This window comes from Anomaloglossus baeobatrachus, assembly GCF_048569485.1.
Source record: "Anomaloglossus baeobatrachus isolate aAnoBae1 chromosome 5 unlocalized genomic scaffold, aAnoBae1.hap1 SUPER_5_unloc_22, whole genome shotgun sequence".
Lineage (NCBI taxonomy): Eukaryota > Metazoa > Chordata > Amphibia > Anura > Aromobatidae > Anomaloglossus > Anomaloglossus baeobatrachus.
Window position 1 is genome coordinate 1,073,613 of NW_027441798.1, and position 144,179 is coordinate 1,217,791.

A 144,179-nucleotide genomic window follows, 5' to 3' on the forward strand; every position below is an offset into this window, starting at 1 on the left:
AGCCGACATTTTCATTCATCCCATTCTAGGTGCAATATGGATAATTGATCACTTTTCATTGTATTTATATTGCTATAAAATTAATGTTCTACTTTTATCGGTCGGTTTTACTACTTACATAGCACATTTGATGTAGACATTTTTTTCCTACCCAAGTGATATCTTATCTGTGTTATTATCTGCAGTATTTTATATATCGGCCAATATCCTTCCCATTCAGGTCCTTATAATATCGGATCCTCTCAGTGGAGATCCTCTATAGAAGAGAATTCTCCTGATTGCCCCATGAAGGATGGATATGGACAGGGACAAGATGGCGGAGAGGATATTACACCTCACCCTAGAGATCCTCTTCCGGCTTACTGGAGAGGTGAGAGATTCTGATGACGTCACATTACATCATTCTTATCTATGGGGATAACAGATGGACAGAACTGGAGAGGTGAGGACTCTGGAAATGTCTGGAGTGAGATTTATTACTGTGTCTCTCCATAACCAGGATTACACAGTAGTGAAGAAGGCCTCTAGTGAGCGCTGTCAGGCCCCTGTGTCTGAGGGAAGACCCCTGAGCCCAATCACGGGGCCTCCACCTCACCCCCCGATACATGAGGACATCAATGACCAGAAGATCCTAGAACTCACCTACAAGATGATTGAGCTGCTGACTGGAGAGGTGACACTGCTGGGAATGCTGGGACATTATACAGTAACGCTATGAAGGGATCGGGGGTGACAGTATCATTGTATGTGTCAGGTTCCTATAAGGTGTCAGGACGTCACTGTCTATTTCTCCATGGAGGAGTGGGAGTATTTAGAAGGACACAAAGATCTGTACAAGGACGTCATGATGGAGGTTCCCCGACCCCTCACATCACCAGGTAATAGACAGGACTAAATACACACGGCCTATAATTATCTGTATGTAAGGAATGAATTCAGTCCCTGTATGTGTCTCCTCCAGTTCTATCCAGTAAGAGGACAACACCAGAGAGATGTCCCCGTCCTCTTCTGCCACAGGACTGTAAACAAGAAGACCCCGATGTTCCTCAGGATGTGTTTCCTCCAGCTCTATCCAGTAAGAGATATCTACTCATGTACTTTCTGCACTCATTTTGTGTTTACATTTTTAGGCTTTTTGTTCTGTTTTTTCAGCTGTATTTTCTTTGCTTCTGCTTCTTCTGCTGTTTGTTTCTAGTGTCTTCTCTATGTTATGTAGGCAACTCAAAAACCTGCAGAGGGTTCATGAATACCCTGTTTCCTGAAAATGACCTACCACGTAAATAAGCCATAGCATGATTTTTTGGGATTAAAAATAAGCCCTAGTTACAGTCAGGGCCAGCATTCAGAGGAGTTAAACTGTGCAACTTCTCAGGAACCCCACTCTTAGGGTCCCCATCATTTGTATTCTGATTTTAATTGTTTAAGGACCTTTGATGACTTCAAAGTCAAGTGACATGACGTAACCAAAGGTCTCTTAATTGGAGGAGTCTAAACTGAACAGGACACAGGCTGGCATGAAGGACTGGCATTAGGGGAACGGGAGAGCAAATTGGGCAATTTCATAGGGCCCCCATTCTCCTAAGGGCCTCAGTGTTTATATGCCAATTATAGGACTCTTAAGGTCTCTTAATTGCAGAAGTCTAAAGCTGAAAAGGAGACAGGCTGGTGTGTGTGTTCACGCCAATTTTAACCAGCTTTGCCAAAATAGGCAGAGCTTGGCTAGAACAAGGGTTTGATGCCACCGTGTCTTTACTGTGACGGGGTATGCAACAGAGCAGTACGGGACACCAGGCTGAGGGACAATCCAAAGGGCTTTATTGGAACCACAAAGATAAAGCACCAAACATGAATATAAATCCTTAAAGTCTGCAAGGAGTCCACAACAAAACAAGAGATCCGGGCGCACCTCCCGGTATTCCGACGCCAGGGCACAAATGGCAATGATCCTTAAGCCTGCTTTCCACCTTTCAATTCTGCATACGATATTGTATGCGATGTGACACGCCCCCATCGTATGTGCGACACGTTCAATTTGTTGACCGTGTCGCACAAACGATTAATTGCAGTCACACGTACTTACCCTTCCATACGACCTTGATGTGGGCGGCGAACATCCACTTCCTGGAGTGGGAGGGATTGTTCAATGTTCCCGAGGCAGCACATATCGCAGTGTGTGACACCCCGGGAACGATGAACAGATCTTACCTGCGTCCCGCTGCTCCCGCCGGCAATGCGGAGGGAAGGAGGTGGGCGGGATGTTTACGTCCCGCTCATCTCTGCCCCTCTGCTTCTATTGGCCGCCTGCCGTGTGACGTCGCTGTGACGCCGCACGACCCGCCCCCTTAGGAATGAGGCGGGTCGCCGGCCAGAGCGACGTCGCAGGGCAGGTAAGTGCGTGTGAAGCTGCCGTAGCGATAATGTTCGCTACGGCAGCTATCACAAGATATCACATGTGCGACGGGGGCGGGTACTATCGCGCTCAGCATCGCTAGCATCGGCTAGCGATGTTGCAGCGTGCAAAGTACCCCTTAGCTTTTTAAACTTGCATGTCCATTTTTGACAGCATCACCAAAATGGAACTCGCACATACTGACTCGCCCAACCCAGGGCTATGGTGTTGTGTGGATAACACGGTGCAGGGCCGACAGGCAATGGAAGAACCAGTCACAAACAACAGTCTCTTTACCTTCTCCTCTTTTACTTTAAGAACAGTCCAGTCCTGGGAGACCGTCACAGGTGGTGAAGGGGATCCGGTCGGCCTGGAAGTACTTGGGGTGATCTTTCTGGCCAGCTGAGTATGAGGCCTACTCCTGTTCTTTTCTTTACTACGATAGGACCCTGCTCTCTGGATCTAGCAATGGCCCTCTTGCTGCTGGGACTGGTGGTACGTCCCTTTCCCTCTGTGGTAGGCTGCGCAGGCCCTCTCTGGTGCTTCTCTGCTGGAGTCCTCACTGGGCCCTGATGCTGCAGCTGTACCTTCGGGCTGTTTATGGGCCAGGTGCTTGCAGCTCTCCTGCCCTTCGGATTCGGCTACCAGGGAATATTTTAAGCCCTGGTGGCCACAGACTCCGATGTCCGAGTCTCTTCTCTGCCTCTCTGCTACTCCTGCTTCCCTGGGCCAAGCTGCTCCAGCTCCAGGCCCCAGATCCACAGGACAGCACACTCTGCGTCTGCTCGCTCTCACTTCTCTCTACAGACTGACTGCTACTTCCTCCCTCAGGTCAGACTTGAGGAATGCTCCCTGGAATTCCAGGTTCAGAGCTCCCCCTGCTGGCCGGAGGGAGAACTGCGTTGGATGTTAAACTTGCTGGCCAATGGACCTCCCAATTACCTCCAGGCTCAGCATTAACCCTTTAGAAGGGCAATGCTGTTGTGGCGACCAGGTCCTGGGGCGCCACAATACCAACTCCTGTCTGCGCCCTGTGATGCGATTGCGGGATGCTGAAGAGTTATTAAGTTCACCATCACTGCTGTATTGTTACTCTTCTCAAGCTGAAAATATAAAATGAATTACAACTAGAGATGAGCGAGTACTGTAATATTCGTAATCGCTATAATCGTAACGAGTACTTTGTAATATTCGTGTATTCGTTCTGAATACACGTGCAAGTGCACGTCAATGGGAAATGCGAATAATTTTCTGCTGGACCCAACAAAGAGGTCTGGGGGCCTGAGGAAAAGCATGAAATGGATGGGAAAGTGACGAAACTGAATGGGGAGAGCCTGGAGGATATGCCTGCATACATTTCTGACTCACATATGGATTCTGGGAATAAGGATGTCACAGTATTACACCACTTACAGATGCACATGAACACTTACCACACCTAACCTAAATTGTATTTTACAGGCCAGAAACATTAAGAAACTTTTTCCTGCATAATCAATTGTATATAACGCTAAATAAACCAGAGAAAAAAAGTCCCTTTTAACTTTTGTTCACATGTAGTGTTTTTGACTTTTTTTTACTTTTATAATTGGGAGGGGCCTGACTTATAAATTTTGTAGGTGCCTCTGTCATACATAATTTCTAGTTAGCTGATCCCCACTACTTTACAAGGCCAGCTAGAACGTGCCCATTGGTATCTTGATTATTCACTTGAGAGGCCTCAAGTGGTCCTGTAACATACAGTACAGACCAAAAGTTTGGACACACCTCATTCAAAGAGTTTTCATGAAAATTGTAGATCACATTGAAGGCATCAAAACTCTGAATTAACATGTGGAATGAAATACTTAGCAAAAAAGTGTGAAACAACTGAAAATATGTCTTATATTCTAGGTTCTTCAAAGTAGCCACCTTTTGCTTTGATTACTGCTTTGCACACTCTTGGCATCCTCTTGATGAGCTTCAAGAGGTAGTCACCGGAAATGGTCTTCCAACAGTCTTGAAGGAGTTCCCAGAGATGCTTAGCACTTGTTGGCCCTTTTGCCTTCATCTCGATTTGGTTCAGGTCTAGTGACTGTGGAGGCCAGATCATCTGGCGTAGCACCCCATCACTCTCCTTCTTAGTCAAATAGCCCTTAAACAGCCTGGAGGTGTGTTTGGGGTCATTGTCCTATCCAATCTACAATTTTCAGAGTCTTGAAAAAAAGAAAACGCTTTGAATGAGAAAGTGTGTCCAAACGTTTGGTCTGTACTGTACGTTTTGGAGGGACTCCTGTTACTTATACATTTGCGCGGTCCTTCCCTCATTGAGACTCAGATGATGGAATACATATTCCATAGCAGTTTACAATGTGCTCATTGTAGCGTTGGGCTTTACCCTCCTCCTCCTTCATTTCATTTAGCGGCCCTCAATTCAAGTTTTCAGAGGGCCTGCAGGTGTCAGGAAAGCTGAGGTGGCCCACTAACATACATTTGGGAGGGACTGTGCTCACTTATACATTTGGGCAGTCCCTCCCCCATTGAGACTCAGATGATGGAATACATATTCCATAGCAGTTTACAATGTGCCCATTATGGCACTGGGCTTTACCATCCTCCTCAAAATTTCCGGTCTGGAACGTAAACGTGTGTAAGCCAGAATAGCGAGAGCAGATTCTGTCTTGGATGGCAGACAACAAGGTTTCTTTGCATTTTTCAAGTAGCAACAAATCTTCCATGACCACACAGTCTACTGTGGATACACAGAAGGGTGGCCCATCTAATCTTCAACCTGGTTCTCCTTCCTCCCCCCATCATCAGTCACAGGAGACTTATGACCCCTAGCTTGGCCACTCTGAGGATCTGTTTTGTACATATGCTTTGGTTGGCTCTGGCCTCTCACCGTGCAGCATTGAAGAGTCACGGGAGGAGGTGGCGTGTGTTGATGCACAAGTATTTGAGGACCTACGGCCAGAAGAAAGCCACTTTGAGGAACTTGATTTACTGTCTCCAGAGGTGGAGGCTGCTGATGATGAGACACAGTTTCCATCAAGTCCGCCTACAAACTCAACTGGGAAGGAGGATGAGATGGAAGACGAGGTGGTCGATGATGAGTCCACTGATCCAACCTGGACCGTTGACATGCATACCCAGCATAGCAACACAAAGGAAGATGGATATGTCCACCAACACAGGCACCAAGGGGTAGTGGTTTGCCCAGAGTGAGAACTTGGTCAACTGTTCCGAAGTGAATCCCCACTGTGGACCAAGTCAGGGCAAGGAGGCCTTCAGCCGCTGTCTGGAAGTTTTTTTTCTGAAAGTCCTTCAGAGAAAAATATTGTTATCTGTAGAATCTGCCATCCAAGTTGAGCACAGGCCAGGGCAAAGGCAACCTGAGCACCACCAGTATGCAGAACCACATGGCAGCCAAGCCAATAATAATAATCTTTTTGTTTATAGCGCCAACATATTCCGCAGCGCTTTACAATTCAGAGGCACATATCTAAGCAAGTAACAGTTATGGAAAATACAATAATTATAGCAAAAAAAGACAACCCTGCTGATGAGAGCTTAAATCTACAATGAGGTGGTGGGGAAGACAAGGTACAGGTGCTCATTTCCAATGACAATCCATCCATCTCAAAGAAATGGAGGATAGATAAAGGTTGCCTGAACCAGTCAGCCAATCTTTGAGATGCTTTTGGGTGGAGTTTGATGGAGAGTTATGTTGTGAGAAGTCGTGGATGGACTATGTGAATTTAATTCAATTAGGAGTGTGATAGGCCACCCTAAAAAGCTGTGTTTTTAGAAAACGTCTGAAGCTGAGTAAGTTGTGGTTCGTCCTGGTTTCTTGGGTCAGAGCATTCCAGAGGATTGGTGCAATTCAGGAGAAGTCTTGGATCTGGTAGTGTGAGGTTTGGATTAGTGTGAATGTTAGTCAAAAATTGTTTGCGGAGCATAGAGAACGGGTAGGGTGATAGACAGAGATGAGGGTGGAGATGTAGGGGGGGGTGCCGCACTGTGGAGAGCATTGTGGGTGAGAACAAGCAATTTGAATTGGATCCTGTGATATATGGGCAGCCAGTGCAATGACTGGCACAGAGCAGAAGCATCCGAGTAACGGTTAGCCAGGTAGGTGACCCTGGCTGCAGCATGAACGATGTACTGTAGAGGAGAGAGTCTAGTTGGGGGAAGACCGATTAATAGAGAATTGCAGTAGTCAAGGCAGGAGTGGATCAGGGCCACGGTATGGATTTTTTGTAGTTTTAAGAAAGGAGCAGATTTTAGAGATGTTCTTGAGGTGCAAGCGACAGGAGCGGCCAAGAGATTGTATGTAGGAGGTGAAGGAGAGATCAGTTTCGAGCATAACCCCCAGACAGCGAGTCTGCTGCCTAGGAGTTATCGTGGTACCACACACAGAGAGGGGAGGTTAGAAGATGGAGGGAATAGAAGTAGTTCAGTTTTGGAAAGTGAAGTTTCAAATAATGAGCAGAAATGATGTTGGAAACTGCAGACAGACAGTAGGTGGGCAGAACACCAGGATACTAAATTTGTGTCTGCGGGTCAAACCACTGCCATGTCACCTGTGCTACGTCCTTCACAATCTGCTGTACAGGATGCAGGCACTCATACATCCTGCGGACAAGCTGTGATTGAACAGACACAGCAAACATCAACCACATCCACTTCCTTGTCCCAGCGAAGTGTCCAGTTGTACGTGCCTGAGAACTTGGAAACGAAGCGTAAATACCCAGCCACGCACCCACAGGTACAAAACCTAATCTCACACATTGCCAAATATCTAGCCATGGAGATGTTGCCTTTTAGGTTTGTGGGAACACAGTGTTTCCGTGATCTCTAGGCTGTGGTTGCCCAACGTTACAGTGTTCCCAGCCCCCACTATTTTGCCCGGTGTGCCTTCCCTTCGTTACACAAGTACGTGTTTAAACAATCTCAACTGTGCTATGACCAACGCCGTAACCGGGAACGTCCACCTAACAACAAACACGTAGACAAGTTGTTGTGGACAGGGATGATAAATATCTGTCATGGCACACTGAGTGAACCTGGTGGAGGCTGGGATAGAGTCGCAAACTGTAACATCACACATTCTACACATGCCAAGAATAGTGAGCCCAACTTCTACCAGTGTTTCCGCCTCATCATATGCCACTTCCTATCTCCCCTCCTCCTGCTCCTCATGTACCATACTATTCTGCGAATAGTAACGAATACACTCGCTCATCACTAATTACAACAATCAGTAAATGCTGTAAAGAGAAAAATTGATAAAAATGCCAGATGTGCTTTTTATGGTCACTACTCCTCCTTGATCAGTCGCGCAGCAGCAGGAACTGGGGAATGGATCGGATACAGGTGAATTGTCACATAGGAACTAATAATTATTTATTGCATGTGGCTTTAACTATTTTATTTTTGTCTTTGAAAAAACAACCTCTTTGAAATTGTCTATGTTGTGGATCAATGTAACAGGAGATTTTCCAGGTTTTGCGAACTGTTATGGCGGCGTCAGGATCTGTTGAAACTACACTCTGCCTGCTAACTTCTCTGATGTCTGTGTTGCAGCGCAGGGAGACGCAGGCGTCGAACTACAGACTTAAGTAGGCTAGCAAGAGTTAATCTCTGCTGGGCTGCTTGTTAATGTCTTTGATTACATGCTGTAGGGGAGCCAGTATCATTTGCTCCCATCTTGTATATGCTGGCTGGACTATTTCATTAATACCATTTATAGTTTACCTATACTGGTCTGGTGAGGTGTTGTGATCCAGACTTACGGATAGTTGTTGTGCATTATTACTATGAGCTGTTGTGGTGTTAAGCCTTGTTGTCTTTTTGTTGTTGCCTTCTTGCTCCTGCTTTTCTCCTTAGTCTCTCACTGTTTATTTCTGTGAGTTTGCAGTGTGTCTGAATTTTTTTTTTTCCATCTGTCTTAATCTGTTGTCATTATACTCCTGCCCCTTCCTTCACTGGGGGATAACAGATTAGATCTGGTCAGGAGAATATAAAGGCACAAGACTCTGGCATCTCCACCTTCAGGGGTAATTCAGAGGTTAGAGATAGCCTAAGGTCTCCTAGCATGAGCGACAGTATAGGAGCCCCCTGTCCCTTGTTATCCCGCAGTAACATTGTGATAGTCACTCAGATTATTTACTGTTTGACATTTAAGAGAACTGTTGCTACTGGAGAGATATCTTTGAGACAGGAATGGGAGGTCCGAATTAACGATGATGTAACTCTTAGATCTCGAAATTGGAAAACAGATTCAGAATACATTTTTTCCTAATTTAATTTCTGATGTTATGGTTGAAAAAATATATTTTCAAAATAATATTAAATAATAATAACATTGTGTTTATTTTTAGCAGATGACTGTAGCGGGAGTTCAGATATACCTGTAATATCTTCAGAAGTTAAAACAGATGATCAAAGTATCACACAGGCTACATATGAAGAGCATGCTGTTGTCCCAGATATACCTCCAGTCCTTCCTAGGAAAGATCTATCACCTGTTCTTTTCAAACAAGTCCAAAATTCCAATCTTCAAAAAATTCACACTGGAGAGAAGCCATTTTCTTGTTCAGAATGTGGGAAATGTTTTAATCAGAAATCACATCTTGTTACACATCAAAGTACTCATACAGGGGAGAAGCCATTTTCATGTTCAGAGTGCGGGAAGTGTTTTAGTCAGAGATCACATCTTGTTTCACATCAGAAAATTCACACTGGTGAGAAGCCATTTTTATGTTCAGAATGTGGGAAATGTTTTACTCAGAAATCAGACCTTGTTAGACATCAGAAAATTCACACAGGGGAGAAGCCATTTTCATGTTCAGAGTGTGGGAAATGTTTTATTCGGAAATCAGAACTTGTTTGGCATCAAAGATCTCACACAGGAGAGAAGCCATTTTCATGTTCAGAGTGTGGGAAGTGTTTTAGTCAGAGATCACATCTTGTTTCGCATCAGAAAAATCACACAGGGGAGAAGCCATTTTCATGTTCAGAGTGCGGGAAGTGTTTTAGTCAGAGATCACATCTTGTTTCGCATCAGAAAAATCACACAGGGGAGAAGCCATTTTCATGTTCAGAGTGCGGGAAGTGTTTTAGTCAGAGATCACATCTTGTTTCTCATCAGAAAAATCACACAGGCGAGAAGCCATTTTCATGTTCAGAGTGTGGGAAATGTTTTATTCAGAAATCAGTCCTCGTTAGACATCAGAAAATTCACACAGGGGAGAAGCCATTTTCATGCTCAGAGTGCGGGAAGTGTTTTAGTTTTAGATCACATCTTGTTTCGCGTCAGAAAAATCACACAGGGGAGAAGCCATTTTCATGTTCAGAGTGTGGGAAATGTTTTATTCAGAAATCAGTCCTTGTTAGACATAAGAAAATTCACAGAGGGGAGAAGCCATTTTCATGTTCAGAATGTGGAAAATGTTTTATTCAGAAATCACATCTTGTTGAGCATCAAAGAATTCACACAGGGGAGAAGCCATTTTCATGTTCAGAATGTGGGAAATGTTTTATTCAGAAATCAGTCCTTGTCAGACATCAGAAAATTCACACAGGGGAGAAGCCATTTTCATGTTCAGTATGTGGGAATTTTTTTTTTCAGAAATCAGAACTTGTTGTGCATCAAAGATCTCACACAGGGGTATAATATATACAGCAGATAATCAAGGGGTCCTCAAATAATTGAATTTTGAACTGAATAATTACCAACAGGAGGTTGGCCAGCTTCTTCAAAATCCATTCGTACTCTAAAATTTAACCCTGTACATTCAAACCATAATGGCTTAGATGTAAGATTCATTAAAAATATTCATGAATCCTTATTATTTTACAATCCCCCCAGAAATTAATTTTTGAGAAATCCCTGAAAATCATAATTCATTCTCTCACCATTCGTATCACATTCATTCTTTTGAAGATCCTGGCCCAACACCTTGATTGGCAACCAACCAACATGAAGCTTTTTGTTAAAGAGTCATGTGTTTGCATCTTAGCATTTCTAGGATATTATCTTCTTTCTTCATCTCTATTTTTATATTCTTATATATCTTTTGCACATCACAATAACTTGATAGATAATGCAAACCAAAACTAATAAAAATATGGTTATAATAGGAATAAATAAAATATTCCCTACTGCTGTCTTCACAGAAGGCTGTGACCAGGTATGTACTGATTTTCAAAAACTGTTACACCAAGTTTTACCTGACATTGTGTTCCATTCGTGCTCAATATCATCCAGTTTACCTTGTTCATGCCGGAATATAATTTCTGCTTCCTCTAATTGTTTTGTTAATAAATCTAACAAACCCTTATCTTTCTTTATTTCACTTGTCCACATATCCCAAGGGAAATCATTAATTTATGATAAATTGAATTGTACTGGGGATACCATTAAGTTTCTCTTTCCTATAGAAGTGATATTGAAATTTCCTTCCTTCTTTGAAATAGATCTCACATTTCCTTCTTTTTTTTTTTATCCAATCAATTTTTATTGTAGGAAGTTATATTACAAAAAGAAGAAATTCAGGTATCATTGGCAATAATACACAAAGAGAATAACGCTGTAACATGTGGTAGTATAACCTTTGATTATGATTCATATTTCCTATCAAACCACCAACAATCATGTCTGATGCAAGTTGCAACTTTTTTAGGTTAATCAATACCCAATATGTATAGAGTCAACCTACCAATTTACTCTTTAATCCTCAAAACGAGGGTTCCAAACAACCAGAACTAGGGAGTAAGAAAGGAAGATAAGAAAAGGGAGGGGAGAGAGAGGTGGGGGAGAGGGGGAGAACCATGGATGGTTGCAAGGAAGCAACCAGGGAGGGGGAGGGGGGAATTAGATGGCATTCCAGGGTAGCCCATGCAGTAACAACAACAGAGATATAAACACCTTGAATATTGACATGTGGTATGGGTGAACTCCCTGAGTAACACGCTCTTTGACCTTATTTGACCCACTTTTTATTATAATACAGTTTGCCCTGGAAACAGATGCCTGACAGGGGAAGCATATACAGAGTTTAGCCATGTGTCCCAAATCTGTAGTATTTTGTTTTTGGCGCGGATGGAGTGAGCCAGACAGAACTCGTATTGGCATTGGAGATTAATTCGGTTATATAGTTCAACTAATGTAGGGTCTTTGGGGATTTCCAATAGCTACTTATGCAATATCTGTCAGCAACTAGAATGTGAACTAATGAACCCCTGGATTCCCAAGAGAACTCCTCTATACCCACGTTTAGCACTGCAGACCTGGATTCGGATTAATAGGATTGCCTGTCAGCTCTCTCATCAGGCCAAACACCTCCAACCAGAACGAGAAAACCTTGGGACAAGCCCACCAGCAGTGACCAAGAGTACCCCTTTGGAGGCAGCCCTTCCAAGAATGTGGCGAATAATTTGGGAGGAATTGTGCTAAGTTGGCTGGGGACCGATACCATCGCAGGTGTACTTTTTTCAGTTGCTGCAGATGATTTATACACTTGGAGTATTTTTAGATATTTGCTGATGCCGAGTGCCAGTTTGAAGGAGAGGTGGGGACACTCAACTCCACGTCCCATTTATTCATATAAGGAGATTTTTGCTCTTCGGGGGGGTTATTGAGCCATTTGTATGTCGAGGAGATACCTTTGGATTTAATTATCTTTTTAAATACCAAAGCCTTTGTTGTAGGTAACAGAGGATTCAACTTTGGAGGAAATTTAGAGGCCAGAAAATGACTAATTTGGATGTGTTGATAGAAACAGCCCTTTAAAGAGGGGTGTTCCTGTACTATTTCATTAAAGGGGTTAAGACCCAAATCAAAGTATAGATCCGCCAGCACTGTAATGCCTGATCCCTCCCACCTGGCCAGATTCAAAAAGGGGATTTGAGATTCCAACGACTTGAGGGAAATCTCTGAAAGAGGAATCTGAATCTTATGAATCAAGTCATTTCGCCAGACCTCCAGGGAGGCTGACATGGTGGGAACACACGGGGAGAACTGTGAACGGCTCAAATATTCTGCTTTCATCATTCTTCTCACCGAGCCCTGGCGAGACAGGAAATTTTCAATCTGAGCCCATCTATGTGAATTACCTGGACGCCACCATTCCTTTAGTGATTCAATTAGTAAGGTTTTATAATATGCCGTTATGTTTGGGGTGCCCAATCCCCCTAAGTCATATGGGAGGTATAACACTTTACCTGCGACCCTAGCCCTTTTATTACCCCAGACAAATTTGTTAGTCAACCATTGAAGTTTCATCAGGGTTTTGTGAGAAATTTTGATGGGTAGGCATCTGAGCACATACAATATTTTGGGTAAGAAAAACAAATTAAAGGACTATCCTGGCCATCCAGGACAACGATATTTTTTCATACCTTCCCAATATCTTTTCTAAATTTTGGATCAAAGGTTCCAAATTTTCTTTAATCAACATCTGCGATGGAGTCAGCTTAATACCCAAATAAGGTATCCCCCTGTTGCACCATGTGAATTGAAAGGCCCCCTCCAGCGCACTCCTGGCTTCCACCGGTACATTAAACGTCAATATCAAAGACTTTGCCGCATTAAGCTTATAATACGACACTTTAGAAAAGTTCGATAATGTGTTCACCACTGCTGGAATCGAAACTACAGGGTTAGAACAGGAAATTATCACATCGTCTGCATATAAACCAAGTTTATGTTCAAATTCCCCGACTCTTATACCAGAAATGGCTATGTTTTTTTGTATAGCTTCTGCCAGAGGTTCTACCACTAACGCAAAAATAGCGGGAGACAATGGACACCCATGGCGAGTGCCATTACTTATTTGAAATTTAGATGACAGAAACCCCGATGCCAACACTGACGCATTTGGGTGAGAGTAGAGAGCTAGAATGGATGACTTGATTTTCCCCAAGAACCCAAATTTTGTCAATCCCAACCCAAATCACAATTTAAAGGGAACCTGTCAGCAGAAATTTCGACTAAAACCTAACAGATTCCCCCTCTGCAGCTCCTGGGCTGCATTCTAGAAAGGTCCCTGTTATTATAGTGCCCCCTTTCTGACCCAAAAAAAGAGTTTATATCGAGGTACCTTTTTGGCTTCTGATTCTCTAAATGTGTCACGGGGGCGGGCTGCCTGATGGCCGTTATTCTGCCCCCTGGTCCTGTATGCCGCCCCCATCGCCGATTTCTATACTTCTGGACGCCGCCCACTGCTCCAGCCATCCCCGCGCATGCCCAGTGCTCATCTCTCGTGGATGAGCACTGTGCCCAGTGTCACCGGTGGTGACGTGCGCGCAGGGTTTAGATTATGGGCGGTGCTGTGATGTTAATTACCAAGCAACCGCCCATAATCGCGGGCGGGACCGCGCATTCCCTCTCGGCCTGCTTCTTTCTGCGCAAGCGCGCTGCAGCTGAACTCCTCCTGATCGGTGTAGTCACTGCTCCGCGCTCCTCCCATCTATTTCCTGCCTCAGGGCAAGATGGGAAGGAGGTGACGTGAGTTCAGCTGCAGCGCGCTTGCGCAGAAAGAAGCAGGCCGAGGGGGAATGCGCGGTCCCGCGATTATGGGCGGTTGCTTGGTAATTAACATCACAGCACCGCCCATAATCTAAACCCTGCGCGCACGTCACCACCGGTGACACTGGGCACAGTGCTCATCCACGAGAGATGAGCACTGGGCATGCGCGGGGATGGCTGGAGCAGTGGGCGGCGTCCAGAAGTATAGAAATCGGCGATGGGGGCGGCATACAGGAACAGGGGGCAGAATAACGGCCATCAGGCAGCCCGCCCCCGTGACACATTTAGAGAATCAGAAGCCAAAAAGGTACCTCGATATAAACTCTTTTTTTGGGTCAGAAAGGGGGCACTATAATAACAGGGACCTTTCTAGAATGCAGCCCAGGAGCTGCAGAGGGGGAATCTGTTAGGTTTAAGGCGAAATTTCTGCTGACAGGTTCCCTTTAAGAGTGAAATGGGCCTAAAATTACCCGGGGTGTCTGCAGGTTTCCCTGGCTTGGGTAGTGTGATAATAATCGCTTCTAAGTTGTCTGTGGAAATTGACCCTTTATTTTGCCAAAAATTGAAGGTTTTTAATATAAAGGGGGACAGAGTGGATATAAATTGTTTGTAATATTCGTATGGCAGACCATTTGGGGCCCGGGGCAGAGTTAGACTTAGTCATTTTGATGGCACCTAGGATTTCATGTGTAGTAAAGGGAAGATTAAGTTCCTCTAATTGCTCATCTGAGACCCGGGGAAGATCCAAGGTGTCTAGGAAACCCTATATATCCATTTGAGTTGGCGGTGATGTGTTGGAATCATATTTTAGATTATACAGGGCCTCATAGTATTTCGCAAATGCTTCTGCTATTTCAATGGGGTGTCTAGTGATTGTTCCGTTTGGGTCCCTCAGGAATTCTATTTTAGATTGGATCTCACGTTTTTTCGTCCTTCTTGCCAATAAGGACCCCGCTGTATCCCCCATAGCATAAAATGTCGATCTATTTTTTTTAAGATTATGTTCGTATTTTTGCAGGAGTAGGGATCTTAGTTGGAATCTATGGGTTACAATTCCTTTAGTCAAGTTAGGGGTTGCTTTGGCTTTATTCAGGGATTCAAGGTGATGAATACGGGTTAATATATATTTAATATCTGCGTCTTTTTGCCGTTTTTGGATGGAGGCTATTTTTATGAGCTGCCCCCTGACTACTGCTTTATGAGCAGCCCACAGGGTCTCGTCAGAAATTTCCCCATTATTATTGTTTGAAATATTCTGTTAACACTGACTCTACTTCATCAAGTACCTTCTGCCTACCAAGCAAACTGGTATTCAGTCTCCACCTAGGGGAATTTTGAACATTAAAGCTACCCTGAACAGACAAAGAGATCAGCGCATGATCTGTTCAAGTAATTAAACCAATATCAGCTGCCACACAATTACTTATAGATATGCTGTAGACCAAAAAGAAATCAATTCTACTGTATGAGCGATGCCTGGAAGAGAAGAATGTATAGTCTCTTTCTGATGCGTGCAAATATCTCCAGATGTCATGAAAATGGAATTCATTGATGAGATGCTTAAGTTCCTTAGCATGTGGGATGCTGATGTTGGAGCAATCCATGGAGCGTATAACAGGTATATTAAAGTCTCCACAGATGATTTCCGCCCCTGTGGCAGTATCTTTGAAGGCTTGGAAAAATTTCCTAGCAAAGGTCAATTGTGATGAATTTGGGGAGTAGACCGTTGCTAAGGTATAAGGGACGCTGTTGATATAACAAGACAAAATTATATATCTTCCATCCGCTCCATAACTGACATTTATCAATTTAAACGCCACTGAGTTCTTTATTAAAATGGCCACGCCTCCTCTTTTTTTTGAGTCATTAGCAAAAAGGTGTGTTGGAACCTTGGATGAAGTAGCCGTTTATTATCTGTGGAAAGAAGGTGGGTGTCCTGAATGCACGCTATATCACAATTAGATGCCTTCACCGCTCTCCACATCATTGACCTTTTCGCTGGGGAGCTCAGTCCATTCACATTAATAGACAATATCTTAATTCTCATATTGGAGTCGCAGGGGGGTTTGAATTCCTAGGAACGCCATCAGGGATGAGAGGGGTTAGACCAGCAAGGAATTGAGAGAAATTTTTGAAAAAAATTAAGGAACATTCGTGAGAAGAGGAACAAAAACAAAAAAGTTCTAACAGCACCGGTTTTCCCCGAGTAGGGTGCCCGGTGTATAACCGCTCGCCATAGGCGAGAACATCAGGGGGGCTACGTGACATCCCGTGTCACAGGAGCGGGGACAGCAGGTGCAATAAGCAGGAAGGAGTCCCAGCTAAGCTACTGACCATTCAGGGTTAATCCTGTCTGGAGGGCCTCTATGATTCTCCTGCCCACCAGGGTTTGGTGGGTGGGCTATTCCCCAGTCATCCAGCAATTTGCCCAGCTGAGAAGGAGTATGACATATGTGAGTGCCACCATCTTTGAAAATTATCATCTTCACTGGAAAACCCCACTTATACTTGATGTCTTGATTTCTAAGGAGTTTAGAAAGGTGGGCGAATTCTCTTCTTTTATTAAGAGTTGTAGCAGAAAGATCTGGGAAGATATTCAGTCCCATGAAAGTGTCTGGCAGGGCTGGATTTCCCCTCAGTGTGTGCAGCACAGCTTCTTTTGTTTTATAGAAATGAAGTCTAGCCAGGACATCTTTAGGCAGAGCTGGATCTATGCCTTTGGATTTAGGGACTCTATGAATTCTGTCCACTATCAGGTCTCTGGTGTCCCATTCAGGGAGTATAAGCTGCAGAAACTTGTGGAAGTATTCCTGGAGGTCTTTATCTGCTACTGATGAGGGAATCCCTCTGATTTTTAGATTATTTCTTCGGGATCTGTCCTCTATATCACTGATTTTAAGTTTCAGTGCCTCCACCTCCTTTTCCAAAGCTGTGTTGGCATCTATCAGATTGTTATGTGATGTTGCAAGTTCAGCCATTTTAGTTTCTACATGCTCTGTGCGATCACCCAGAGACCTGATCTCCTCTTTCAGCTCTCTGACTATTTCTCTGAGATCAGCCTGCAGGGAAGCCCTCAGAGTTTTCAGCAGAGATTGCATTGTTTCCTCTGTCAGAGGAATGCCTGTGCTGCCTTTCAAGCAGCCTGTATCTCCTTGTGAGGAGTAGTAAGCCAGCGCCATCTTGCTTGGTGAGGAGAGATCCCTATCCCGGGGGTAAAAGTTTGTCAGCTTGGCTGGATGGCCAGTGTTTTTAGGTCTCCCCCTCGGCATCGCTGGGGGCTGGGGTTACACCTCCTGTAGCTGGTAATCCTGTTATCTGTGAGCTGATAAGAGCCGGTTTAGGCTATGTGCGCACAGTGCGTTTTTCGCGCGTTTTTCGGGTGCGTTTTTGGCCTCAAAACTGCAGGACTTTGCTTCCCCAGCAAAGTCTATGAGTTTTCATTTTTGCTGTCCGCACACATCTGTTTTTTTTACCTGCGTTTTTGAGTAAAAAAAAAAAAATGGACATGTCAGTTCTTTCCTGCGTTTTTCTGCGTTTTCCCCCCATGCAATGCATTGAAAAAACGCAGCAAAACGCAGAGATCAAAAACGCAGCAAAACGCAGCGAAAAACGCACCAAATCGCGGCAAAAACGCATGCGTTTTTTGATGCGTTTTTTCGACGCAGGTGCGTTTTTGTGCGTTTTTAGCTGCCAAAAACGCACAAAAACGCAGCGTCAAAAAGACGCAGTGTGCGAACCTAGCCTTATCCTGCTTCAGCACAGAGCTCTCCTTTCAAGCAGCTGTCGCCATCAGTGTGCAGGCCACGCCCCCGTGGGGAACCATCCTCATGGGAGAAAAAACAAAAAACGGAGAGCCGAAAGGAGAGATCCGTAGCAACCAACATTCTAGGGCAAACGGGGCCCTGGATGGCGTACAAAGGAACCCAGGACCCGATGTCCGCACGATCAGTTTTGAACTTCCTTATGCGAATGCGCAAACCCCCGTCGCAATAAGAAACGTCAAAACGCAAACCACCTGGTTTATTCTTTGATACAGAGACCAGCTCACCAATACGAAGCACGCCAAAAACGCCAAGCCAAACGCAGCTGAAAAGAGGGCAGATTCAAAAGGAGAGGAGCAAAGGCGGGGAATAACTGCAATCAATCGCTGCAACAAAACAATAGAAATAGGGCGCCTGCTCTCAACCGAGACTCTACGTCTCTTCCAGCCTTTGATCACCTAGCGGACGAAATATACTTTTGTAACATCTGCCCAACCAAGGAGGCGAAAATGAAAAGACACGCCTGAAAGGCGTCGCTGCGCCACCGAACCCGTAACACCCGTCTGAAAAAGGTGGAGTAGATAATCACATGTGACCTCCAGGCGACTAGCATCACAAGACATTACCGGCTATCTGCAAAACCAGACCACTCAGACCATGCCTTACCGTAGGCTTGCCAGGTTGATTGTGCCAGTGAAGATCTTATCAGTGGCATCAATTGAGCGCCACTAAGTCCCACAGGTACGATGGGCACGGAAGACCCTCCAACTGGGCTGAAGGGGATAGTTCTCTGAATGTCTGCCAATGAAAGCGAGAAAGAGAGTTAGCACAAGCATTATGAACGCCAGGAACATGGCGGGCCCGAAATAAGATATTGAAAAACAAACATTTTAATACAAAGAATCTGATAAAGACAAAGAGACAGAAATCAGAGTATATTGTATCAAAAAAAACTTTTTTAATAATATTCTTCAAAATATTTTTATAAAAACACTTTTTTATTTCAAATTGCTAAAATCATCACAAGGTCAAGAAAAAACATCACCAGAAAAAACATATAAACACATAAACAGAGGGGATCTCTGATCCAAAGGATTATTGGTGAAAAAGGCATTTCATATCAAAATATCTATATCATAAAAATATCACCCCTGTCCCTACACCAACATCCATAGTACAGCACTAATACATATATTAATTGATAAATAATAAATATACAGATATATAAATATTATATCGATATATCAATAAATAGTGTAAATAGCCAATGTTCAAAAGGAAGGTTTTTACTCCTATAGACAAGAGCGGAATAAACGAGGAATCTCCTCTATATAAATATAACTTCTCCTTTAAGAATGATATTTCCTATGTCCATAGGTTTCATAAGGGGCAATGAGTTATAGTTTATTTAATAGCTTGCCCACTCCTCCCAAATAGAATGAGGCTTTGATGAAAAGGTTTCCCTTGAAACGTACGTCGAGCTTTTGAGGGTGTCTCTGACCTTATATTAGGCAAGTATGGCAAATTGATGTCTGTTACACTTATTATTGGCCCCTGTTGTTAAGGGAGTAATTCATTCTATTTGGGAGGAGTGGGCATTTATAAACAGCTTGAGTGGGCAAGCTATTAAATAAACTATAACTCATTGCCCCTTATTAAACCTATGGACATAGGAAATATCATTCTTAAAGGAGAAGTTATATTTATATAGAGGAGATTCCTCGTTTATTCCGCTCTTGTCTATAGGAGTAAAAACCTTCCTTTTGAACATTGGCTATTTACACTGGAGCTATTATATGTATATTTATTGATATATCGATATAATATTTATATATCTGTATATTTATTATTTATCAATTAATATATGTATTAGTGCTGTACTATGGATGTTGGTGAAGGGACAGGGGTGATATTTTTATGATATAGATTTTTTGATATGAAATGATTCTCTGCCTTTTTCACCAATAATCCTTTGGATCAGAGATCCCATCTGTTTATGTGTTTATTTGTTTATTCTGGTGATGTTTTTTCTTGACCTTGTGATGATTTTTGCAATTTGAAATAAAAAAGTGTTTTTATAAAAATAGTTTGAAGAATATTATTAAAAAATTTTTTTTTGATACAATATACTCTGATTTCTGTCTCTTTGTCCTTATCTAATTATTTGAGTTAAAGTATCTCTAAAAACTATGGTGGAGAAATTATAGGAATCTGCTATCATTTTTCCAAAGAATCTGATAAGCCTAATAACCGGGGGAGAAGAAGATGTCAAATAATTAATAGCATGTACAACACTCAGATTATCGGAGCAGAAACATATTTTCCTATTGCGGAGCTCAGATCCCCAAATGACAACTGCCGTCACAATGGGAAAAAGCTCAAGGAGCGTATCATTACTTGTGACTGCTGAGCTGTTCCAGCGTGCGGGCCATGGCTCCGCACACCACTAGTCACAAAAAATAACCCCGAAACCAGAGGATGCTGCCGCATCAGCAAAAAGGTGTAATTCGTCATTAGTAGAGATGAGCGAACAGGTCGTGGTTCGGCTCGAGTTCGGTTCGTCGAACGGAGGTCTCTTTCGAGTTCAGTTCGTCGAACGTTCGACGAACCAAACTCGAACCGCATAGGAAACAATGGCTGGCAATCACAAACACATAAAAACACCTAGAAAACACCCTCAAAGGTGTCCAAAAGGTGACAAACAACTCACAACACAACACAAACACATGGGAAAGTGACAAGGACATATACTCATGTGAAAACAAAAGAGCTGGACAAGGAAAAAGAGGAGACACAGATATAGGCATGGCAAGGCCTTCTAAAATCATGTAAAACACCGCAAGGTGACTCCAAGCGGAGTCTCCCTTTTTTCCAAAAATTGGGCCACACACACACCCACCCCTTCACTGGCAGCACGTGTGCCCCAGTTGTACACTTCACAGCTAGATTTGCATCAAGCACATTCAAAAATATGCCATACTTAACCGTTCCCAGGATGACCCCGGGGTAGGTAGCAAAGTCTTTGCTGAACCATGACTTGTTCATCTTGGCTCCTTTTAAAAAACACAGCAAGCAAGGGTTACTCCAAGCGGAGTCTCCCTTTTTTCCAAAAATTGGGCCCCACACACACCCACCCCTTCGTTGGCAGCAGTTGTGCCCTAGTTGTACACTTCACAGCTAGATTTGCATCAAGCACATTCAAAAATATGCCATTCTTAACCGTCCCCAGGATGACACCGGGGTAGGTAGCAAAGTCTTTCCTGATCCCAGCTCTGTTCATCTTTTTTTAAAAACACTGTAAGCAAGGGTTACTCCAAGCGGAGTCTCCCTTTTTTCCAAAAATTGGGCCCCACAGACACCCCATCAGTGGCAGCACTTGTGCCCTAGTTGCAAACAGGATGTTTTGATTTGCATCAAGCACATTCAAAAATACGCCATCCTTAACCGTCCCCAGGATGACACCGGGGTAGGTAGCTAAGTCTTTCCTGATCCCAGCTCTGTTCATCTTGGCTCCTTTTTAAAAACACTGTAAGCAAGGGTTACTCCAAGCGGAGTCTCCCTTTTTTCCAAAAATTGGGCCCCACACACACCCACCCCTTCAGTGGCAGCAGTTGTGCCCAAGTTGTACACTTCACAGCTAGATTTGCATCAAGCACATTCAAAAATACGCCATTCTTAACCGTCCCCAGGATGACACCGGGGTAGGTAGCAAAGTCTTTGCTGAACCATGACTTGTTCATCTTGGCTCCTTTTTAAAAACACGGCAAGCAAGGGTTACTCCAAGCGGAGTCTCCCTTTTTTCCAAAAATTGGGCCCCACACACACCCACCCCTTCAGTGTCAGCAGTTGTGCCCCAGTTGTACACTTCACAGCTAGATTTGCATCAAGCACATTCAAAAATACGCCATTCTTAACCATCCCCAGGATGACACCGGGGTAGGTAGCAAAGTCTTTGCTGAACCATGACTTTTTCATCTTGGCTCCTTTTTAAAAACACGGCAAGCAAGGGTTACTCCAAGCGGAGTCTCCCTTTTTTCCAAAAATTGGGCCCCACACACACCCACCCCTTCAGTGTCAGCAGTTGTGCCCCAGTTGTACACTTCACAGCTAGATTTGCATCAAGCACATTCAAAAATACGCCATTCTTAACCGTCCCCAGGATGACACCGGGGTAGGTAGCAAAGTCTTTGCTGAACCATGACTTGTTCATCTTGGCTCCTTTTTTAAAACACGGCAATCAAGGGTTACTCCAAGCGGAGTCTCCCTTTTTTCCAAAAATTGGGCCCCACACACACCCACCCCTTCAGTGGCAGCACTTGTGCCCCAGTTGTACACTTCACAACTAGATTTGCATCAAGCACATTAAAAAATACGCCATTCTTAACCGTCCCCAGGATGACACTGGGGTAGGTAGCAAAGTCTTTGCTGAACCATGACTTGTTCATCTTGGCTCCTTTTAAAAAACACAGCAAGCAAGGGTTACTCCAAGCGGAGTCTCCCTTTTTTCCAAAAATTGGGCCACACAGACACCCCATCAGTGGCAGCACTTGTGCCCTAGTTGCAAACAGGATGTTTTGATTTGCATCAAGCACATTCCAAATCCACAAGCATTTACTCTCCCCAGGATGACACAGGGGTAGTAAATTCCTTGTGGATCCATGACTTGTTCATTTTGATGAACGTTAGTCTGTCCACATTGTCACTGGACAGACGCGTGCGCTTATCTGTCAGCACACACCCAGCAGCACTGAAGACACGTTCAGAGACAACGCTGGCAGCTGGACATGACAAAATCTCCAAGGCGTAAGTTGAGAGCTCTGGCCATTTTTCAAGATTTGAAGCCCAAAATAAGCAAGGCTCCATTTGCAAAGTCATGGCATCAATGTTCATTTGGAGATACTCCTGTATCATCCTCTCCAGCCGTTGACTATGTGTCAGACTTGTTGTCTCTGGTGGCCTTGCAAAGGACGGTCTAAAAAAATTATGAAAAGATTCCATAAAATTGCTGTTACTAGCACCAGATACGGTGCTACTGGTACGGGTAGACTGTTGAAGATGACGAGACCGTCCCATGTTTGTCAAGTTACAACTGGGAGATTCACTCCCTGCACCTGCACAGTTGTTTGGTGGAAAAGCCGAGCTAAGATCGAGTAACAGCTTCTGCTGATACTCCTGCATACGTGCGTCCCTTTCTATGGCTGGAATTATGTCACAAAATTTGGACTTGTACCGGGGATCTAATAGTGTGGCAAGCCAGTAGTCATCATCACTTCTAATTTTGACAATACGAGGGTCATGTTGGAGGTAGTGCAGCAAGAAGGCGCTCATGTGTCTTGCGCAGCCATGCAGACCAAGTCCACGCTGTGTTTGTGGCATAGAGGTGCTAACCGTTCTTTCTTCCTCTGACATCTCCCCCCAACCTCTTTCAACAGAAATTTGACCAAGGTCTCCCTCATCCGCTGAGTCTTCCATGTCCATGGACAGTTCGTCCTCCATTTCTTCATGTTCTCTTGCACCTTCCTCAACATTTCGCCTGCTACCATGCGCCCTTGTTGATCCCTGTCCCCCATGGTCCCATGCCTGCCGCGTTGGTGATGATAAACGTCTGGACCTTGGTGATGTTGTTGTGTCTTGCGCATATGAATCCTCCTGTAGTTCCTCCCCTTCCTGTTGTCTCACCCCCTGACTCCGAATAGTGTTTAGCGTGTGCTCCAGCATGTAAATGACTGGAATTGTCATGCTGATAATGGCATTGTCAGTGCTAAACATATTCGTCGCCATGTCGAAACTGTGCAGAAGGGTGCATAGGTCCTTGATCTGAGACCACTCCATCAGGGTGATCCGCCCCACCTCTGCATCTCGTTGGCCCAGGCTATACGTCATGACATATTGCACCAGGGCTCGGCGGTGCTGCCACAGTCGCTGTAACATGTGGAGAGTCGAATTCCAGCGTGTCGCCACATCGCATTTCAGGCGATGAACCGGCAGGCCGAAAGACTTCTGGAGCGATGCAAGTCGCTCAGCTGCGGCGGTTGAACGGCGGAAGTGAGCAGACAGTTTTCGTGCCCTGGTCAGAAGGCCATCTAGGCCGGGATAGTGTGTTAAAAATTGCTGGACAACAAGGTTCAACACGTGAGCCATACAAGGCACATGTGTCACCTTGCCCAGGCGAAGGGCCGCACCCAGGTTTGCAGCATTGTCGCACAGGGCCTTACCAGGCTGCAGGTTGAGTGGAGACAACCATTTATTAAACTCAGTCTCCAGAGCTTCCCACAACTCAGCCGATGTGTGACTCCTATTTCCAAGACATGTCAAGCTAAAGACCGCCTGATGCCGTTGCGCTCTGCTGCCAGCATAGTAATGAGGGGTGCGTGATTCCTTCTGCGCAGTGCGAACGTTGGTGGCGTGACCAGGCAAGCTTGGGGCAGAGGTGGAGGACCCAGATGAGGTGGAGGAGGCAGAAGCAGTGGCGGAACTTGGACAGACAGAGGATTGACACACAAGTCATGGGGACGGCAAGACTTGTGCAGCAGACCCTTCACCATATATCACCATAGTTACCCAGTGCCCAGTCAGCGACATGTAACGTCCCTGTCCATGATTACTGGTCCAAGTATCGGTGGTGAAATGCACCCGTTGACACACAGAGTTTCTCAAGGAAGCGGTGATGTTGTGTGCGACATGCTGGTGTAGCGCGGGCACACCTTTCTTAGAGAAGTAGTGGCGACTGGGCATCTGGTACTGGGGCACAGCGACAGACATAAGGTCTCTAAAATCCTGTGTGTCCACCAGGCGGAAAGGCAGCATTTCGGTAGCCAAGAGCTTTCAGAGGGATAAAGTAAACCTCTTAGCTTTGTCATGGGTCGCAGGAAATGGCCTTTAATTTGTCCACATCTGAGGGACAGAGATCTGGCTGCTGTGTGTAGACGGTGTTGAGTAGGGTGTCCCTGGAAAAAGGCAGCTTTGTGAGGAAAGTGCAGGCAGAGACATGATGTCGCCTTCATCCAACGTTGGTGCTATCGATGTCTGAGAGAGCTGTACACACGTACTTGTTTCCCCTTCCAAACCAACTGACGACCTACCAAGCAAACTGCCTGTTGCGGTTACAGTGGTGGAAGTTGTGCGTGGAAAACCAGGTGTGACAGCTGTCCCCACAGTCTTAGAAGATGAAGAGCGCGCGGATGCACTAGAAGGGGCAGGCGGTGGATGGTTCGCTCCGCTAGGCCGCATTGCAGCACGGTGAGCTTCCCACCGGGACATATGATATTTATTCATGTGACGATTCATGGAAGAAGTTGTCAAACTGCTGAGGTTTTGCCCTCTACTAACAGAATCATGACATATTTTACAGATCACATAATTTGGGCGATCTTTTGCTATGTCAAAAAAGGACCAGGCTAGGCAAGGCTTAGAGGGCATGCGACCTGCTGATCCACCCCGACTAGTGCTCAGAGGCACAGTGGTGGCTGAGGATGCAGTTGTAGACGTGCTACCAGTACTCCTACTCTGTCCAGGAAGGCGCAAGGTACCTTTGTCGTCAGTTGCATCCTCCTCCATCGTCTCTGTTGACCTCCTCGAGGGCCTGACTGTGGGTTGACAGTAGGTGGGATCTAGAACTTCCTCATCAATTGTTGTGTTTGCACTCCCCTCACCCTCAGACCGAGCCTCTTCTTGCCCTGACCGAATATTTAAGTTGTCATCCCAATCTGGTATCTGCGTCTCATCATCATCAGTATGTTCCTCATTGTCTATAACAACAGGTGTTACAGTTTGTGAAAAAGGGTCAACATTATGCTCAGAAACTTGGTCCTCACGGCCTGAATCAGAGTCACAAAGGTTCTGGGCATCACTGCAGACCATTTCCTGGTCTGTACTCACTGTAGCTTGGGAGCAGACCTCTGATTCCCAGACTATAGTGTGACTGAACAGCTCTGCAGACTCAGCCATCTCAGTTCCACCATACTGTGCAGGGCGGATGGAGACTTCAGAGCTGGGAGAAAGCAAGTTTGATTGGGATGACAACTCAGAGGACTGGTGTTTTTTGGATGCAGTAGTTGAGGTGGCGGAGAGGGCACTTGTTGGACCACTTGAGATCCATTCAAGCATTTTCCTTTTTTGGCCATCATCTACCTTTGTTCCAGTTGTTCGTGTCCGTAAAAAAGGGAGCACATCGGATTGTCCACGGTAAGTAGTAGACATCTTACTTTTGCTGGAAGATGGTCTATCTTCAGCAGATGTTAATGGAGCTTTGCCACCTTCCCCACGGACAAACCTTTTTTTCCTTTTCCAACACGCCTCTTCCCCTTTCCACCAGCATCTGTCATTTTGCCACTCATTTTGATTGCGACAAGATTGTGCACTTAAAATGTGGTAGTAAAAATTGAGAGGTGGTGTAGATTTCAGCGGTGGTCTAGCTTTATTAACAGCAGAATAAACAACAATAATTATCCCTGACGGCCCTTAAACTGGCAGCAGTGTTTGCTAGTATAATGGCTTAGTAACAATGAGTTTGAGTGTGCAATGCAGGCAGACGTGCTGCAAATATCTTTGCACTAGTGGGACAATACAGAAGTCCAATAGCCACGTTTAGGATGCCACTAAGTTCACTCAGTGTTTGCTAGTATAATGGCTTAGTAACAATGAGTTTGAGTGTGCAATGCAGGTAGACGTGCTGCAAATATCTTTGCACTTGTGGGACGATACAGAAGTCCAACAGCCACGTTTAGGATGCCACTAAGTTCACTCAGTGTTTGCTAGTATAATGGCTTAGTAACAATGAGTTTGAGTGTGCAATGCAGGCAGACGTGCTGCAAATATCTTTGCACTAGTGGGGCAATACAGAAGTCCAACAGCCACTTTTATGATGCCACTAAGTTCACTCAGTGTTTGCTAGTATAATGGCTTAGTAACAATGAGTTTGAGTGTGCAATGCAGGCAGACGTGCTGCAAATATCTTTGCACTAGTGGGACAATACAGAAGTCCAACAGCCACTTTTATGATGCCACTAAGTTCACTCAGTGTTTGCTAGTATAATGGCTTAGTAACAATTAGTTTGAGTGTGCAATGCAGGTAGACGTGCTGCAAATATCTTTGCACTAGTGGGACAATACAGAAGTCCAACAGCCACGTTTAGGATGCCACAAAGTTCACTCAGTGTTTGCTAGTATAATGGCTTAGTAACAATCAGTTTGAGTGTGCAATGCAGGCAGACGTGCTGCAAATATCTTTGTACTAGTGGGACAATACAGAAGTCCAACAGCCACTTTTATGATGCCACTAAATTCACTCAGTGTTTGCTAGTATAATGGCTTAGTAACAATGAGTTTGAGTGTGCAATGCAGGCAGACGTGCTGCAAATATCTTTGCACTAGTGGGACAATACAGAAGTCCAACAGCCACTTTTATGATGCCACTAAGTTCACTCAGTGTTTGCTAGTATAATGGCTTAGTAACAATGAGTTTGAGTGTGCAATGCAGGCAGACGTGCTGCAAATATCTTTGCACTGGTGGGACAATACAGAAGTCCAACAGCCACGTTAAGGATGCCACTAAGTTCACTCAGTGTTTGCTAGTATAATGGCTTAGTAACAATGAGTTTGAGTGTGCAATGCAGGAAGATGTGCTGCAAATATCTTTGCACTAGTGGGACAATACAGAAGTCCAACAGCCATGTTTAGGATGCCACTAAGTTCACTCAGTGTTTGCTAGTATAATGGCTTAGTAACAATGAGTTTGAGTGTGCAATGCAGGCAGACGTGCTGCAAATATCTTTGCACTAGTGGGACAATACAGAAGTCCAACCGCCACGTTTAGGATGCCACTAAGTTTCCTCAGTGTTTGCTAGTATAATGGCTTAGTAACAATGAGTTTGAGTGTGCAATGCAGGCAGACGTGCTGCAAATATCTTTGCACTAGTGGGACAATACAGAAGTCCAACAGCCACGTTTAGGATGCCACTAAGTTCACTCAGTGTTTGCTAGTATAATGGCTTAGCAACAATGAGTTTGAGTGTGCAAAGGGCAGGAGGGTACAGTGGCAGGGTTGTGGATTTCTGGGTAGAGGAAAGGAAGCCTGCCTTTCTATCCCTCCTAATGGGGAAATGCAGCTAGGAAATCCCTGACCTTAGCTACACAGACGCTGTCATCTTGTGTAGCTGTTAAACTCTGTTTTCACGGACCTGTCACCTATGGCTCTGACCCTGCCGGTATTAGCCCTTAAAAGGACTGATAGAAAGTGCTATCCCTATTCTGTACAGCTCTGTGTATAGTGTGTATGTGTGTGGAGATAGGCGCTGTGCCAGCGGTGACTGACACCAAGGACGCAGAAGAGATAATGGCGTCCGGACGGGCAGATACTCGTTTTTATAATGCAGGGACATGTGACATGGACATCCTATCACACATGCCGTTGCTTCTCTGACTAAAAGTCCACTTGGGTGTGTGTGTGTCTGGGATTGGCTGACATGCTGGCCCGCCCCACTACACGCGCGCGCTTAGGAAAGGAAGACAAGGAAAAAAAAAAAAATGGCGATCGCCATTATCCATACAGGAGTGATCTGAATGCGCTGTTCCCGCACATTATACACTGAGATTTCATAATAGTGTGAGTCACAGAGTGACTTACACTTTTACAGCGGAAAGCCAGCTAGTAATTAGCTGATCTTTTTGCTGCTAGAACTGTTCTCGAACGTATCTAGAACTATCGAGCTTTAGCAAAAAGCTCGAGTTCTAGTTCTATCTAGAACAGCCCCCAAAATCACTCGAGCCGCGAACTGGAGAACCTCGAACCGCGAACCGCGCTCAACTCTAGTCATTAGACACGTCTGGGGCCTGGAAATAGGTCTGGCAAATATAGGACAGTAGAAATTCTCTCCATATTATTAGATCTGAACGAAGGGGGGAGGGCATTATACGAATCCTGTGATGGGGAAGGCGAATACCTTTGGTGGAAAGGGATGGACGCCTGGAGAAAATCCTGCCCATGGGCATGACACGGCAAGCAAAAACTAAAAGCCCGAGCAAAGACTGCATTTGCCAAAGTGTAATGCTGCAAACAGAACAAAAGCCTTGAATGAGCTCCAGGAGCTTAGCAATCTTCTCCTGTGGGAGGTGAAAAAACATACAGATGGAATCAATTTTGATCCTGAGAAAGGACAGCAAAGTCACAGGACCAATAGTTTTTTCGGAGGAAAGGGGGACACCAAAAACAGACATAAGTGAACGAAAAGAATCCAAAAGGGTCAAGCAGACCTGGGAATCCCGGGGGCCAACAAACAAAAAATCATCGAGGTAGTGAATGACAGATCGAATTCCCGTTTCAAACCTAAGAACCCATTCTAGGAAGGAGCTGAAAAGTTCAAAGTAATAGCAATAGATAGAACAACCCATGGGGAGGCAGGTGTCATAATAGTAAAAACCGTCCACGGAAAGCCCTAGGACATGATAACAATCAGGATGCACTGGCAAAAGGCGAAAGGCCGACTCAATGTCAGACTTGGCCATCAAAGCCCCTAGTTCCGCCTCCTTCAGTAGGATGACAGCTCTGTCAAAAGAAACATGCGAGACAGATGCATCCGCTTCAGAAATCCCATCATTCACTGAAGAACCCTTTGGGTGAGATAAATGGTGGATTAAGCAAAACTTGCCCGCTTTTTTTTTTTTGGGACAACGCCCAAAGGAGAAAAGCGCATATAGAAGGGGATTTCATGAAAGAGGCCTATGATTCGGCCCATTAAAATTTCTTTCTGCAGCTTTTCTTGCAGCACAAGGGGTGCGTCCTTTGTGGATTTCAAGTTGTTTGCAAAAACAGGGCTCTTAGAAAAATGAAAGGGGATGAAAAAAACGAAAGTGAAACTGAAACGTAATTGGGAACCTGCTTCTTTATTGGGGTAACGATCGAGCCAAGGTCCCCATCACGGCTACGCTCACCGGGGTCCTTGGCTTCGGATTGTTGTGAAGATTTTGACGGCAGTTTTGAGGAGGGGCAATTGCATTTGACTGCAGCATGGGGACCTCCGCAGGCAGAGCACTCATGCTTATAGTTAGATTCCAAAAAATCTGCAGTGACCTTCATTGTATAACCAGCAGCAGCCAGGCCTGCGAACGGCTGCTGGCCCTGATCCGGCTGTATGACCAGGGGCCACTGCGTGAAAGGGGGTTGTCTGTTTTTGAGTTAACATAAGGCGAATCCACGAATTAGTTGCCTTCACATCCCAATCTAAGTGTGGTTGGAGTGCCAGGCGCCTGTGGAACTCCTCATCGTACTTCCACCAGGCCGAACCACCATGAGATTTATATGAATTATAAATGGAGTCTAAGTAAATGATTAACTCCGAACATCGCTCAGGGTGCTTCTGACCCATGACACAACCTAAGGCCTCTGCCACACTCACATGAAAAAACGTACGTGTGACGATGTCCACTTTTGGAGTCCGTGTTCCGTTTTTGTAGTCCGTTTTTCCTCTCCGTGTAGTGTCCGTTTGCATTACGTGTGTCCTACGTGTGTACGTATTTCTGTTTTTCTGTGCGTGTAATACGTTAGTGTCTGTTCCGTATGCTTTCCGTATCATGTCCGTTTTTCTCATCTTTTACAAATGGAGTTAATGGTTATCTGTTAGGATTAATGACACATAGGTGGATGTGATTAGCACATTATTATAATTATTCCCAGAAAATTAACCTGCTGTTCTTTTGGCTTGGATAACCAATGTGTTTGGATATTTGCTGCAACGATGCCATTATCCACGGAGGCCTTAGTATTTTTATGTTGGATATTGTCTCGTTGGTTTGGTGTTAGACGGCACATGTTACAATATGAAAATCCACGAAGACACAGAATGTGGGTTCATCCACTAATCCTGATGCAACCTCTACATTGTCATTTTCATACTTTATGTTTTGAGTTGCGGCATTATCCTGAAAAGTTTTTTTCCTACTGCCGTTTAACTGTACAGAGTTTTGATTACCTTTTAAATATTTTGAGACCTCATTTGCAACACCAGGACACTTGGATGCGGCTTTCAATTTCACCAGAGGAGAAATTAATGGTGACCCTAAGGTATGTTTTTGTTTTGTTTTGGTTTTTTATAATCCATGTTTTCAAGGCTAAGTTTTTGTATTTTTGGGTTGTTTTAGCTTTATAATTTTGTTGTTTAAATTTGTCTAATGTAGAGATTGGATAAACAAAAAAAAATTTTTAAATTTAAAATTGAAATTATTTTTCATTTCTGTTCATTTTTTAGATTCCTAGCAACTGGTCAATCTTTTAGTGCATTACATTTTGATTTTTTGTTGGGAAGATTAACCATTGCCGGAATAGTAAGTCACACATGCGACATGATTTGGACAGATTTAAAAGAAGAGATGATGCCTCAGCCAAACACCCAAAAATGGTTGGTAATTGCAAAGGGCTTCATGGACTCTGTGAACTTACCAAACTGCATAGGAGCCTTGGATGGGAAGCATTTTCGAGTTAAAAGACCACCAAACTTGGGTTCCCATTTTTTTAATTTTCTTAAGTATGAAAAAAAAACAAAAAATGTGTAAAATGTATTACAATATGGGAGCCTAAATAAACTATGTTGACTAAAGGTTTCCCTTAATTTTGTTTATAAAATATTTGATTTTTTTTATGTTTACAAAAATTAAACTTTATAAAATTATGTTCAAACGTAAAACACGTGTCCAGATTGTTAATTGTAAAATATCCATTAACAGGAAAAAAAATGATGAGACAAATAAACTGAATATTTTTTTCTTTTTTGGCAAATAAAGATTTTTATTACCACTTATTTATTGTTATCATATATCACAACATATATAGCATAAGAAAATTATTTTTTTTGTAAAATAAATATCCTTTGAAATAAAGCTTCTTGTTATTTTGGCCTTTATGGCTTCACCTTTGAATTTTGAAAGATAAAATATTGCTTATTTTGGATGTATATTTTTTAACCAAAAAAAAAAAGATTATTTAGATAAAATAGATATTTCTTAGTTTTGACAACTAGCCAAACAAACATACAAGTTCACTTTATTTTTTTAAACAAAAATTTTTTTTTGGGTTAAAAAATATTTAAATTTAAATTTTCAAAAAACTTTAGCCATATTTTACTACAAAATATCAAGCTTTGTATGTAAACAGGTACAACTAGAAACCAATAAGATAGTATGAATATCACTAATGTGTTTCATAATATTTAACACATACAGCAAATGTGACTGAGAATGTGAAATTATAAAATATTGACAAACGCAATGAAATAATTACTTGACCAAGGAATTTCTATAATTCAACAAGATCTTCAAGAGAAGTAACCTGAGTGTTGCTGAGAATGTTGGTTTGTGCTGCCTCAGAAATGGTATTTTCAGAAAAAGATGCAGATGTGCTCTGCTCAACATTTGTATTACTCACTACATTTGGGTTTGAAGCAGTTGGTTGCATGGATGTTTGCACAAAAATATTGCCTGCAGTTGAGTACACCTGTGGTTCAACATGGGTCAAGGGGTATTGTGTGTGTGTCTGTGGTTGAGCTTGTGGATAGTTGACTGATGTTTGTAAGTGATGAGTTGGCAACATGGTTTGAATAGGATAATGTGGCATCATGAATGATTGTGGGTATGCTGTGCCAGAATACATGTTGGGAAGAGCCCCTACATTTGTGGGTTGTCTAAAGTAATTTGTACTTTGTGTTGGTTGTACATTAAGATAAGTTAACGGCTGCTGGGGAGTGGTACTTATTACAGTGTTAAAGCCGCCTGTATTTGTGGTTGCTTACCCTTGTCTAATTGGTGTAGGAAAAACCGTACTTGAAGCAATAGAAGGTTGGGTAACTTGTTGAGCGAGTGGATTTGTGGATATTGTAGTTGGCATTGTGGTTTGTGTTGAAATGTTTATCAGATTATCAGATGTGTTTGATACTGTAGTTGTTGTTGGTAAGTTACGCCAATTTTCTATTGCTTCAAATACTCAAACTGGTTCCTGTTCAGCTTGGCTTGCTGAAAGGAGTGTAAGCATAGCTGCACGAACACGTTCCTGCCTATCTGATGGTATTTTTGACAAGCTTGTAGACAATGAGCGACAAAATCGTTCTGCATCTGTTTCTGGAATTAATGTGTTCATTATGTGTATAATGCGGGTGTCTATTATTTCGGGTAATGATCTAATTTACTCAGGTCTGCGTAATCTTCTGGCTCGTAGAGGTTGTGGTGCAAAACGTGGTTGTACGTTGGTTTGTGTGGCTTGGGCTGCAGGTGTGGTTGTTTGCTGTGCTGTTGATGTGGATTGTGTGTTGTTTAGGGCACTCTCTGTACCACCATCTGTAGACTCAATTGCAGCTGGGTCATCATGAGGCTGGTCCTGTGTTTCACTGTCATCTCTGGCCGGTTCTTGTTCAGAAGCTTAGGTTGCTGTAGCTGAGGGTCCAGCTGTTGGTTGGTCATCTGAATCATCTAGGTTGTCCTCAGTTCTTGTTATTTTTGTAATGATGGGCAATTTGTTGTAATTTAAAAAAATAAATAAATAAATTAAAATAAATTAATATTTAAATAATTTAACTAAATGAAATCACAGGACATTTTTACTTACTGTGTCACTTCTAAGATGGGTGCAAGGAAGCTAATTTGTTCAAAATACACATATATCTTTTTGCGGCCTAGGCTTGATGTAGATGGTATAGGGTTATACTCCCTTCGGTACTGATCACTTGCAGACCGCCATCGTTTTTTAACCAAGTCAACTGTAAAATATAAATATATTACTTACTTTTTGTGTCATAATTTTATTGTTTTAACATTTGTAAGCATATTTTTAATTTTTAAATTTACAATTCATAATTTAAAAAAAATAAATAAAATGGAAAAAAAAATGCCTGTGATCTTTCAAGACAAAACTTAATACATATTGTTTTATACTAAAAATCTAGATAAGATCCAACATGTTTTTAATTATTAATTTAAATAAATAAACGGTTATTCAAATAAGTTAACATCCATATTTGATATTAAAAAAATCAAGGTAAAAGCATTGTTAAAATTTAAAAGCATAATCCCTTAATATGATTAAACAAAGCCATACTATAGAGTAAGCCTAATTTGCAAATCCTGTTAACTACGCTAAAAAAAAACAAAACAGGATTTTAGCTAAGTTATAAAACAATATGTTATATTACAGCTGCCTGTTTTGTACAGCTAGGGACCCCAACGTAGAGAAATACTTTGGCGTAGTGTTGGGGCTCTATTGCATTGATCAATTCAGTAGCTAAATTTCTCTTGATTCATATGTTCATGGCAGTAATGCAGATTCCATTTTTCACATTTTCACTCTTACAAATAGCTAGTGGATTTTTCAAGTCAGTATTCACACAGCAGTTTCTGCTATTTCATGTATTCCCCTTACATAGTCACTGGTGTGCATACCTTATCTCCCCATAGTGATGTTTTTTTAGGTTTTTGCACCCAGTTCAGACTTAGAATGGTGTTCCAAACGTTATTCCTTATTTGTTAGTTGTTTTTCGTTTGTGAACCCTCCCCACTCACACCTATTGCCAATCCATATCATACGCATAAATAGCCTGGGTCTCAGCTTCCCATACACGGTAAGTTTTTTTAACTGCATGAGAGGACACACACAAGCTAGGGACCCCAACGTAGAGAAATACTTTGTCGTAGTGTTGGGGCTCTATTGCATTGATCAATTCAGTAGCTAAATTTCTCTTGATTCATATGTTCATGGCAGTAATGCAGATTCCATTTTTCACATTTTCACTCTTACATATAGCTATTGGATTTTTCAAGTCAGTATTCACACAGCAGTTTCTGCTATTCCATGTATTCCCCTTACATAGTCACTGGTGTGCATACCTTATCTCCCCATAGTGATGTTTTTTTAGGTTTTTGCACCCAGTTCAGACTTAGAATGGTGTTCCAAACGTTATTCCTTATTTGTTAGTATTTTTTCGTTTGTGAACCCTCCCCAACCACACCTATTGCCAATCCATATCATACGCATAAATAGCCTGGGTCTCAGCTTCCCATACACGGTAAGTTTTTTTAACTGCATGAGAGGACATACACAAGCTAGGGACCCCAACGTAGAGAAATACTTTGGCGTAGTGTTGGGGCTCTATTGCATTGATCAATTCAGTAGCTAAATTTCTCTTGATTAATATGTTCATGGCAGTAATGCAGATTCCATTTTTCACATTTTCACTCTTACATATAGCTATTGGATTTTTCAAGTCAGTATTCACACAGCAGTTTCTGCTATTTCATGTATTCCCCTTACATAGTCACTGGTATGCATACCTTATCTCCCCATAGTGATGTTTTTTTAGGTTTTTGCACCCAGTTCAGACTTAGAATGGTGTTCCAAACGTTATTCCTTATTTGTTAAAATTTAAAAGCATAATCCCTTAATATGATTAAACAAAGCCATACTATAGAGTAAGCCTAATTTGCAAATCCTGTTAACTACGCCAAAAAAAAACAAAACAGGATTTTAGCTAAGTTATAAAACGATATGTTATATTACAGCTGCCTGTTTTGTACAGTAATGTAATTTTAAATTATACATAATGGGCTAAGTAGATGATTTACAACATTAATTTACAAAAAGTAAATCAAAAACCTTTTTTGTATATGGTTTTGAAAATAAAAAAAAAAACAACACACAAGTGAATGATGAATATAAAAGATACCATGGAATTTTGCAAAATGCATTTCAGATTCTAAATGATTATTCAACCAAAAAATCAATCACTTACAATATTTTGAACACTTAGATGGGGAGCGTCTGTCCAAAGCATTATTGGGGTACACTTCCTCTGCTACTTGAAGCCAATTGCGATCAACTGTCAGTCTGTCATGGTAACCCTCAACATGTGTATCCCATAATGGGGGGTGAGTCTCAACAGCTGCAATCAGTTTCTCCGTGTCCACCCGTGGAGCCATAAATTTTTAGGAAGATGATATTATTCACAAAAGCAGGATAAAAGCCTGCATAACACCACCACAAGGCTTGCTGAATACTTCTGCAAAGCAAGAAGCAGTTTTGAGCTCATAAAATATTGAAGATTGGCCACCTGAAAGTTTTTAAAATTGTAACAAACTTGATTTGAGCAACATGGACACGAACCACACGGATAGCACACGGACAACATCCGTATCACGTACGTGTCCACACGGTCCCATAGGATTTAATGGGTCTGTGAGTACGTGATCCCGGAGCAACACGGACATGTCAGCACTTTTTCAACACGGACACACGTATGCACGGAACATACACACGCTCCGTGTCAAAAAACTGACGTGAGGCTTTAAACATAAAAATAAATGATTATACGTAAGCATGTGTCTCCGGTCCGTGTAAAGAATGGCAAACACGTACCGGAGGCACGGATGTGTGACGGAGGCCTAAAACTGCAAAAGGCCTGAAGCCAATTGTTCATGGTACGAGCAACCTTTAGTCTTCGTTCAAAAGGTTTGTCACCCGCTCTGCGCTCCTTGTCGACTGCGTGCTCATCAGTAGACACTAGGGACCAAATATCTACATATTGTGAGGTAGCACGGTCGGCTGCGCAGCAGAAGACACGGGATCCAGGCATTAAGGTTCACAGCACACGGTTTTAATCCAAACAAAAGTCCACAGCAATATACATGTGTCTCTCCAGCAGAGAACTCAGGGAGTTCTGTTCACTCCCTCACACCCGGCACACCTGCCCTCGTTCCTGTTTCCATTTAACCCTTCCTTCAGCCTGTAGGGAAACAGCATTAACCCTGGAGTGGATTTACTTTCTATCATGGAGTGAGCACAACCGGGGCGAGACATACCGGCCGTCATAGATAACCCCGGTCACAGTCTCACATACCCCCCCCTCAGTTCAATCGTGTGGGGTTGAACTCCCGCCATCAAACACGGGCCGCGGGACAAGGCATCGGCGTTGCCCTGCAACCCACCGGCCCTATGTTCAACCGTAAACCGGAAGTTCTGCAGAGAAAGGAACCACCGGGTAACCCGGGCATTCCGTTCCTTGGCGGACCTCATCCAGACCAGTGGAGAGTGATCCGTCACCAAGCGAAACTGCCGTCCCAGCAGGTAATAGCGTAGGGACTCCAAGGCCCACTTGATCGCCAGGCACTCCTTCTCCACTACGCTATAATTCCGCTCGGGAGGGGTGAGCTTCCTACTTAAGAAGGTGACGGGGTGTTCCTCCCCCTGAACCACCTGAGACAGCACTGCCCCCAGGCCGACCTCTGAGGCGTCAGTCTGTACTATGAACTCCTTCCGGAAATCAGGGTGTACAAGAACGGGCTGTCCGCACAGGACCTCCTTCAGGGCCCGGAAGGAGTCCTCGGCCTGCGGAGTCCAGCGCACCATGACGGACTTCTTGCCTTTGAGAAGGTCCGTCAAGGGGGCTGATAGTCCCGCAAAATCCTTTACAAACCTCCTGTAGTACCCCACGATACCTAGGAAGGCCCTAACCTGCTTCGTGGTCAGGGGTCTAGGCCACTTCTGGATCGCCTCAACCTTGTTAATTTGGGGCTTAATCACTCCTTGGCCTATCACGTAGCCCAAGTAGCGGGCTTCCGTGAGTCCCAATGCACATTTCTTGGGATTGGCTGTCAATCCGGCTGTTCGAAGCGCGTCCACCACCGCTTGTACCTGTTCCAAGTGGGTCTGCCAATCGGAGCTGTAAATAATGATGTCATCAAGGTACGCTGATGCATACGCCTGGTGGGGTTCCAGCACTAAGTCCATCAACCTCTGGAACATGGCCGGAGCGCCATGTAACCCAAAAGGCAAGACAACATAGTGGAAGAGACCCTCCGGCGTAACAAAAGCGGTTTTCTCCTTGGCGGACTCCGTCAGTGGCACCTGCCAGTACCCCTTGGTCAGGTCGAGCGTGGTAAAATATCACGCCTGTCCCAGCCTATCAATCAGCTCATCCACCCGGGGCATGGGGTAGAGATCGAACTTGGATATTTCGTTCAATCTCCTAAAGTCATTGCAGAACCTTAAGGAGCCATCGGGTTTTGGTATTAGGACAATGGGACTAGCCCATTCACTCCGGGATTTTTCGATGACCCCCAGGCGTAACATTGTCTTTACTTCCTCCGATATGGCTTGTCGTCGAGCCTCCGGTACCCGGTATGACTTCAGGCGTACCTTCAGGTGGGGCTCGGTGACAATATCATGTCGTATCAGGCTGGTCCTACCGGGCAGCTCGGAGAAGACATCGGGGTTCTGCTGAACCAACCGTCTGGCCTCTCGCCTCTGAGTCTTGGTGAGGGCTTCTCCAATCCTTACTTCCGGTTCGTCCTCTCCGGAGGTCGCTGGAGCCGGATGTGAACGACCCGAAGAGGAGGGAGATGGGGAAAAAACAGCCATCAGGTTTTCCCGTTCCTGCCAAGGTTTTAATAGGTTGACATGGTATATTTGTTCAGGTTTCCGCCTACTGGGCTGCAATACTTTATAGTTGACCACCCCGACTCTTTCCTTTATCTCGTAGGGGCCTTGCCACTGAGCCAGGAATTTACTCTCCGCCGTGGGGATTAATACCAACACCCGATCCCCGGGTTTAAAGGTCCGCACGGTGGCTTGTCTATTGTAGCGGCCGCTTTGCGCGGCCTGAGCCTCCTGTAAATGCTCCTTCACAATTGGCATGACCGCGCTTATGCGGTTCTGCATACCCAAAATGTGTTCAATCACACTTTTATGGGGGGTGGGCTCTTGCTCCCATGTTTCCTTTGCCAGGTCCAACAATCCCCGGGGATGTCGCCCGTATAACAATTCAAAAGGCGAAAACCCCGTGGATGCCTGTGGCACCTCACGGATGGCAAACATCAAATAGGGAAGCATCATATCCCAGTCTTTCCCGTCTTTTGAAATCACCCTTTTGAGCATGGTTTTCAGGGTTTTATTGAAACGCTCGACTAAACCGTCCGTTTGAGGATGATACACAGACGTACGCAACTGCTTGATCTGGAGTAGCCGGCATAGCTCTTTGGTCACTTTAGACATGAATGGGGTCCCCTGATCCGTAAGGATCTCCTTGGGCAACCCCACCCGGCAGAACACAGCAAACAACTCCCGAGCTATAAGCTTTGCTGCAGTATGTCTGAGAGGTATCGCCTCGGGATACCGGGTGGCATAGTCAACGATCACTAGGATGTGTTGGTGCCCTCGAGCGGACTTTACGAGGGGCCCCACCAGATCCATCCCTATCCGTTCAAAAGGGACTTCTATAATGGGTAACGGTACCAACGGACTGCGAAAATGGGTCAGGGGTGCGGTAAGCTGACACTCCGGGCAGGTTTCGCAGAACCGTTTTACGTCCCCAAAGACCCCGGGCCAATAGAACCTTTGCAATATTCGCTCCTGCGTTTTCTTGACCTCTAGGTGGCCACTCATCAGGTGTTTATGAGCCAAGTCGAGGACCCGCCGGCGATACGGCTGGGGCACCACCAACTGTTCTACCCCCACGCCCCGTATTTCATCTACCCGGTAGAGTAAATCTTGCTTAAGAGCGAAATGGGGGTACCTTACCTGGGCATCGGGCAGCTGTGCCACCCCGTCAACTACTGTCACCCGACTCCGGGTATGTATTAACGTAGGGTCCTGGAGTTGGGCTGTCCCAAACGTATCCGGGGACGCCTCCAACTCCGGGATAGGCTCGACCATCTCAGCCTCTCCTGCCAATACCTCTAGGGGTGACCTATCGGGTTCACACTCTGTCCCTATCATGGTGACCCCTACGGCAGGCGTCCCGGATTCAGGATTGTAGGGCTCAGGTCCCGGACTGATCAATATCTGAGGGGACTTAGGGGGTCCCCTCCATAAAGTCCAAAAATAGGGCAGATCCCTTCCTAGGATCACGTCATAAGGAAGAGTGTTAAGAAGTCCCACCTCATGTTGCACCTGACCGCAAGGAGCTGTGATGGTGACAATCCCCGTGGGATAGTCTCGGCGGTCCCCATGTATGCAAACCACCCCCACGGTACGTCCTGTGGCCTTTACTTTAGCCCTTAGGGTTGATCGCACAAGGGTCACTAAGCTTCCGGAATCCAACAATCCTGTAACCGGACATCCATTCACCTGTATTTGGCACAAGTGGGGCTCCGTCTCTGGGGAGACCAGGTCAGCGGTACACACCACCTGAGCATACATTGAACCCCGCCGGGTAACCCCACAATCCATGGGCTCCGTGGTGAGTGGACACTGGGCTTCCATATGTCCCACCCGCTGGCACTGCCAACATCTAATGGGGACGGAAACCCCCTTTACGGGTTGTCGTTTAGGGTACAGAACCTTCCGGACCTCAGGAATGGCGGGCGCGGCCTCAGACGGGACGGTAGGGGACTCCTGCACCGTTGTCAGCGGTGGGTCCTTGGCCCTAGGCTTGGAGGGGCCGGACCGCCGGGCGGTACGCAAAGTCTCAGTGTCCCGTATCAAGTCCTGCGTAGCCACATGCCGCTCTACCAGGGACACTAATTGGTCCAGGGTACTCGGGTCTCCCTTTCCTACCCACCGTTGAACGGTGACGGGTAAAGTGCGCACAAAACGATCCACTACTACCCTTTCCACCATTTGCGCCGGGCTCAGAGTGTCAGGCTGCAAGCACTTTTTTACAAGATGCAACAAGTCATAGGCCTGGGAGCGTACGGGTTTGGCTTCCTCATAGAACCACTGATTTACCCGCTGAGCCCGTACATAGGTATTCACCCCCAACCGAGCCAGTATTTCGGCTTTCAGGGTCACATAGTCAATGGCGTCCTCGGTACAGAGGTCCAGGTACGCTTTTTGGGGTTCCCCCGTCAGATAGGGCGACAATACCTCAGCCCACTGGGGGGTCGGCAGCTTTTCCCGCTCTGCCACCCGCTCAAACACCGCCAGGAACGCTTCCACATCATCCCCCGGGGTCATCTTTTGCAACGCTTGTCTCACCGCTTTCCGGACGCTGCCGTCGTCACCCGGTCCCGGGGTTGTTGCTGTCAGTCCGGCACGGATCGACTTGGCCAGGAGGACCATCTGTTCTTGGTGCCTCTGTTCCTGCAATTTCAAGGATTGCTGTTGCTGTTGCTGCTGATGTTCCAACGTCCGGAGCAGGTGTGTATTCATCTGTTGTTGCTGTGCAGTAGCCTGAGCCAGCTGCTTTAGTATGTCCTCCATGGCGTCACCGGGTTTGGGCTGTAGTATAGCCGCTCGAATCCAGGACATGTGCTACTGGGTCACCAGGGATGGATGCTACACCTCACCGGCTGTCATGCCCGCATTCTCCACCATATGTGAGGTAGCACGGTCGGCTGCGCAGCAGAAGACATGGGATCCAGGCATTAAGGTTCACAGCACACGGTTTTAATCCAAACAAAAGTCCACAGCAATATACATGTGTCTCTCCAGCAGAGAACTCAGGGAGTTCTGTTCACTCCCTCACACCCGGCACACCTGCTCTCGTTCCTGTTTCCATTTAACCCTTCCTTCAGCCTGTAGGGAAACAGCATTAACCCTGGAGTGGATTTACTTTCTATCATGGAGTGAGCACAACCGGGGCGAGACATACCGGCCGTCATAGATAACCCCGGTCACAGTCTCACAATATTCATTAGCCCAAATTTTTTCTATTGTTTCTTGGTCTAAGTGGGAGCCAAGGGGGGAAACACCACAGAAGAATGCATCCTTGTGTATCTCAGCACGCACCAGACTGGGTTTTTGAGTAATTTGATTTACAAGTAAGGGGTTAATGTGAACCTTATTAGGCCCGGTGGGTTGAACCTGACTGGCTAAGGCTTTTAAAATAGGGATGATAGAAGGATTATCCCCCCAAGCCCCAGAATAAGAGTACTCACCACTTCCTTGAGGAACCGAAGGAGGCTGGCTGGCACCGGGTGACATCGGCTGGTCCACTTCAGCTCTATTATGGCGAGAAGACCGATGAGACCTGTGACCCGCACTGTGGTGCGGCCTCTCTGATGACCATGATGAATTGTCAGAAGACGAAGGCGAGCGCCACCGTGAAGATCTTGAATGATGGCTCCTGCCTGAAGCCCTGTGACGTTGCAAACGCCTGCTCCGACTACCATGAACCCGGCACACGGGCGACGCCGGCCAGCGGTGTGAGAGAGCGAGGAAGAAGCAGAGGAGGATCGTGCGGAGCGGGTACCACAACCATAATGGCGATGACGCCGTGTCGGGGATCCAGCACCCGCACGTTAGGGATCAGTGGATAGGGGTAGAATGGGAGCAGCCGTCCCAGCAGGAGGCAGCGCTGGCAGACAGGGAGTTAATAAAGGGGGGTGAGTGTGTAAGGATAATAAAGGAGCTGCATCTAAGCAGACAGGCAGGGGAGGAGGGGGGTTAATGACAGTGGGGGCAGGCACAATGGAAGTATTTGCAACAGGGGCATTTACAGTAAGAGCCTCAGCAACTGGCTGAGGCTGGGAAGCAGAGACCTCGCTTGAGGATCCACTGGAACTAGCTTGTCCTCCCATTATAGCTGCTGATAATGGAGCAGGGAGGTGAGGGAGGGGTTGTACAGTGAGGGGATTTCTACCACTAATGGAACGTGAGTTTCTTATAGATGGCGGCGCCGCTCCCTCAGTATGGCAAAAAGGGGGCGCGGCCACTGCGCTCAGTGACTGGTGGGTGGGAGGGGCTAACACTGATTGGGGGGATGTGTGGTTTGAAAATGGGGGGCGGCTGCCGTGCGACGTGACAGATGTATGGGCGTGGGCGGGGCTTCGTCACGCTGCAGTCGCTGGAACAGTGAAGCAGAGGTGGGGGTGAGAGCTGGGGGCGCAGCTACCGTGCTCCTTAACTGACAGGTGGGCGGGGCTGATGCTGCAGGGGGCGCAACTGTTGGACGTGAACGACGGGGATGCGAAGGGGGGCTAAGGTAACCTGGAGACCGGGCACGCTGCGCACATCGCTGGGGGGCTAAATCAGGGCTTAAGCGCACTGGCGGGCGAGCGCGCCGCGCTGACCGCCTGCTGGCAGGGATGGACACAGGGACAGGAGCTGTATTTTCAGGAAGAACGGGACACTGGCTAGCAACAAGAGATGATAGCCATGCATCCCCTTCCCTCCTGATGCGCTCCAGGATGGCAGCGGTTAGATCGTCCGCCATTACTCACTCTCTCCAGGTGCACACTGGGACAGCTGCCTCCGGGTCTTGCAACAGCAAGGAGAGACCGGACAAGACGGACACAGGGAATATAAGGAGAAGGAAAAGGTGGGGGGAAGAATCTTATTGGACAACACTAAACAAGGGGGAGGGAAGCTAGCATGGGACAGAATTAACCCCATCAATGCTGGTCACATAATACTGGTGACCGACGCTCTGAGACATGAATCTAGGAAGATGCTGAATACAGCACTGAATTGTAACCTGTTAGAGTCGCTCCTGGTGCCTGATATCATTATCTAGTGTCCTCGCTCCGTGCTCTTCAGTTACAATGTGAACTGTTTTGTCACCATTACCTTAGTGAATAACCTATTCACCCCCGGGCGATTTTCCATTTTTTTATATTAATTTTTTCCTCCCCTTCTTCTAGACCCATCACTTTTTTATTTTTCCGTCAATGTTGCCATATGAGAGCTTGTGTTTTAAAGGACGAGTTGTAGTTTGTAAGAAATCGTTACTTTTACCATATAGAGTACTGGAAGTTGGGGAAAAAAAACCAAGAGCGGTGAAATTACAAAAAAGTGCAATTGCACAATTGGTTTTGGGGTGTTTTTTCAGTGTTCACTACATGATAAAACTGATGTGTCTGTGTGAGCCGTCAGGTCGGTACGAGTTCGTAGATACCAAACATGTATACCTTTGGGCTCTGTGCACATGTTACTTTTTTTTGCAGATTTTAATCAAAACTACAAGGATATAAGCTTCCCAGCAAAGTCTATGAGACTCCTGAAGTGTTTTTCACACGGGGCTTTACTCCTTGCAGATTTAGTTGCAGAATAAAGAGGCAGCATGTCAAATCTTTCTGATTTTCTTCCTGCGATTTCCCGATCTCAATAGATTACAAAAGAATAGAAAAAGCATGGAAAGAAGCATAAAACGGGCTTTATTCAGCAGCTTTTCTGCCAAAACATGCTCTTTGTCCAGAAAACATTCTGCTACATGTACACATAGCCTTAGTTTTATCTAAGGGGTTAAAAAAAATTCAGAAGTTTCGCTTTTGTCACCATTTTCCGAGCCCCGTAGCGTTCTCATTTTTTGGAATCTGGGGCTGTGATGACTTTTTTGCGTCTTGAGTTGGCGTTTTTAATTATCTCATTTTTGTGCACATGCTATGTTTTGATGTTTGTGGAAATAAAGAAAACCACAATTTTTGGCGTTTGGAATTTTTTTCTCGCTATACCGTGTACCGATCAGATTAACTGATTTTATAGTTTGATTGATCAGGCATTTCTGAAAGCAGCGATACCAAATATGTGAGCAAAAAACTCCATAACAGCTTACAAATTTGGATGTGGGTATGGATTCTGCCAAATCCCCACATACAGCACAAACTCAGAACCATGGTAGTAAGAGAAAAGAGAACAAGAGTTTTATAGTGCAAAAAAATTTATTATAAAGAAGGTGAACATCCACTTAGTCTAAAAACATATTGAAACACCAGGACCATGACGCGAGATAGATAGACACCACTTAGGGATTAGAGGCGCCTCTCCCCTATGAAGATTGAAAACCGATGTATCGAAACGTGCGTTGGGAGTTTTGAGGTTCCATTTCCTGTGACCTGTTACCGAATTCAGCTTTACCACCGCCACTTTTGCATGCCCTACTCCAGTATTACATCTCGGTATGCTTTAGACTTTTTGAGGGGATCTGACTTCATGTTGTCCGTAGTTATACTCCACTATGGAGATACTATATTCTGATATTATGATGATTGCGCCATCTGTACCCTCATAACATGTAATTAGTTTCATGAATCCCTAAGTGGTGTCTATCTATCTCGGGGCATGGTCCTGGTGTTTTAATATGTTTTTAGACTAAATAAATGGATGTTCACCTTCTTTATGATGACATTTTTTGTACAATTTTTGCACTATAGAAACTTTTATTCTCTTTTTTTCTTGATACCAAATGTGTATTTTTTTTAATTTTTTTAACTGTTTTATTTTCAGGGGGGCAAAAGGGAGGGTATGGTAATTTGAATTTTTTAGTGTTTTTTCTTATTTTTTCCTATTTTTTTTAAAACGTTTTATTAATATTTGCTATTTATTTTACTAGTCCCCGAGGGGGACGTTATCACTGCATAGTCCGATTTCCTAAACATTTCATAAATACTGCTTTCCTGTAAGTGCTGGCGATCTGTCGGTTCTCCCAGGGAGTGCACCATGGCAGTGTCAGAGGTCATCAGCTGACCCCACGCTACCATGGAAACACATTGGCGCACCGTGATCGTGTCACGGGACAGCCCATGGTGGTGGGAAACGGCACAATCCCCACCGTGGCCATTTAAGTCGTGCTGTCACTGTTTTACAGCGCGATCTAAAGGGTTAACAGGTGCGGGTGGATCTCCGATACACCTGAGCCTGATAGCCACACATGTCTGCTGATCAGATCAGTAGACATGTGCAGAGATTTCCTCGAGCTCACCACCAGAGCCCGCAGTAACTGGAGATAGGCGACCAAAGACGTACCTGTACGCCCTTGGACGTAAAGGGGTTAAAAAACAAAAGCAATTTATATTTAATTATATATAGAAAATAAAAGTTGTAAATTTATTTACACACAACACTGCTGCATGGACAGTATATGCATGCTCAGCTCTGCTATATAAGCACATTTACATACAGTTCTGCTAAATACAATGGAGATCAAAATTATAGAACAATGTCTGATCACTTGCTTTTTTCAGAAACAATGTAATAACTTTGTCACCAAGGATGTTCCAGAGGTTTTCTATTGGGTTTAGATCAGGACACTGGGCGGCCATTTCATTGCTTCAATGTCTTGTTTCAAGGAACTGCTTTACCCATTTTGTTGTTTCACAGGGGACATTGTCCTGCATGAAAATTGCTGGCTGATTGATTGATGAACGCAAGGAAGGAACTTCGTGTTGTTGAAGAAGGTTCTGATCCACACTTGCATTCACTCTGCCATGTAGCTGTATGAGAGGTCCAAATCCTGCTGCAGAAAATATTCCCCAAACCATGACACGTCCTCCACCGCCTGTCACTGACTTCTTAATACACTTTGGGTTTAGTCTTTCCCCAGTTCATTGACGAACATAATGTTTCCCATCAGACCCAAATAAATTAAACTTGCTTTCATCGATATCTATAAAGCACTTCTTCTCTGTCCACACAACATGCTCCTCACCAAAGGTGACTTCAGCCTTTTGATTCTTTCTGCTAATGAGAGGTTTAGTAACTGCAGAGTGGGCTTTCAGTCCAAATGCTCTTAAACATCGTGACATTGTATGACAAGACAGATCCTTACCTTGTTCGGTGCTGACCTGGCGAGCAATTCCAGCTGCAGTGCTGAAACAGTTACCCATGGATATTCCCCACATTATCCTGTCCTCTCTTGCAAGGGTGACCAATCTTCTTTGAGGAATTGAGAGTTTGTGATGTTATAAAGATGCAATATTCTCGAAATAACAGACTTGGAACAAGCAACTTCTCTTGCTAGGGCTGTTAGGGTCACCCCTTTGGCCTTCATCTGGATAACCTGCTGCAGGAGTGTTTCAGTCACTTTGGAACGGCATATCATTTTTGCAAAGTCAGTGCAAACTGTTAAGTTAGGCTGCCAGTTACGTAGGGTTTGTCAGATAATTAAGAAAATTAGCACCAGGTGCCAGATTAACACCAATAACTTGCAGGTATCTGAAAGTGTTCTCTAATTTTGATCAGTGTTCTTTTACATTTATCTCATTTACATTTTTATTATGTGCTTTTGAAAAAATTCAATTTCTGAAATAAGCGTGAAATCCTGCTAGTTTACTCATGTTAGGATATAATCACATAGGACGACACAGTTAATGCAACATTTAGGAAATTGTGATCTTCTCTGTATATACATTTATATACACACACACTGTGCACACATCACCCCATTTTACAGTCCCTTACAGGGTGATTGATCCGATGACCTGAAAAGTCCTGGAACTCGTGGGGTGGAAGGTTCTTCAGCTGCTCACTCAGGATGTGCAGCCTCTGTGCAGGTGCCGGCAGCTTCCTCTCCTGCTCTGCACCGATTACATCGATCAGTGTGGGGCAGGAGGAGAGAGCAGTTCTCTCTGTGATTGGGAAAGACACTGTCTCAGCATTCTCCATAACAGGAAGCTGCCTCCAGACTATAAGACACACTCACTTATCAGAAAGTTGTTTTTTTTTGTTAGAAGTGCGTCTTTTAGTCCAAAAAATATGGTAAGTTCTAAAGTAATTTACTTTTGTCATTTTACGACTGTCTGTTATGTGATTTTTGTCTAATCTGTCAATAAAATATATAATTTCTCCTGGTGTGAGTTATTATTGATGGTCAATAAAATATGATTTTCCTGTTATTCATTTTTCACATTCTACGCATGATAATGGCTTCTCCCTGTGTGGGATTTTTGATGTTTAAGAAGTTCCACTTGTGTTGAAAACATTCTGAACATGAAAAAGGCTTCTCGCCTGTGTGAGTTATTTGGTGTATAATAAGATGCAATTTCTGAGGAAAACATTTCCCATATTCTGAACATGAAAAATGCTTCTACTCTCTGTGACTGCTCTGGTGATAAAGAAGAGTTGATCTACGCGCAAAACATTTCCCACATTTTTCACATGAAAACGGCTTCACCTCTGTGTGAGTTCTCTGATGTCTATTAAGATTTGATTTGGAGTTAAAATATTTCCCACATTCTGAACATGAAAATGACTTCTCCCCTTTATGAGTTCTTTGATGTGTAATAAGATTTGATTTCCGGTTAAAACATTTTCCACATTCTGAACATGAATATGACTTCTCCCCAGTATGAATTATCTCATGTATAACAAGACTTACTTTCTGGGTAAAACATTTCCCACATTCTGAACATGAAAAAGGCTTCTCACCTGTGTGAGTTCTGTGATGTCTAATAAGACTTGATTTGGTATTAAAATATTTCCCACATTCTGAACATGAAAATGACTTCTCCCCTTTATGAGTTCTTTGATGTGTAAGAAGATTTGATTTCCGGTTAAAACATTTTCCACATTCTGAACATGAATATGACTTCTCCCCAGTATGAATTATCTCATGGTGAACAAGACTTATTTTCTGGTTAAAACTTTTCCCACATGCTGAACATGAAAAAGGCTTCTCACCTGTGTGAGTTCTGTGATGTCTAATAAGATGTGATTTGGTATTAAAACATTTCCCACATTCTGAACATGAAAATGACTTCTCCCCTGTATGAGTTCTTTGATGTATAACAAGTTTGCTTTTCCGGATGAAACATTTCCCACATTCTGAACATGAATATGGCTTCTCCCCTGTGTGAGTTCTATGATGTTTTACAAGGTTTGATTTGTGATTAAAATATTTCTTACATTTGGAACAAGAAAATCTCTTCTCCTCTGTGTGAATTTTTTGATGTTTAACAAATGATGTTTCGAGGGGAAAATTATTTCCATTTTTTAATCGTGAAATTGCCATCTTTCCTTTAAGAGCAGTTACTTTTCCAATGCCTTTTTTGCGACTTTTATTTATTTTAGTAGTCTGTAATGATTCAGAAGAGAGGACCCATTTCATAGGATCAGATGATCGATCTTTGCTGTGATAAAAAGATGGGATATCTGGAATAATGGCATTCACTTTACTTGAATCCTGTGTGATCTCAAGGTCATCTGATTTATAAATTGAAGATGTCAGTTGTCCCACTGGTCTCGTGGTACAGTCATCTGCTAAGAATAAAACCTGTTATTTTTTTCATAAAATATGCTGGAAATTAATATTTTTAAACATTTCTACTTAAAATGTCCATAGAAACAGCACGTTATGTAGTAAAATAGAATTATTCACTAAGACAATGACAGCTCACAGTCTAATAGAATTCTGAAAAAAGACTGACTGGAACACCTATATGTGTGAATTAGGTGCTATAAATGACTATAATAAGGATAATAAGCTGCATACTAACCACTATCAAAATATAAACATGAAAAATGGTAAAGCATTACTGCTATAAGGATACTATGAACAATGAAAAATACATTTAGCTATCTGGAAAAATGAAATACATGAAAAAATGGTATTGCAAAACTGCTATGAATATTTGAAAGTAATAGAGATGTTTAGCAAATATATTGATCAATGCAAATGAGCCCGAAAACCAACGACAAGGTAATCTCTAATTTTTCGGGAACCTATCCTTAGTGCCTCTCTATGTGCTGTTAAAAATCTGCAAGTATGGGCAGACAGGCTCCTGGCTATATAGGATCATAAATAGAGTCTGGTAATAGGGTGGGGTACTGGGTTCTCAGTCAGAAGAAACTGCATACTACTCAGAAAAGAGACTGACTGGAACACCTGTATGTGTGAATTAGGTGCTAGCCTAAAATTAGATAATGTGCAGCTTATTATCTTTATTATAGTCATATATTTTTAGGCTAGCACCTAATTCACACATATAGGTGTTCCAGTCAGTCTTTTTTCTGAATAGCATGCAGTTTTTTCTGACTGAGAACCCAGAACACCACCCTATTACCAGACTCTATTTATGATCCTATATAGCCAGGAGCCTATCTGCCCATACTTGCAGATTTTTACCAGCACATAGAGAGGCACTAAGGATAGGTTCCCGAAAAATTAGAGATTACCTTGTCGTTGGTTTTCGGGCTCATTTGCATTGATCAATACATTTGCTAAACATCTCTAATACTTTCAAATATTCGTAGCAGTTTTGCAATACCATTTTTCATGTATTTCATTTTTTCCAGATAGCTAAATGTATTTTTCATTGTTCATAGTATCCCTATAGCAGTAATGCTTTACCATTTTTCATGTTTATATTTTGATATTGGTTAGTATGCAGCTTATTATCCTTATCACAGTCTAATAGAAGACCTCATGGCATGAACCAGTAGACTGTGGTGTTCAACAGTTTGTTCATTCTGCCTTCCAAATACTGGAATAAAACACCACTAAAATTGTTATGTAGGTGAATATGATACCAAAATAAACTTCTAACTCTCCCACAAAAATAAGCCCCCTCTCAGTTCCATCATCTGTCAATGGAGAAACAGAGTATTGCAACATGATGATGACTCCAAACACACCTCCAAGACAACCACTGCATTGCTAAACAAACTGAGGGTAAAGGTGCTGAACTGGTCAAGCATGTCTACAGACCTAAACCCTATTGAGCATCTGTGGGGCCTCCTCAAATGGAAGGTGGAGGAGCAGAAGGTCCCTAACATCCACCAGCTCTGTGATGTCATTATGGAGGATGGAAGAGGATCCAGCAGCTCCTGTGACGTTGTTGTGAACTCCATGCCCAAGAGAATTAAGGCAGTGCTAGAAACTAATGGTGACCACAGATAATTTTTCATTTTGAGCACAATTTGGCTATTTCACTTAGGGTGTACTCATATTTGTTGATTTTCTATTTTCTCTGCCTTCTGGTTCTGACCCGGCTACCTGACTATTCTTCCTGAATGTGGTATTTGATACTATGAAGAGAACAATTTTCTAAAATCTAGGCCCCTGAAAGTAATTTTAAAAGTGAATTGTTATCCAAAAACAGGAATTACACCTACTGGTAATTAAAGAGAGAAACCAAGGGGAAAATTGTGAAAATATACCCTGCTGTAACTAAACAAAGCATAGTGCATATAAACATAGGGTACTTAGTAAACACTGTTTTTGATTAAAAAAAAAAAAAGCATAAAGCCATCTCACCAACGACAAGGTGTACCCAGTTGGGACAGTACCTACACACTCTAATATTAAACCTTTATGCACTATGCTTTTATTTAGTTACAGCAGGGTATATTTTCACAATTTTTCCCTTGGTTTCTCTTTGTCTTATGGCCAGTGTGAACATGAGCTCACAGGCTCCATGTATACCATTCATACTCCGGCTCACTTTTTTGTTTTTACCTACTGGTAATTGTATATCTAGGTGTCCATCATGACAGCACCCGAAGTGCGTTCTGGAGTGAAAGGCACGCACTGCGCATGACCGGAAGCACAGTCGCGGCCATCATGGCAGGACGCCAACAGCCCTCATGCGAAGGAGGCGGCTGGTGCCAGGAGCATTGTCCCACTCTACTGGGGCAGGGTTAGGGACTTCCCTGGAAGAGGTGTAGTCCTCGGACCACTTGACAGGAGGAAGGAGAGAGGTGAACCCCCCGATCCTCCAGAGTCCATCTCCAGGTAGGTGCCTCACGCTGCTGCACTACCTCCTGCGTCTCTCCTGTTATAGAGACAGGAAAAATACTGGGAGGGTGAGGGTGGCAGGGGCTTTTAACCTCTCGTGTGTTTTCTGTCTGTATAGAGGATATGAGGAGAATCCTCCTATGATGCTGTCATGAGGGACATCTTGGAAAGATTTAATTGAATATATAAACACTTGATTCTAAACTTTTAAGCCTTCTAGCATTTAAAAAAATAAAAGGATGTTGGAAAAATTAAAGGGAGTAATTGATAAATGCTGCCGCCCTAAAGTAGGAATAAGGTAAATGTTATTTATTATCTATCTTGTGTAGTTTCTGTTTAAGAAAATAAAACTTTAAAGTTTGAAAATTACAACCTAAAATTCCCATAAACATAAAGTACAATGTGTCACAGAAAAAATATCTCAGAATCATTGGATCAGAAGAAGCCTCCAAAGTTATCACCTCGTTAGGAACAGAAAAACTGGGTGCGGTAAGTGGTGAAATCAGAGTATTTTGGGCGCTAACTACTGTAGTGAATAACTGAGTATAGACAACAAAAAATCCACTGAAATGATCAAACTCATCAGTCTTCATCAGTAAAATAATTAGTAACGAGCGGTGACACATCACTGGGTGATTAGAGGATGCGGCTCGGTGGCTCTTATCTGTAGATTAGAGCCATCAGCCACCCACAGCTGAGGGATAGATCATGGCAATCGGGGAATGGTCTTTTTTTTTGCAGTTTATTACAATTCTGTTGAAGTTAGTCAGTTTTAAAGAAAATTGAAAAGTCAAAATAAAGGGAAACTATTGTACAGAAATTCACCCTTGGATCTCACTGGACATTTAATGTTGGCCATCATAAAAGCAAAGTTTGATCAAAAAGACTGGACCTGGTGTTGTAGGGGCCAAGTTATCACATTCACCAGCACAAAATACAGAGAAGGTAGATTCATCTTATATGATGGCAGGATTCTAGGAAGGAAATGGCATCATCACCCTCCGATATCTCCTACAGGTCATCATAATATCATTCTACAAGTGATTTTCTAACTTGTCCGCACAATCTACGTACACTGTCGTTTAGATTTTTAGTTTACAGATCTGGGCGAATCGTCTAACTCCAACAGAAGGACCTCCAATGCCCAAAGTAATGGGGACAGATTCATTGCTTTGGTTTAGAGGTGGAATGGGGACCACTTGATTGTGATATGGCCGAACTACACCACCAATAAATCAGCCACAGCCGGTGACTGAGAAGAATCTGTGACTTCTCTGCATTTCGTAGTCACTACTCACCTGGGCGGTTATCTGTAGGAATCTCCTCCTTACTCCGCTCATCATCTCTCACATATGTCTCTGTAGTATTAATATGGGGCAGATCTTCACCCTGAAACAAATATTGTAAAAGTCACAGACAGATGGAGAAGTCCCATCTATGATCAGCTCTAATCCTGCCATCTCCACCGCTCTCAGTACACAAGTATAACACATATAATTCTGGAGGATAAAACAAGACTGAGCACAAGACCTTCACAGCCGTCTACACATCATAGGGAGATTACATGGCACCTTTGTAAGGGATGGGCAGATCCCTTACAAGGAGGTGCAGTGTCCCCCTGAGAGTTGTTAAAAATTGATGTTATTTAATAAAAATGTTTTACTGTTTTAGTGGGTTCCCCTAGTGGCCGGGTGGGACGGCTGTCCCCATAGAAACTGTACAGGAGGGAGGAGGAGCCGGCAGCTTAGGGGGAAAGGGAGGGTGTGTTGAAGTCAGTCGAGTCCGGGACGGGAGAGAAGAAGCAGAAGGGGCAGAGTGTGGGAGCTGGGTGAACAGGAAAGCAACAGAAAAGAAAGAAGAAGTTTCCTCAAGTGTGAAGCAGTATTGGTGTGGGTCCAGTCTGTGTTAGCCGGAGTGGGAGCCTAGGCGAAGTAGAGTAGCCGGGCACATCCCCACTAGAGGAGACGTCCAGAAAAGGTTTTTCCCCAGCAAGCGTTGTGAAGTCATCTGTTTATTGCCTCTGTGTTTGGAAGAAGTGTACAATAAACATGCCTACTGGTTCAACCGACCTACGTCTGCAAAGTGTTTGAACATCTGACGGCGTTATCTGCACCACCACACTCTGCCCCACCAAGTCATCTCCTGTCCCAAAAGTGACGGCGGAGCCGGGGGTAAGTCTGACAGAAAAAGGGGCCACGACTACAACCCCCGAGGCACCCCTGGCACTCCGTTACATGTGGCGTAGTCGGCAGGATCCGGATTATTGGCGAAGGGTCCCGATCCCATGGTGGGAAGAACAAGTGGTGCCTGAGGCGTTGGACCGGGCACAAGATGGCGGCAAGATGGCTGTCGTCTTCAAGGACACAGTGAGCGCGCGAAGAATTGGCGCCAAAAGAAGAGCCTGGGGCTGGCCGGTGAAGAAAAAGAAGTACGGAGTACTCCGCCCAAAGAGGGGAGGTGCTGGCCCCAGGGTACTGATGAAAACATGTGAAGTGGGCGGTGTTTCGGAAAAAAAGAAGAACTGCCGCAGCTGGGTCGATCTGATGTGTGAGACTGGGGGTGGAGTGTATCCAAGAGCGGGAAAAGAAGGCCCGCCTGCACTTTCTCCAGCATCTCCACTGACCCCGTCGCCTTTACCAGAAACGCTAACTCCGAGCAAGATGGAGAACTCAGGAAGACAGCAAGCTGCGGTGGCCGCACTAGTAGCGACTAGCCTGGGCAGAGGACGCCCGAAGCAGACTGCGGCTGCGGAAGGACTCACCCTTAACTTACCGGCTGTGCCCGGAGGACCGGAGCGGCCCACAAAAGTTACCTGGGTCACTACCTGGGACGCCGCGACCGGGGAGACCTCGACCGAGGTCCGAGCTACTTACACGGCACAGCTGCCGTCGGGAAACAGACTCCTGGGAACTCCACACCAGTGTCCGGAGGTGCCCCCGCCAGTCGAGGTGGGGTCTCCAACCCACACAGCAGTTCCGGCCCCGGAAGAGCAACATGCCCGGGAGCTAGAAGAAGACGAGTGGGGATTCTTCTGGGACCCAGTGAAGCCGTCGCCCCTGACTCAGCGAAAGTCCCCATCACCTGAACCCGACCCGGTGCAGGAGAGGTTGCTGGCCGAGACCGTGGCCCGCGAGATAATGGCCGGTCCCCTTAGCGACGAATTTGAGCAGCAGTGCACTGTAGGCACCGTAGTCAAATTTAATCAAAAAGAAGGCTATGGATTCATTGATGATGAAGAGACCGGAGACCATTTTTTCTACAACCGGGTGAACCTGGACACTGAGGGCTTACCACAACGCCTTCATACTCTATACCCGGGAGAAAATGTGAAATTCCGGAGGGAAGTGGGATGCCGGGGCCTATTTGCCATAGGAGTGACCCGGATGCCCACTACACAGGAGGCTGCACAGTGGCAGCAAGAAATCAAGTGGGAAGAGTGCCAATACCGGAGACGTACCCAAAAGAGACCGGTGTTGGCTGAGACTTCCCGGTCGAGAAACATACAGGCGGTACTGCCCAAAGTCAAGACAGGACTGGGTGCTGACTCCGAGAAGGGAACACCGGCGGTGGCAATTCATCAGAGTTTGGTCACACACCCGGTGATCGTTGTGGGCAGTCCCCAGCCATCCCGTGCAGCGACCCCATCACCCCCGTCGGGGGTTGACGAGGCAAAACCGGAGACAGAGGCGCCAGAACCAACCGTCAACTACGAACCGTTCCGGAGGCTGTGCCGCTTGCCAGGCCAGTCCCTCTCTGATTACGTGAGGGCCCAGCGGGCCGAATGGCAGCGCGCTTACCATCCCGAGTGACCCGTAATGACCGGAGGTAATGGACATGTTCGTGTTGATTTCCGGCAGTGTTAAAGAGCCGGGAAAGTTCCACAGTTTGCAACCTGTTCAAGCTACGAGCCCGGAAGGAGCCCGATGCTGGACTGAGCCAGGGGCTCCCTCCGTGTTGTTGAAGAAGACTTTGTTGTTTTGTGCTCCTATCTACCAAGACCGGGAGTGTTGTGAAAACCTCCGGGCAGAAGACCTGCAAAGACCGGGAGTACATGCTGAAGGTCTCCGGGCACACTATCTACTAAGACCGGGAGCTCCCAGGAGGGACTCCGGGCGCCAGACTCGTGCGCCCCTTGAGTGTGCCTTGATGTGAACCTGTTTAGAGTTTTTATAAAAATGACTTTGCTGCTAAAATGTGTTTTTTTAGGTTCAGGCCTTGCCGGGAGGCTTAGGCAGAAAGAGGGGAGGAATGTAAGGGGTGGGCAGATCCCTTACAAGGAGGTGCAGTGTCCCCCTGAGAGTTGTTAAAAATTGATGTTATTTAATAAAAATGTTTTACTGTTTTAGTGGGTTCCCCTAGTGGCCGGGTGGGACGGCTGTCCCCATAGAAACTGTACAGGAGGGAGGAGGAGCCGGCAGCTTAGGGGGAAAGGGAGGGTGTGTTGAAGTCAGTCGAGTCCGGGACGGGAGAGAAGAAGCAGAAGGGGCAGAGTGTGGGAGCTGGGTGAACAGGAAAGCAACAGAAAAGAAAGAAGAAGTTTCCTCAAGTGTGAAGCAGTATTGGTGAGGGTCCAGTCTGTGTTAGCCGGAGTGGGAGCCTAGGCGAAGTAGAGTAGCCGGGCACATCCCCACTAGAGGAGACGTCCAGAAAAGGTTTTTCCCCAGCAAGCGTTGTGAAGTCATCTGTTTATTGCCTCTGTGTTTGGAAGAAGTGTACAATAAACATGCCTACTGGTTCAACCGACCTACGTCTGCAAAGTGTTTGTACATCTGACGGCGTTATCTGCACCACCACACTCTGCCCCACCAAGTCATCTCCTGTCCCAAAAGTGACGGCGGAGCCGGGGGTAAGCCTGACAGAAAAAGGGGCCACGACTACAACCCCCGAGGCACCCCTGGCACCCCGTTACACCTTCTTTCCATCTACCTGATGATCCTGAGGAACATCGGGATCTTCTTGTTTACAGTCCAGTGGGAGAAGAGGACGGGGACATCTCTCTGGTGTTGTCCTCTTACTGGATAGAACTGGAGGAGACACATACAGGGACTGAATTCATTCCTTACATACAGATAATTATAGGCCGTGTGTATTTAGTCCTGTCTATTACCTGGTGATGTGAGGGGCTGGGGAGCCTCCATCATGACGTCCTTGTACAGATCTTTGTGTCCTTCTAAATACTCCCACTCCTCCATGGAGAAATAGACGGTGACGTCCTGACACCTTATAGGCACCTAACACAGACAATAATACCGTCACCCCCCGATCCCTTCATAGCGTTACTGTATAATGTCCCAGCATTCCCAGCAGTGTCATCTCTCCAGTCAGCAGCTCAGTCATCTTGTAGGTGAGTTCTAGGATCTTCTGGTCATTGATGTCCTCATGTATCGGGGGGTAAGGTGGAGGCCCCGTGATTGGGCTCAGGGGTCTTCCCCATCCCTCAGACATGGGGGCCTGACAGCGCTCACTAGAGGTCTTCACTAATATGTAATCCTGGTTATGGAGAGACACAGTTATAAATCTCACTCCAGACATTTCCAGAGTCCTCACCTCTCCAGTTCTGTCCATCTGTTATTCCCATAGATAAGAATGATGTAATGTGACGTCATCAGAATCTCTCACCTCTCCAGTAAGCCGGAAGAGGATCTCTAGGGTGAGGTGTAATATCCTCTCCGCCATCTTGTCCCTGTCCATATCCATCCTTCACAGGGCAATCAGGAGAATTCTCTTCTATAGAAGATCTCCACTGAGAGGATCCGATATTGTAGGGTCCTGAATGGGGAGAAGATGACGATGTAACATCATGAAGAATCTGCTGTAATAACACAATTACTGGAGATAATAAGGGGAAAGATATAATGAGAGCATTCTGGGGGAACATTATACTGTGGGGGGTATAAAGGGGCCGAGGACCGAGGGCAGAAAGGGGCGAGGACCGAGGGCAGAAAGGGGCCGAGGACGGAGGGCAGAAAGGGACCGAGGACCGAGGGCGGAAAGGGTCCGAGGACCGAGGGAGGAAAGGGGCCGAGGACCGAGGGCGGAAAGGGGACGAGGAACGAGTGCGGAAAGGGGCCGAGGATTCAGGGCGGAAAGGGGCCGAGGACCGAGGGCGGAAAGGGGCCGAGGAACGAGGGCGGAAGAGGCCGAGGAACGAGGGCGGAAAGGGGCCGAGGAACGAGGGCGGAAAGGGGTCGAGGAACGAGGGCGGAAAGGGGCCGAGGACCGAGGGCGGAAAGGGGACGAGGAATGAGTGCGGAAAGGGGCCGAGGATTCAGGGCGGAAAGGGGCCGAGGACCGAGGGCGGAAAGGGGCCGAGGAACGAGGGCGGAAGAGGCCGAGGAACGAGGGCGGAAAGGGGCCGAGGAACGAGGGCGGAAAGGGGTCGAGGAACGAGGGCGGAAAGGGGCCGAGGACCGAGGGCAGAAAGGAGCCAAGGACCGAGGGCAGAAAGTGGCTGAGGACTGTTAGGTTGACCTAACGGTCACAGCTATTGCCAGCGATGCCCAAATGAGAGAGGGTACCGGTGACCCCCCTCTGCCCTCCCTTTAGCCTTCAATGAAAACAGGCAGACACCGTTATACACGTAAAGGCTAGGAGACGTGCGGCTCCCAAAAAGAAACTGTATTATTTTGTTTACATTACAAGGTTATACAGATTTGATTAGGGCGTAACTATGCAGCATACATATTCATTAAAGGCGTGAATTACATATTCCCAGCAAGAGAAATTAACATAATGACTTATGCTCCCATAATAAACTGTTGCGTTCTTATTCCCATAACAAGATGTTTGTCAGTCATTTCTAAGTCAAAACATTCTGTGTCCTTGAAGTTGGTCTCACAGTTTATTACGCAAATAAGTCTGGTTTGGTCTTGCCAGGGAGAATGAATTTCTATTATTTTTCTAAGTCAGTGGAAAAGGTTAACTCTTTCCTCACAATCCCCCCTATTGGCGTGATTGATGGACAGGGGGCCATCGAGAAGCTGTGGACTATAAAGCGAGCAGGCTAGTCTCCAGATACTTTCTGAGCCGCGGGTTGCTCAGGGAGTGTCGTCTCACATCCGTCACCCAGGACTGCCTGCATGCCTCTCGATAGGAGTCTCATCATGATACGCCAAGGTGATTTCTAGAGGAAAGAGTAGAGAAGAGAAAAAGGCATATTAGTGATTTCATACGGGTGCTGAATAATCATTGTATCTACATTGCTTCAAGCAGCGGGAAAACAAAGCCATTAGCAACTTGAACACTACATAAGCAACTAGTAAACAGAGTAACACTTGGAACACTGATAGTCTGTTGTAACAGCCTCCCCATTGAAACACTTTGTTTATTGGGACTGGTATGGCTAAGTATGGCATGGAAGAGGCTGTCACAAGTGTGTGTGTACATATCAAGCAGTCTGTGATCTCAAGTTTTTTCAGCTAACACTTCATGATGGGTCTCAAATGAATTCTGCCGTGGTGTAGAAGGCCCCAAAAAGGGAGTACACATAGAAATACTTATCAGCAGTATTAGGCCTTCTTGCAGTGGCTGGCATGGACCCATGTCGATCTCCCCTCAAGTTTGACGGAGGTTGGAGTGGTCAGCTGGACAGTCAAAGGCCCTTCGAATCGTGGCTCAAGGGTCTTTTTCACGTGCTTCTTTAGGTAGACCCGGTCACCAGGCTTTAGGGAGTGGGTTCCTGGAACAGCATCAGGATCAGGTAGAGAAGAGTAGACCCTTTGGTGGGTTTCAGTTAGTCTCTTCTGCAGGGAAACAACATAAGACGTTAGGCTATCACATTGCAGGTGTAACTCCTGCGGGAAGTAGCATCCTAATCTGGGTGCACTACCAAAGAGTATTTCAAATGGTGAGAGCCTGTGCTTTCCCTGCGGGGTAGTCCTTATAGAGTAAAGAGCTATGGGGAGACATTCTGTCCATGGTCTACCAGTCTCCTCCACTGCCTTGGCTAGTTTGAGCTTTAGAGTCCCATTTAACCTTTCCACTTTCCCTGATGACTGTGGGTGGTAAGGCGTGTGTAAGGCTGACTGAATGCCTAACAGGGCACAGGTGTTCTGGAAAACTTGTCCAGTGAAATGAGTACCTCGGTCTGACTCTATGACTTCAGGGAGTCCAAACCGGGGTACCAGCTCACAGGCCAATTTCTTTGCTGTAATACGGGCCGTGGCTGAGCTGACAGGGTAGGCCTCTGGCCATCCTGAGAAGAGGTCTACACAGACAAGTACAAACTCGTAGATGCCATGTCTTGGCAACTGTATATAGTCTATTTGTACTCTTTGGAATGGGGCAAACGTCTTTGGCATGTGTCTTTGCGGGGTTTTAGTTAGCTGGCCTGGATTGTGTTGTTGACAGATGTGACAATCCTTTATTCTCTGGGAGGCGTATTGTCTGAAGCCGGGGGCTACCCAATATGGTTGCATCTGGTTCATGATTGAGTTTGTGCTTCCATGTGTGGGGTAGTGGAGTACTTGGAAAATGGCAGGGAACCAACTGCGTGGCAGGACGGGAAGTCCGTTTAGGCGCCAAATCCCCTCCACCTTTTCTGCCCCCTTGGCCCGCCATCCGGCCTTTTCTTCCTCAGAGGCGTTTTCTTGTGTCTCAAAGAGGTTCTGCATTTCTTCCTCCGTCGTTGACACTGTTTCCGTCTCCTTCAAAGGGAGTAAGGCTGCTTGTTTTGCTGTTTGGTCGGCCAAGCGATTTCCCCTTGCCTCGGGTGTTTGAGCCTTGGTGTGGGCAGCAACCTTTATGATTGCTAGCTGTTTTGGTATCAAGGCTACTTCCATTAGTTTCTTCACTGAGGCTCCATGCCTGATGGGATTTCCTGTTGCTGTGAGGAATCCTCTAGTCTGCCAGATAGTGCCAAAATCGTGCACAATGCCGTGTGCATAGGCTGAGTCCGTGTAGATGTTCGCTGTTCGTTCTTCCAGAAACTCAATTGCCCAAATGAGGGCAAGAAGTTCTGCTTCTTGAGCAGATATGCGTGGAGGTAGCGGTTGTTTGGCTAGGACTGCATATAGAGTCACTACTGCAAATCCGGTGTGGAACTTGCCTGCTTCATCAGCGTATCTGCTACCATCCACAAAAAGTTCAAAGTCTGGATTTGTAAGCGGTGTTGTCTGAATATTGTGCAGGGGCTTTGCCTCATGTTCAATGAGTTCCTGACAATCATGATCAAATGGTGCGCTGGTACATTTGTCACTCTCTTCTGTCCTCTCTTCTGTCACTCTCTTCTGTCCCCCCTTCTAAACTTGTAAAGATCAGCAGATCAGCAAGGTTTAGACTTGTAACTCGAGCAAATGAGATGTTTGGGGGGTAGCAACAGCGTGCACTGGAGTCTGACTTGTCTTGCCATGGAGAGATGTTTCAACTGCACTTGATTGAGAACAGCATAAATGTCATGGCTGGTAAGGATGGTAGTCGGGAAATCTAGTGAGATCTCAGATGCTTTCTGCAGTATGTTTGAAACTGCTGTAACAGCACGGACACAGGTTGGTGCTGCTTTGGTGACGTTGTCGAGTTGAGAGGAGTAGTACCCGATTATGTGATGTTTGTCCGTCTTCTGGGTGAGTACTCCTACGGCAAATCCTTGAAGCTCTGCTACGAACAGATTAAAGGTGAGATCATAGTTTGGTAGTGCCAGAGCAGGTGCATCAATCACTAGTTCCTTGAGCTTTTGAAAGTTTTATCAAGCTTCTTCTGTAAGGGAAAAAGGAACATTCTTTGTGCAATCATACAGCGGTTGCATGAGTAGTGACGCACTGGGAATCCACCGTCTGCATTTATCTCTGCTTGCTTTGCATCCTACTTCTGCCAGAAAGGTAAGCATTCCTCTTCACTAGGGCAGCACAGTAGTAAATCATCCACGTACTGGTAGATGTACTGCGAGAGGTAGCGGGAGGAGGGATTGTCTCAGCTGCGGTGGCGTAATTCCAGGCTTGACTAAAACCTTTACTGTGGGCACGGGTAGTGTGCCGAGGTCAGTTTTTGATGTGGACCAGAGTTTTGCAGGAACTTGTAGAAGTATTGGATCCGTGTTTACTTCATGTGTAACTTCAGATTCTGGTTGATCTTCTATCATCTGGAGAGTGCACAGGATTTCTTCTGGGATATCTTCTGGAATTTGCAGGATAGCAGATCCATCTTCATTGTAGACAATCTGAGCTTGCAGTCTTGACAGTAGATCTTCTCCCACTAGAGCATCTCCACCCAGGGGTGACACTAAAAATTTAGACACGAACATGTGTGGTCCCAGTTTCACCTTCAGTGGATGTGTTATTGGGATTATCTGGGCTTGTCCATCAAATCCGGATACTACTGTAGCTTCAGAGGAGATGGATCCTTCAGGCACCAGATTCTTGGGGAGTACGGAGCGAGAGGCTCCTGAGTCCACTAAAGCTCTTATTTCCTTGTTGCCAATGTGAAGGGGGACATGTATAAATGGACCTCTGGCATCCCTATCCCGTGCTGCCGCAAGTCAGGCAGTCTTCTCCTCCTGACTCTCGGGTCGGTTTTGAGTGTCCCTCTTCTTCTTTCTACAGTCTCTGATCACATGTCCTTTGATTCCACAATAGTAGCAGGTCGGTGCCTTCTTTCTTGTACCTTCTGGCTGGCCATCCACTGCTGCTATGACAACTTTCTTGTTGCTCCTTTTATCCTTTGCGTCGGTTTCTAAGCCACTTGCTTTGTTGACTAGAAGATCTATGTCTTCCATGTTCCTCCATTCTGGGCAGCACGCTTTCAATCTTTCTGCCAGAGGTGCATGTATTCCATCCATGAAGGATCTTACCATCAGGCGGCGTATTGCACCCGCTTGTAAGTCCAGCCCTTCATCTGCGAATAACTGCATCAATCTGTAGTAAAATGAGCTGACATTCTCCACAGGACCTTGATGCACTGGTCCCATTGTGCCCTTAGTTCTTTGCTCCTGGGCGCAGAAGAGATTGAGTCTTATCATGAAGTCTTGGCCCGATTCCACATTACGGGTATCGTCCGGAGCATGTCCTGTCAGGTGGGCAGTGAGTTTGGCATACAGTTCGGGAGACATTTTAACTCTACACAAACCTTCCATGTCCAACCAAGTGCTTCTGTAGGAGACCTGTATTTGGTTCAGGTAACGTGAAAAACTGACTGGGTTTCTAGTTGGATCTGGAGCATTTTGCAGAAAAGCCATCTGCTCGGCTGGAGTCCAGGGTACGTAGTCTTCATATGTACGGGGAACTGCATCTCTAGGAGCATCTGGGTTTTGTGGATTAACAGGTGGTCTTATCAGGACTCTTCTTTCCACTACGGGATAAAGAGGCACTGGTGCTGTGGCTTGTAGCTTGTGCTGTGGAGCTCCACAGGCTAGGCATTTTTCACTCCAGTCCGGATTTTGTTGGCTACAGTTTGTGCAGGTCCATTCCGGGGATCCTGCTATTTTTGGAGTCGTTCCAGGAGTAGCTGACAGGTACGGAGGAGGCTGGTGATCCTTATTAGCTTGCTTCCCAGCTTCTTCCCATGTGTCTGATTCTTCATGGTATATCCAACCTTGATCGTGGGCTGTTTTTGCCATGTCAGAAAGAGTTCTGATCAGTTTAGTCCATGATTTATCTGCTATCACTCCTGCTCTAGTAGCTGTTATTGTATTCCATTTGTTGGGGTCCAATTGATCCTTTCCCTTCAATCCAAATGTCTTGAAAACTTCCTTGGACTGACTGGCTGTCCTCTTGCCATGATAACACGTAATGAGATGTTGCAGGGTGCATCCAGCTCTTCTGTCTTTTGATATTCCTTGTCCCATTCTTCGTCTATCTTCTTCAGCTTTTAGACCCTTGAACGTCCTTTGGACTAAACCTACCTATCCTGGAGATACTCAGAGACTAACTCCTTTTGTATTCCTACCTAAGGTGAGGTCTAGAACCACCTTTCCTGGAAGTACCCAGAGACTGACTCTTAATCTGTATTCCTACTGAAAGGTGGTGTCCTAACTGTTCAGAGGGGGCTGAGAATGTTGAATGGCGCTGGGTTGCCCTTCTTGTACCACAGGTACACTCTATATCCGATGGCAATGGCAAACAGGGCTATTCCCACTAACACTAGGGCAGTGAATATCACATCCATTGAACAGAGCAGGTACACTATTCCCTTTCAACACTCACTGATGTATGGAATCTATGACAACCAACAAGAACAACAGCACAGAAGTAAAGCGCAGGAGAGCAGACACGCGACACACGGAGAGGCAGAGAAACACAGAGAAACGAACAAGCAAACAACCAAACAAGGCACAGAAAACATCAGCTGGCAAGGCTCTCTCAGAGTTCAGTAGAAACCCGCCAATAACCCAGTATCTACTCACAGTGCACCTTTTGCGCGTTGAGGAAGGAACTGAACAGAGATGGGGAGCATAAAGAGAAGAATAAGGTTCAACTCTTACCTGGCCAGGTGTTTCTGGTCCCCACGTCTGGTCACCTCCTCCTCGGCTTGGCAAGACAGTCCACTGCGTCCTGGGATTACAAACACGGGTCCCTGCTTTTCGGGCGCCAGATAATGTTAGGTTGACCTAACGGTCACAGCTGTTGCCAGCGATGTCCGAATGCAGAGAGGGTACCGGTGACCCCCCTCTGCCCTCCCTTTAGCCTTCAATGAAAACAGGCAGACACCGTTATACACGTAAAGGCTAGGAGACGTGCGGCTCCCAAAAAGAAACTGTATTATTTTGTTTACATTACAAGGTTATACAGATTTGATTAGGGCGTAACTATGCAGCATACATATTCATTAAAGGCGTGAATTACATATTCCCAGCAAGAGAAATTAACATAATGACTTATGCTCCCATAATAAACTGTTGCGTTCTTATTCCCATAACAAGATGTTTGTCAGTCATTTCTAAGTCAAAACATTCTGTGTCCTTGAAGTTGGTCTCACAGTTTATTACGCAAATAAGTCTGGTTTGGTCTTGCCAGGGAGAATGAATTTCTATTATTTTTCTAAGTCAGTGGAAAAGGTTAACTCTTTCCTCACAGGTCCGAGGGCAGAAAGTGGCTGAGGACCGAGGGCAGAAAGTGGCCGAGGACCGAGGGCGGAAAGGGGCTGAGGACCGAGGACGGAAAGGGGCCGAGGACCGAGGACGGAAAGGGGCCGAGGACTGAGGGAGGAAAGGGGCCGAGGACCGAGGGTGGAAAGGGGCCGAGAACCGAGGGTGGAAAGGGGCCGAGAACCGAGGATGGAAAGGGGCCGAGAACCGAGGGTTGAAAGGGGCCGAGGACCGAGGGTGGAATGGGACCGAGGGCGGAAAGGGGCAGAGGAACGAGGGCGGAAAGGGGTCGAGGACCGGCGGCGGAAAGGGGCCGAGGACCGAGGGTGGAAAGGGGCCGAGGACCGAGGGTGGAATGGGACCGAGGGCGGAAAGGGGCAGAGGAACGAGGGCGGAAAGGGGCCGAGGACCGAGGGCGGAAAGGGGCCGAGGACCGAGGGCGGAAAGGGGCCGAGGACCGAGGGTGGAAAGGGGCCGAGGACCGAGGGTGGAAAGGGGCCAGAAAGGGGCCGAGGGCAGAAAGGGGCCGAGGACTGAGGGCAGAAAGGGGCCGAGGACTGAGGGCAGAAAGGGGCCGAGGACTGAGGGCAGAAAGGGGCCGAGGACTGAGGGCAGAAAGGGGCCGAGGACTGAGGGCAGAAAGGGGCCGAGGACTGAGGGAAGAAAGGGGCCGAGGACTGAGGGCAGAAAGGGGCCGAGGACCGAGGGTGGAAAGGGGCCGAGGACCGAGGGTGGAAAGGGGCCGAGGACCGAGGGTGGAATGGGACCGAGGGCGGAAAGGGGCAGAGGAACGAGGGCGGAAAGGGGTCGAGGACCGGGGGCGGAAAGGGGCCGAGGACCGAGGGCGGAAAGGGGCCGAGGACCGAGGGTGGAAAGGGGCCGAGGACCGAGGGTGGAAAGGGGCCAGAAAGGGGCCGAGGGCAGAAAGGGGCCGAGGACTGAGGGCAGAAAGGGGCCGAGGACTGAGGGCAGAAAGGGGCCGAGGACTGAGGGCAGAAAGGGGCCGAGGACTGAGGGCAGAAAGGGGCCGAGGACTGAGGGAAGAAAGGGGCCGAGGACTGAGGGCAGAAAGGGGCCGAGGACTGAGGGCAGAAAGGGGCCGAGGACTGAGGGCAGAAAGGGGCCGAGGACTGAGGGAAGAAAGGGGCCGAGGACTGAGGGCAGAAAGGGGCCGAGGACTGAGGGCAGAAAGGGGCCGAGGACTGAGGGAAGAAAGGGGCCGAGGACTGAGGGCAGAAAGGGGCCGAGGACTGAGGGCAGACGGGTTTCCTCACTTCCGGCCTCTCATAGTTGGGGCGATTGTATCTATCAGAGGAAAAGGAACAAAAACCTCACGATTCATAGAAATCAGCGAAAGAAAAACTCCAAGAAAGTCTCAGAGCTGAAGGGGTTAATGCTGCCTGAGCCCAGTAATGGGGAATCTCCACACACCTCCACCTGCAGAGCCGCACACTAGATATATGGCTGCTAGTGATGTGTCCTTCGCGGAGCCGATTCTTTGAGCCTGCTCTTTGAAGTGAACCATATGAGCGGAATCATCAAAGTGAAGGAGCCATAAAGAGCGCTTTTTCTTTTTTTTTTTTCTCTGCTTCAGGGGGAAGCAGGAGATATGGAGAAGAGTAAAGTAAATACAAGCTCTGGGCAGGAGCTGACACTTAAAGCTGTACACACATAGTGGTTCTTCCTTATTAAGCTGGGTTTACACACTGCAACATCGCAAAGGACATCGCTGTAACGTCACCGGTTTTGTGACGTAACAGCGACCTCCCTAAGTCTCTGCTAAGTCTCTGGTGAGCTGTCAAACAGGCAAACCTGGCCAACAACGCAACAGCGATCCGGACCTGCAGAGCGACCTAGCTGGTTGTTGGGGACGTTGATAAGCAGCCTTTTGAAAGGGAAGTTGCTAACAAAGTCGCTGCAAAGTCTTTCACACACTGAAACTTCATGCTGCACAGCGGGAAACAAAGGACCTAGGAATGGTCCTGAACGATTTGTAACGATTACAACTTCACAGCAGGGGCCGGGTCGCTGATAGGTTTCACACACTGCAACATCGCAAACAACATCGCTATTGCGTCACAAAACCGGTGACGTTACAGCGATGTCGTTTGAGATGTTGCAGTGTGTAAACCCAGCTTTAGTTCAGTGGGCACAATTGAGTACCAGGGAATGATGTGCTAGGGTTAAGTTTTCTGACCTCGACTGGCACATATGGTAATGTGTAGGAGGAGAGGGGCTCAGCTTGTTTGCTGATAGCAATGATCATCTTCTCTAGGTATTAGCCAGGGTTCAGGACCACTACAGTAAAGACCTGACCAGTTGTTGGGTAAGTAATAGCATTTTAGACCAAACATATGTAAAGAAGTGTATACAGCTTCAATCATTGTATAGAGTTAGTAATAGAAGTCAGCACTTATTGTCCAGTGTGTGCACAGAACAGATGACCCCTGACATGTTCATTTAACCCTGTAAGGTTTTCTTTTTGGCATAAAAAAAGAGAAAATCATTGATAATAAGCCATGTCTCCATTCCTTCAATGTTTAGTAGAAGCTGCTGTGTGTGTGTGTGTGTGTGTGTGTGTGTGTGTGTGTGTGTGTGTGTGTGTGTGTGTGTGTGAGTGTCTGTGTGTGTGTCTGTGCATGTGTGTGTGAGAGTGTCTGTGCATGTGTGTGTGTGTGTGTGTGTGTGTGTGAGTGTCTGTGTGTGTGTCTGTGCATGTGTGTGTGTGTGTGTGTGAGAGTGTCTGTGCATGTGTGTGTGTGTGTGTGTGTGTGTGTCTGTGCATGTGTGCATGTGTGTGTCTGTGCATGTATGTGTGTGTGTGTGTTATTTTTTTTTTGTGACCACAATTGACATTTTTTTACTAGTTTGGTGACTACATACAACATATTCATTAGCCTCTATATGCATGTGTCTGTGGCGTTGTGGTGTCACAATTCTCGCAGTTAAGACTTTTTGTCTATTTCTGTTAACAAATCCTGGTATTTTTAGATGTAAATAGATCTGACATCTGCACACAACCTCTATACATTTGTTTTATGTGCAATACTACCTCAATGACATTTATTGTCACTGTTAAAAAAGTTGGTATGTAACTGGTGTTGCATTGCCATATTGTGTTCCACTTGCTGGGATTTGTAGTGCTGTGCACCACCAGCAGAAGTTGGACCCATGCTATGTTAGCATTTAAACATTTCTGTTCCAGGTTGTGTTGAAATAAACTGATCTTGCTATTCAGTATCCTATGCTTCCATATTTTGGTGTGCGTACAGTATGTGTGTACAATGTGTGTATGTATGTGTGTCCTTTGTGTTCAGTATGTACAGTGTGTGTGTGTTGCACATATAGTGACAGGCAGCACAGTAATTGCAACTCGCCTTTATTTTCAGGAATTATAATCTTTTGTAGGAGCGACACATGTCAGAGCACTGACTAATGTAGAAAGGACATGTACAAAAAACACCACATAAAAGAGGAGCGAGGGCCCTGTCCAGAAGAGCTGACAATCTGAGGAAACGGAAACAATAATGCTAAACACTGTTTTTACTGCTTCACTAGATACATACAAGGGTGTAGAATGAGGTTCCCAATGTACAGGGGAGGTTCTGTATCATCACAAGGTGTAGCAGAGGGTTTTTTTTTAAAAAAAGAGCCGTTTTTTGAGCCGAAAGAGCCGATTCTTTTTGGTGAGCCGAGCCGAATGAGCCGGCTCATCAAAAAGAGCCGGACTGCCCATCACTAATGGCTGCTCTGTGCTTCCAGGACCTGTGATGATGTCACATGGAGGGGAGGAGTCAGGGTCACATGATCAGCTCCTCAGTGTAGTCCTATATTGGCGTGCACACACTGGATGAGGTGCGGTGTCAGTGGATGGTTATAGTTAACCCCTGTTGCGTATGTATGTGACCCCTGTTGCGTATGTATGTGACCCCTTCACACTCTTATTTCAATCTTTGCTAAATTAAATTCCTTATTGATAAGTTCAGGTGAGGAGAAGATTTGTTGAGCGACTTTAAAATAAAGACGTTTGGATCTGATCGGTCTTGAACACAAGTCGCTGAAAATGTGTGTATGACGTATATGGAGCAGAGCCGCATGTGTACGATGAGTACGGAGCAGTGCTATGTGTGTACGATGTCTACGTAGCGGAGCTGTGTATATAGTGGAGCTGTGGGTGCATGATGTGTATGTAGCAGAGCCGTTTGTTTATGATGTGTATGTAGTGGAGCCATGGGTGCATGATGTGTATGTAGTGGATACCCCCTTTTACCACTTTATTAATCCCCAAAACACCTGTGCAGGTCCAACATAATCCACACGAGGTCCCACGACGATTCAAGCTCTGCTACATGTAAAGTCACAGCGTGTGATCATGCCACATGACTATCCGCTATGAGGTTCATGCAGAGACTGATCAGCGATCAGTGGTGTCGTCACTTAGGTTAGCCGCGGCCACAGCTGGAGATTCCCACGGTCCTCCACTTGTAACCGCAGGTAACTTGACTTCAGGTGTCTTCTGTGACCTCATCTGAATTCATTCACCGCTCATCACTCGACTCACTCAGTCTGTGCCTGACCATCACAGTGTACGTAGGAAATACTGTGGATAGAAGAGCAGAATAGGGTCTTACAAGGTAAGGTAACAGATAAGCCAAGGTAATTTACAATCAGAACTAGAGATGAGCGAACCGGCCGTAGTTCGACTCGAGTTCGGTTCGTCGAACGGAGGTCTCGTTCGAGTTCGGTTCGGCGAACGTTCGACAAACCGAACTCGAACCGCATAGGAAACAATGGCAGGCAATCACAAACACATAAAAACACCTAGAAAACACCCTCAAAGGTGTCCAAAAGGTGACAAACAACTCACAACACAACACAAACACATGGGAAAGTGACAAGGACAAATACTCATGCAAAAACTAAATAGCTGGACGAGGAGAAAGAGGAGGAGACACAGATATAGGCATGGCATGCCCTTCTAAAATCATGTAAAACACCGCAAGGTGACTCCAAGTCTCCACACACACCCACCCCTTCAGTGGCAGCAGTTGTGCCCCAGTTGTACACTTCACAGCTAGATTTGCATTAAGCACATTCAAAAATACGCGATCCTTAACCGTCCCCAGGATGACACCGGGGTAGGTAGCAAAGTCTTTGCTGAACCATGACTTGTTCATCTTGACTCCTTTTAAAAAACACAGCAAGCAAGGGTTACTCCAAGCGGAGTCTCACATTTTTCCAAAAATTGGGCCACACACACACCCACCCCTTCAGTGGCAGCAGTTGTACCCCAGTTGTACACTTCACAGCTAGATTTGCATCAAGCACATTCAAAAATACGCCATACTTAACCGTCCCCAGGATGACACCGGGGTAGGTAGCTAAGTCTTTCCAGATCCCAGCGCTGTGCATCTTGGATCATTTTTAAAAACAATGTAAGCAAGGGTTACTCCAAGTGGAGTCTCCCTTTTTTCCAAAAATTGGGCCACACAGACACCCCATCAGTGGCAGCAGTTGTGCCTCAGTTGTACATTTCACAGGTAGATTTGCATCAAGCACATTCTAAAATACGCCATACTTAACCGTCCCCAGGATGACACCGGGGTAGGTAGCAACATCTTTCCAGATCCCAGCGCTGTGCATCTTGGATCATTTTTAAAAACAATGTAAGCAAGGGTTACTCAAAGCGGAGTCTAACTTTTTTCCAAAAATTGGGCCACACAGACACCCCATCAGTGGCAGCACTTGTGCCCCAGTTGAACACTTCACAGCTAGATCTGCATCAAGTACATTCAAAAATACGCCATACTTAACCGTTCCCAGGATGACCCCGGGGTAGGTAGCAAAGTCTTTGCTGAACCATGACTTGTTCATCTTGGCTCCTTTTAAAAAACACAGCAAGCAAGGGTTACTCCAAGCGGAGTCTCCCTTTTTTTCCAAAAATTGGGCCCCACACACACTCACCCCTTCAGTGGCAGCAGTTGTGCCCTAGTTGTACATTTCACAGGTAGATTTGCATCAAGCACATTCAAAAATACGCCATACTTAACCGTACCCAGGATGACACCGGGGTAGGCAGCAAAGTCTTTCCTGATCCCAGCTCTGTTCATCTTGGATCATTTTTAAAAACAATGTAAGCAAGGGTTACTCCAAGTGGAGTCTCCCTTTTTTCCAAAAATTGGGCCACACAGACACCCCATCAGTGGCAGCACTTGTGCCCTAGTTGCAAACAGGATGTTTTGATTTGCATCAAGCACATTCCAAATCAACAAGCATTTACTCTCCCCAGGATGACACAGGGGTAGTAAATTCCTTCTGGATCCATGACTTGTTCATTTTGATGAACGTTAGTCTGTCCACATTGTCACTGGACAGACGCGTGCGCTTATCTGTCAGCACACACCCAGCAGCACTGAAGACACGTTCAGAGACAACGCTGGCAGCTGGACATGACAAAATCTCCAAGGCGTAAGTTGAGAGCTCTGGCCATTTTTCAAGATTTGAAGCCTAAAATGAGCAAGGCTCCATTTGCAAAGTCATGGCATCGATGTTCATTTTGAGATACTCCTGTATCATCCTCTCCAGCCATTGACTATGTGTCAGACTTGTTGTCTCTGGTGGCCTTGCAAAGGACGGTCTAAAAAAATTATGAAAAGATTCCATAAAATTGCTGTTACCAGCACCAGATACGGTGCTACTGGTACGGGTAGACTGTTGAAGATGACGAGACCGTCCCATGTTTGTCAAGTTACAACTGGGAGATTCACTCCGTGCACCTGCACAGTTGTTTGGTGGAAAAGCCGAGCTAAGATCGAGTAACAGCTTCTGCTGATACTCCTGCATACGTGCGTCCCTTTCTATGGCTGGAATTATGTCACAAAATTTGGACTTGTACCGGGGATCTAATAGTGTGGCAAGCCAGTAGTCATCATCACTTCTAATTTTGACAATACGAGGGTCATGTTGGAGGTAGTGCAGCAAGAAGGCGCTCATGTGTCTTGCGCAGCCATGCGGACCAAATCCACGCTGTGTTTGTGGCATAGAGGTGCTAACCGTTCTTTCTTCCTCTGACATCTCCCCCCAACCTCTTTCAACTGAAATTTGACCAAGGTCTCCCTCATCTGCTGAGTCTTCCATGTCCATGGACAGTTCGTCCTCCATTTCTTCATGTTCTCCTGCACCTTCCTCAACATTTCGCCTGCTACCATGCGCCCTTGTTGATCCCTGTCCCCCATGGTCCCATGCCTGCCGCGTTGCTGATGATGAACGTCTGGACCTTGGTGATGTTGTTGTCCCTTGCGCATATGAATCCTCCTGTAGTTCCTCCCCTTCCTGTTGTCCCACCCCCTGAGTCCGAATAGTGTTTAGCGTGTGCTCCAGCATGTAAATGACTGGAATTGTCATGCTGATAATGGCATTGTCAGCGCTAAACATATTCGTCGCCATGTCGAAACTGTGCAGAAGGGTGCATAGGTCCTTGATCTGAGACCACTCCATCAGGGTGATCTGTCCAACCTCTGCATCTCGTTGGCCAAGGCTATACGTCATGACGTATTGCACCAGGGCTCGGCGGTGCTGCCACAGTCGCTGTAACATGTGGAGAGTTGAATTCCAGCGTGTCGCCACATCGCATTTCAGGCGATGAACCGGCAGGCCGAAAGACTTCTGGAGCGATGCAAGTCGCTCAGCTGCGGCGGTTGAACGGCGGAAGTGAGCAGACAGTTTTCGTGCCCTGGTCAGAAGGCCATCTAGGCCGGGATAGTGTGTTAAAAATTGCTGGACAACAAGGTTCAACACGTGAGCCATACAAGGCACGTGTGTCACCTTGCCCAGGCGAAGGGCCGCACCCAGGTTTGCAGCATCGTCGCACACGGCCTTACCAGGCTGCAGGTTGAGTGGAGACAACCATTTATTAAACTCAGTCTCCAGAGCTGCCCACAACTCAGTCGCTGTGTGACTCCTATTTTCAAGACATGTCAAGCTAAAGACCGCCTGATGCCGTTGCGCTCTGCTGCCAGCATAGTAATGAGGGGTGCGTGATTCCTCCTGCGCAGTGAGAACGCTGGTGGCCTGACCAGGCAGGCTTGGGGTGGAGGTGGAGGACCCAGATGAGGTGGAGGAGGCAGAAGCAGTGGCGGAACTTGGACAGACAGAGGATTGACACACAAGTCATGGGGACGGCAAGACTTGTGCAGCAGACCCTTCACCATCTATCACCATAGTTACCCAGTGCCCAGTCAGCGACATGTAACGTCCCTGTCCATGCTTACTGGTCCAAGTATCGGTGGTGAAATGCACCCATTCACACACAGAGTTTCTCAAGGAAGCGGTGATGTTGTGTGTGACATGCTGGTGTAGCGCGGGCACACCTTTCTTAGAGAAGTAGTGGCAACTGGGCATCTGGTACTGGGGCACAGCGACAGACATAAGGTCTCTAAAATCCTGTGTGTCCACCAGGCGGAAAGGCAGCATTTCGGTAGCCAAGAGCTTACAGAGGGATAAAGTCAACCTCTTAGCTTTTTCATTGGTCACAGGAAATGGCCTTTTACTTGTCCACATCTGAGGGACAGAGATCTGGCTGCTGTGTGTAGACGGTGTTGAGTAGGGTGTCCCTGGAAAAATGCAGCTTTGTGAGGAAAGTGCAGGCGTAGACATGATGTTGCCTTCATCCAACGTTGCTGCTATCGATGTCAGAGAGAGCTGTACACACGTACTTGTTTCCCCTTCCAAACCAATGACGACCTACCAAGCAAACTGCCTGTTGCGGTTACAGTGGTGTAAGTTGTGGGTGGAAAACCAGGTGTGACAGCTGTCCCCACAGTCCTAGAAGATGAAGAGCGCCCAGATGCACTGGAAGGGGCAGGCGGTGGATGGTTCGCTCCGCTAGGCCGCATTGCAGCACGGTGAGCTTCCCACTGGGACATATGATATTTATTCATGTGACGATTCATGGAAGAAGTTGTCTAACTGCTGAGGTTTTGCCCTCTACTAACAGAATCACGACAAATTTTACAGATCACATAATTTGGGCGATCTTTTGCTATGTCAAAAAAGGACCAGGCTAGGCAAGGCTTAGAGGGCATGCAACCTGCTGAGCCCCCCCGACTAGTGCTCAGAGGCAGAGTGGTGGCTGAGGATGCAGTTGTAGACGTGCTACCAGTGCTCCGACTCTGTCCAGGAAGGCACAAGGTAACTTCGTCGTCGGTTGCATCCTCCTCCACCGCCTCTGTTGACCTCCTCGAGTGCCTGACTGTGGGTTGACAGTAGGTGGGATCTAGAACTTCCTCATCAATTGTTGTGTTTGCACTCCCCTCACCCTCAGACCGAGCCTCTTCTTGCCCTGACCGAATATTTAAGTTATCATCCCAATCTGGTATCTGCGTCTCATCATCATCAGTATGTTCCTCATTGTCTATAACAACAGGTGTTACAGTTTGTGAAAAAGGGTCAACATTATGCTCAGAAACTTGGTCCTCACGGCCTGAATCAGAGTCACAAAGGTTCTGGGCATCACTGCAGACCATTTCCTGGTCTGTACTCACTGTAGCTTGGGAGCAGACTTCTGATTCCCAGGCTATAGTGTGACTGAACAGCTCTGCAGACTCAGCCATCTCAGTTCCACCATACTGTGCAGGGCGGATGGAGACTTCAGAGCTGGGAGAATGCAAGTGTGATTGGGCTGACAACTCAGAGGACTCGTGTTTTTTGGATGCGGTAGTTGAGGTGGCGGAGAGGGCACTTGTTGGACCACTTGAGATCCATTCAAGCATTTTCCTTTTTTGGCCATCATCTACCTTTGTTCCACTTGTTCGTGTCCGTAAAAAAGTGAGCACATCGGATTGTCCACGGTAAGTAGTAGACATCTTACTTTTGCTGGAAGATGGTCTATCTTCAGCAGATGTTAATGGAGCTTTGCCACCTTCCCCACGGACAAACCCTTTTTTTCCTTTTCCAACACGCCTCTTCCCCTTTCCACCAGCATCTGTCATTTTGCCACTCATTTTGATTGCGACAAGATTGTGCACTTAAAATGTGGTAGTAAAAATTGAGAGGTGGTGTAGATTGCAGCGGTGGTCTAGCTTTATTAACAGCAGAATAAACAACAATAATTATCCCTGACAATGCAACTACGGCCCTTAAACTGGCAGCATAGTTTGCTAGTATAATGGCTTAGTAACAATGAGTTTGAGTGTGCAATGCAGAGGTGCTGCAAATAGCTTTGCACTAGTGGGACAATACAGAAGTCTAACAGCCACGTTTAGGATGCCATTAAGTTTCCTCAATGTTTGCTAGTATAATGGCTTAGTAAGAATGAGTTTGAGTGTGCAATGCAAGCAGACGTGCTGCAAATATCTTTGCACTAGTGGGACAATACAGAAGTCCAACAGCCACGTTTAGGATGCCACTAAGTTTCCTCAGTGTTTGCTAGTATAATGGCTTAGTAACAAATGAGCTTGAGTGTGCAATGCAGGCAGACGTGCTGAAAATATCTTTGCACTAGTGGGACAATACAGAAGTCCAACAGTCACGATTAGGATGCCACTAAGTTTCCTCAGTGTTTGCTAGTATAATGGCTTAGTAACAATGAGTTTGAGTGTGCAATGCAGGCAGACGTGCTGCAAATATCTTTGCACTAGTGGGACAATACAGAAGTCCAACAGTCACGATTAGGATGCCACTAAGTTTCCTCAGTGTTTGCTAGTATAATGGCTTAGTAACAATGAGTTTGAGTGTGCAATGCAGGCAGATGTGCTGCAAATATCTTTGCACTAGTGGGACAATACAGAAGTCCAACAGCCACGTTTAGGATGCCACTAAGTTTCTTCAGTGTTTGCTAGTATAATGGCTTAGTAACAATGAGTTTGAGTGTGCAATGCAGGCAGACGTGCTGCAAATATCTTTGCACTAGTGGGACAATACAGAAGTCCAACAGCCACGTTTAGGATGCCACTAAGTTTCCTCAGTGTTTGCTAGTATAATGGCTTAGTAACAATGAGTTTGAGTGTGCAAAGGGCAGGAGGGTACAGTGGCAGGGTTGTGGGTCTGGGTAGAAATGGAATGGAAGCCTCCCTTTCTATCCCTCCTAATGGGGAAATGCAGCGAGGAAATCCCTGATCTTAGCTACACAGACGCTCTTATCTGTAGCTGTTAAAATCTGTTTTCACGGCCCTGACTGTCACCTATGGCTCTGACCCTGCCGGTATTAGCCCTTAGAAGGGCTGAAAGAAACTTCTATCCCTATTCTGTATAGCGCTGTGTATAGAGCGTACACAGCAGTATCGGAGACAGGAGCTACGCCAGCGGTGACTGACACCAAGACGCAGAAGGCAGATAATGGCGTACTGGAGGAAAATGTCCGTTTTTATAATGCAGGGACATGTGACATGGACATCCTATCACACATGCCGTTGCTTCTCTGGCTAAAAGTCCACTTAGCTGTGTGTGTGTCTGGGATTGGCTGACATGCTGGCCCGCCCCACTACACGCGCGCGCATAGGGAAGGAAGACAAGAAAAAAAAAAAAATGGCCATTATCCCAGCAGCAGTGATCTGAATGCGCTGTTCCCGCACACTATACACTGAAATTTCATAATAGTGTGAGTCACAGAGTGACTTACACTATTACAGCGGAAAGCCAGCTAGTAATTAGCTTGTCTTTTTGCTGCTAGAACCGTTCTCGAACGTATCTAGAACTATCGAGCTTTAGCAAAAAGCTCGAGTTCTAGTTCGATCTAGAACAGCCCCCAAAATTACTCGAGCCGCGAACTGGAGAACCACGAACCGTGCTCAACTCTACTCAGAACTGCTGCTTTTGAATCCAGTAATTCCCATGATTTCATGCCAAATTTCATTACCACATACAGTAATGACAGTGTTTTTATTAGAAAATTTTGGAAAAACATTGGAACATGTTATTAAAAGATCCTATTTTAAAAGATGTTATGCCTACTCATCTGGGTAACACTTTTAGAAGGGCCCTTACCCTGAGAAATATTGTAGCCCCCAGCAGGTTGAGAAGTTCCATGGGTATGGCGTGCCCACGGGGTCTTGGGGATTACTCGTCACCGGGTCGGTATTGGTTTTGGATGTCACAGCGGCCGTGCCCGGTTCCATGACCCCAGTGGTGTCAATAATAGTGGAGATGGGGTGTGGAGTTTGTATTTGTGACGACATCTGTGGTATGCGGCCAAGTATTAGCCGCCGCTGCGGGAGGTCTTCTCTGGTGCGGAGGATCATGCAGCTCGGATGGTACAGCTCTCCACAGGCAGAGCTTAGGAGGATGTTGGGAGTAGTAATTGCCTATGGCGCAGGGGTGTGATGATGGGAGCGCCGGCAGTGATGGGACGGCACAGAGGTTGCAGTCAAAGTTCTTTACTCACTGAGATTACACCGCCTTTGCAGTGCCGTGCTCTGTTGTTATGGTCTCAAGCCAATCCAGGATAGTTAGGAAGTCAAGGCGGGTGTTTCCTTCTGTGTGTCCTTTCCAGTGGTCTTCCCTCCACCCCAACTTATGGACTGTGGAATGGGTCACGGGTGGTTGCTGCACTCCTCGTGAACCCTGGGATTCCCCTTCTACCTAAGAACCCGGGTCGAGCCTCCAGCTCTGGACTGTGGGCCCCTTTCTATTCTGTCTTCTTTTCCTGATGTCTCTGTCTGATGCCTCCTCGACCCCCTTCCTAGGTGTCAACCTGGCACTAACTGACTTTTGTGTGAGATGGCTCCTAACTTCACCTGAAGGTGACCTGCCTCCTGGGTTGCTGAACTAGTGGGTAGGAGGTCCCATACCTGTGATGGCCACCCCCGGCACCTACCCTGGCCTAGTCCCAGTGAAAGAGCTCCCGTGTTATGTGTTAGATGTGTTATGGTGGTTTACCGGTGATGACCTCCTCAGTATCCAAGAGGAATACTGCACCCCAGATGAGGGCCATCTCAGATGTCAGTCTTATTTTATTGTATACCTGAGAGAATGCGAGTGTAATAAACAGTATGTGGGCAGGACCTCTCAGACACTCCACAACAGACTTCATTCCCACAGGCAGAATATTAAAACTGTTTTTTTACTACACAGACTCTCTAGGCATTGTACGGTAGTTCATAATAAAAATATGGCTTTAAGGGTGACCCCATTGAACAGATCCCTCCTAATACCCCTAATAGAGTGGAGGTGTTAAGTACAAAAGAAACATTCTAGATATACAAATGAAATACTTTGAAGCCTATAGGTGTAAATGAGATGACAGATCTGTGTTATTAATATTATTTTATCAATATATTTTTATTCAATTTAATAGATTTCTTGGTTTTATTTTATTTATTTATATTATGATAATTTTATATTATCTTAATTCAGGTCCCGACTTTTAAAATTTTTTCATTTTCATAATGTTTATATTTATACATTTATATAACTATACATTGTATATGATTGATGTTAATGATTCTTGTTTCTAATTGAGGGATGGGGTGCGTGATTATGGGGTCCTGTTTGTGGTTATTCCGGCACTGTCCTTCGCACTGTAGTCATGCGGGAGGGCTTCTCGTTTGAAGCTTGTGAACTTTCCGTAATCTGCGCAGACGCAGTGAGGTAATTCCCACGGTCTGAACTCTTTTAACCGCCACGCATGTGCGGTGTGGTTCTCTCCCACGGACCTCAACTCCTGTTACCCCTCACGCATGCGCACTCATGCTTTGCTCTGGCACTCACTTTCTGAACCTTCACAGCTAGAATCCCTATACTAAGGAATAAAAATATATATTGCACAACAACACTCCCCACAAATAACTAATATTATATAATTCAATTAAAATTCATTGTTTCAACATTCCTTTTGTTTTTAAAACTGAAGAAATGTTCATCAATTACATTCTTCCATGGATTTTTCTTCATTGCTTCCTGAGCGGCGTCATTTGCACAACATTAAAACCCGCAGGAGGACCACGACCTCCATGGCTTCTAACTGGGTCTGTTTAGGGCCCTTATACAAAAAAAATGTTAGTTTTCACACATATTGCTTTTTTTGCTTATATTAACTCCTAGTACATTAACCTCATATGTACGATTGCCGCACGCGATCTCTGCACACACACACTGTATATTATGTCTGCACTACTATATGAAAGCTCTAAACACTTCTTACCCATAAGGACTTTCCTGCTCGCGGTCTCTGAACATTCGCACTGCATATCAACTTTTGCACAACCCGTCACTATACACACGCAATTTTTTATTTTTCTTCAGTTTTCTCCTTTTTCCCTTTGATAAATAATACACGATTGTGAGATTCAAAGTTTTTCATTATTTTTATTTATTTTTTTTCTATCTCTGTAATATCATCATCAATTTATTTTTTCAATAGACCCCCCCATTTTTTAACACAATAAATACCATGACCTTTCTTCTCTTCCCATTGTTTATCATGATCCCCTATATAGGGCTGTGGATAGAGCCTCCAGCCGGTGCATTACTACGATCCCCAGTAAATCCCACAGTTCTAGACTCTCAGCATTCTGTTATATTTCTAAGAAATATTTTTGCATTATTCTTTTTCTCTTTTTCTCTTTTTGCTTTTTGTTTTATAATTTCTATATTGTTGCGATATTTGTTACTTCCAGGACTTTTAAATCATCTTTTAATACATTATGCTTTAAATCTTGTTGCCGCTTATTTGATAAGTCGATTGTCCCGCCAGTATTTGAAATACAGTGGCCGATCCTCTGACGTATCTGTATGTATATATATAGGTTCTTTTCTCTGTAGTAGACTGTTGATTTTTCCTTGATGTCCTGATGAAGGAGACAGAGTTCTCTGAAACGCACCAACCTGAATAAAAGCATAAAGAGATGAAATAATCAACATCTAATTTTCTGGTGATAGCGCGGCATACACCTGATCTCTCCCCCGTTACGTCTGAATTCGCTTTCCATGGCTGCGCTGCCCTGTTTAAAGTAGCCACCTTTTGCTTTGATTACTTCTTTCCATACTCTTGGCATTCTCTTGATGAGCTTCAAGAGGTAGTCACCGGAAATGGTTTTCCAACAATTTTGAAGGAGTTCCCAGAGATGCTTAGCATTTGTTGGCCCTTTTGCCTTCACTCTGCGGTCCAGCTCACCCCAAACCATTTTGATTGGGTTCAGGTCTGGTGACTGTGGAGACCATGTCATCTGGCGTAGCACCCCATCACTCTCCTTCTTAGTCAAATAGCCCTTACACAGCCTGGAGGGATGTTTGGGGTCATTTTCCTGTTAAAAAAATAAATGATGGTCCAGCTAAACGCAAACCGGATGGAATAGCATGCCGCTGCAAAATGCTGTGGTAGCCATGCTGGTTCAGTATGCCTTCAATTTTGAATAAATCCACAGCAGTGTCACCAGCAAAATAACCCCCACACCTCCTCCTCCATGCTTCACGGTGGGAACCAGGCATGTAGAGTCCATCCGTTCACATTTTCTGCGTCGCACAAAGACATAGTGGTTGGATCAAAAGATCACAAATTTGGACTCATCAGACCAAAGCACAGATTTTCACTGGTCTAATGTCCATTCCTTGTGTTCTTTAGGCCAAACAAGTCTCTTCTGCTTGTGGCCTGTCCTTAGCAGTGGTTTCCTAGCAGCTATTTTACCATGAAGGCTGCTGCACAAAGTCTCCTTTTAACAGTTGTTCTAGAGATGTGTCTGCTACTAGAACTCTGTGTGGCATTGACCTGGTCTCTAATCTGAGCTGCTGTTAACCTGCGATTTCTGAGGCTGGTGACTCGGATAAACTTATCCTCTGCAGCAGAGGTGACTCTTGGTCTTCCTTTCCTGGGGCGGTCCTCATGTGAGCCAGTTTCTTTGTAGCGTTTGATGGTTTTTGCCACTGCACTTGGGGACACTTTCAAAGTTTTCCCAATTTTTTTGACTGACTGACCTTCATTTCTTAAAGTAATGATGGCCACTTGTTTTTCTTGACTTAGCTGCTTTTTTCTTGCCATAATACAAATTCTAACAGTCTATTCAGTAGGACTATCAGCTGTGTATCCACCAGACTTCTGCACAACACAACTGATGGTCCCAACCCCATTTATAAGGCAAGAAATCCCACTTATTAAACCTGAGAGGGCACACCTGTGAAGTGAAAAAAAAACCCATTTCCGGTGACTACCTCTTGAAGTTCATCAAGAGAATGCCAAGAGTGTGCAAAGCAGTAATCAAAGCAAAAGGTGGCTACTTTGAAGAACCTAGAATATAAGACATATTTTCAGTTGTTTCACACTTTTTTCTTAAGTATTTCATTCCACATGTGTTAATTCATAGTTTTGATGCCTTCAATGTGAATCTACAATTTTCAGAGTCATGAAAATAAAGAAAACTCTTTGAATGAGAAGGTGTGTCCAAACTTTGGTCTGTACTGTATGTCATACACACATTTCAGCGACTTGTGATCGAGACTGATCAGGTCCAAATGTTTTTCTTCTAAAGTCCCTTCTCCTCACCTGAACTTATCAATAAAGAATTCAATTTAGCAAAGATTGAAATGAATTTGAAAGGGTCACATACATACGCAACAGGGGTCACATACATACGCAACAGTGGTTTACTATACCCGTCCACTGACACCGCGCCTCATCCAATGTGTGCCCGACAATATAGGACTACACTGAGGAGCTGATCATGTGACCCCAGACTCCTCCCCTCCATGTGACATCATCACAGGTCCTGTAGGCACAGAGCAGCCATATATCTAGTGTGCGGCTCTGCAGGTGGAGGTATGTGGAGATTCCCCATTACCTGGGCAGGCAGCATTAACCCCTTCAGCTCTGAGACTTTCTTGGAGTCTTTCTCTCGCTGATTTCTATGAATCGGGAGGTTTTTATTCCTTTTCTTCTGATAGATACAAACACCCCAACTATGAGAGGCCGGAAGTGAGGAAACCCGTCTGCCCTCAGTCCTCGGCCCCTTTCTGCCCTCAGTCCTCGGCCCCTTTCTGCCCTCAGTCCTCGGCCCCTTTCTGCCCTCAGTCCTCGGCCCCTTTCTGCCCTCAGTCCATGGCCCCTTTCTGCCCTCAGTCCTCGTCCCCTTTCTGCCCTCAGTCCTCGGCCCCTTTCTGCCCTCAGTCCTCGGCCCCTTTCTTCCCTCAGTCCATGGCTCCTTTCTGCCCTCAGTCCTCGGCCCCTTTCTGCCCTCAGTCCTCGGCCCCTTTCTGCCCTCAGTCCATGGCCCCTTTCTGCCCTCAGTCCATGGTCCCTTTCTGCCCTCAGTCCTCGGCCACTTTCTGCCCTCAGTCCTTGGCTCCTTTCTGCCCTCGGTCCTCGGCCCCTTTCTGTCCCCATTCAGTTTAATGTTACCCAGAATGTTCTCATTATATGTTCCCCCTTATTCTCTCCAGTAATTGTATTATTCCAGCGGATTCTTTATGATGTTACATCGTCATCTTCTCCCCATTCAGGTCCCTACAATATCGGATCCTCTCAGTGGAGATCTTCTATAGAAGAGAATTCTCCTGATTGCCCCGTGAAGGATGGATATGGACAGGGACAAGATGGCGGAGAGGCTATTACACCTCACCCTAGAGATCCTCTTCCGGCTTACTGGAGAGGTGAGAGATTCTGATGACGTCACATTACATCATTCTTATCTATGGGAATAACAGATGGACAGAACTGGAGAGGTGAGGACTCTGGAAATGTCTGGAGTGAGATTTATTACTGTGTCTCTCCATAACCAGGATTACACAGTAGTGAAGAAGACCTCTAGTGAGCGCTGTCAGGCCCCTGTGTCTGAGGGATGGGGAAGACCCCTGAGCCCAATCACGGGGCCTCCACCTCAGCCCCCGATACATGAGGACATCAATGACCAGAAGATCCTAGAACTCACCTACAAGATGATTGAGCTGCTGACTGGAGAGGTGACACTGCTGGGAATGCTGGGACATTATACAGTAACGCTATGAAGAGATTGGGGGGTGACGGTATCATTGTATGTGTCAGGTTCCTATAAGGTGTCAGGACGTCACCGTCTATTTCTCCATGGAGGAGTGGGAGTATTTAGAAGGACACAAAGATCTGTACAAGGACGTCATGATGGAGGATCCCCGGCCCCTCACATCACCAGGTAATAGACAGGACTAAATACACACGGCCTATAATTATCTGTATGTAATGAATGAATTCAGTCCCTGTATGTGTCTCCTCCAGTTCTATCCAGTAAGAGGACAACACCAGAGAGATGTCCCCGTCCTCTTCTCCCACAGGACTGTAAACAAGAAGATCCCGATGTTCCTCAGGATGTGTCTCCTCCAGTTCTATCCAGTAAGAGATATCTACTCATGTATTTTCTGCACTAATTTTGTTTACATTTTTAGACTTTCTGCTCTGTTTATTTTTCCGCTGTATTTTCTTTGCTTCTGCTTCCTCTGCTGTTTGTTTCTAGTGTCTTCTCTATGTTGTTATGGTGGCAACTCAAAGACCAGCAGAGGGTTCATGAATACCCTGTTTCCCTGAAAATAAGCCCTAGTTACAGTCAGGACCAGCGTCAAGAGAAGTCAAACTGCGCTATTTTTAGGAACCCCAGTCCAGTCTCTTAGGGACCCCATCAGTTGTATTCTATGGTTGATTACTTAAGGACCTTTGATGATGTTAACTTTCAGCAGGAGGGGGGCTGCTCGAGACGCTCGGATCCGGGCGGTTGATGTGGGTCTAGTGGCAGCCGGACCCGGGCGCGCGCAGCAGTCCGTCGTCCGCAAGTGAACAGGGGAGGTTTGTCAGTGACGCCACCCATGTGTTGTGGTGATTGTTGGTGACACCGCCGCTACCTTGGTATGGGCGTGCCCGGGGCTGATGGAGCGGGGCAGCAGGATGGTATCCCCTCCACGGGTAGGGGAGTTGTTGTCCCGGGGCCCAGATGTTGGTGGGATGGAGTGATGGGGCACAGTCTGCGGGGTTGGACCAGATGATACGAGTGTACTCACTGTTTGAATAAAGTCACACAGAGTCCAGATAGTAAACCAACTGCCGGTAGCCTCCGGAGGGGTGTGCTCGGGTCCTGCACACCGGTTCACAAAACAGGGGCCCTTCCTCCTGTACTTTTGGTTTGTGTCTTGTGTGTTGACTAGTCCGCATGAAACTGGGAAGTCTACTCCCTGTGTCTTTTCTGTGGGAGCTGTGGCCTGCGAGAACTGACCCGTGGGATCGTAACAGGCACTTGCAGAAGCCCTATCCCCCTCGTTGGGCTTCCGTCTCGCTCTATCTGGGCTGACGGTAGGACAAGACTTGGAATCTTGTCCCCTGCTGGTTAATTAGAAAGGTGCTTGAAGCTGTCCTCACTCCAGGGTCCAGGTACCCCGACTGAGCACGGCCTCTGGACCGGATTTCTGCTGTCCGTACCGGCGGGCTACAACCCTGCCCCGGTCTATTTAAGGTCTCCCTCGACCGGATCTGCGTCGCATGTGTCCCTGCTCTGCCGTCTGCCACCTAACCTAGTCAGGTTAAGTAGTCCAGTAGTCCGAGGCTCCAACCCCTTAGCACCACTTCACCGTCCTCTCACTTCAACTGTCTAGCACTGTTCTGTGTGTTTCCCTCCCCTGACACCTCAGAACCCCTAGGTAGGCATCACCATCTGCCTGGCCCCGCCCACTGGTGTGTCCCTATTGTCCTGGGGGGTGACTAGGGTTTGATGGCTGGTGTTGGATACCTGTGTGTGGGGTTTTGTGTTGGAAGGCCAAGGAGGAGGGAGTCCTGCACCTGGAAGATGGATGCAGTCCTCTGTGACAACCTGATTTGGTCAGGGCGTCACAATGACTTCAAAGTCATGTGGCATGATGTAACCAAAGGTCTTTTAATTGCAGAAGTCTAAATGAACTGAACAGGACACAGGCTGGCATGCAGGACTGGCATTAGGGGAAAGGGAGAGTAAACTGGGCAATTTCAGAGGGCTCCCATTCTTCTAGTGGCCCCAGTGTTTATATGCCAATTATAGGACTGTTTAAGGACGTTTTTGACACCACGTCATGTGACCAAATGTCTCAATTGCAGGAGTTTTGAGCAGAAGAGCTCTGGTGTGTGTGTGTGTGTGTGTGTGTGTGTGTGTGTGTGTGTGTGTGTGGTGTGTGTGTGTGTCTGTTCATGCCACTTTTAACCAGCTTTGTCAAAATGGCCAGAACAAGGGTGTGATGCCACCGCTTCTCTAATTCGTAACAATTGCGGTGTTCCCTATGCCAGAAATCTCTCTCCAGTCCCTAATGTCATTTTTCAGTGTACATAGCCGGTCTTGATGAATTGGAGCCCAAATGTTTATCTGCACAGACAGCAAGACCCTGCTACCTGCTTTGGTTACAAAGCCTAAGAATAGGTCATCAACATTACAGTCCTGGACATCCCCGTTAAATTTCCACCATCTGTCTTTAACTATTTTATTTTCGTCTTGGAAAAAAACCTCTTTAAAATTGTCTATGTTATGGATCAATGTCACAGAGATCTTTGCAGGTTATTCCACTGTCAAGGCGGTGTCAGGATCTGTGGAAACTACACTCTGCCTGCTAACTTCTCTGATGTCTGTGAGCAGTGCAGGGAGACACAGGCATCAAAGCACAGATTTAGGCAGGCTAGCAAGAGTTAACCTCTGCTGGGTTCCTAGTTAGTGTATTTGATCAAATGCTGCGGGAAGCCAGTATCATTCTCTCCCCTCCTGTATAAGCTGGCTTGGCTATTCCATTAATGCAATCTATAGGTTATCTATTCTGGTCTGGTGAGGTGTTGTGATCCAGACTTACGGGTGGTTGTTGTGCATTATTACTGTGAACTGTTGTGGTGTTTGTGGAGCCCTGGACTAGCCAGGTCGTCACAGGTAAGACACAAACACCCCCCCACCCCCAGACAGTAACACTAGTCAGACACAAAATCCTTGTTGCCTCCCTCCAGGGGCTGATGTCCACACCAGGTGGGGTGGAGCCAGGCGGTTGGCCCCACCCACTGAGGAGTTCACAGTCCTGGAGGCAGGAACAGTGGTCAAATAGAGTTTGGAGTTGAAAGTGAGAGGAGTGAATGCTGGTGTCTGGGTTGGAGCCCAGACACAGACAGCAAGGTTGGCAGATGGTGGTGGCCGTCTGCAGGAGTGGTGAATCGACGCGGAACCGTGGGACCGGGGTCGGGCGGTGGCCCGCCGGTACTGAACCGGGGAGCGAAGTGAAACCAGCACACACAGGCAGGGCCATCGGACCCCGACCAGGCTTGGAGCCGCCGTCAATAGTCAAATCCGAATGTGACAGGAACCCCCGGGGTTCCCTAACAACCAAGTCCCGATTGAAGGCAACCGCTCACACCGTGAGGATATACAGCCACCGCCACAGGCTAGAGATCCAAGGGCCAGCGCCTGCGGGCAAAACGGGCTCCTACGGCACCTATATGCCGGGGAGCGGACTACCGTTGGGAAGCCATTGGAGTAAAAAATCACACAAAGGTGCAGGGAAAGACAGCCACCATCACCTGTCCGGGGAGAGAAACACTGCAGCCGGCTGCGGGACCCGTCCATCCAGCCGTTTGGTTTACCAGAGACTTTGTGCATCTGTTGCTGAGTGAGTACACCAGTGCCATCCGGCACCGCGCTGTCCCTGCGACCCTGCACCTTACCAACCCTGCCTCCCCGTCACACCACCAACCCCTACCCACGGAGGGGGAAAACAACATCCCAGCTGCTCCCTACCATCGCTCCCGGGATTCCCATCACCAGCAGCGGTGGTGCCCATCTTCACCACAACCCGTGGGTGGCGTCACGGACTAAACCCACAAACAAAACTACCCCTTTTCACTCACGGGCGAGGAGCGCCGCTCGAGTCCCCGGATCCGGCCCACCGCTCGAGCCACCGAGCAGCAGCTGCAGTGCCGGACCCGAGCGTTAGCGAGCGCAGCGCCCCGCCGCCCGCAACATGTTAACCCTTGTTGTCTTTTTGTTGCTGCCTTCCTGCTCTTGCTTTTCTCCTTAGTCTCTCACTGTTTATTTCTGTGAGCTTGCAATTTGTCTCGTCTGTCTTAATCTGTGATTCCTGTCTGTTTTAATCTGTGTTTCCATCATACTCCTGCCAATTACACGCCAGGGTGTATGCTATGGACAATTAGACGCCTCTGTCGTTGCCGGAATCGTTGGGAGGAATGCTGTGTGACGGTGTCCACACGACCGCCTTGGTCAAACAATATATCGCTGAACGATGTTGCGTCGTTTGTGAGATGGGTACGTGTGACCGCTACAAAACGACCTATGAGCGATCTCAGCTAATCGTAGCAATGATCTGGGAGTATCACATCGCTAACGAGATCGCTAGCAATATCGTTGTGTGTAAAGCGGCCTTTAGATGTCGAAATTGGACAACAGATTCGCAATACATTTTTTCCTAATTTAATTTCTGATATGGTTTAAAAAAATAAATGTACTTTCAAGATATCATTAAAAAAATAATAACATTGTGTTTATTTTTAGCAGATGACTGTATTGGGAGTTCAGATGGAAATCTAATATCTTCAGAATTTAAAACACATGATGAAAGTATCACACGTGATACATATGACGAGCAAGTCCAACAGAATTGTAAGCAAAATAAAAGTTACAGAAGGGATGTGGAACATGAAACAGCTTCCACAGGAGAGAAGCCATTTTCATGTTCAAAGTGTGGTAAATGTTTTATTCAGAAATCAAACTTTGTTAGACATCAGAAAATTCACACAGGAGAAAAGCCATTTTCATGTTCAGAGTGTGGGAAATGTTTTAATTGGAAATCAGAACTTGTTGTGCATCAAAGATGTCACACAGGGGAGAAGCCATTTTCATGTTCAGAGTGTGGGAAATGTTTTATTCGGAAATCAATTCTTGTTCAGCATCAAAGATGTCACACAGGGGAGAAGCCATTTTCATGTTCAGAATGTGGTAAATGTTTTATTCAGAAAACAGCTCTTATAAGGCATCAAAGATCTCATACAGGGGAGAAGCCATTCTCATGCTTGGAATGTGGGAAATGTTTTATTCAGAAAACTGCTCTTGTTTCGCATCAAAGATCTCATACAGGGGACAAGCCATTTTCATGCTTGGAATGTGGGAAATGTTTTACTCGGAAATCAGAACTTGTTAGGCATCAAAGATCTCACACAGGGGAGAAGCCATTTTCATGTTCAGAGTGTGGGAAATGTTTTATTGAGAAAACAGCTCTTCTTAGGCATCAAAGATCTCATACAGGGGAGAAGCCATTTTCATGCTTGGAATGTGGGAAATGTTTTATTCAGAAAATTGCTCTTGTTTCGCATCAAATATCTCATACAGGGGACAAGCCATTTTCATGCCTGGAATGTGGGAAATGTTTTACTCGGAAATCAGAACTTGTTAGGCATCAAAGATCTCACACAGGGGAGAAACCATTTTCATGTTCAGAGTGTGGAAAATGTTTTATGCGGAAATCAGATCTTGTTAGTCATCAAAGATCTCATACAGGGGAGAAGCCATTTTCATGTTCAGAATGTGGGAAATGTTTTATTCGGAAATCAGATCTTGTTAGTCATCAAAGATCTCACACAGGGGAGAAGCCATTTTTATGTTCAGAATGTGGGAAATGTTTTATTTGGAAATCAGATCTTGTTAGTCATCAAAGATCTCACACAGGGGAGAAGCCATTTTTATGTTCAGAGTGTGGGAAATGTTATTTTAAGAAATCAGATCTCGTTAAACATCTGAAGAAGCCGCACAGGGAAGGAACCTTTTTTCATGTTGGGAACATTTGAAATGTTTAATTGGTAAATCAATTCTTGTCGACCATGAGAAAACCCACACAGTAGAGGAGACATTCTTACATTCAGAATTTGGCAAATGTTTTTATCATTAATCAGGTCCTGTTGTCAGATGAGTCACATGGGAGAAGGATTCATGTTATACCTTGAGTCAAAGGGTTTTATCCTAAAATCAATTGCTCAAGTAAGAATTGGTCAGGGAAAACACTATTTTCTTTTTAAACTTACTGTATTATTATGACCATAAGACGCACCTATGTTTTAGAGGCGGAAGATAGGAAAAAAAATTGAAACAAAATATGTAGTCATGACGCACTGTTGTGAGCGGGAACCTGCTACTGACATGGGTATAGGGGTAATATCCCCCCCGATTCTGTACTAATGTCCCCCATTTTGGGCCCCTTCCAGTTATGTTTCTCTCTTCCTGGTGTATATGTCCCTCATCCTGGTATATATGTTCCCCATCTTTGTCCCATAATGGTATACATGATGCCCATTCTGGTATATATGGCTCTCATCTTGGTTTCTATGGCCCTCATCCTGATATATATGACCCCATCCTTGTATATATGGCCCTCCTCATGGGCCTATCCTGGTATATATGATCTTACCCTGAGCGCATTCTGGAGTTTATGTCCCTCATCCTGGTATAAATGATTCGATCCTGTTATATATATGTCCTTCATCCACTTGTGGACACAGACAGAAGAGGGTCCCTGTGCAAGAACAGTAATTGGGCCCTTTTGAAGTCCAATAGCTCATCATAATGCACAATTATGCCTAATTTAGAGGTGGAAATGAGCCACCCTTACCTCTTGGGCTTGCACCAATGATATGTCTGTCCCTGCCATCATTCTAGTATATATGTTTCTCATCACGCTGCAGACATAAAAAAAACTGATTATACTCACCATCCCTCTGTTCCCCAGTGTGCGGTGTTGTCTTTAATGCCAGCAAGTGACTTCAGTGTGTAAGCGGCACATCGCATGACGTCACTGCCATGCACCTGCAGTTACACGCGGACGTCGGCTGCCAGAATATTCACTGCTCCCCACACCTGGGATTAGGGGCGTGTGGAGCAGTGAATATTCATTCTCTAATAGCAAACACACGTGATCACCAAGCTGCAGCAGTTAGCTGGTGGCTGGGTGATCATGTGTACCGCAATTGGAGAATGAATATTCACTGCTCCCCATGCTCATAATCCCGCTCATCTCTCGATGCCGGCTTCAGTGCGTAGAGGTAGACAGGATTATGGGTGTGGAGAGCAGTGAATATTCACTTTCGTTATTAGCGGCACACTGTTATCCCCAGATTCTGCCTCCTGTGACCCACTCCTCCACCGCCGCACCTCCAGCCACAGTCAAGAGCATCAGGACTGTAAGACGCACCCCCCTTTCCTACACAATTTTTTTTTTTAATGGGGGAAGAGTGTGTCTTGAAGACTGAAAAATGGTAATTGGTTAACAAATTGTATTGTAATTTTTTACTGTTACTATCAAAATCGTATATCATAAATGGGCGCAAATCATTGTGAATCTGTCTGACCGTTTCAGGCACCACCCTCTTCACTAAACTTCTCTTACATTTCAGACAAAAAAAAATTTCAAAACTCACTAAATGTTTGAACAATTAAAGTGTGTGTTACACAAAATGTGTGACTTACACAATAGTTTGTAGCGCAATGAGTTTGATGAATTTCTCCTTAAATAGTGCTTATCACAAATCTGTGGCTGCCTTTTTTATTTACTAAAACAGTGGAGAGCCGCGGATTAGTGAATTTTCTAAATATCATCCAGCACAAAAACTTTTGGAAGTGTCCCTAATGTCCCCAAAAGAAACTTTCATGTTGTGTGATCCCACAACCCTCAGTGATCAGTCTCACAGTTGAAGAGTGAGCTCTACGACCCCAGCTGCGGCATCCTTCTTAAGAAGTTCAGTAAAACCTTAATAAAGTATGTGACCGCGCTGGATTAGTTGAGAGAGCAATGTCTCGTGCTTATAGCAGCTGCAGAGATTTGTGGGATCCTGCTCTACACACTGAGATCCCACAAAATGGAAATTCAGGCTCCACTCTGCTAGTAAATTGGGTATTTCAAGAGCCTTTATGAACATTTGTGAAAGGTTTTATACTGGATTATATTTAAATAATTCACTAATGTCAGATTGCTCACTGCTTTTTTTTTACTAAAAAGAGCAACCGCAGATTGGAGATAGGAACTCTTAAGTACAGTGGAACCTTGGTTAACGAGAACAATCCGTTCTGGGAGTGTGCTTGGTAACCAAGTTACTCGTTCAGCAAAGCAAGATTTCTCATAGGAAATCATTGCAATGCAGACAATTCGTTCCACAACTTGTTAAATGTCCCATCCTGGTCCCCTATTGTGTCATTCCACACATGCACAAACACACACAAACATACACAAACACACACAAACACACGCACATATTATGCTCACTTTACCTTCCGTTCCATCGCTGGCCTCCTGGGATTTGCTGTTCGCTAGTAGGGGCTGTGTATCGGGTAACCATCACGACAAGGGAGGAACTTCCGCTGCCAGAGCGCTAACATCAAAGGCAGGAGCCGCTTGCCTCTGATTGGTCAGCGCACTGCCTTTGAGTAGCGGTGACAGAGGAAGTTCCTGCTTCGTCGCTATGCTTGCCGATACACAGCCTGGAGCGGCGAACAACAAGACCCAGGGGCCGACGATGGAATGGAAGGTACACATATTATGCTCACCTTTCCTTCCGTTCCATCGCCAGCCTCCTGGGTCTTGTAGTTCGCCGCGAGGATTTCTCCCTCGTCGTGATGCACCGGCGAACTACAAGAACCATGAGGCCGGCGATGCAATGGAAGGTAAGGTGAGCATAATACTGTATGTGTGTGTTTTGTGCGTGTTTGTGTGTGTTTTGTGCGTGTTTGTGCGTGCTTGTGTGTGTTTGTTTGGACTGCAAGAGTGGGTTAGAGTGCGGTGGATGTACGGAACTGGAAGTGTGTGCGGTGAGTATTTTGCTCGTAGAACAAAGCTTTCTGGTAAACCGAGTTACAAGTTTACAGAAAGCTTTGCTTGTTAAGCGAAATTCTTGTTAACTGGGTTACTCGTTAAGCAAGGTTCCAGTGTATATCACATTGTATGTAATTGCTTTTCAAAGCTTGTTGTTTTGTTAATAAATGTTTGTAAAATATATATTCTTCATGCCTAGCTTTCTCTATTGTTTAGATGTGATGATTTTGTCTCAGAACCTCTGGAGCTGAGGCAGAGCTGTAGACGTTGCACACAAAAATAGTGAGGGGAGAATTTAATCCGATTATGTATTCTAGATATGTGGATGTTGTTTAGACACTCTGGTCCCAAATCATCAAAGCTTTTATGCCAAAAGAGTAGCACAAAAGCTTTGAAAAGTGTCCCAAAGTCACAAATTTGGGTCAAGCTCAGAGTTGTGGCAAATTTTTCACTCCAAAATTGGCAGAGCTTGACTGGGACAACTCCTTTAATTCTTTACGAGCTGCGGCGTTCCCTATGCCTATGCCAGAAATCTCACTCCAGTCCCTGATGGGAGTAATATTTCTAGTATGGCACAAGGAGGCACGCTCCAGATTCATGAAGAGGCCTGCATCATCATTTCATGAATGAGGCGAGGTGAAGAGTGGACCCAGCACCAAAAAAATCGGATATATTAAAATATCAAAAGTTTATTAGATATCTAAAATTACAAAGGATCTAAAAATGAGAGTACACGCATAAGGGCACCTTACACGTTTCGGACAATAAGTAAAAACAAGTCCTTAATCATAGGCGAATATGCGTACATCAGACACGTTTTAAATACCCAAAGGCAAATTCCCAAATGAAACGCAGAATAACAAGAAACGCCCATATCCTACAATGAGGGGAGGGCAAAACAAATCAGCTGAAAATGTTAAGTCAATTGTGACAGCTGGATAGAAACTTGCATTCATCTTCACTGCCCAAATATGGATTATACAAAAATAAATAGAAAAATAAAAAATGAAAAATATATATATGTACACCGCGTGCAGAATTATTAGGCAAGTTATATTTTAGATGATTTTTTTTATTATTGATCAACAACTATGTTCTCAATCAACACAAAAGACTCATAAATATCAAAGCTTAATATTTTTAGATTTGGCTATCTTAGGAGGATATCTGTTTCTGCTGGTAACTATTACTGTGCAGAATTATTAGGCAACTTAATAAAAAACAAATATATTCCCATCTCACTTGTTTATTTTCACAAGGTAATCCAATACAACTGCACAAAATTTAGAAATAAACATTTCTGACATGCAAAAACAAAACCCCAAAAAATTAGTGACCAATATAGCCACCTTTCTTTATGATGAGACTCAACAGTCTACCATCCATAGATTCTGTAAGTTGCTTGATCTGTTTACAATCAACATTAATGTAACGCCTGCCTAGATCCACAGACTCAGACGGGCTGTAATGGACAGGCTAGAGGGAAGCCGCTCGCCAAGCAGGACCCCCAGAACCCTGAAACCCTTTAACCCCTATACAGGGATTTGGATTACACAGGGCCCTGGAGCTTACTACCTGTGGAAGGCTGCAGTCTGAGAGAGTAGTCGTCAGGCAGGGTCAAGCCAGGAATTGCGGAACAGGGACAAAATCGGCAGGCAAAGACGTAATCAGAAACAAGCAGAGGTCAAAACCGGATCGGGCAGCGAGGTATAAAAACAGCAGGCAGGAGGGTAGTCAGGAAACAAGCGGTAATCAGCACACAAAATCACACGACGAAACAGGAGCCACAATTCTCAGAACTATCTCTGGCAGAGGTCAGCAGACAGAAGGGGAATTAAAAAGGGTGTGGTGTCTTCCCATAGGCTGTAGCTGAATGATGGTACCTCAGCTGGGAGACACCCGCCACCTACAGTCAGCCAGTGGCACTGCAGATCCCCAGGAAACCCAGACCAGTGGAAGAACGGAGCCTGCGCCGCCGGCATCAACTCCTCTCCCATCACCAGCACCATCCACGGCAGGAACACGGCGTCGCCTGGCGATCGGCGCAGAAGTCGATAGAGCGGACTCCAGTGGTGACGTAACGATTGCAGCCACCACAGCCTCCCAGACACTGTTACGAGAGGTGTACTGTTTTCCCTTCCTGTAGGTCTCACATTTTATGTGGGACCACAGGTTCTCTATGGGGTTCAGATCAGGTGAACAAGGGGGCCATGTCATTATATTTTCATCTTTTAGACCTTTCTGGCCAGCCACGCTGTGGAGTAGTCAGATGCATGTTATGGAGCATTGTCCTGCATGAAAATTATGTTTTTTTAAACGATACTGACTTCTTCCTGTACCACTGCTTGAAGAATTTGTCTTCTAGAAACTGGCAGTAGGTCTGGGAGTTGAGCTTCACTCCATCCTCAACCCGGAAAGGTCCCACAAGTTCATCTTTGATGATACCAGCCCTTTACTGATCCAGCCTCTGGCCCATCCATCTGGCCCATCAAGAGTCACTCTCATTTCATCAGTCCATAAAACCTTTGAAAAATCAGTCTTAAGATATTTCTTGGCCCAGTCTTAACGTTTTATCTTATGTTTCTTGTTGAAAGGGGGCCGTTTTTCAGCCTTCCTTACCTTGGCCATGTCCCTGAGTATGGGACACCTTGTGCTTTTTGATACTCCAGTAACGTTGCAGCTCTGAAATATGGCCAAACTGGTGGCAAATAGCATCTTGGCAGCTTCACGTTTGATTTTCCTCAATTCATGGGCAGTTATTTTGCGCCTTTTTTGCCCAATACGCTTCTTGCAACCCTGTTGGCTATTTGCCATGAAACGCTTGATTGTTCGGTGATCACGCTTCAGAGACAAGACATCTCACAATTTTGGAGTTTTCAGAGCCCGTCAATCTCTCTTCTGACCCATTTTGCCAAAGGAAAGGAAGTTGCCTAATAATTAAGCACACCTTATATAAAGTGTTGATGTCATTACACCACACCCCTCCTCATCACAGAGATGCACATCACCTGATTTACTTAATTGGTAGTTGGCCCTCAAGCCTATCCATCCTGGAGTAGGACAACATGTATAAAAAGTATCATGTGATCAAAAAACTGATTTGCCTAATAATTCTGCACACAGTGTATATGTATATGAAAAAATAATGAAAAAAAATATGAAAAAAATAGAAAAATGAATAAAGAAATAAAAATAAAAAATAGAGAATAAAGGGGGGCGGGACCGGAAGTGCATAGAGTAAGAAGCTTGTGAAAGAGCTCCCCGCAGCTACAGCTAGCTATATAAGCACTCACTGCTCCAACTATACCTGTCACTGGAGTGTAGGAGATGGTCAGGAGGCCTCCACAAAAGACAGTGATTCCAGCAGTGCCTTCCTCATCATTAGCGCTGACACCGGAACCCCTGGATGCTTACCTCCACACCAGAGTGAAGAGGAAGAAGGAAGGTAAAATGGCTGCAGTGCAGAGGGAAGCCACTGAAAATGGCACCAAGATGCTGCAGCAGGAGGGAGACCCAATTTGTAAAGGCCCCAACACTCATCTAGGGGGATCCAAGGCATTGGGCAGTGGAGGGGAGGAGGGACAGAAGATAAGGCAGAAGAAAGGGAATGCAGACAGAGAGGGAAAAGGCCTACAAGTCCCATCAGGGAACATGAGTGCACAGCAGATAATGTCAGAAACTGACTCTCTACTTCCTCAGCGCCTGAAAGCACAGGGAACAACTGATAAGTTATCACAGTCGCAGGGGCTTACAGAGGTCCTGCATCTGTCTGCAACCCCATCCATGGCAAGATATGCACAGCCACTGCTATCCTCCCTGTCAGATACCCCTCCCTCCCAGAAGAAGATTCCCAAGGTATATCGATGAGGGACTGGAGACTATATATGGCTCAACTATCTACAAAAGAGGATCTGCAGTCACTAATAAAAGAAATAAAGGAAGTCTGTAGAACAGAAATTGCCATTGTCCGACAGGACATCCAGTCCATAGCCCAGAGAGTAGAAACGTTAGAGGATGATCATGAAACAAGAAAATATGTTGCCTGTCTTCAATCTACTGTAGCAACGCAGCATGATACTCTCTGTGAATACCAGAGACACTTGGAAGATCTAGATAACAGGGGGTGCCGCCAAAACATCAGGGTCAGAGGTCTCCCAGAACAGAATAAAGAAGAAAATCTGTTTATGACCCTCCAGACCATATTCAACAGCAACCTAAAAGCTCCCTCATCACACAACATAAGCTTTGACAGGGCGCATAGAGCAATCAGACCAAAGAATTCATTCCAAGCACCCAGAGACATTATTTGTTGTGTCACGGATTACAAACTCAAAGAGGAGATTATGCTGCAAGCAAGGAAACTGCACAAAATAGAGTATGAAGGCCACCCTCTCCAACTCTTGCCAGACCTGTCATGGGTCACTCTTCAAAAGAGAAAGCTGCTCAAACCCCTTCTGGACACCTTACGAGAGAAACAGATTCTCTACAGGTGGGGCTTTCCTTTCAGCTTATCAGCCAGAAGAAACGGTCGTACAGCCATGATTAAGAATGCAGCTGATGTACCTCATTTTTGTGAAATATTGGAGATCCCGTCTCAAAAATGTCTAACTGGGAATTAACACCTCCACAACCACCACCCTCGGCTGTATGGCAGCAGGTTAAATCTAAAAGGCGCCGTTCACCTCCATCCTCTCCAGCGCATCAGGGTCGAGCAGACCAATCTGCAGGAAAATAGAGGCAGAAAACTTAGTCAAGAGGAGACTATAGTTCACCTTTTCTTGAGTGCATTGAGCACTGTTTGTGAATAATAGTTGCGGGGAGCTGACATGAAGAAAAAGCTCTTTTTTCACTTTTTATTTATTTTCTTGACACAGGCCAAGGACTCTGTGTTGTTTTAGGGCTTGTAAACCCCTCAGAGGGATTCTAAAGGCCACGTCACACTAAGCAACATTGCTAGCAACATCGCTGCTGAGGCACAACTTTTGTGACGTAACAGCGATGTTGCTAGTGATGTCGCTGTGTGTGACATCCAGCAACAACTTGGCCCCTGCTGTGAGGTTGCTGGTTGTTGCTGAATGTCCTGGACCATTTTTTAGTTGTTGCTGTCCCGCTGTGAAGCCCACATCGCTGTGTGTGACAGCGAGACAGCAACAACTGAATGTGCAGGCAGCAGGGAGCCGGCTTCTGCGGACGTTGGTAACCACGGTAAACATCAGGTAACCAAGAAGCCCTGTCCTTGGTTACCCGATATTTACCTTCGTTACTAGCGTCCGCCGCTCTCACACTGTCAGTGCCGGCTCCTGCTCCCTGCACGTGTAGCAGAATACACATCGGGTAATTAACCCAATGAGTACTGTGGCTAGGAGAGCAGGGAGCCAACGCTAAGCGGTGTGCTCTCACGCTGCCAGTGCCGGCTCCCTGCTCTCTGCACACGTAGCTGGAGTACACATCGGGTAATTAACCCGATGTGTACTGTGGCTAGGAGAGCAGGGAGCCAGCGCTAAGCGGTGTGCGCTGGTAACCAAGGTAAATATCGGGTTGGTTACCCGATATTTACCTTAGTTACCAAGCGCAGCATGCTTCCACGTCGCTGCTGGCTGGGGGCTGGTCACTTGCTGGTGAGATCTGCCTGTATGACAGCTGACCAGCAACCCGTGTAGCGACGCTCCAGCGATCCCTGCCAGGTCAGGTTGCTGGTGGGATCGCTGAAGCGTCGCTTAGGTCTGACTGTGTGACATCTCACCAGCGACCTCCTAGCAACTTACCAGCGATCCCTATCAGGTTGTATCGTTGTTGGGATCGCTGGTAAGTTGTTTAGTGTGACGGTACCTTAATTCCTGGAGCGGATCAGACTCTAGAGATAGATAATTTTGTTTACACTCCTATATTGTTCAAGGACACTCGACCAAAGTTGTTTTTTTCCCTCTCTTCCCTTGTTGTATTTTTTTATGGAAGTTGGGAAAACTAATACTGTGAAGCAGCTGTTGATGCATATATTGGTAATGTGCTTAAATGTTGTTTGTTGTCGCCCTCCTTCCCCAGTGTGCTTTCCTACCCTGTGTCATGTTGAATCACTCTACGTGAGGCGCTCTAAACCGTTCATGATCCTGTGGAGCAATCTGGCTGAGTACCATTCCAACGGGCCGGGGGTGAGGCATTGGCTAAGATTAGGTAAGACACAGAAGACTGGGTACAATTTTGCATCTGACCACACCAACCATTCCCATGATTCGTATAGTATCCATAAATACTAAGGGGTTCAATTCCATTATTAAACGGAGATTAGCCCTGCAGGAGTTAAGGGTGCTTTACACGCTGCGACATCACTAGCGATCTCGTTAGCGATGTGACAGGCCAGATCGTAGATGCACGTAGGTCGTTTTTATAGCACTGGTCACATGTGCGATCTCGGCAAATCGCATCTGCGATCTAGCGTGTCACATCGCTAACGAGATCGCTAGTGATGTCGCAGCGTGTAAAGCACCCTTTAAAATCCCTGAAGGCGGATGTGGCCTTTATACAGGAAAACCCATCATGACAATTCGGGCTCATTCTTATTTGCGAAGGGAAAATTCCCTACAGCATATGTAGCTCCATGCGACAAAAAAAGAGCAGGGGTGGCTATCCTTATAGCTAGAGGATGCCCGATCCAAATTACCAAATCCACTATAGATCCAAAGGGTCGCTATTATCTTGACGGGATTACTGAAAGGTACCCCAATAGTCTTGTGTAATATTTATGCACCAAACGTAGGGCAAATACCTTTTTTGGAACGGGTCCTTGCTAAAGTAACACGAGAACTTTCTTCTACATTGTTTCTGGGCGGTGATTTTAATCTACCATTTTCGGAGGTGAGGGACAGAAGTTCTGCGAGTGGCCAGCAACCAGGGGCACATTTAATCAGACAAGCAAAGGCCTTTCGTGCCTTGATACATAAACATGTGCTCTTTGATATGTGGCGGTTAATCAACCCCACTGCCCGACAGTACACATTTTTCTCTCACCCACATTCAACGCATACACGCATTGACACCTTCTTGGGAAATTTGCCAGCCCTACGTCTCACTAAAAACTCTGACATTGGTCATATTATATGGTCAGATCATGCCCCAGTCCTAATTGAGTCCCCATGGGGAGATAAGGTATGCACACCAGTGACTATGTAAGGGGAATACATGAAATAGCAGAAACTGCTGTGTGAATACAGACTTGAAAAATCCAATAGCTATATGCAAGAGTGAAAATGTGAAAAATGGAATCTGCATTACTGCCATGAACATATGAATCAAGAGAAATTTAGCTACTGAATTGATCAATGCAATAGAGCCCCAACACTACGCCAAAGTATTTCTCTACGTTGGGGTCCCTAGCTTGTGTGTGTCCTCTCATGCAGTTAAAAAACTTACCGTGTATGGGAAGCTGAGACCCAGGCTATTTATGCGTATGATATGGATTGGCAATAGGTGTAGTTGGGGAGGGTTCACAAACCAAAAAATACTAACAAATAGGAATAACGTTTGGAACACCATTCTAAGTCCGAACTGGGTGCAAAAACCTAAAAAAACATCACTATGGGGAGATAAGGTATGCACACCAGTGACTATGTAAGGGGAATACATGAAATAGCAGAAACTGCTGTGTGAATACTGACTTGAAAAATCCAATAGCTATATGCAAGAGTGAAAATGTGAAAAATGGAATCTGCATTACTGCCATGAACATATGAATCAAGAGAAATTTAGCTACTGAATTGATCAATGCAATAGAGCCCCAACACTACGCCAAAGTATTTTTCTACGTTGGGGTCCCTAGCTTGTGTGTGTCCTCTCATGCAGTTAAAAAACTTACCGTGTATGGGAAACTGAGACCCAGGCTATTTATGCGTATGATATGGATTGGCAATAGGTGTGGTTGGGGAGGGTTCACAAACGAAAAAATACTAACAAATAGGAATAACGTTTGGAACACCATTCTAAGTCCGAACTGGGTGCAAAAACCTAAAAAAACATCACTATGGGGTTATAAGGTATGCACACCAGTGACTATGTAAGGGGAATACATGAAATAGCAGAAACTGCTGTGTGAATACTGACTTGAAAAATCCAATAGCTATATGCAAGAGTGAAAATGTGAAAAATGGAATCTGCATTACTGCCATGAACATATGAATCAAGAGAAATTTAGCTACTGAATTGATCAATGCAATAGAGCCCCAACACTACGCCAAAGTATTTTTCTACGTTGGGGTCCCTAGCTTGTGTGTGTCCTCTCATGCAGTTAAAAAACTTACCGTGTATGGGAAGCTGAGACCCAGGCTATTTATGCGTATGATATGGATTGGCAATAGGTGTGGTTGGGGAGGGTTCACAAACGAAAAAATACTAACAAATAGGAATAACGTTTGGAACACCATTCTAAGTCCGAACTGGGTGCAAAAACCTAAAAAAAACATCACTATGGGGAGATAAGGTATGCACACCAGTGACTATGTAAGGGGAATACATGAAATAGCAGAAACTGCTGTGTGAATACTGACTTGAAAAATCCAATAGCTATATGCAAGAGTGAAAATGTGAAAAATGGAATCTGCATTACTGCCATGAACATATGAATCAAGAGAAATTTAGCTACTGAATTGATCAATGCAATAGAGCCCCAACACTACGCCAAAGTATTTCTCTACGTTGGGGTCCCTAGCTTGTGTGTGTCCTCTCATGCAGTTAAAAAACTTACCGTGTATGGGAAGCTGAGACCCAGGCTATTTATGCGTATGATATGGATTGGCAATAGGTGTGGTTGGGGAGGGTTCACAAACGAAAAAATACTAACAAATAGGAATAACGTTTGGAACACCATTCTAAGTCCGAACTGGGTGCAAAAACCTAAAAAAAACATCACTATGGGGAGATAAGGTATGCACACCAGTGACTATGTAAGGGGAATACATGAAATAGCAGAAACTGCTGTGTGAATACTGACTTGAAAAATCCATTGGATTTTTCAAGTCAGTATTCACACAGCAGTTTCTGCTATTTCATGTATTCCCCTTACATAGTCACTGGTGTGCATACCTTATCTCCCCATAGTGATGTTTTTTTAGGTTTTTGCACCCAGTTCGGACTTAGGAATAACGTTTGGAACACCATTCTATTTGTTAGTATTTTTTCGTTTGTGAACCCTCCCCAACCACACCTATTGCCAATCCATATCATACGCATAAATAGCCTGGGTCTCAGCTTCCCATACACGGTAAGTTTTTTAACTGCATGAGAGGACACACACAAGCTAGGGACCCCAACGTAGAGAAATACATTGGCGTAGTGTTGGGGCTCTATTGCATTGATCAATTCAGTAGCTAAATTTCTCTTGATTCATATGTTCATGGCAGTAATGCAGGTTCCATTTTTCACATTTTCACTCTTGCATATAGCTATTGGATTTTTCAAGTCAGTATTCACACAGCAGTTTCTGCTATTTCATGTATTCCCCTTACATAGTCACTGGTGTGCGTACCTTATCTCCCCATAGTGATGTTTTTTTAGGTTTTTGCACCCAGTTCGGACTTAGAATGGTGTTCCAAACGTTATTCCTATTTGTTAGTATTTTTTCGTTTGTGAACCCTCCCCAACCACACCTATTGCCAATCCATATCATACGCATAAATAGCCTGGGTCTCAGCTTCCCATACACGGTAAGTTTTTTAACTGCATGAGAGGACACACACAAGCTAGGGACCCCAACGTAGAGAAATACTTTGGCGTAGTGTTGGGGCTCTATTGAATTGATCAATTCAGTAGCTAAATTTCTCTTGATTCATATGTTCATGGCAGTAATGCAGATTCCATTTTTCACATTTTCACTCTTGCATATAGCTATTGGATTTTTCAAGTCAGTATTCACACAGCAGTTTCTGCTATTTCATGTATTCCCCTTACATAGTCACTGGTGTGCATACCTTATCTCCCCATAGTGATGTTTTTTTAGGTTTTTGCACCCAGTTCGGACTTAGAATGGTGTTCCAAACGTTATTCCTAATTGAGTCCCCTGTCTGTGAGTCTACTTCAACCAGGAGGGTATGCCATTGGAGATTAAACGAAACGACCACCTCTTGAAGACCCCCATGCATCAATTTAAGCTTCAGGACCACCTGGAGGAGTACTTCCAAATAAATGATGGGTCTGTTTCCTCACAGTCAACTTTATGGGAGGCTCATAAGTCAGTCATGAGGGGGAATTGTATCTCCTTGGCATCTCGCCTCAAGAGAGATTCAGAGACGCAGCGTAAAGAGCTTACGGATCAGCTGGCAAAGCTGGAGCAGGAAATGCTTACACATCCTTCTACTTCAAGCTAAAATCTCTTGTAATGGTGAGAAATAAGCTGAAGGACCTGGCAATTCAGAAAGTAGAGAAATTGCTGGTTTATACCAAACAGAGGTACTACGAAAAAGGTAACAAAGCCCATTCGATACTAGCAGCACAGCTCAGAAACCGTACAGCGCAATCCACTGCCATGGGCATTAGAGATGCACAGGGGCACTTGACATATGACCCCCAGAAACACGCAGATGCGTTTAGAGACTACTATGCCAAATTGTATTCACTCCCATTAACCCTTCCGACAGATGCAGAGGCGAGAGATTGCCTAATCAATGAGTATTTGGCAGCTCGGTCACTGCCAAAATTAAATGCAGCAGCCCTAAATACACTTAATCTCCCGATTACCGTTGAGGAATTGACCTCCACGATTAAAGAGCTCCCGAATGGGAAACCACCAGGTCCAGATGGATTTTCATATCTGTATTATAAAATATTCCAGAGTACTCTTGTCCCCCATATGCAGACCCTATTTAACTCTTTTTTTTTTAAATGGAGCGCCAATATCCCCTTCAATGTTAAGATTTCATATAACTGTGATCCCAAAGCCTGGAAAGGACCCTGCAGACTGCGCAAGCTATCGCCCAATATCGCTACTCAATGCGGACTTAAAAACATTTAGAGAATATTAGCCACCAGGTTGTCGGTGTTACTCCCCCAGCTAATACACGGAGATCAGATGGGTTTTATATTATATAGACAGGCAGGCGATAATACTAGGCGGACGATAAATCTTATAGATGCATTGAATCATCAGAAAGGGGAAGGCTTGCTCCTGAGCCTAGATGCAGAAAAGGCATTTGATAGATTAGGTTGGCCTTTTTTATTCAATACTCTTAAAATATTTGGTATAGAGGGACCATTCCTGCACGCTATTCGCGCTTTATATATAAAACCCTGAAGCTTTAGTAAAACTCCCTCATGCTTCGTCCTCGGCCTTTTCCATACATAATGGGTCTCGGCAGGGGTGTCCTCTGTCCCCCCTTTTATTTGTTCTATGTATAGAACCTCTAGCCACACAAATTAGGGAAAATCCAGATGTGCAGGGGTTTCAAATAGGGGACGGGAGTACAAGTTGTCACTTTTCGCTGATGATATCCTCCTGACGGTGAGAAATCATTTGATATCCTTACACAATCTCCATGCCATTTTAGTTGAGTATGGGAACCTATCGGGTTATAAAATGAATGCTACAAATACAGAAGCCCTGCCGCTAAATTTAAAGCTGCCCACTCTCTCAGCCTAACAGTCAGCATATGAACCATCTAAAATACCTGGGGATACATTTAACAGACTCCTATAAAACACTATACGCACATAATTTCCCTTCTTTCTTCGAAGATCTTAAAAAGACATTAGCCAAATGGGACAAACTTCGCCTATCTTTCTTTGGGAGGATGGCCTCTGTCAAGATAACGATTCTGCCAATCTTTTTGTACTTATTAGAGACACTTCCTGTACCGATCCCTCGGTTGGTGATCCGGAGATTCCAGAGTTGACTAAATGCATTTATATGGGCATATAGACGTCATCAGATCACACAGTCAGTGCTGTTGGCCTCTAGAAAGATGGGTGGCTTGGCTTTCCCAGACATGTGGAAGTACTACACAGCTACACATTTAAGGCGTATTCCTGCCTGTCTGGGCCTGTCTTCGGTGGGTAAATGGATGGATGTGGAGCGGACCTGGGTGGCCCCTGTTTATCCGGCTGCTATGTTGTGGATGATCTTTCCGGGCACCCCTGATGGACTCCTGCTGGGGCCTATGGCGTTCACCAGACGTGTCTGGAAGCTGGCTATAAAATCTTTTCCGCTCATCTCGGCAAATTCCCCATTGATGCCACTCACATATACTCCAGCTTTGAAAGATAGTATGGATAACAAGGTGATTGGTCCATGGGTTTGTGCACGGCTTTTCCGATACATAGACATAATAGACCCACGCACATATACGATACTGCCCTTCTCGACATTACAGGAGAGATTTGGAATCCCTGGGGAGGCTTTGAATACTTACGCACGAATACGTCACCTGGCCATATCCACAATTAAATCCACTACTTTCCCTAAACCCACCCCATTTGAGGGCATATGTAAGATAGGGGCTTCAACGAAGGGGCTAATCTCATGCTTATATAATATGCTGACCACGCATGTAGAGATACAACACTCATATATGACAAAATGGGAGACATATTTTGGGAGCGTGATATCGAGACCGATGTGGCAGGCTATTTGGCATTTGGAATCGAACGGCAAAGACGTCTATATGCACCGCACGAAAAGAAAACCAATATAAGATTTTAATGCATTGGTATCATACTCAGAGGTGCTTTGTAAACTTTTCCCTAACACGTCGGACCAGTGTTGGAGATGCACGAGAGATAGAGGATCGCTCACTCATATCTTTTGGGACTGTGAGGTTCTTGCTAATTTCTGGAAAGGGGTGGAGAAATTGGTTCACGAGGTTTTAGGGTTTGATGTTGCTCTAGACCCATTCAGCTACCTTCTTAATGTACTGCCTTTAGGCGCCTCAAAAAACTTGGCCAGGTTGCTCCTCCAAATATGGAACTCGGCGAAGTGCTTGATAGCCTCGTTCTGGGAAAAAGCTTTTCCCCCTACCCTTCAAGATCTGGAACTACGGATACAAGAAACAAAGCGGATGGAGTACCTTACTGCTTGTATAAACAATCAGCTGGAAAGGTTTCAACAAATATGGACACCATGGGATCTTTTTATGGAAGATCGCAACTAGTTAGATTAAAGGATGAACACATTTCAGTAATATATATAGATGTCTCATGTGGCTCGTATGTTAAATGTCCCTTCCCGCCTTCCCTCTCCCCTCCTTTCCTTGTATCTCCCTCAGATTTGAAAACAATATCTGTCTATGCAATTGATTTTGATACTCACTTGAAAATCTTGTTAATAAATAAACAGTTTATAAAAAAAAAATCCATACTAATTTATATCATTATACAGTACTTTTCATAAAAGAATCATTTTATAGATCTTCCTCAATAGCTGACTTAACTCTCTGCCCATATATATCGTTTACCTTTCCTTCCACTAATCAGGAATACCAGTTTGTCCCAATATCTTTATATCTATTTGCTTTTTATTCTTTACCTTTATTCTTTATCTTTGCTTTTTTTTCTTTAACTTCGCTCTCTCCTCAAAGTCTATTCATATATCCACCAGCTACTTTAGGGGTACTTCACACACAGCGAGATCGCTAGCGAGATCGCTAGCGAGATCGCTGCTGAGTCACGTTTTTGTGACGCAGCAGTGACCTCATTAGCGATCTCGCTGTGTGTGACACTGAGCAGCGATCTGGCCCCTGCTGTGAGATCGTTGCTCGTTACACACAGCCCTGGTTCTTTTTTTATTGTTGCTCTCCCGCTGATAAGCACACATCGCTGTATGTGACAGCGAGAGAGCAACAATCCTGAATGTGCAGGGAGCAGGAGGCGGCATCTGGCAGCACGCGGTAAGCTGTAACCAAGGTAAACATCGGGTAACCAAGGTGGTTACCCGATATTTACCTTCGTTACCAGCGTCTGCAGCTCTCACGCTGCCAGTGCCGACTCCTGCTCTCTGCACACGTAGCCTGATGACACATCGGGTAAATAAGCAAAGGTTTGCTTATTAACCCGATGTGTGCTGTGGCTACGAGTGCAGGGAGCCAGCGCTAAGCGGTGTGCGCAGGTAACTAAGGTAAACATCGGGTAACCATACCCGATGTTTACCTTAGTTACCAGTGTCCGCAGCTTCCAGACGCCGGCTCCCTGCAAGCGCAGCGTCGCTTCCACGTCGCTGCTGGCTGGGGGCTGGTCGCTGGTCGCTGGTGAGATCTGCCTGTTTGACAGCTCACCAGCTACCATGTAGCGATGCAGCAGCGATCCTGACCAGGTCAGATCGCTGGTGGGATCGCTGCTGCGTCGCTAAAGTGTGACTGTACCCTAACTCTGCCCTTCCCTACCCTTATCACTACCTCTACCCATCCTATATAACCAATAGAGCACCATATATTCATGTACTTTGAGACACTCCCAACATGTCAAACAAATTAGAGCCACACGCTGCCATTCCCATTACTACAAAGCTGCCACAACATGTCTCACAATACATAAACGTCTACTATATCAACGCATCACTGATTTTCCAAATGCGCATGCGCCACCATCTCCATAATAACCAGGATTCTCTATTACACCATTACATAGATTCACCACAATGCGCATGCACCGGCCATCCAGATGCTTTCCAGTGCACAGGCACGGACTCTGGACAGCACACCAACACACGTCATCTCCCTGCAGTGTGAGAGACGGCGAATACGCACGTGACGGTCACCCAGGCGCTCTCTAGTGCGCAGGCGCCAGCGTCCCACGTTACACTGAGACATGTCACAGCCCTGTAATACACAAGACGGACAGTACGCAGGCGCCAGCTTCCCACGTTAGACTGAGACATGTCACAAGCCTGTAATACACGAGATGGCCAGTGCGCAGGCGCCGGGGCTATTTAAAGCTCACGCACTCACACCATGACAGGGCTATATCCAGGATAGCACAGACACAGGAGTGCTCATCACACAAAGGCAAACTGCCTTAGGGCTCCGCCACACATCCGTGAAAACCACGTCCGTGTAAAACGGGCCGTTTTTCGGGTCCGTTTTCCGTTTTTTAGGTCCGTTTTTATGGTATGTGTGGCCTGCGTGTGTATCCCGTATGCTAGCCGTATGTGCGTGTGGAATGTCCGTGTGTGCGTGAGTGAAATAACTGACATGTGTATGTGTTGTCCGTGTGAAATGTACGTGTGTGATGCAAAATGTCGTTACTACATGTCGGAAGACAGAGTAGCGGGATGAGAATGAACTCGGGTGAACTTCACCCGACTTCATAGTCATGCCGCGGCTCTGTCTTTGTGCCGTGTACTGATTAGCGGTCACTTGTGAAGGATTCACCAGTGACCACTAATCCCCAGAGTGACTGAAGTGTCCCCCCCTCTCTCATACTCACCGTTCCCCGATCACCGGCGCTGCACAGCGTTCACACTGTTCCGGCGGCTTTTTCTAATTTGAAAAAGCCGGCCGCCCATTAATCAATCTCGTATTCCCTGCTTTACCCGCCCACCGGCGGCTGTGATTGGTTGCAGTCACACACGCCCACCACGCTGAGTGACAGCTGTCACACTGCACCCAATCACAGCAGCCGGTGGGCGTGTATATACTGTGCAGTAAAATAAATAAATAAATAATTAAAAAAACCGGCGTGCGGTCCCCCCCATTTTAATTCCAGCCAGATAAAGCCATACGGCTGAAGGCTGGTATTCTCAGGATGGGGAGCCCCACGTTATGGGGGGCCCCCCACCCTAACAATATCAGTCAGCAGCCGCCCAGAATTGCCGCATACATTATATGCGACAGTTCTGGGGCTGTACCCGGCTCTTCCCGATTTACCCTGGTGCGTTGGCAAATCGGGGTAATAAGGAGTTATTGGCAGCCCATAGCTGCCAATAAGTCCTAGATTAATCATGTCAGGCGTCTATGAGACACCCTCCATGATTAATCTGTAAATTACAGTAAAAAAACACACACACCCGAAAAAAATCCTTTATTAGAAATAAAAAACACAAACAAATTCCCTCATTACCAATTTATTAACCCCGTCAAACCCTCCATGTCCGGCGTACTACACGGTCCTCCAGCGTCGCGTCCAGCTCTGCTGCATGCAGGTGACAGGAGCAGCAGAAGACACCGCCGCTCCGGTCAGCTCCACGCAGCTAATGAGATGAGTAGCGCGATCAGCTGCTGTCAGTCAGGTAACTCGCGGTGGCCGCGGGTAACCTCAGTGACAGCAGCTGATCGCGCTATTGCAGCAGAGCTGGACGCGACGCTGGAGGACCGTGTAGTACGCCGGACATGGAGGGTTTGACGGGGTTAATAAATTGGTAATGAGGGAATTTGTTTGTGTTTTTTATTTCTAATAAAGGATTTTTTTCGGGTGTGTGTGTTTTTTTACTGTAATTTACAGATTAATCATGGAGGGTGTCTCATAGACGCCTGACATGATTAATCTAGGACTTATTGGCAGCTATGGGCTGCCAATAACTCCTTATTACCCCGATTTGCCAACACACCAGGGTAAATCGGGAAGAGCCGGGTACAGCCCCAGAACTGTCGCATATAATGTATGCGGCAATTCTGGGCGGCTGCTGACTGATATTGTTAGGGTGGGGGGCCCCCCATAACGTGGGGCTCCCCATCCTGAGAATACCAGCCTTCAGCCATATGGCTTTATCTGGCTGGTATTAAAATGGGGGGGGACCGCACGCCGTTTTTTTTAATTATTTATTTATTTATTTTACTGCACAGTATAGACACGCCCACCGGCTGCTGTGATTGGGTGCAGTGTGACAGCTGTCACTCAGCGTGGTGGGCGTGTCTCACTGCAACCAATCACAGCCGCCGGTGGGCGGGTAAAGCAGGGAATACGAGATTGATTAATGGGCGGCCGGCTTTTTCAAAAGAGGAAAAGCCGCCGGAGTTTTTAAAACAGCCGTGCAGCGCTGCGCCGGAGATCGGGGAATGGTAAGTATGAGAGAGGGGGGAACTGACCACCAGACAGCTAGAGGGACAGACAGACATAGAGACCGACCGACGGACTGAGGGAGAGAACGAAACATAAAAAGAAAAAAGACTGACATCACATGAAAAAAGCACAAAACATACAGGGAACAAACAGAGATGCGTCCGTGTCACTCGGACGTGCGCACAGACCCATTGACTTTCATTGGGTCCGTGCTGCGTGTTGCGTGAATAAAACGGACATGCTGGCGTGAGACACGGCCCACAAAACGCATCACGGAGACGGACTCACGGACATAACCAAAAACGTAATTGTAACCGCAGAGATATAGTAACATTGGTGCACGTTTGGCCGTGTCTCCAGTATACACGGAAATGGACCAAACACGCACGTGTTTCACGGATGTGTGTTTCAAGCCTTACGTAGGTTATCATTATTACCTTTTCCTCTACCCTCATCCTCCTTCCTAACCTATTTAAACCTAATGCAACTTCTATGTTTTTTCACTATTACTAATTTTCATGTACAAAATTTGATAGACTGTTATACTGCCATATGTACATCTCGTATTATTTATACTAAGTGCTATATTCAATGTATATTACGTTTCCAGATTGGGAGATTATTCTCATAATTTTGAAAAATGCTGATCCAAAGAAAGAATGTTTACCCTAAGAATATACTGTATTTATTGTAGCTATCTGTAAATATGTATTTAGACCAAGGGTCCCAAACACGCGGCCCACGGGCCACATGCAGCCCCTCAGGCTGCTTCGTGCGGCCCCCAGGCCCGTGCCCCTGTTCACTATCGCGGCAGGTGCAGGGGCCGCAGCCACTGTCTGCGCTTTATGGCAGATGAATGTTTTGCTGGCGCTGCGCTCTTGTGCCGGCAACACAATCATCTGACATAAATCACTGACAGTGACACTGCATCGGCCGCGATAGTGAACAGGGGCACGGGCCTGGAGGCCTCACAAAGCAGAGATGAGGCAGCCAAGGGAGCGCGGGACAGGTGAGAAGAATGTTTTGTTTTGAGGGGGGGGGGTTGTGTGTATGTGAAGGATGGCACATTAACCCCTTAGTGACCTATGATGTACTGGGTATGTCATGGCTCCCTGGTACCTAAGGACCCATGACATACCCAGTATGTCATGGCGAAATCGCAGCCCCAGTGACTGCGATCGCTGCAAATACCTTAGATTCAGGGAGGAGGGGACCTCAGGAGGGGTGGTGTCTCCTCCCCGGACCTACGGGGGCTGTGAATGGCTGACTAACGCCGCTCAGCCAATCACAGCCACTGTAATGTTTCAGCCATTGAAAATGGCTGAAACATTGAAATCCAGCCATGGTCAGTGCAGCTGTAGCACCGATCATTGGCTGGAGCTGGGTGACCTCAGTTTCACCCGCCCCCAGCTCTGATTGGAGAGACCGGCCTTGTGACCGATATGTCCAATCACTGTGGATCTGGGGCCGGAGACCGCCCCCCTCAGCTTCACTCCGGCGTCTGTGGAAGGTGAGAGGAGCGATCGGTAAGTTATAGCCACTACCCCCCCATTACTACAAGATGGGGACAAAGTGCGCACATTACTATGGGATGGGGACTAGGATGGGCACAGTACTACAGGATAGGGACATTACTACAAGGGGACAAGGATGGGAAACATTACTATAGAATAGGGATAATGCTGGGGACATTACTACAGGATGGGGACAAGGTGGGCACATTACTATACGATGGGGACATTACTATAGGATGGGGACATTGCTACAAGGTGACAAGGATGGACACATTACTATAGATTGGGGACATTGCTACAAGGGGACTAGTATGGTCATAGTACTATAGGATGGGAACATTGCTACAAGGGGACAAGGATGGGGAACATTACTATAAGGTGAGGGACAAGGATGGACACATTACTATAGGATGGGGACAAGGATGAACACATTAGTACAGGATGGGCACATTATGGTAAGATGGGGACAAGGCTGGGGACATTACTATAGGATGGAGATAAGGATGGGCACATTACTATAACATGAGGACAAGGATGAGGAACATTACTACAAGATGGGGACAAGGATGGGGAACATTACTTTAGGATGGGGACAAGGATGAGCACATTACTGTAGGATGGGGCACGATACTACAAGGGGACAAGGATGGGTACATTACAACAAGATGGGGAACATTACTAAAAGATGTTGGTCAAAATTTCTATATAGTGCTAATTGTAAGACTATTAGTTACAAGAAAGGGATAAAATGTAAAAAAAAAAAAAATAATAATTTTCTTAATATTTAAACAAAGAATGTGCACGTTTGCTATAATATACAAGTGAAAATGTTCAAAATCAGTGATCCAAAGGTGTGTAAAAAAAAAAAAAATATTATATAAGGTACCAATAAAAATGTCACTTTCTCCTGCAAAGAATGCGGCCCCCAAATTATTTTTTTCCTCTGTGCGGCCCATACACCCAGCCGAGTTTGACACCCCTGATTTAGACACTGTTTATATTTCTTTTCCTAGCGACCTCATGAACACGGCTCCTTGAGCCAAAACATAGGAATTGATAGGGTTAAAATTTATGATTTCTCCTAAATAAATATAATTCTTTTATTTGCAAAGCAAAGACAAAAAGTGTGTGCAGTGTATTACTATAGACTGAGCACAATATCTAATTCACGGAGAACGTCTGGTGAGATTTCTGGACTTTATACAGTGCCGCTATCCAAATATGTGGAAAATTATCCTCTTATTATGTGTAAATGGGAAAGGGACATTGGGCCATTACTGATGATCAATTGACAAGGATCAGAAGGGGTCAGATCTATATCCCTAGTGGACATTGTGGACTGTCAGAGCTATAAATCATCCATAGGGGATATATGACACTCTGTTTCTCCACAAGGTCGGCATACGTACAAAGGACAAAGGTGGGAAGTGCTGAGCGGAAGCTGCGGATCTTATACACAGGCTGCGGAGTATAAATACTTTATTAGAGTAAAGTAAAGTTATTACGATTGTAAAATTCTAATCCGCAGGTTTGGTCAGAGACACCAAGGTTTTATATAAGGGAATATAGAAGAACTGACACTGGACACACGTGGGAAAACTGCGGTAGGACATTTACTGTTTCTTACACATAAATTGATAACATTTAGATGGATTCAGACGACTCCGACAAAACGTGATTAATAAGGTCAGTGAGAAATTGCAGTAATGATAGTATTGTATCCAAGATATTTAATGCCATAATGAGGGAAGCGGTCGATGTAAATAGTAATTTGTAATATGAACATGTTTATTATTGTAGTATAGAGAAGTTACAGACATTGTTCAGACATGGAGATTGTGCGCTGAAAGTAACTGTAATCAATGGCAGATCGCTGAGATTGGGAGTCAGTAAGAAGAGGGAGGAGGAATATTGGTTTTTTTGGGGGGAGGGTTGCAATAGTCTTCTCCATATAGTGAATATATAAATATATAACAATGTGAAATGTTCAATGCACATGGAATACTGATTTTTATTTTTAGAAAACAGATGTCTATTAGTAACTGTATATTATAATTATAATGTAACTTGCTTTCCCTAACACTAAATCTAACATGCTTTCCCTTTATTCTTTACTTTCTTGTCTTTACTTTTATTGTCTTTTCTTGTTCAGGTTGTCATATTTATAGTTTCTTCCCATGTGATTTTTTTTCTCCAATATATATTTTATTTAAATTTTTTACATAATAACAATCAATACATATCACAATAGGTGTAACACTACGCAAATATTAACAACTACCACAAAGCAAAATAAAGGAAAAGGAAAAAGAAGAAAAAAATAAAATAAAGCGAGGGGGAGGGGAAGAACACCAATCTGGTCAATTCTATTCATAGGAATTAATAATACAAATACATATAGATCAACACCCCATAGGACAAATAGAATTTGAAAAAAAATTCCCAAATGCACCAATTTCTCAGAATTTGTTTTTTCCTCTCTATATTATGGGTAAGTGCAAATTCATAATGAAAATGAGTATTAATCTTCCTGACAATCTCCTCAACCGAGGGAACTGAAGGGAGTTTCCACTCTATAGCCTGACATCGTCTGGCCGAGGTAAGCATATCAGCAATAACAGGTTTCACATTTTCAGGGAATTTATCAAGTCCTATATTCAGGATTGCCAGTGGAGCCTCCATTACTAAATGAAGACAAGTTACAGATGAAACTAGATCAATCACCTGCTCCCAAAATACCATTAGTTAGGACAGGATCACCATACATGCCCCAGAGTGCCTTTCTGAAGACAGCCTTTGCAACAGGAAGGGGAATAATCAGGGATCATGTGAGCCAATTTGCCTGGAAACAGATACCACCTTGTATATTTTATGTAATTTGTTCTAGGTGATTTATACAAGCTGAGGTCCTATAAGTCCATTCCGAGGCAGCCCACCATTGTTGAGGGAAGAATGTAAAAGATACCTATTGCTCCCATTTTACCATGTATGACAATAATAACTATATAAAATTGAGACTTCTTTAATATAATATTCCCCTTTTTGAAAAAGTCTATGCAGAGAGAGAGGAGGTGAATTGTACCCAATGTCAGATCCTGTACTAAGGAGATGTCTCACTTGGAGGTATTGATAAAGCAACTTCAATGTGATCAAACTTTCTCAACCATCTCCAAAAAGGACATTAACTGAGAATCTCTATAAATAGCCGCCAAATTCGAAATGCCACTCTCTTCCCAATTAGCAAGACTTAAATAAGGGAGATGGGTTTCTAAGGATCTAATATAAATATCCAATAAAAGAACAGAGAGAATCACTTCACCCCACCTCCTTCACCTACACAAGAGAAGAGATAGTAGGGAGGTAAAAAAAACAACTTCCATTAAATGGTTTAATTAACATTACTTCCAAAAGGCTTTGAGTAGCCCATGTAAATTTCTCTTAGTGGGCAACAAATTATAATTTGCAAGTAAAAGATTTCTCTTTTTCTAGGTATGATAATAGCTTCTAACTTTGTAAGTTTTGTGATGTTCAAAAATAACCCAATTGTGTGTTAAATATTTCCCTCATTCTAAACATGTCAAGGGTTTCTCCCCTGTGTGAATTCTTTTGTGTTTTCCAAGACTTGATTTTCGGTTAAAACATATCCCACATTCTGAACATGAATATGACTTCTCACCCGTGTGAGTTCTCTGATGTGTAACAAAATGCAATTTATGTGTAAAACATTTCCCACATTCTGAACATGAAAAAGGCTTCTCCCCTGTGTGAATTCTCTGATGTGAAATAAGATTTACTTTTCGCTTAAAAAATCTCCCACATTCTAAACATGAAAAAGGCTTCTCCCCTGTGTGAGTTCTCCGATGTCTAGCAAGACTTGAATTTTGGGTAAAACATTTCCCACATTCTGGACATGAATATGGCTTCTCACCCGTGTGAGTTCTCTGATGTGTAAGAAAATGCAATTTATGTGCAAAACATTTCCCACATTCTGAACATGAAAAAGGCTTTTCCCCTGTGTGAGTTCTCTGATGTGAAATAAGATGTAATTTTCGGTTAAAAAATCTCCCACATTCTGAACATGAAAAAGGTTTGTCACCTGTGTGAATTCTGTGATGTGTAACAAGACCTGATTTTTGGCTAAAACATTTCCCACATTCTGAACATGAATATGGCTTTTCACCTGTGTGAGTTCTCTGATGCTTAACAAAATTTGTTTTACTGTTAAAACATTTCCCACATTCTGAACATGAATAAGGTTTCTCACCTGTGTGAGTTCTCTGATGTGTAACAAAATTTGTTTTCCAGTTAAAAGATTTCCCACATTCTGAACATGAATAAAGTTTCCCACCTGTGTGAATTCTCTGATGTGTAACAAGATATGATTTTCGGTTAAAACATTTACTACATTCTGAGCATGAAAATGGCTTCTCCCCTGTGTGAGTTCTCTGGTAACTAACAGATTCTAAAGAAAATCTTTTCTCCCCTATGTGAATTTTTGTAATATTTTTTTGATATTCTGAAGTTGAAAATGGCTTCTTTGCTGTAATAACACTTTGATTTTTAATGCTGCTTTTGTGACATTTATTTTTCTTAATAGTCTGTAATGATTCAGAATATATGACTTGTTTAAAAGAATCAGATGATACATCTTTGCTGTGAAGGGATGATGGTATATCTTGAATAGTGGCATTCACTTCAGTTATATCTTGTGTGCTATCAAGGTCATCTGATTTTAAATTTGAAGATGTCAGTTGTGCCTCTGTTTTCCTGGTACAGTCATCTGCCAAGAATTAAAATTATTTACAATAACATATACAAATTTAAGGATATAATTTATAAAATAGCTTGTAATGCCGTTACCGGTGTCCCCGCAGTGCCCTGCAGCCTTTCCCCGGTTCAGGTCTCCTGGGAGTGCGCTTAGGGTACGCTTATATATTCTTAAACAGCCAAAGTGCCCTTACCCGGAAGTGCCTCACAAACTACGGCTGAGAGGCACTAGGTATTTAAGGCATCCTCCCTCTATGGGAGGAGCCTGGGCAACATGGTCTATCGTTAGAGATATGTTGCTAGTTGTCAGTTCCCGTTCTGTTTTCGGAGTCTCATGCTGTGTGTGATAACACGTGTCTGTTTCCTAGTGTACGTTGTGCCCACTGTAGTTGCTACATATGTCTATACCAGCTGTGCCTGTTGTATCTACTGCACCTGTTTTATTAGCCCTATCCATTGCACCTGCCTGCACAAGCCGTCTGGTCTGCACACGACCACATCAGTGACTGTCAGTATCCAATCGCCGACTCCTGGGGTCAACCATCACAGTACCAAGTCTCCCTGGCGTTACATCTGGCAGCTACCTCCTAGCACAAGCCTTTCCTCACCATCAGAGGCTAAACATGTGAACATATAGTGAACATGGTAAATAAAAAACATTGTGTAATTTCCCTAACTTTTTGCAATTTCACTGCACTTAGGGATTTTTTCCACCATTTTACAGTATACTATATGATAAAATGAATAGTGTAATTCAAAAGTACAACTCATTCTGCAAAAATAATCCTTTATATGTCTATGTTGACTGAAAAATAAAAAAAAGTTATACTTTTTGGAAAAGAAGAAAAATCGCCTGGGGGTGAAGAAGTTAAATTTTACAAATCCTGTGGGTGGGCTGCCCGGCCTCCATGTACCCACTGTGAGATAATCCTAACCCCCCTCATATGTTACAGTTACCCTGTGCTGAACTTTGGATATAAACGCCCCTATCAGCACATTCATCAGAAGGGAGAGAAGGAAGATCCATCAATAAGAGGCCGAGATTCTAGGAAGATGAATTCATTGCCCTCAGTGGGAGAAACAATAAGAATCTTGTCAGGGGCGGACACAGACTGCAGGGGGCCCCTGTGCAAGAAATCTTTCTGGCCCCCCCCTCATTCGGTAACAAAATGATGTAAACATATAGATTGTTGTGTTTATTCCTAGTTTAAGACACAACTACTAAATCTAAACAATCACTAAGCTCCATATTCACCATCTGGATATAACACAGACCAGTCCTGCCGCCCTTCTATCTGCTGCAGCTTCAGCGCTGTCTCCAATGCTTCTACTTACATTGGCTGGAGATGGCACAGCCTGTATACTCTGTGTATGGTTTGCAGCTTGTCAGTGGTATACGGCTCAAGAGTCTGAAGCCAGTGATTGTCTTCAGCGGTCACATGAGGCACCTGGGCTGTGATGTCTGCAGCCATTGTAATCAGAAGCATCAGGGAATGTAACACTAGAGCTCTCAGGTGCAACAAAGATGAGGATTTATAGTTTATTAAAGGGATTGTCCAGACACAAGGTCATTACCTGGAGGCCAGATTCTGTAAAAATATCAAAATAAATTGTGTTCCCCTGTTTTCACCCTTCTGGATCCAGCGCTGCCGCCCTGTGCTCTGTGCCAGCATTATCTCACCATTCTACGGGACACAGGATCGCTGCAGCCTGTGATGCCTGCAGTTCAAGTCACCTAAGCACTGCAGCCGATCACAAGCTGCAGCGGTCCTGTGTCTCGTAGAACGGTGACATAAATAATGCTGGCACAGACCACAGGACGGCCTGCGCTGGATCCAGGAGGGTGACTGTAGGGGTGAATAATTTATTTTGTTAGTTTTACAAAATTGAACCCTTATTAGATCCTTTTGCCAAAAAATGACTTTACAGTACATGTATTATTTCACACAACTCCTTTATAGGGAACCCGAAAGCTGAGACCCATGAGCCGTGGGCAGCCTGTACCAAGCAGTGGCTGTATGATCACAGCCAGGGGTGTGTGACCCTGACAGCTGAGACCCATGAGCCGTGGCAGCCTGTAACAGGCAGTGTCTGTATGATCACAGCCAGGTGTATGTGCCCCTAAAGTGCTGCAGAGATTCAGAGGAGTAAAAACACTTTAATAGATGTTTGGGACTGAGCCGCATCAAATACTAGTCATATAGATGTGATGTCTGATACACGCTGCTCAATCCACGGACAACATGTATCCGCTGGCTGGATCCTTTTAAGCAGTGCTCTACATGACAGGTGAGTACAGCAGAGAAACAGAGGAAATACAACAAAAAACAGCCGCACCATAGACATCATTAAAGAAGGCCCCACTAGCTTGTTTACTGATGGAATGTGTGTTTATGCATGTAGTGTCATAATATACTCACCTACCGCTGCTCTCTCTGGTGGCCAGCGCTGTTCTGTTCCTCTTCTCAGTGACATCACTGCTCTCCTGCATCTCTGGTGTCCAGCGCTATTCTGTGCCTCTTCTCAGTGACGTCACCGCACTCTAGTGTCTCCAGGTCACTCTGTGCTCTGCAGGACCCAAAAGTGACTTACAATGCAAGTCTATGGAGCAACAGAAAGAAGATCAATGGGCTTTAATTGTAAAAGACCTCTGGCTCAGAGTGTAGTGTGACCTGAGCTACTAGAGAGCGGTGATGTCACTCAGGAGAGTAGAAGAGTGGAGGTAGGTGAGTATATAAATACACTCACACTACATTACATGCACACTCCATTAAAAAAGAGAGTAGGAGTCTTCTTTGTATGTATTCACCTATATGTGCACATGTGACTTCACCACATCGGCATTTCTCAGACTTGTAATAGAGCTGAAATAATATGAACATATAGGTGAATACGAGGATGTATACAGAAAAATACTCAGCTTTTGCAGAGGTGATGAATCCTCCCTCCTGCAGGCCTCTAACAAGTGAGGGAAGGGGCCTGTGTCAGCTCAGCATAATTGACTCGCCCACCCAGGGCTATGGGACACCCGGTGCCGGGCCGGACTAGTCCGGGGGTCATCAGTGGTGGCGGGACCTGACTCCGTGGCCCTGGTGGGTGTCAATTAAATAGGGCTGGTGAATAAAGTTTATGGATATCGTGATGCCACCTGTGGTTTGCGGCTATTAAGCCGCCGCTGCTGTATGGGGCCTCCGGGGCTGATGGAATGGCAGCTTGGATGGTCCTGCTCCCCACAGGTGGAACGGCACCCCGGGGCAACAGTTGGTGCTCGTGAGAGTCTATGGTGTGATGTTGTGTGAATAATACGGTGCAGGGCCGACAGGCAGTGAAAGAAACAGGCACAAACAGTAGTCTCTTTACCTTCTCCTCTTTTACTTGGCAACAGTGTAGTCCAGGGAGACCGTCACAGGTGGTAAAGATGATCCGGCCGGCCTGGAAGTGCCTGGGGGTGATCTCCTTGGCCAGTTGAGTATGAGGCCTACTCCCTGTTCTTTCTTTTCTTTTACAGGACCCTGCACTCTGAATTTAGCAATGGCCCTCTTGCTGCTGGGACCAGTGGTTCGTCCCTTTTTCTGTGTGGTAGGCTGCGCAGGCCCTCTCGGGTGCTTCTCTGCTGGAGTCCTCACCGGGCCCTTGGAATGCAACTGTACCTCCAGATTGCTGATGGGCCAGGGGGCTTGCAGCTCTCCTGCCCTCCGGATTCGGCCACCAGGGAAGGATTTTATACCCTGGCAACCACAGACTCCGATGTCCGAGTCTCTTCTGTGCCTGTCTGCAAATCTTGCTTCACTGGGCCAAGCTATTCCAGCTCTAGGCCCCAGTTCCACAAGACAGCACACTCTGCGTCTGGACTCTCTGCTCTCTCGCTACAGACTGAACACACTAACTCCTCCCTCAGGTCAGACAAGGAATGCTCCCTCAAAAAGTGTAAGAAAGCAGGTTGATATACCGCGCCACACCACAGAAGCCAAAGGTTGTTAAAAGTAAATCCCTTGTTCTTTATTTTCACAGGTCTACGCGTTTCAGGGACATATCCGTCCCCTTCCTCAGGACAATGTACAGAAAATACTATCTAGTATCTAGTATAGATAGTATTTTCTGTACATTGTCCTGAGGAAGGGGACGGATATGTCCCTGAAACGCGTAGACCTGTGAAAATAAAGAACAAGGGATTTACTTTTAACAACCTTTGGCTTCTGTGGTGTGGCGCGGTATATCAACCTGCTTTCTTACACTTTTTGAATTTTCTCATCACCGCGGGACCGCTGCCTCCCACACCATCACATCGTGATTTACATGCTTTGAAAGGGGTTGTGACTGGCACAACCGAACCAGGTGAGTTGACCTGCCAGTATTCACTTCCACGTGTATACCGGGTAAGACCCTATTTGCGCCTTATCTTTCCACAGTTATCTTATCTAAGGAATGCTCCCTGGAACTCCAGGTTCGGAGCTCCTCCTGCTGGCCTGAGGGAGAAACTGCGTTGGATGTTGAACTTACTGGCCAAAGATTCCCCCAATTACCTCCATGCTCAGCATTAACCCTTTGGAGGGGCAATGCTGTTGTGGCGACCAGGTCCTGGGGCGCCACATAATCATATGCGCTCAGCTGTTCTGGCCCCTGCTTCTCCTATTAGTATTGCAGCTGCCACCAGCAAAGGAAATCTCCATATGTTTTCAGGCACTTGGGGGCCTATCCTGCTCAGAGCCCCTGTGCAGCTGCATCATTGTATATCCGCCAGTGAATCTTGTAGTTATAAAAGATGGATTAATTGCGCTCATTGGGAGAAACAATAAGAATCTTGTAGTTATGATACTTATTAATGGAGAACAAAAATAAAATAAATGATGTTACAAAGCAAGCTTTCCAGACTACTGAGGTCTCTTCATCAACTACAAGATTATTATTTTATTTCTCCCCCTGAGAGCAATCAATCTTTATTCATATTGAGAACACGGCACCAAACTAAGAATCTAGGAGGTCACCAGCATCATTACGCTCCGCTTTCTCTTAGGGGTCCACCATACAGATTAGATTCTTCTTCCCATGATTTTCTAAGTTGTCTGCACATTCTACGTACGCTGTCATTTGGCTTTGAAGATTAGAGCTCTGGGCAGCTAAGGGTCAACAATTTCAGGGGATAGGATGAATCCTACCTGTAAGATTTGACTGATACAGATCTCACTCCAACAGAAGGGCGTCCAATGCCCAAAATAATTAGGACAGTTTTGGGTGGATGAGCATCTGGTGGTCTAGCAGCAGAATGGTGACCATTTGATATGGCCGGACTACAACCCTGATGAAGCAGCCACAGCCGGTGATTGAGAAGAATCTGTGACTTCTCTGCATTTAGTGGTCACTACTCACCTGGGCGGTTATCTGTAGGAATCGCCTCTTTACTCCGCTCATCACCCCTCACATATGTCTCTGTAGTATTAATATGGGGCAGATCTTCACACTGAAACAAATATTGTAAAAGTCACAGACAGATTAAGAAGTCCCATCTATAATCAGCTCTAATCCTGCCATCTCCACCGCTCTCATTACACAAGTATAACACATATAATACTGGAGGGTAAAACAAGACTGAGCACAAGACCTTCACAGCCGTCTACACATCATAGGGAGATTTCATGGCTCCTTCTCTCCATCTACCTGATGATCCTGAGGAACATCGGGATCTTCTTGTTTACAGTCCTGTGGGAGAAGAGGATGGGGACATCTCTCTGGTGTTGTCCTCTTACTGGATAGAACTGGAGGAGACACATACAGGGACTGAATTCATTCCTTACATACAGATAATTATAGGCCGTGTGTATTTAGTCCTGTCTATTACCTGGTGATGTGAGGGGCTGGGGATCCTCCAACATGACGTCCTTGTACAGATCTTTGTGTCCTTCTAAATACACCCACTCCTCCATGGAGAAATAGACGGTGACGTCCTGACACCTTATAGGAACCTGACACATACAATGATAGCGTCACCCCCGATCCCTTCATAGCGTTACTGTATAATGTCCCAGCATTCCCAGCAGTGTCACCTCTCCAGTCAGCAGCTCAATCATCTTGTAGGTGAGTTCTAGGATCTTCTGGTCATTGATGTCCTCATGTATCGGGGGGTGAGGTGGAGGCCCCGTGATTGGGCTCAGGGCTCTTCCCCATCCCTCAGACACAGGGGCCTGACAGCGCTCACTAGAGGTCTTCTTCACTACTGTGTAATCCTGGTTATGGAGAGACACAGTAATAAATCTCACTACAGACATTTCCAAAGTCCTCACCTCTCCAGTTCTGTCCATCTATTATTCCCATAGATAAGAATGATGTAATGTGACGTCATCAGAATCTCTCACCTCTCCAGTAAGCCGGAAGAGGATCTCTAGGGTGAGGTGTAATATCCTCTCCGCCATCTTGTCCCTGTCCATATCCATCCTTCACGGGGCAATCAGGAGAAATCTCTTCTATAGAAGATCTCTACTGTGAGGATCCGATATTGTAGGGACCTGAATGGGGAGAAGATGACGATGTAACATCAGAAAGAATCCGCTGTAATAATACAATTACTGGAGATAATAAAGGGAAACATATAATGAGAACATTCTGGGGGAACATTATACTGTGTGGGGGCAGAAAGGGGCCGAGGACCGGGGACAGAAAGGGGCCGAGGACTGAGGGCGGGAAGGGGCCGAGGGCAGAAAGGGGCCGAGGACTGAGGGCAGAAAGGGGCCGAGGGCAGAAAGGGGCTGAGGACTGAGGGCAGAAAGGGGCCGAGGACTGAGGGCAGAAAGGGGCCGAGGACTGAGGGCAGAAATGGACCAAGAATTGAGGGCAGAAATGGGCCGAGAACCGAGGGCAGAAAGGGGCCGAGGACTGAGGGCAGAAAGGGGCCGAGGACCGAGGGCAGAAAGGGGCCGAGGACTGAGGGCAGAAATGGGCCGAGAACCGAGGGCAGAAAGGGGCCAAGAACCGAGGGCAGAAAGGGGCCGAGGGCAGAAAGGGGCCGAGGACTGAGGGCAGAAAGGGGCTGAGGACTGAGGGCAGACGGGTTTCCTCACTTCCGGCTTCTCATAGTTGGGGCGTTTGTATCTATCAGAGGAAAAGGAGCAAAAACCTCACGATTCATAGAAATCAGCAAGAGAAAATCACCAAGAAAGTCTCAGAGCTGAAGGGGTTAATGCCGCCTGCCCCAGTAATGGGGAATCTCCACACACCTTCACCTGCAGAGCCGCACACTAGATATATGGCTGCTCTGTGCTTACAGGACCTGTGATGATGTCACATGGAGGGGAGGAGTCAGTGTCACATGATCAGCTCCTCAGTGTAGTCCTATATTGGTGTGCACACACTGGATGAAAAGGTTTTGGTACCGTGTTAGCCAGTTGAAAAATTATTGAATGTTCTCAAATTGACTCTCCAAGACAGGAGACAAACTCTAGCGCAGCGCCACCTATTGGAAGTAGCGATCCTAAAAGTTAAATGTGGATTTTTAACAATCCTTTACAAATGACTTAGGATATATAGCCAGATCAGAATCCCAATTTGCAGACACGGTGTTTCGGGGTGCTTGCCCCTCGTCAGTGCAAAGTATGGGGTGTCTGATCTGGCTATGAGAAGCTTTGTGGGACCACGGGGGAACACTATTCTCCTTATGGAGACTTCGCAAACCGGTCTGGTTGCAAATAAAGTAAGGGGACTTATAGCTGCCATGCCCCTCTGCAAAATATTCAAATTGACTCTCCAAGACAGGAGACAAACTCTAGCGCAGCGCCACCTATTGGAAGTAGCGATCCTAAAAGTTAAATGTGGATTTTTAACAATCCTTTACAAATGACTTAGGATATATAGCCAGATCAGAATCCCAATTTGCAGACACGGTGTTTCGGGGTGCTTGCCCCTCGTCAGTGCAAAGTATGGGGTGTCTGATCTGGCTATGAGAAGCTTTGTGGGACCACAGGGGAACACTATTCTCCTTATGGAGACTTCGCAAACCGGTCTGGTTGCAAGTAAAGTAAGGGGACTTATAGCTGCCATGCCCCTCTGCAAAATATTCAAATTGACTCTCCAAGACAGGAGACAAACTCTAGCGCAGCGCCACCTATTGAAAGTAGCAATTCTAAAAGTTAAATGTGGATTTTTAACAATCCTTTACAAATGACTTAGGATTAGAGATGAGCGAACCGGTCCCGGTTCGGCTCGAGGCGGTTCGCCGAACGGGGGGTCTGGCTCGAGTTCGGCTCGTCGAACGTTCGACGAACCGAACTCGAGCCCATAGGAAACAATGGCAGGCAATCACAAACACAGTAAAACACCTAGAAAACACCCTGAAAGGTGTCCAAAAGGTGACAAACAACTCACAACATAACACAAACACATGGGAAAGTGACAAGGACATATACTCATGTGAAAACAAAACAGCTGGACAAGGAAAAAGAGGGAGACACACAGATATATGAGTATATGCAAAGAAACATCGATTCCATTATTGTGCAACTTGAGCCCTGCTCATTTTAGGCTTCCAATCTGGATAAATTGCCTGAGCTCGCCACGTACGCCTTGAGGATCTTGTCGTGTCCTGCAGCCAGCGTTCTCTCGGAACCTGTCTTCAGTGCTGCTGGGGGTCTGCTGGCAGATAAGCACACGTGTCTGTCCACTGACAATGTGGACCTGGCTCTCAGAGGACTTTTCTTCCCCTGGGTCAGCCAGGGGAGGCGAAAGGCACGCGTATTTTTGAGAGTGCTTCATGCAAAGCATCTTTTTCTTTGTCAAAAGGGGGGCTCAACCGATGCCAGTCAAGTGGGGTGTGTGTGGCCCAGTTAGTGGCAACGAGGGAGACTGTGGTTGGAGTCCCCTCGCTGTGTCTCTAAAAGAACCAAGATGAACAAGTCATGGCTCTCAGAGGACTTTTCTTCCCCTGGGTCAGCCAGGGGACGGGAAAGGCACGCGTATTTTTGAGAGTGCTTCATGCAAAGCATCTTTTTCTTTTTCAAAAGGGGGCTCAACCGATGCCAGTCAAGTGGGGTGTGTGTGGCCCAGTTAGTGGCAACGAGGGAGACTGTGGTTGGAGTCCCCTCGCTGTGTCTCTAAAAGAACCAAGATGAACAAGTCATGGCTCTCAGAGGACTTTTCTTCCCCTGGGTCAGCCAGGGGACGGGAAAGGCACGCGTATTTTTGAGAGTGCTTCATGCAAAGCATCTTTTTCTTTTTCAAAAGGGGGCTCAACCGATGCCAGTCAAGTGGGGTGTGTGTGGCCCAGTTAGTGGCAACGAGGGAGACTGTGGTTGGAGTCCCCTCGCTGTGTCTCTAAAAGAACCAAGATGAACAAGTCATGGCTCTCAGAGGACTTTTCTTCCCCTGGGTCAGCCAGGGGACGGGAAAGGCACGCGTATTTTTGAGAGTGCTTCATGCAAAGCATCTTTTTCTTTTTCAAAAGGGGGCTCAACCGATGCCAGTCAAGTGGGGTGTGTGTGGCCCAGTTAGTGGCAACGAGGGAGACTGTGGTTGGAGTCCCCTCGCTGTGTCTCTAAAAGAACCAAGATGAACAAGTCATGGCTCTCAGAGGACTTTTCTTCCCCTGGGTCAGCCAGGGGACGGGAAAGGCACGCGTATTTTTGAGAGTGCTTCATGCAAAGCATCTTTTTCTTTTTCAAAAGGGGGCTCAACCGATGCCAGTCAAGTGGGGTGTGTGTGGCCCAGTTAGTGGCAACGAGGGAGACTGTGGTTGGAGTCCCCTCGCTGTGTCTCTAAAAGAACCAAGATGAACAAGTCATGGCTCTCAGAGGACTTTTCTTCCCCTGGGTCAGCCAGGGGACGGGAAAGGCACGCGTATTTTTGAGAGTGCTTCATGAAAAGCATCTTTTTCTTTGTCAAAAGGGGGGGTCAACCGATGCCAGTCAAGTGGGGTGTGTGTGGCCCAGTTAGTGGCAACGAGGGAGACTGTGGTTGGAGTCCCCTCGCTGTGTCTCTAAAAGAACCAAGATGAACAAGTCATGGCTCTCAGAGGACTTTTCTTCCCCTGGGTCAGCCAGGGGACGGGAAAGGCACGCGTATTTTTGAGAGTGCTTCATGCAAAGCATCTTTTTCTTTGTCAAAAGGGGGGGTCAACCGATGCCAGTCAAGTGGGGTGTGTGTGGCCCAGTTAGTGGCAACGAGGGAGACTGTGGTTGGAGTCCCCTCGCTGTGTCTCTAAAAGAACCAAGATGAACAAGTCATGGCTCTCAGAGGACTTTTCTTCCCCTGGGTCAGCCAGGGGACGGGAAAGGCACGCGTATTTTTGAGAGTGCTTCATGCAAAGCATCTTTTTCTTTTTCAAAAGGGGGCTCAACCGATGCCAGTCAAGTGGGGTGTGTGTGGCCCAGTTAGTGGCAACGAGGGAGACTGTGGTTGGAGTCCCCTCGCTGTGTTTTACATGCTTTTAGAAGGGCATGAAATGGCTTGGAGGTTGACTTTCATCATATGCAAACTGTTGGCTACCAAAATGCTGCCTTTCCAACAACTGTGGTTATAGGCAATGAGGAACATACTGATGAAGATGAGACGCAGATACCCGATTGGGATGACAACTTAAATATTCGGTCAGGGCAAGAAGAAACTCGGTCTGAGGGGTAGGGGAGTGCAAACACAACAATTGATGATTAAGTTCTAGATCACACCTACTGTCAACCCACAGTCAGACACTCGAGGAGGTCAACAGAGGCGGTGGAGGAGGATGCAACCGACGTCGAAGTAACCTGGCGCCTTCCTGGACACAGTCGGAGCACTGGTAGCACGTCTACAACTGCATCCTCAGCCACCACTCTGCCTCTGAGCATTATTCGGGGTGGATCAACAGGTCGCATGGCCTCTAAGCCTTGCCTAGCCAGGTCCTTTTTTGACATAGAAAAAGATCGCCCAAATTATGTGATCTGTAAAATTTGTCATGGTTCTCTTAGTAGAGGTCAAAACCTCAGCAGTTTGACAACTTCTTCCATGAATCGTCACATGAATAAATATCATATGGCCCGATGGGAAGCTCACCGTGCTGCAATGCGGCCTAGCGGAGCGAACCATCCACCGCCTGCCCCTTCCAGTGCATCCGCGCGCTCGTCATCTTCTAGGACTGTGGGGACAGCTGTCACACCTGTTTTTCCACCCACAACTTCCACCACTGTAACCGCAACAGGCAGTTTGCTTGGTAGGTCGTCAGTTGGTTTGGAAGGGGAAACAAGTGAGTGTGTACAGCTCTCTCAGACATCGATAGCACCAACTTTGGATGAAGGCAACATCATGTCTCCGCCTGCACTTTCCTCACAAAGCTGCATTTTTCCAGGGACACCCGACTCAACACCGTCTACACACAGCAGCCAGATCTCTGTCCCTCAGATGTGGTCAAATAAAAGGCCACTTCCTGCGACCCATGACAAAGCGAAGAGGTTGACTCTATCCCTCTGTAAGCTGTTGACTACAGAAATGCTGCCTTTCCGCCTAGTGGACACACAGGATTTTAGAGACCTTATGTCTGTCGCTGTGCCCCAGTACCAGATGCCTAGTCGCCACTACTTCTCTAAGAAAGGTGTGCCCGCGCTACACCAGCATGTCGCACACAACATCACCGCTTCCTTGAGAAACTCTGTGTGTGAACGGGTGCATTTCACCACCGATACTTGGACCAGTAAGCATGGACAGGGACGTTACATGTCGCTGACTGGCCACTGGGTAACTATGGTGATAGATGGTGAAGGGTCTGCTGCACAAGTCTTGCCGTCCCCACGACTTGTGTGTCAATCCTCTGTCTGTCCAAGTTCCGCCACTGCTTCTGCATCCTCCACCTCATCTGGGTCCTCCACCTCCGCCCCAAGCCTGCCTGGTCAGGCCACCAGCGTTCTCACTGCGCAGAAGGAATCACGCACCCCTCATTACTATGCTGGTAGCAGAGCGCAACGGCATCAGGCGGTCTTTAGCTTGACATGTCTTTGAAATAGGAGTCACACAGCGACTGAGTTGTGGGCAGCTCTGGAGACTGATTTTGATAAATGGTTGTCTCCACTCAACCTGCAGCCTGGTAAGGCCGTGTGCGACAATGCTGCAAACCTGGGTGCGGCCCTTCGCCTGGGCAAGGTGACACACGTGCCTTGTATGGCTCACGTGTTTAACCTTGTTGTCCAGCAATTTTTAACACACTATCCCGGCCTAGATGGCCTTCTGACCAGGGCACGGAAACTGTCTGCAGTGCTCACTTCCGCCGTTCAACCGCCGCACCTGAGCGACTTGCATCGCTCCAGAAGTCTTTCGGCCTGCCGGTTCATCGCCTGAAATGCGATGTGGCGACACGCTGGAATTCAACTCTCCACATGTTACAGCGACTGTGGCAGCACCGGCGAGCCCTGGTGCAATACGTCATGATGTATAGCCTGGGCCAACGAGATGCAGAAGTGGGGCAGATCACCCTGATGGAGTGATCTCAGATCAAGGACCTATGCACCCTTCTGCACAGTTTCGACATGGCGACGAATATGTTTAGCGCTGACAATGCCATTATCAGCATGACGATTACAGTCATTTACATGCTGGAGCACACGCTAAACACTATTCGTAGTCAGGGGGTGGGACAACAGGAAGGGGAGGAACTACAGGAGGATTCATATGCGCAAGACACAACAACATCACCAAGGTCCAGACGTTCATCATCACCAACGCGGCAGGCATGGGACCATGGGGGACAGGGATCAACAAGGGCGCATGGTAGCAGGTGAGATGTTGAGGAAGGTGCAGGAGGACATGAAGATATGGAGGACGAACTGTCCATGGACATGGAAGACTCAGCAGATGAGGGGGACCTTGGTCAAATTTCAGTTGAAAGAGGTTGGGGGGAGATGACAGAGGAAGAAAGAACGGTTAGCACCTCTATGCCACAAACACAGCGTGGACTTGGTGCGCATGGCTGCGCAAGACACATGAGTGCCTTCTTGTTGCACTACCTCCAACATGACCCTCGTATTGTCAAAATTAGAAGTGATGATGACTACTGGCTTGCCACACTATTAGATCCCCGGGACAAGTCCAAATTTTGTGACATAATTCCACCCATAGAAAGGGACGCACGTATGCAGGAGTATCAGCAGAAGCTGTTACTCGATCTTAGCTCGGCTTTTCCACCAAACAACCGTGCAGGTGAAGGGAGTGATTCTCCCAGTTGTAACTTGACAAACATGGGACGGCCTCGTCATCTTCAACAGTCTACCCGTACCAGTAGGACCGTATCTGGTGCTGGTAACAGCAATTTTATGGAATCTTTTCATAATTTTTTTAGACCCTCCTTTGCAAGGCCACCAGAGACAACAAGTCTGACACATAGTCAACGGATGGAGAGGATGATACAGGAGTATCTCCAAATGAACATCGATGCAATGACTTTGCAAATGGAGCCTTGCTCCTTTTGTGCTTCAAATCTAGAAAAATGTCAAGAGCTCTCCAGTTACGCCTCGAAGATTTTGTCGTGTCCAGCTGCCAGCGTTGTCTCTGAACGTGTCTTCAGTGCTGCTGGGTGTGTGCTGACAGATAAGCGCACGCGTCTGTCCAGTGACAATGTGGACAGACTGACGTTCATCAAAATGAACAAGTCATGGATCCAGAAGGAATTTACTACCCCTGTGTCATCCTGGGGAGAGTAAATGCTTGTGGATTTGGAATGTGCTTGATGCAAATCAAAACATCCTGTTTGCAACTAGGGCACAAGTGCTGCCACTGATAAGGTGTCTGTGTGGGGCCCAATTTTTGGAAAAAAAGGGAGACTCCGCTTGGAGTAACCCTTGCTTGCTGTGTTTTTTAAAAATGATACAAGATGAACAGATCTGAAGGCAAGATGAAGCCAACATCATGTCTCCGCCTGCACTTTTCTCACAAACCTGCATTTTTCCAGGGACACCCTACTCAACACCGTCTACAGACAGCAGCCAGATCTCTGTCCCTCAGATGTGGTCAAATAAAAGGCCACTTACTGCGACCCATGACAAAGCTAAGTGGTTGACTCTATCCCTCTGTAAGCTGTTGGCTACCGAAATGCTGCCTTTACGCGTAGTGGACACACAGGATTTTACAGACCTTATGTCTGTCGCTGTGCCCCAGTACCAGATGCCCAATCACCACTGCTTCTCCAAGAAAAGCATGCCCGCGCTACACCGGCATGTCGCACACAACATCACCACTTCCTTGAGAAAATCTGTGTGCGACAGGGTGCATTTCAACACAGATACTTGGACCAGTAAGCATAGACAGGGTCATTACATGTCACTGACTGGGCACTGGCAAACTATGGTGAGAGATGGAGAAGGGTCTGCTGTACAAGTCTTGCCGTCCCCACGAGTTGTTTCAATCCTTGTTCTGTATGTAGAAGTTAATACACTGCTTCTGCCTCTTCAACCTCGTGTGGGTCCTCTACCTTTGCGCAAACCCTGTGTGGTCAGGCCACCCTTCCTTGCAACTGCGCACAAGGACTACCACACACCTCCTTACTATGCTGGCAGCAGAGCTCAATGCCATCAGGCGGTCAAAGTTTTACTTTGAAATGTATGGGAAATGTGAGTCACACCGCTATTACAGAGAATAGTAGTCAGGCAGGGTCAAAACATTAATTGAGGAACAGGAACAGAATGGGACGGCCAGGACTTAATCAGAAAACAAGCAGAGGTGAAATGCGTATCGGCCAACAAGGTACATAAACAGCAAGCAGGAAAAGTAGTCAGGTAACAAGCACACAAAATCATAAAACTGAACTGGGGGTAAAATTAACCAGAGGTTCATAGCTATGTCTGGCAGTGGTCTGCAGACAGGATGGGCATAAAAAAGGGTGTGGTGTCTTCCCATTGGTTGTAGCTGAATGATGGTATTTCATCTGTGAGATACCCACCAGCTACATTCAGCCAGAGATTCTGCATCTGTCAAGGTAATGCAGCCCAGTGGGTGAGCATAACCTGCGTCCACCTGCGCCGCTGGCATCGACTACTCTCCCATCATCAGCACTATTCATGAAAGGAACACGTTGTCACCTGGCGACCGGAGTACAAATTGACGGAGCGGACTCCGTTGGTGACTTAACAGCCGTGTGCGGCAATGATGCAAACCTGGCTGCGGGCCATCCTCAGGGCAATGTGACACACGTGCCTTTTATGGCTCACGTGTTGATCCGAATTCTCCAGCAATTTTTAAAACACCATCACGGCCTACATGGCCTTGTGCAGCGGGCACGCTCGCTATGTGCTCACTTCCATCGTGCGCACACAGCAGCTCAACAACTTTCATCACTCCGGAAGTCTTAGGGTCTGGCAGTTAAACGCCGGAAATGCGATGTTCCGACACGCAGGAATTGGAATCTGCACATGTTGCAGCGTGTGTGGCAGCACCGCAGAGCCCTGCTGAAATACGGTAAGACATATAGCCTGGGATAAGTTGATCCAGAGGTGGTGCAGATCACGCTGCTGGAGTGGTGTCAGATCAAGGACCTATGCACCCTGCTACACAGTTTTGAAATGTCGACGAAGATGTTTAGCACTGGCAATGTCATTCTCAGCGTGACAATTCTGGTCATCTACATGATGGAGCACACTGTAATTATTATTCGGAGTCAGGTGTTGGGACAAGAGGAAGGGGAGGAAGTACAGGAGGAGTCATATGCGGAAGGGATAACAAGATCTACGAGGTCCAGATGGTCAGCGGCACCTATGCGGCAGTCATGGTGAGGGAGAGGGATTAACAAGGGCGCATAGTATCAGCAAAAAGTGTTGATGAAAGTGCAGGAGCCCATGAAGAAATGGAGGACGAACTGGCGATGGGCATGGAAGACTCAGCAGATGAGTGAGAGCTTGCTCACATTTCGGTTGTGCGAGGTTGTGGGTAGAGGGCAGAGGAAGGATGCACGATTCTCACCTCTCTGCCACCAACACACCAAGGACTTGGTCCTCCTGGATGCACAAGACACATGAGCGCCTTCTTGCTGCACTACCTACATGACCCTCGGATTGTATGAATTTGAAGTAATCCTGAATACTGGGTTGCCACACTGTTAGATCCCCGGTACAAGACAAAATTTGGCGAACTAATTCCTGCCATAGAAATAGACGCACGTATACAGGAGTATCTGCAGAATGTGGTACGCAATCTTAGATCTACTTTTCCACTAAACACCAGTGCTGCACAGAGTGAATCTCAACACTTTGTCATGGATAGGAGGAAATGGTCTTTTACTTGTCCACATCGGAGGGACCGAGGGATGGCTGCTGTGCTGAGATGGCGTTGAGTACGGTGTCCCTGCACAGTTGCACTTTTGGTCATATCCCAAAATGAGTTGAAAAAGGACAGATGCTGTTGGAAAGGGGAACAGGTGTGTTGGAAAGGGGAAAAAAATTTTGGTCCGTGGATTTGGTGGTTAAACAACTGTAACATTTGCTGAAGAAACAACATCTGTTACAGTGGGACTGGCAGATTTGGATAAAGTGGTATATAATCTGTGACCGCTATATAACAAAAATTAATAAGAAAAGAAAGAGAAAGGTATATATCACCTTCAGCAGTCAGTGTCCACCGTGCTCCCAGTTGGAAAAGGAGAGGTTGGCAACTTGAAGGTTTGGTGGAGGATACAGAGCTGTGTGGCTATGAAACTAATAGTAGCCTGAACCGAGTTAGACGCCATTCGGATCTGGAGACTGTGAGCCCTGTTAGCGTCACAGGGTCCACATGCCCACCCAGCCCAGGAACTCCCTGTTAACAACACAGGGGCCATTGAGTACGCTGACCGTGTGCGTAGGGGCCACACCTGTGGACAGCAGGCGCATCAGCAGCAGCAGGCCTGTTAATGCCACTGGGCTGCACAAGCAGAACTGTTAGGACAGGAGCTGGTCTTAACCGTTCTGCGTTACCAACTGTGGTGGTGGCCTGCATCCACCACCCTATCCCTGCCTACCTCTGGCCTAAAGCCGCAATGGGTTCAACACATGGAGGTGTGCTCTTTCGGAGCATAATAGAAGACTGCGCACCTCCTTGTTGGCTCCAGCCCCTTTTATAACCTGGGTCCGCCCCAAACCAGGGTGAACCACAATGCACCTCCTGGAGACAAAAGCAGAGTGACACGTCATGAGTGGCATAACTAGCGTCCTATTTGGAAACGCAACTTCAATGATGACCTCATGGCTGCCATGACCCAAACACCTCACCAGTCATCGTCTGACCATCAATAATGCGGTGACAAGTCATAGGTGTGGGCCTCTGCAAGCCATTTGGGAGGACACCTGATGCCCTGTGGTCTATATGGGACCCCCACATCAGGGCCAGGGCCAAAGAGTTCATTACCGGACCTAGTCTCTGATGCAGGAAGTGCCTGAGCATGCTCAGTAGCATGAAATACAGTCTCTGAAAAAAGACTATCAGCTTTAGCATGGTGTCTAGGCACAAAACAGGACTTAGACCCGGCACAGAATGCAAGCACCTGTGCAAAGAGGCTTTTCACACTTAGTGTGGGAGCATGCGCTGTATCCCGAAATGAAGACTTAGCGTCAGGAATGGCACAGTCAGGCTGAGCATACTCACTAGGCGAAACACTGTAATTATGCTGCAGCTGGGGTACATCGGCACACGCATGCGCACTAGCTGCCTCTCCACACTTAGACGTGGAGGGGAAATTTGTCTTGGAGATGCTGTCTATGAACAGAAGGAAAAGCTAAAGGAAGCCTGACTTTCTATCCCTCCGAATTATGAAATGCAGCAATGAATTCCATGAGTTTGCTATAACATTAGCGTAGCTAAATGTGCATGAGGGTGTGATGTAGAGGTGCTAGAAATAGCTTGTCACCAGTGGGGCACTAATGGAATACAACAGCCAGTTCTATGATGCCACAAAATGGCAGTATTTTGTGCTATCATTATAGCTTATTAAAAACAGAGCACGAGGTTGTCATGCAGAGGTGCTGCACATAGATTTGCAGTAGTGTGAATAGACAAAAGTACAATAGCCACGTTTAGGATACAACTAGGTACAGTGAGTGTTTGCTAGTATAATGGCTGAGTTTAAAAAAGTTTGAGTGTGCAATGCAGGCAGATGTCCTGCAAATATCAGAATGTCAGAAATATACCAGAAATGAACCAGACATGACCAGAAGGTAAACTTCAGCTCTTTCTAACCAAGCTTCCCACTGACACAACTTACTTGTTAAATCATATACTTACCACACTACTCCCACCATGTTCACCTATGCCCTCACAGTCTTTGCCCCTCTCCTCCTCACTCTCCTTCGCTATCCCCACACCCCAGCACCCTCTAAGCAAATATTCATCTCCCCGTCCCTCCTGCCTTCTCATCTGTCCTCATCTGCTGACCTATTCCTGAACCTCAGATCGCTCCTAATATCGCGCAGACCATGCCGTCCACTCTCCTTCTCCCACCTGCTCTCCCTTTCTCTACTTCTCCTCACTGCTGGTGACATAGCCCCCAATCCTGGCCCCCCATGGATGGTACACCCCTCTTTATCACCCACCCACCACTCTCCACATAATAGTAACTACCGCAATCTATCCAACATAAAAACTATTCCCCTCTCACCGACTCCGCCGCCCCCTCTCTCAGGAGCGCTCTGGAATGCCCGTTCAGTGTGTAATAAACTGCACATCATTCATGATCTCTTTACCTCCAGCAATCTATCCTTTCTGGGCATCACCGAAACATGGCTGACACCATCCAACTCTGCCTCCCCAGCTGCACTATGCTACGGTGGCCTGCACTTCTCCCACACTCCTCGCCCTGGCAATAGACAAGGTGGAGGAGTGGGCCTCCTTCTTTCTAACAACTACAACTTCACCACAATCCCACCTCTACCCTCCCTCGACCTGCCTTCCTTTGAAGTGCACTCTGTCCGAATCTATTCTCCCTCCAACCTCCAAGTGGCTGTCATATACAGACCCCCGGGCGCCACCACTGCCTTCCTCGACCACTTCTCTGCCTGGCTTCTACACTTTCTCTCTGCTGACATTCCCACCATCATCATGGGTGACTTCAACATCCCCACTGACACTCGCCAACAAGCTGCTTCCAAACTCCTCTCCCTTGCTTCGTCTTTTGGCTTAACTCAGTGGTCCACCTCTGCCACCCACAAAGATGGACACACACTAGACCTCATCTTCACCCGCCTCTGTCCCCTTTCTGACTTCACAACTTCCCCCCTCCCCCTATCTGACCACCATCTTCTGACCTTTTCAGCCCTGTCCTCCTCACCTACCCCCCCTGTCCAGCACCTAGCACATCCCCGCAGAAACCTTGCACACCTCAACATGCACACCCTCGCCAACTCTATCCTCCCACTGTCCTCCATATCGTCCCTCCACGACACAGACAGCGCCACCACTTTCTACAACACCACCCTCACATCAGCTATTGATTCAGTCGCTCCCCTTGTGCATGGCAGAGTGAGACGAATCAATAGACAGCCCTGGCACAACAGCCTCACTAAAAAACTTAGGCAAAGGTCTAGGGCTGCAGAGCGGCGCTGGAAGAAAACGCACTCCCAGGAAGACTTCACCACATTCAAAAATGCAATTCACACATTTCGTTCAGTCCTCACCTCCGCTAAACACGATTACTTCAGAAACCTCATATCCTCTCTAACACACAACCCCAAACAGTTATTCAACACTTTCAACTCCCTCCTTCGCCCACCACTGCCCCCTCCAACCTCCCTCATTTCTGCAGAAGACTTTGCCACCTACTTCCAAGAAAAAATCGACCTAATAAGGCAAGTCTTCTCTGCTCAGCCACCACAACCCCTTCATGTAGCTGACCACTGCCCCTCCCCCATAAACTTCCTCCCCACCATCACCGAAGGAGAGCTTGCACGTCTGCTCTCAAAAGCGCACCTCACCACCTGCGCACTTGACCCCATGCCATCCCACCTCCTTCCCAACCTCACCACCATCCTTATTCCAGCCTTAACCCATCTCTTCAACCTATCTTTAACGACTGGAACCTTCCCCTCTGCCTTTAAACATGCAACAGTCACACCTATCCTAAAGAAACCTTCCCTCGACCCAACCTCTACTACCAGCTACCGCCCCATATCACTACTCCCACTTGCCTCAAAACTCCTGGAACAGCACGTCCACGCTGAACTTTCCTCCCACCTCTCCTCTAACTCTCTCTTTGACAACCTACAGTCCGGCTTCCGTCCACATCACTCCACCGAAACTGCCCTGACCAAAATCACAAATGACTTGCTTACTGCCAAAGCGAACAAGCACTTCTCTATACTCCTACTCCTAGACCTGTCCTCAGCCTTCGATACCGTTGACCACTCCCTCCTATTACAGACCCTCTCTTCCCTTGGTATCAGAGATCTTGCCCTCTCTTGGATCTCTTCATACCTCTCAAATCGCACTTTTAGTGTCTCCCACTCCCACACAACCTCTTCATCCCACCATCTCTCTGTTGGCGTCCCTCAAGGCTCTGTCCTAGGACCCCTACTTTTCTCTATCTACACATTTGGCCTGGGACAACTCATAAAGTCCCATGGCTTTCAGTACCACCTATATGCCGACGACACCCAGATCTACCTCTCTGGCCCAGATGCCACATCTCTGCTGTCCAAAATCCCGAAATGTCTATCTGCTATATCCTCCTTCTTCTCCTCTCGCTTCCTAAAGCTCAATGTGGCCAAAACTGAACTAATCATCTTTCCTCCGTCTCACCTACACTCTCCACCTGATCTATCTATTACAATAAATAACACCACGCTCTCGCCAGTACCCAAAGTTCGCTGCCTCGGAGTGACCTTTGACTCTGCCTTATCCTTCATACCACACATCCAATCCCTCACCACCTCCTGCCGTCTTCAACTCAAAAATATTTCCAGAATCCGCCCTTTCCTCAATTTGCAATCTACTAAAATGCTAGTGCATGCCCTCATAATCTCCCGCCTCGACTACTGTAACATCCTCCTCTGTGGCCTCCCTGCCAACACGCTTGCCCCTCTCCAGTCCATCCTTAACTCTGCTGCCCGACTTATCCACCTCTCTCCTCAATACCACCCCGCTTCTCCCCTCTGCATGTCCCTCCACTGGCTTCCAATCTTCCACCGTATCCAATTCAAACTTCTAACACTGACCTACAAAGCTGTGCATAATCTTTCCCCTCCGTACATCTCCGAACTAATCCCCCACTACACTCCAACACGTCACCTCCGGTCCTCCCAAGATCTCCTCCTCTCCTCCTCTCTCATTCGCTCCTCACACACCCGACTCCAAGACTTCTCCCGAGCATCCCCAGTCTCCTGGAACTCGCTGCCTCAACACGTCAGACTATCTGCTACCCTTGCAAACTTCAAAAGGAACCTGAAAACTCATCTGTTCAGAAATGCCTACAATCTACAATGAACTCGCTGCCGCCCGACCACCGTGCGGAGCTGCCGCCCGACCACCGTGCGGAGCTGCCGCCCGACCACCGTGCGGAGCTGCCGCCCGACCACCGTGCGGAGCTGCCGCCCGACCACCGTGCGGAGCTGCCGCCCGACCACCGTGCGGAGCTGCCGCCCGACCACCGTGCGGAGCTGCCGCCTGACCTACACCCCACCTATTGTCTCCTCCCCATAATCCTATAGAATGTAAGCCCGCAAGGGTAGGGCCCTCTTCCCTCTGTACTAGTCTGTCTACTGTAACTTGTATACGTATTTTGTATGTAACCCCCTTATGTACAGCACCATGGAATTAATGGTGCTCTATAAATAAATAATAATAATAATAATAATAAATATCGTTCCAATACTGTGAATTGACAAAAGTACAATAGCCACGTTTAGGATACAACTAGGTACACTGTGTGTTTGCTAGTATAATGGCTGAGTTTAAAAAAGTTAGAGTGTGCAATGCAGGCAGACGTGCTGCAAATAACGTTCCAATACTGTGAATTGACAAAAGTACAATAGCCACGTTTAGGATACAACTAGGTACAGTGAGTGTTTGCTAGTATAATGGCTGAGTTTAAAAAAGTTAGAGTGTGCAATGCAGGCAGACGTGCTGCAAATAACGTTCCAATACTGTGAATTGACAAAAGTACAATAGCCACGTTTAGGATACAACTTGGTACAGTGAGTGTTTGCTAGTATAATGGCTGAGTTTAAAAAAGTTAGAGTGTGCAATGCAGGCAGACGTGCTGCAAATAACGTTCCAATACTGTGAATAGACAAAAGTACAAAAGCCACGTTTAGGATACAACTAGGTACACTGTGTGTTTGCTAGTATAATGGCTGAGTTTAAAAAAGTTAGAGTGTGCAATGCAGGCAGACGTGCTGCAAATAACGTTCCAATACTGTGAATTGACAAAAGTACAATAGCCACGTTTAGGATACAACTAGGTACAGTGAGTGTTTGCTAGTATAATGGCTGAGTTTACAAAAGTTAGAGTGTGCAATGCAGGCAGATGTGCTGCAAATAACGTTCCAATACTGTGAATTGACAAAAGTACAATAGCCACGTTTAGGATACAACTAGGTACAGTGAGTGTTTGCTAGTATAATGGCTGAGTTTAAAAAAGTTAGAGTGTGCAATGCAGGCAGACGTGCTGCAAATAACGTTCCAATACTGTGAATTGACAAAAGTACAATAGCCACGTTTAGGATACAACTAGGTACAGTGAGTGTTTGCTAGTATAATGGCTGAGTTTAAAAAAGTTAGAGTGTGCAATGCAGGCAGACGTGCTGCAAATAACGTTCCAATACTGTGAATAGACAAAAGTACAAAAGCCACGTTTAGGATACAACTAGGTACAGTGAGTGTTTGCTAGTATAATGGCTTAGTAACAATGAGTTGTAGTGTGCAATGCAGGCAGACGTGCTCTGCAAATGTCTTTGCACTAGTGGGACTATAGCAAAGTCCAATAGCCACCTTTAGGATGCCACTAGGTACACTGAGTGTTTGCTAGTAAAATTGCTTAGTTTAAAAAAGTTGGAGTGTGCAATGCAGGCAGATGTGCTCTGCTAATGTCTTTGCACTAGTGGGACTATAGCAAAGTCCAATAGCCACGTATAGGATGCCACTAGGTACACTGAGTGTTTGCTAGTAAAATTGCTTAGTTTAAAAAAGTTGGAGTGTGCAATGCAGGCAGATGTGCTCTGCTAATGTCTTTGCACTAGTGGGACTATAGCAAAGTCCAATAGCCACGTATAGGATGCCACTAGGTACACTGAGTGTTTGCTAGTAAAATTGCTTAGTTTAAAAAAGTTGGAGTGTGCAATGCAGGCAGATGTGCTCTGCTAATGTCTTTGCACTAGTGGGACTATAGCAAAGTCCAATAGCCACTTTTAGGATGCCACTAGGTACACTGAGTGTTTGCTAGTAAAATTGCTTAGTTTAAAAAAGTTGGAGTGTGCAATGCAGGCAGATGTGCTCTGCAAATGTCTTTGCACTAGTGGGACTATAGCAAAGTCCAATAGCCACGTATAGGATGCCACTAGGTACACTGAGTGTTTGCTAGTATAATGGCTTAGTAACAATGAGTTGTAGTGTGCAATGCAGGCAGATGTGCTCTGCAAATGTCTTTGCACTAGTGGGACTATAGCAAAGTCCAATAGCCACGTTTAGGATGCCACTAGGTACACTGAGTGTTTGCTAGTAAAATTTCTTAGTTTAAAAAAGTTGGAGTGTGCAATGCAGGCAGATGTGCTCTGCTAATGTCTTTGCACTAGTGGGACTATAGCAAAGTCCAATAGCCACCTTTAGGATGCCACTAGGTACACTGAGTGTTTGCTAGTATAATGGCTTAGTAACAATGAGTTGTAGTGTGCAATGCAGGCAGACGTGCTCTGCAAATGTCTTTGCACTAGTGGGACTATAGCAAAGTCCAATAGCCACGTATAGGATGCCACTAGGTACACTGAGTGTTTGCTAGTAAAATTGCTTAGTTTAAAAAAGTTGGAGTGTGCAATGCAGGCAGATGTGCTCTGCTAATGTCTTTGCACTAGTGGGACTATAGCAAAGTCCAATAGCCACTTTTAGGATGCCACTAGGTACACTGAGTGTTTGCTAGTAAAATTGCTTAGTTTAAAAAAGTTGGAGTGTGCAATGCAGGCAGATGTGCTCTGCAAATGTCTTTGCACTAGTGGGACTATAGCAAAGTCCAATAGCCACGTATAGGATGCCACTAGGTACACTGAGTGTTTGCTAGTATAATGGCTTAGTAACAATGAGTTGTAGTGTGCAATGCAGGCAGACGTGCTCTGCAAATGTCTTTGCACTAGTGGGACTATAGCAAAGTCCAATAGCCACCTTTAGGATGCCACTAGGTACACTGAGTGTTTGCTAGTAAAATTGCTTAGTTTAAAAAAGTTGGAGTGTGCAATGCAGGCAGATGTGCTCTGCTAATGTCTTTGCACTAGTGGGACTATAGCAAAGTCCAATAGCCACGTATAGGATGCCACTAGGTACACTGAGTGTTTGATAGTAAAATTTCTTTGTTTAAAAAAGTTGTAGTGTGCAATGCAGGCAGACGTGCTCTGCAAATGTCTTTGCACTAGTGGGACTATAGCAAAGTCCAATAGCCACAGATAGGATGCCACTAGGTACACTGAGTGTTTGCTAGTATAATGGCTTAGTTAGAATGAGTTGGAGTGTGCAGAGGACAAGAGGGTACAGTGGCAGGATTGTGGTGCTCTGGGTAGAGGAATGGAAGCCTGCCTTTCTATTCCCTCCTAATGGTGAAATGCAGGGAGGAAATCCCTGACCTGGGCTACACAGACGCTGTTGCTGTTTGCAGGACCTGTCACCTATGGCTCTCTGACCCTGCCGCTTTGAGCCCTTAAAAGGACTGCTAGAAAGTGCTCTCCCTAAGCTGTCTAACGCTGTGTATGCAGCGCATACAGCTGTATCGGCTATAGGACTCAGGAGGACGGAGCTGCGACACTGATGTCTGACACCAAAGACGCAGAAGGCAGATAATGGCGTTCGTGAAGAAAATGTCCGGTTTTATAATGCAGGGACATGTGACATGCAGATCCTATCACACATGCCGTTGCTTCTCTGGCTCAAAGTCCACTTAGCTGTGTGTGTGTCTGTGATTGGCTGACATGCTGGCCCGCCCCACAAGACGCGCGCGCTTAGGGAAGGAAGACAAGAAAAAAAAAAAAAAAAATGGCGATCGCCATTATAGAAACAGCAGTGATCTGAAGGCGCTGTTCACGCACACTATACACTGAAATGTCATAATAGTGTGATTCACAGAGTGACTTACACTATTACAGCAGAAACCAAGCTATGATTTAGCTGTTTTTTGGCTGCTAGAACCGTTCTCGAACGTTTCTAGAACTATCGAGCTTTTGCAAAAAGCTCGAGTTCTAGTTCGATCTAGAACATGCCCCAAAATCACTCGAGCCTAGAACTGGAGAACCACGAACCACGAACCGCGCTCAACTCTAGCTATGACATCTTTACATTATGTTTAATACTCACTGATGTATGACTGTATCTTCCTCTTTGTAAATCTTATCTGATGGTGGAAGGTGTGATATTCTGTAGACTAGAGTCCAGGTGGGGGTGAAGTGTCCTGTTTCCTTTAATTTTTTCATCATTCCCTGGTGTGATCAGCATTTGTTAATTTCCCCTTACAAGCTGGCCTCCCACAATTCCCCTTACCTATTCCTCTTGTCAGCCCTATATATTTGTGTGCTTCTTAAGGGGTGCCTGCATGAGGGGTGCCATCTCTTGCTAAGTGCCATCATTGCGAAGTGCCTGGCAGTTATTTCAATGGCAGTTAGTCAGGGCAGGAGTCAGGTAAACTAATCTTTGACACCGTCTGTTTTAACCATGACTATTATTTATATCTCTTATCATTCTATATGCTTTTACTGTCCACTTTCACCGCCCTGTGCCCCCTCCATCACCACTCATCCACATCAGTCCCTCTCTCCTCCCCTCTCCTATGTATGGCTCCCAGGCTCTTTTCACCTATCTGAATAATCTCATTCAATCAAGCTCCAGGGACTTACACAAAAAGCCATGCCACAAGTCCAAAAACCATCTGATCTTTCTCCTTCTACTCCTACTTCTTTCAGGTGATATCTCTCCCAATCCCGGGCCACCCCATGCTAACTTTACCCCCTCCCCCACCTCCCATAGAAACCCTGATAACCTTATTAACATTAGTTGTACACCCTCACTTCCCTCTTTTAATTGTGCTCTCTGGAATCCACGGTCCATATGTAACACGCTTCCTTACATCCACAATCTCTTTCTCAATAACTCTCTTAATCTACTAGCCCTCACTGAAACCTGGATTCAGGATTCTGACACTGCTTCCCCTGCCGCCATTTCTCATGGTGGTTTACACTTTTCCCATTCACCAAGACCTGGAAACAGACATGGTGGTGGAGTCGGTTTACTCCTGTCCCCACAGTGCACTTTTCAGGTCATCCCCCCAACTCCATCACTCTCATTCCCATCCTTTGAGGTTCACACCATCAGGCTCTTCCATCCCATTCCCCTCAGAGTAGCTGTCATATACCGTCCACCAGGCTCACCCACCCAGTTCCTTGACCACTTTTCAGCCTGGCTGCCGCACTTCATGTCCTCGGAGTTACCAACCCTTATCCTAGTAGACTTTAACATCCCCATAAACAGCCCCTCCTCCCCATCTGCTTCCCAGCTTCTATCTCTCACCACCTCCCTTGGCCTCTCACAACTCTCATCCTCTGAGACACATAAAGATGGTAACACCCTTGACCTGGTCTTTATCCGCCTCTGCTCAATCTCTGACTTTGACAACTCACCTCTTCCCCTCTCTGACCACAACATCCTCTCCTTCAAACTCACAAACCCTTGCCCATCCCAGCACACTCCCACCAATCACACATTCAGAAACCTACAGGCCATCGATTCTCAGACACTTTCAGACTCTTTACACGCATCCCTGTCCCCTATCTCCTCACTTTCCTGTCCTGATCTGGCTGTAAAGCACTACAATGACACACTCACAAGTACCCTAGACCAAGTAGCGCCCCTCACCTTCAGAAAGACCAAACACAGAGTAAAACAGCCCTGGCTCACTTCCCAAACTCTATTTCTTCAGCGATGCTCCAGGAGTGCCGAACGCCTATGGAGGAAAAACCGCACACCAGAAAACTTCATCCACTACATGTTCATGTTAACGACCTACAACTCTTCCATTCACCTCGCCAAACAGATCTACTTCACCACCCTTATTTCCTCACTTGACAACAGTCCAAAAAAGCTCTTTGACACCTTTCACTCCCTCCTCAGTCCCAAAGTACAGACCCCTGTCACAGCCCTTCATGCTGATGACCTGGCCTCGTATTTCACAGAGAAAATAGAAAACATCTGCCAAGAGATCAGCTCCCAGCCACCAAGTACTGTGAATCCCATCCCTCCCCATATCCCATCCAGCACACTTTCCACATTTGACCCAGTCACAGAGGAGGAAGTCTCCAGGCTCCTATCCTCCTCTCGTCCTACCACTTGCCCTACTGATCCCTTCCCCACACCTCTACTCCAGTCCCTCTCTCCGGTTGTCACCACTCACCTAACTAAAATCTTCAATCTCTCTCTCTCTTCAGGTATCTTCCCCTGCTCCCTCAAACACTCTATCATTACTCCATTATTAAAAAAACCTTTTTTCTTGATCCGTCCTGCACAAGCAACTACAGACCAGTCTCCAATCTCCCCTCCATCTCTAAACTCTTGGAGCGCCTGGTCTACTCTCGCCTCATCCGCTACCTTTCCACTCACTCTCTTCTAGATCCTTTACAGTCTGGCTTCCGCCCTTTACACTCAATAGAAACTGCCCTTGTCAAAGTGACCAATGACCTATTGACAGCAAAACGTAACGGTGACCACTCTCTGCTTATTCTTCTTGACCTTTCTGCTGCCTTCGACACTGTTGACCACAGTCTTCTTCTCTCTATGCTCCATTCTATCGGCCTAAAGGACACTGTGCTCTCCTGGTTCTCTTCCTATCTTTCTGGTCGTTCATTCAGTGTATCATTTGCTGGCTCCACATCTTCTCCTCTCCCTCTCACTGTTGGGGTCCCTCAAGGTTCAGTCCTCGGCCCTCTTCTTTTCTCCCTCTACACTGCCCCAATTGGAATGACCATCAGCAGATTTGGCTTTCAGTACTATCTTTATGCTGATGACACACAGCTATACACCTCATCCCCTGAGCTCACCCCCGCTGTACTACAGAACACAAGTGACTGCCTGACTGCAGTTTGCAATGTCATGTCTGCTCTCTATCTAAAACTTAACCTTTCAAAAACTGAACTTCTGCTTTTTCCTCCATCCTCCAACCTTCCTAAACCTGATATCTCCCTCTCTGTGTGTGGCACACAACGATAAGTCCTAGGCAGCAGGCCCCGCTGTCTGGGTGTTATACTTGACACTGATCTCTCCTTCACCTCCCACATACAATCTCTTGCCCGCTCCTGCCGCTTGAACCTCAAGAACATCTCTAGAATCCGCCCCTTTCTCACTATGGAAACGACAAAAACCCTCACCGTGGCCCTGATCCACTCTCGCCTTGACTACTGTAACTCTCTATTAATTGGTCTCCCCCTAACTAGACTCTCTCCTCTACAGTCCATCCTTAATGCAGCAGCCAGGGTCACCTATCTTGCTAACCGCTACTCGGATGCCTCTGCTCTCTGCCAGTCATTGCACTGGCTGCCCATATATCACAGGATCCAATTCAAACTGCTTGTTCTCACCCACAAAGCTCTCCACAGTGCGACACCCCCCTACATCTCCACCCTCCTCTCTGTCTATCACCCCACCCGTTCTCTACGCTCTGCAAGCGATTATCGACTAACATCCACACTAATTCGAACCTCCCACTCCCGGATCCAAGACTTCTTCCGAGCTGCACCAACCCTCTGGAACGCTCTACCCCAAGAAGTTAGGACAAATCACAACTTACTCAGCTTCAAACGCACCCTAAAGACGCATCTTTTTAGGGCGGCCTATCACACTCCCTAATCAAATTCAATTCACATAGTCCCTCTAGAACTTCTCACAACATAACTCCACATCAAACTCCATAGCACCCAAAGGCAACTCAAGGCTTGGGCCCACTGGTCGAGAAAACCACTGTCTAGCCCCCATTTCCGTGACATGGCTGGATTGTCATTGTAAATAAGCACTTGTACCTTGCCCCTCCCCTCCATCTCATTGTAGATTGTAAGCTCTCACGAGCAGGGTTGTGTTTTTTGTTTTTTTTTCCTCTAAATATTGTATTTCTATAACTGTTACTTGTTTGTATATGATCCTCCCGAATTGTAAAGCGCTGCAGAAAATGTTGGCGCTATAGAAATAAAGATTATTATTATATTATTATTATGGGAATAACAGATGGACAGAACTGGAGAGGTGAGCACTCTGGAAATGTCTGGAGTGAGATTTATTACTGTGTCTCTCCATAACCAGGATTACACAGTAGTGAAGAAGACCTCTAGTGAGCGCTGTCAGGCCCCTGTGTCTGAGAGATGGGGAAGACCCCTGAGCCCAATCATGGGGCCTCCACCTCACCCCCCGATACATGAGGACATCAATGACCAGAAGATCCTAGAACTCACCTACAAGATGATTGAGCTGCTGACTGGAGAGGTGACACTGCTGGGAATGCTGGGACATTATACAGTAACGCTATGAAGGGATCGGAGGGTGACGGTATCATTGTATGTGTCAGGTTCCTATAAGGTGTCCGGACGTCACCGTCTATTTCTCCATGGAGGAGTGGAAGTATTTAGAAGGACACAAAGATCTGTACAAGGACGTCATGATGGAGGTTCCCCAGCCGCTCACATCACCAGGTAATAGACAGGACTAAATACACACAGCCTATAATTATCTGTATGTAATGAATGAATTCAGTCCCTGTATGTGTCTCCTCCAGTTCTATCCAGTAAGAGGACAACACCAGAGGGATGTCCCCGTTCTCTTCTCCCACGGGACTGTAAACAAGAAGATCCCGATGTTCCTCAGGATCATCAGGTAGATGGAGAGAAGGTGCTATAAAATCTCCCTAGAATGTGTCGATGGCTGTGAATATCTTGTGCTCAGTCTTGTTTTATCCTCTCCTGGGCTGGTGGTGAAGGTCGCCGCTTGGAAGGTGTCGCTCATCACAGGCAGAGTGGGGTTACCTCAGGGAGGAT

The 144,179-nt window shown here is 45.9% G+C and overlaps 3 protein-coding genes and 1 pseudogene across 4 annotated transcripts; 2 read left to right on the forward strand and 2 right to left on the reverse strand.

The window, feature by feature from the left end:
- Positions 1 to 777: 777 nt before the first annotated feature.
- Positions 778 to 90,957, forward strand: LOC142259013 (uncharacterized). Of its 2 annotated transcripts, XM_075331550.1 has the most exons (5): positions 778 to 878; positions 962 to 1,075; positions 8,752 to 9,977; positions 10,112 to 10,114; positions 86,667 to 90,957. In XM_075331550.1, the coding sequence occupies exons 1-5, from the start codon at positions 794 to 796 to the stop codon at positions 87,765 to 87,767; spliced, it is 2,529 nt and encodes an 842-aa protein (XP_075187665.1). In that variant the 5' UTR covers positions 778 to 793; the 3' UTR covers positions 87,768 to 90,957. The 2 variants fall into 2 exon arrangements, with proteins under 2 accessions (XP_075187665.1, XP_075187664.1); XM_075331549.1 differs by lacking the exon at positions 86,667 to 90,957 and having other exon boundaries at positions 8,755 to 10,713.
- Positions 45,982 to 56,226, reverse strand: LOC142259012 (uncharacterized; annotated as a pseudogene).
- On the forward strand, positions 81,748 to 84,572 carry LOC142259019 (zinc finger protein 667-like). The gene is made up of 2 exons (XM_075331556.1): positions 81,748 to 82,122; positions 82,206 to 84,572. The coding sequence occupies exons 1-2, from the start codon at positions 81,990 to 81,992 to the stop codon at positions 82,352 to 82,354; spliced, it is 282 nt and encodes a 93-aa protein (XP_075187671.1). The 5' UTR covers positions 81,748 to 81,989; the 3' UTR covers positions 82,355 to 84,572.
- Positions 90,958 to 112,283: 21,326 nt separating the features above from the next.
- Positions 112,284 to 120,521, reverse strand: LOC142259011 (uncharacterized). Its single transcript, XM_075331548.1, has 6 exons — positions 120,378 to 120,521; positions 120,069 to 120,248; positions 119,864 to 119,987; positions 119,683 to 119,780; positions 119,395 to 119,485; positions 112,284 to 114,040 (listed from the first exon to the last, which is right to left on the reverse strand). The coding sequence occupies exons 1-6, from the start codon at positions 120,453 to 120,455 to the stop codon at positions 112,824 to 112,826; spliced, it is 1,788 nt and encodes a 595-aa protein (XP_075187663.1). The 5' UTR covers positions 120,456 to 120,521; the 3' UTR covers positions 112,284 to 112,823.
- Positions 120,522 to 144,179: the final 23,658 nt, after the last annotated feature.

Excerpts from the sequence above, each read along its gene's own strand:
- LOC142259013 (XM_075331550.1), top strand. The coding sequence starts at position 794 with ATGGAGGAGTGGGAGTATTTAGAAGGACACAAAGATCTGTACAAGGAC. Across the intron at positions 879-961 it reads CCGACCCCTCACATCACCAG|TTCTATCCAGTAAGAGGACA; the intron begins GTAATAGACAGG and ends TGTCTCCTCCAG. Across the intron at positions 1,076-8,751 it reads GTTTCCTCCAGCTCTATCCA|CAGATGACTGTAGCGGGAGT; the intron begins GTAAGAGATATC and ends GTTTATTTTTAG.
- LOC142259019 (XM_075331556.1), top strand. The coding sequence starts at position 81,990 with ATGTGTCAGGTTCCTATAAGGTGTCAGGACGTCACCGTCTATTTCTCC. Across the intron at positions 82,123-82,205 it reads CCGGCCCCTCACATCACCAG|TTCTATCCAGTAAGAGGACA; the intron begins GTAATAGACAGG and ends TGTCTCCTCCAG.
- LOC142259011 (XM_075331548.1), bottom strand. The coding sequence starts at position 120,455 with ATGGATATGGACAGGGACAAGATGGCGGAGAGGATATTACACCTCACC. Across the intron at positions 119,988-120,068 it reads TTGAGCTGCTGACTGGAGAG|GTTCCTATAAGGTGTCAGGA; the intron begins GTGACACTGCTG and ends TGTATGTGTCAG. Across the intron at positions 114,041-119,394 it reads TCCTACAGATAACCGCCCAG|ATGACTGTACCAGGAAAACA; the intron begins GTGAGTAGTGAC and ends AATTCTTGGCAG.